This window comes from Trichosurus vulpecula, chromosome 3 (genome assembly GCF_011100635.1).
Source record: "Trichosurus vulpecula isolate mTriVul1 chromosome 3, mTriVul1.pri, whole genome shotgun sequence".
In the NCBI taxonomy this organism is placed as follows: Eukaryota; Metazoa; Chordata; class Mammalia; order Diprotodontia; family Phalangeridae; genus Trichosurus; species Trichosurus vulpecula.
This window is the reverse complement of record NC_050575.1, coordinates 97,965,729-98,078,462: the sequence shown is the minus strand read 5'-3', so window position 1 is coordinate 98,078,462 and position 112,734 is coordinate 97,965,729. Positions and strand designations below refer to the sequence as shown.

Sequence of the window (112,734 nt, the reverse complement as noted above, 5' to 3'; positions counted from 1 at the left end):
ATGGATAAGATACCGTTCTGCTCTCTGCTTTTATATCCCCACACGTTTCTTGGTAAACTCATCGGCGCCCATAGGTTCAACAGTCATCTCTGTACAGAGATGATATGCAATTGGTAGCTGGTGGTGCCAGACTGATGGAGTTCGGGAAAGACTCGAACTGAATACACATGTATTATATACAATATATGTATACATAATATATACAATACACATATACACATGTGTATTCAGCCCGAGTCTTTCCTGTACTGTATCAGTCTGGCACCACCAGCTGCCCATCGGATATAAATTATATGTCCTTTAAGCACCTCAAAGTCAGCATGTCTAAAATAGAAGCCATTATCTTCCCTCCTCCACCCATCCCACCTGTGTCTCCCTATGTTCCCTGTTTCTGTTGATGGTCTCTCTATTCTCCCAGGCACCCAAGTCTTCCATCTTTAAACCATCCTCTAGTCTTCTTTTAAAAAAATCTAATTAAATTTTATTTTATTTTCAGATCCTCATTCTCTCCTTCCCATCTCCCTCCCCCAATTGAAAAAGCAAGAAAAACAAAACTCTTATTACAAACATGTACAATCAAGCAAAATAAATTCCCCACATTGGCCATGTTAAAAACAAATCTCAATCTGTACTCTGAATACATTACTTCTCTATCAGGAGGTTGGTATCATGTTTCATCTTGAATTCTTTGGAATTGTGGTTGGCCATTGTGCTGGACAGAGTTACTAAGTCTTCCAAAGTTTTTGTCTATATAATATTCCTGCTGTTGGATAAATTTGTTCTGTTTCACTTTACTTCTTCTGCTCACTTCACTCTGTATCAGTTCATACAGTTTTTCCATCTTCTACTCTTTTGATTTCACCCTCACCCCCTATATCCAATAAGTTGCCAAATCTTGTTGAATATATCTCCAAAATCTCTCAAATCTATTCCCTTCTGTCTACTCACACAGCCATCACCCTGGTTCAAGTCTTCATCACCTCTTGCCTCTATTACTGCAATAACCTTTTAATTAGACTCATGCCTCTAGTCTCTCCTCTCTCTAATACATCCTCCACATAGCTGCCAAGCTAATATTACTAAAGCTATAATAATAGCTGGTATTTATATAGGACCTCCTATATGCCAGGCACTCCTATGTGCTAAGCGCTTTACAAATATTATCTCATTTGATCCTCAAAACAACAGGGGGAGGTATATGCTATTATCAACCTCTATTTTACAGATGAAGGAACTGAGGAAAGCAGAGGTGGAGTGATTTGCCCGAGGCTCCGAGGCTGGATTCAAACTCAGGCTTTTCTGACTGCAGAGAACACTCTATCCACTGAGCCACCTAGCTGCCTCTAGTAAAGGTCTGACCATCGTACTACTGTGCTCAAAGAGGTCTAGTGGCTCCCTGTTGCTTCTAGGATAAAATACAGACTCCTCTGTTTGGCTTTTTAAAGTCCTTTGCAATCTGGCTTCAGCTAACTCTCCAGGCTTACAGCACATTAATTCCTTATGCACACTCTTTGTTTTGGCCAGACTGGCTTACTTCTTGTTCCCCACACATGGCATTTCATCTCCCTCAGACATAACCTTGCTTAGGCTGTCCTTCATGCCTGGAAGACATCCAACTCACCTCTACCCCAAAGACTCTGTGGCATCCTTCAAAACCCAGCTCAAGTGCCACCTTCCAGTTACTAGAGCCCATGAGCCCCCATGAATATTTTGTAAATATGTTGTATTTGCCTTTTTATTCTTCATTAGCCAATAGAATATAAGCTCTTTGAAGGCCAAGACTGCTTCCTTTCTGTTGTGAATCCCCAGCCCTGGTATGATGCTTGACACAAAGTAGGTGCTTAATAAATACTTGCTGAATGAATGAATGAATGAACAAATAAAAGGGAGAGCATTTTAGACGTGGTAACAGGCCTGAGATACATAATAATAATAGCTGACACTTTAAGGCTTATTAGGTGATTTACATGTGTTATCTTTTTTGATCCTCACAACTACCCTGTGAGATTTGTATGACCTCCTCCATTTGGCATGTGAGGAAACTGAGGTTTAGAGAGGTTAAGTGCTTTGCCTATGATTGTATGGTTATATAGTTAGTAAGTGACTGTCTTGGGATTTAATCATAAGTCTTTCTGGCTCCAAGGTCAGAGCTCTATCCATTGCCCTGACACTGCCCCACTGATTAAATCAGGACCGTCAGTAAGCAGTCTATTTGGACAAGAGGCAGAAGTTGTGGAGGAGAAGGATGTGATATAAGACTGGAAAGGAATGTAGAGGGGTTAGCCTTTCAAAGAGAAGGCCAATTGACCTTTGAAAAATAGTCATGGAAGTTGAGGTTGGTAATGAGTCATCAACGTGAACACTGCTCACCAACTATGAAGGCCAATGTTGAATTAGAGAGGAAGCCTAAGTCATTAGGGAAGATGGGAGAGTGCCTTAGAGGATGGACAACTCAGCAATAATTTTTAAGCACTTACTATGTGCCAGGTATTATGTTAAGTGAAAGGGATACAAAGATATAATAAAGCAATCCTTGCCCTCAAGAAACTTATATTTTATTGGCAGAGAAGGGACAACATGTACATGCTTAAATAAAAATAAAATATATACAAAGTTGCTTCCCCCCCACCGGGGGACAGAGGTTTAATGTGAAGGGAAGTTTATTAAAAATAGAAAAAAAAACCATTCTATCTAGCCAAACGTGGTAGAAGCAGTATTTACAAGAGTCTTTGTCCTGTGGACTAGGCTAAAAAGCAAGAAAGCTGACTCTGAGACTTGATCAATCAGTTGAATCCTTTCTATAAGCAATGGTGGTATTGAGTTGATCACAGCTCCCAGAGCAAGAGGTGGAAAGTGGGAGAAGGACTGGCACAGCAGTACAGCAGATAGATATCATAATGGGGTAGTTGGGCAGAAGCTGCCAAGCCAGGTTAGGAAGGTGCATGGGAGCAGTCAGGAATAGCATGCCAAGAAGATGGTATAGTGAGGTGCCTGGGGCTGGTGTTAAAAGCCAGGAAAAATTATATTCTAGTAGTTCAGATTCAAGATGGAAATGAAATGAGACATCTGTAGACCACCTAACTGTTAGAAAAAGGAACTTTGCTTTGCGATATAATAGAAAGAGAGCCGCTAGGTGGCACCATAGTGTACAGAGCGCTGGGCCTGGAGTCAGGAAGACTCCACTTCCTGAGTTCAAATCTGATGTCAGACACTTACTAGCTGTGTGATCCTGGGCAAGTCACTTAACTCTGGTTATCTCAGTTTCCTCAACTGTAAAATGGGGATAATAATGACCCTTACCTGTCAGGGTTGTTGTGAGGATTAAATAAGTCCTTGGCCTGATGCCACTGACAAACACAATTGACTGAGAATTGACAGATCCTGACCTGATTTAGGTTCCCAAGCCAATGAATTGCCAGACATTGTCACTCTGGCCTCTAGTTATTTTATAAGTCTCTCAAACTCTCCCCCCCACCAGGTTCCCAAGCTTTCTTTAAGGACTTTTACATGGTATAGAAAACAAATTATCTGGTGATAAGTTACCTAACCCCTTCCACCAGCAACCTAGTTATTCTCTCTGCTTTGGTACTCTATATAAACACTGTTCTCTGCCCCCCTCCTTGGGTACCTCAGCATTTGCTGTGCTAGCCCTTGAGCTGCAACTCCTTGGTCCCAATTAAAGACCTCCATTTTGTTGTATTGACTGTTTTCTTTACAATTTCAGATTGACACCATACACTTAATAAATGTTTGTTTCCCCCACTGCCAGCTCCCCCCAAAGGAAGTCAGGGCCTTTGAAAGGTGAGAGCCAAGGGCACAAAGAAAGGGAACATTGGAACTTTTCAAAAGTTTTACATTTAGGGTGCCACAGGGATTCAAACAAAGACATCTTTCTGTGCATATATTGGACTATAATAAAGAAAGATGCTGAGACAGCAAAGAGATTGGAAGGAAGTGTAAGGTGTTTGAAGTCTAAATCACTTGGGCAAAGAGAAAAGGAAGGAGTGGCAGGAAGCTGGATTTATACTTAAGACCTTCTTAGAGACAACAGCTGTGCTTAGTTTCTGTTTGCACTTCAGCTTCGGCAGAAACCTGCTAATTATGGATCAAAGCAGCAAGTAGTCTCCTGGAGTAAAAGAAAAGCCCAGTAAAGATAAAAGTATCTCCTAGGAACTACTGACAGTTAAACCCCTCGAAAAGCAAATAGGCCCCCAAAACTAGCACCAAAAGCAAGAGAAAACTTTGGCTCATAAGAAGCCCTTGAAACTTTAAGGGGTTTGATGCATATTATCTTAGTTGAGCCTCCCAACAATTCTGTAAAGTAGATACTAGGGTTATGATTATCCCCATTTTACAGATGAGGACACTGAGACTCAGGTTGCAACTTGTCCATCATCCAGAGTCAAGATTCAAACCAAGGTGACAAAGAATGGGAAATCGAGGGGTTGCCCGTAAACAGGGGAGTGGCTGAACAAGTTGTGGTATATGAATGTAATGGAATACGATTGTGCTAAGAAATGGGGAAGATATGGACTTCATAATAACCTGGAGAGACCTACGTGATCTGATGCTGAGTGAGAGGAGCAGAACCAGGAGAACATTATACACGACCACAGATATATTGATTCTGTGATGACTAACTTTGATAGACTTGGCTCTCCTCAGCAATACAAGGCTCAAAGACGGCTCCAAAGGACTCGTGATGGAAAAATCTAGCTACATCCAGAGAAAGAACTGTGGAGTCTGAATGCAGATTGAGGTGAACTATTTGCTTTCTCTTTTTTTTCCTCTTTTTCCTCTGGTTTTGTTTCTTCTCTCTCCCGATTCATTCCATTGGTCATAATTCTTTGCAACTTGACTATCATGTAAATAAGTTTAATGCAAAGGTTTATGTAGAATCTATATCGGACTGCATGCTGTCTTGGGGAGGAGGGGCAAGGGGAGGGAAGGGAAGAAAATTTGAAACTCAAGAACATGTAAAACTAAGTGTTGCAAAGTAAAAATAAAAAATCTAATAAAAAAAAAGATTCAAACCAAGAACTACCTTGAATCTAAGTCTTGACTCTCAAAGACTAAGTTATGGCAAGTATGGAGAGCATGGATACTTTTATAGTAAGCTACAGAGAGACTTGTACAAAATATATAGTGGTCTCCCAACTGAAGAAGAGCAATTGCTTTCTAGATTATTAGGAAGAAATAAAGTGTTCATTGAAAGAACAGAAACCAAAAGAAGAGATGGTATCAAGAGGATGTTGATGAAACCAAACAATGTCAAAAGGTGAAGAGATGTCAAGGGAGATGAGGAATAGGAAAGGGCCCTCGTGTTTGGCAGTGGATACTGTTGTTCAATAATTCATGGATAATCTTGGTGAGAGCAGTTTCAAAAGTCTAGTGGGGCTGGAACACAAATTGCAAAGAGCTGAGGAGTGAATCGGAGATGAGGAAGTAGAGGTAACTGTGAAAGGGAAGACAATAGTTTAAGTAAAGGTTATGAAATTGTGAGTAAAAAACCATAGAAGCTTCAGAAAAGGAATATAGATTTGATAACTGAACAATTTCTTAAGAAATTATGTCTGAGAATGAGCTTTGGTTAAGATATAGGAATGATTCGGTGATGTTGTATATCTAATTAGGGCTGGGAAAAATAAATATATTTAACTGGCCACATATGAATCTAATTATGCAGACTTAAAACTGAAAATGAAAGAGGAAGGTGATAACTGCTACAGATCTGCCAAGCCAGATAGCACAGAGGTGAGCATAAGGAAAGAAAAGTATCGGTGGAGAGAATAAATAATCCACAGACAATACACAAGAAGAGAGACATCAATAAAACCCATAACTTCAGATGTCTATTTACAAATACCAAAGTTCTAAAAACCTGCACTAGATATTGTATTGGGAATCAGGATGGGCTCTTAGCACTTATTCAACCAAGTGCCCTTGAAGAGTTTGGCCTTTCTTTCCTTGATTAAATTAGGAGTCCTCAATGACCTTCTTGCCTCAAGGGAAAGCCTAGTTTACATAGGTTTGAGTAACATGTTTGTGACATCAGAGGCTTTTAGACCACATGGGTTTAAGTTGCATTTTTGTGATGATTTTAGGTCACGTGGGTGAGTCGCATGTGTGACTTACCTTTGACCCTGAACAAGATATGTAAACACAGAGGTTGGATTTCTCTTTTGGAACTCTGAGCCACAGCAGGAGTGGTGCATGACTCTAGGCAAGCCGTTGCTATGAGCTCCCCGGCTTTGAAGAAAATCCAGATGTTGATGCTTCTCTGGTAACTGTATATTGTGATTTTATCAGACAGAAATCTATCTGTTGATTTGTGTTTATTTGCTCTGTTTGTATTTGCTCTGTAGCTCAGGGTGCTGGCTTTTTCCCTTGAGCTGAGTGAATGATATTTTTATGTTGGATTAAAGTAAGATTGTTAATCCCTTAACGTTGCTTTCCTTAGTAAAGCAGATCAAACGAACCTGCGTTTGCAGCATTCTTGTTGCTGGGCTCGTGTTGGTTTTTCACCCCCACAGCAGCTGCTAGCCAAATTGTTGAAACATATATCTTAGTGTAAGGAGGTAGATTCAGCCTCTTGGGTATCATTGAGATTTGGTAGGATATGACTCATGATTGGAACATGGCCATGGAAGAGCATAATCTATATAAAATGAACAGATTAGGTAAAACAGGCAATGAAATAATAATGTATACTAAGAACACACTTGTGGGAAAATCAACAACTCATTTCTATATTGCTTTTAAGGTTTGCAAAGAACTTTCCTTGCAACAGAAGTCATACCACAAAAAAATGCAAGTGAAATGGGGAAATGACGAGCCTAGGCTCATAAACCCAATAGATTAGAACTCGAACTTGGGAGTCTGCCAAAAGCAGAGCAGCTAATGTTATTTTTTTTCTTAATGCTGATTTCATTCTTCAAAAAGAGAAAAGAAGTGGCAAGGGAATCTGCTATTGTGGACTAGATTCAGACCACATGAAAACCTTAGAAGGAAGTAACCACTCTGCCTTAGAGTTTATGACAGATAATGAGGAATAAGTTGGGTCAACATGTATCCTAGGTTTTGGGAGAACAGATTTTGAAGAATTTACAGTACTAAAGTTCTGCAGAGAAAGATGTCCCTAAAAGGGTACAGTGTTCCCAAGAGGAAAATTCTGATGAAACAAACCTAACTCATTCTGATGAGGAAGAAAAGGCAAAGGTGTCTAAAGAGAGCAATGTGGATACATGTGAAACTTATTGAACAAAGTAAATTTAAAAAATTGCCGTAGAGCAAATGTAAAAGGATTTTGTTCCTCCTGCTGTTCCTTGTACAAGACACTCCATCTTCTATCTCTGGCCATTTTTACTGATTGTCTCCCATGCTCGAAATTCTCTCTGTCCTTATCTTGGTTTCCTGGTTTCCCTGGCTTCCTCCAAGTCCAGTTAAAATCCCACTTTCTGCAGGAAGTATTTCCTAATCCTCCTTAGTGTTAGTGCCTTCTGTCTATTGATTATCTACATTTTATCCTGTATATTTTTACATAGTTATTTGCAATGTTGTCTCTCCCATTAGAATATGAGTTCCTTGAGAGTAGGGGTTGTCTTTTGTCTATTTTTAAATCTCTAGCCCTTAGTACAATGCCTGGCACATAGTAGAAACTTAATAAATGCTTGCTGAAGATTTGACCTATGCAAAAAGGTATTCTTCTAAAATTAAAAGAAAAAAAGATTGGGAGAACATTTGCAATAAACGCATGAGATAAAAGTCTGATATCTGGAGTCTCTAATGGTCTGGAGTATTACAATAGCCTAATTGGTCTCCAAGGGCAGCTAGTCAGGAAGACTCATCTTCCTAAGTTCAAATCTGGTCTCAAGCACGTAATATCTGTGTGACCCTGGACAAGTCTCTTAGCTTTATTTACCTCAATTTTCCCCATCAGTAAAATGAGCTAGGAAAGGAAATAGTAAACCACTCCAGTATTTTTGCCAAGAAAACCCCAAATGGGGTCATCGAGAAAACAACTGAACAAATTGGGCTCCATGACTCAAGTTTCTCCCCTCTCCAATACATTTCCCTTTCACAGATATCAAAGTGATATTACTAAAGCATAGTTCTATCTTACCTACTCAGTAAACTCCAGTGGATCCCTATTGTCATCTATAATCATTTATTAGTTCCTGTATTCTGCTTTTAAAGACCTTCACAACCTGGCCCCAGCTGATCTTTGAAGGTGCCTTCATGTACTCTTTAATTTAGCCAAGCTGGCTTTCTTGCTGTTCCCCCATGTGATGTTCCTTCTCCACCTCAGTGCCCTTGCACAGGCTGTTCTCATCTATGCCTCGAAGGCACTTCCTCCTTGCCTCTGCCACTTAGAATCCTGAGTTTCCTTCAAAGTTCAACTCAAATGGATCCCACCTCCTACATGATGTCTTTCCAGATCCCACTATGCCTCCCCCTAAAATAATCTTATATGTGTTTTGCTTATACTTTTGTGTGTATGTGTTGTTTCCCCAATAGAAGGTAATCTCTTTGAGGGCAGGCACTGTATCTTTTTTTTTTCCTCTATCTCTGGGATTCAGCATACTGTCTGACATCTAGAAAGTGTTTAATAAATACTTGGATATATCTACATATCTATACACACATATGTGTGTATATATGTATGTGCATGTATGTGCAATATGTATACATGCAATATGTATATATATATATGCATATATATATTTCCTTTAGTGCAATGGTGAAATGGAAGCAAATTCATTAATAATCAGGGAAATATAACTCAAGATGACCTTCAGATAAAATGATAATAATAGATAGCATTTATATAGTGCTTTAAAGTTTACAAAGTACTTTGCCAATATTTTCGTTTTATACATTCATTTTATGTTCACTTTGGGAGGTACAGTGCTATTATTATTCCTAATTATTCACATGAGGAAATTGAAACAGACCTCAAATAACTTACCCAGGGTCATATGGTTAGTAAGTAGAAGATAGATCTGAACTAAAGTCTTCCTGAATCCAGGCCCAGTACTCTATCCACTGAACCACCTAGTTGTGTCAGATTTCTATACAACCTTATATTTAGTAGAATGACAAAAATAGCAAAAAAAAAAATGGACAGAATTCAACATTGGTGGGACTGTGGGGAAATGTATTCTATTATATTTCTGAAAGTATTGCAGAATGGTACCAACTTCTGGGAGAGAATAATCAGATATAGTGACATATGTGGTTAGGGAGTTGCCCTCAGTTTTGGGAAGATCTGGTTATAAATCCTACTTCAGAAATATATTGGCTGTGTAAATCTGAAAAAAAAATCCAACCTCTCAGTGGTCTAGGAAACACTCTAAGATTAAAAATTGCCGAGATAGTGCTGAACTGCATTGGTAGGAGGAGTTGTCGTATCTGAGAGTTCTCTGTACCAATGAAATTAAAGGTACAAATCGTATCTTTAATACGATAATATACAATCAGTCACAAGACTGATCATACCCTTTGACCCAGCAATTCAATTGCTAGGATTTTATTCCAAAAAAAAATCACAAAAAGAAAAGATATATTTAACCCCAAAATAATCATAGCTGCTTTATTTGTAATGGCAAAACCCTGGAAACTACCTACACATCCAGTCATTTGAAGGATGCCTGAGCATATTGTGGTATCCTAATACAATGAAATATTATGGCACCATAAAACAACAAACATAAGGAATATGAGAAAACATGGAAAATTCCATTTAGAAGGATGCAAAATGAGATTATCAGAGCCAGAAGAGCATGTACACTAATGACAACTATAATTTAAAGAAGGAAAATAAAACCAAAGTTAGCAAAGTTTCAAGAGGACATCATAAAGGAATATAGAACAAATATATTTTTGTTTGTTGCTATTAATTTGGTATACACTTTATTAAACTTGAAGGATTTATGTAAGCTTTTGTGTCTCCTTTTGCATGTTTATTTAATTACTTTTTTATTAGTAGTTAATACTTTTAAAATAAACTATTTTTGAGATGAAGGAAGATGAAAACAAGTGCAGGTAACTCCTGATGAATACAAAAGAATGATGCAATCTTGTAATGTCAGGATATCAGGACTGCCCATAGCTAAAAGCTGGTGATCATTGCCACAGACTGCGAAACATTTTTTAAGGGTTGTTTTGAGACCAAAAAGAAGATAAAGGAAGGGCTAGGATGGGGGGCCCCTAATGATGATGGTAGTGGATAATGGGCCAATGGAGAGAAAGCAGAACTAGTTAAGTATCTTTTAAAGAAAGTTTTGTAATGTCTTTTGTTCTTCATATCAAAGCCAGTTGTGATGGTTACATAGCCCTCTCTTATCTTAAACAGTTAAGCAAAACCCATTGATGCAGTGTATCTGACAGCATATGCAATATTCAGAAGCCATATTCCCAAAAGGAAAGAAGTTATTTAACTCTTTCTTTGGACTGGGAAGCCATGCCTCTTTTTTAAAGCAACCTAAGATTAAATAAATTTTTTTGGTTGCCACATCACACTGCTGATTCATATTGAGTTTATCATCCCACATCCCATGCATGCCTGTATTTGTAAAGTTGATTTTTTGTACCCAAGTGCAAGACTTTACATTTACCTGCATTAAACTTCCTCTTATTAGGTTCAGTTCAATGCTCTAAACTTTCAGGTTTCTTTTAATCCCAACTCTGTCATCCGCTGTGTTACTGTCCCTACCAGCTTGTGTTATTAAAAAATTTTATGTGTCTGCCATCTATGCCTTTATCCAGGTCATTGATAGAAATGTTTAACAGCCAAGTACAGGTCCCTAGGGCATTCCACTGGAGATATCCTTCCATAGTGCCACTAAACCATTAACATTCTTCTAGTCCAGCCCTCCAATTAGTTCTGAATCTATTTGGTTGCATTATCATCTGCTCCATAAGTTTCCACCATCTCCACAAGAATAGTATGAGATAATTTATAAAACTTCACTGAAGTCTAGATAAATAATTTCCACAGCATCCCCCATAATCTAACAGGTCAGTCAATTAACTAGCATTTACTAAGCTCCTACTATGTGCCAGGCACTTTGCTAAGGCCTGGGAATACAGAGAAAGGACAAAAAACCAAACCCAAACAAACAAACAAACAGAAACCCAGCCCTGGCTTTCAAGGAACTCAATCTAATGAGGGAGACAATATGGAAAGAACTAAGCACAAATAAGATATATACAGGATAAATTGGGCATAGTCTCAGAGGGGAGGCACTAAGATTAAAGAGAACTGGGAAAGGCTTCTTGCAGAAGGTAGAACTTTAGCTGAAACATGAAATAAGCCAAGGAAACAAGGTGGAGATATGAAGGAGGAATATCCCAGGCATGGGAGACAGCCAATGAAAATATTTAAGAGTTGGAAAATAGAGTATTGTATACTAGAAAGAACATGAAGGCTCTTTTACAGAGTATGTTGAGAGGAGCGAGATGTAAGAAGATTGTAAAGGTAGGAAGGGGCCAGGTTATATAGGCCTTTGAGAGCCAAACAGAGAATTTTATATTTGATCCTGGAGGTAATAGGGAACCACTGGAGTTTAATGAATGGGGGTGTGTGTGGATAAGGTCAGACTTGTGTTTTTAGGAAGATCATTTCAATAGCTGAGTGGATAATGGTTTGGAGGATGGATGGAGATGGAGAGACTTGAGACAAGGAAACCAACCAACCAGTAGGCCACTGCAATGGTCCAGGTATGAGATGATGAAGGTCTGCACTAAGGTGGATTGCCATGCGTGAGAGGAATAAAGGGGGCATGACAAGAGATGTCACAAGGCTAGAAATGACAGAACAATTGATTAGATATGGAGAGATATGGGAGTATGTGTGAGAGTTCATTTTCTGTTACTTAGTTTTGCTTCAATCTTTTGTACATTTCTTTTAAAAATGTAAGTTGGTGATTTAGATGTCCTCTGAGTTTCTTTCCAGTTCTTGGTCTGTGACCAATAATTCTAGGATCCAGTGGTACCCAAAACAAGGAAATCAAGAATGGTGATATAATCTGATCAAATCAAGACAAAAGAAGTCCAAGATAAAGACAATAAAGTTTTAAGGGAAAAAAAATTAAGTTGGTTAGTGAGTTCACTGTGCATCCACATCAATTTCTTCAGATAAATACCATTTTTCCTTGTTATTGGAATTGTGCCCCTTTGTTTCTTCACAATTTTATTTCTGAGCATCTACCATCTCTCCTAGGCTGACTTCCCCTGAAGTATTTTCCTCCATATAAGAGGCTACCTACTTTCCCCTGAACTCTTTGAAATCTGTTTTCCTAAAATCTATGGTGCATGTCAGACTGACTAAATTTCCTTTCTCTATCAGAAGCTCTAGGATAGAATGGTTACTTCCCTTCGAGCCAATGCCTCCCTATTATTAAGAATCAGTTCCAAAACAGAATGCCCTCTTGTTGGTGTCTTCACCTTTTGAAAAAGTTATAACTTAGTGAAATTATCACATAGGCAAATCTAGAAGTTCCAACAGCAATGCTACCCCCTCCCCATTTTAGCAATTCTGTTTCTTTAGAATAAGGTATATTACTCTATAGCCATTTTCCTGAATGGGTTTTATCCAGTCGTGTGCTGATGAATATTTAACAATTGGGTATCTGAAAGAAAGGTATACACAATACATTTTAAAGTTCAATCTGCATTATTAACCTTTCCATATGATTTTCTTAAGTCTGGACAATCAATAAAACAACAAATAAAGCCCTGATCTGTAAGGTTTACTAATTCCAAGGTATAAATGTTCACATTGAAAATTTAACAATCGGCAAGTTGGTTTGAGCTGGCATATTCCTGGTTTCATCCCACCAAGTCTCACAAATTGTTGTTTGTCCCTTGTTCTGGAAGAGGACCAATGACATCAGGAAGGCAATGTCTTTACTTGCAAGTGAATTGGATTTAAATGAGGCAGAGCTCTTCAAAGTCATCAGCCTCACTCTGTCCTCCAGAGTCATTGGAGTGGAGTGGCAAAACATAGGTCAAGATGACTGGTGATGGCCTACCAAGTCTCAGTGATACCTATAAGGACAAATATGTTTCCATACTTTATGACTTCTAGTTCCTATTATTGCTTCTAAACTTTGGATATTTGTGTATAGACATTTGAGGCCATAGGTTTTTACTACTGGTGTTTTTCTTGGATCTTGGCTCTGTAAACTTCTAGGTATCTCAACTACTATTTTTTTCTGTCATTGTAACCATTCTCTTTAGTATCTATCTTTAAGATCATACAAAAGAAATCTCCTCCCTTATTCTTTTTAGTTTAAAGTTCTTTTGATTTTATTCATAAGATACCTGGCAAATACATTCTCACTAGTCTTTGTTAAGTGTGCTATATCTGTGACCAGCTATCTGTCAATCTTTTATTGTAAGCTGTGATTCAGAAATCTAAACTCCATTTTCAGACATCACCCTCTTAGCCAGACATTGGTGGAGAAAGAGATTGAAGATGCACTAGAGAGAAGGGATAACTATCTGGACAAGTTCCTGGGGGAAAGGAAGAGAATGGGATCAAAGGCACAGGTAGGATTAGCCTTAGTGGGTTGTGTAGGCTACCTAGGAATATGGATTTGAAGTTGGAGAATGGTGGAGGATCTTGGGGGCAAGGGATTCTAGGTTAGATAGAAGGTAGTAAAACATGCGAGTGGTAGACCATGTGATTAACACTGGTTTATGGAAGCAAGGAAAGCCAGAGTGAGGTAGATAGACTAGGAGAATAAGATCTGCTCAATTGACTATGCTTGTTCTCCTTTACAATGAGTGTTAAATGCAAGTGAAATGTAAGAGGTGAGAGTAGTGAAAGGTTAGGTAGCTGTGATCAGAAAGTGAAATTTCAAGTTCTGGCTCAATCGACAAACATTGATTAAGCCCCTACCACTTGTGGGCACTCTGCATGTTTGTACTGAGGATAAAAATACAGAAAGTTTATGGTCAGTACTCAGGAGTTTTGCTGCTCCTTCCTGACTATTGTAAGCTTCACACCTCTGCTTCAAGAATATCATTTTGGCAGATGTGTGGAGAGTAAGTTGTGGAGGGGAGAGATTGGATGTAAGGAGGCCAATTAGGAGTCCGTTGTACTAGTCCAGGTGAGAAATGATAAGGGCCTGATCTCAGGTGGTGGTAGTGTAAGTAGAGAGAAGGAGAGAGATAACCAGAGATCTGAGGCAGTAGAAGTAGTAATATTTGGCAACTGATGTGGTGTGTGTGTGTGTGTGTGTGTGTGTGTGTGTGTGTGTGTGTGAATGTGAATGAAGCACTGAAGGTGACTCTGAGGTTGGATCTAAAGACATGCAATTTGTGATAAGGTGAAGTCCAAAAGGTCACCAGGTAGGTGTATAGTTGAAATAGAATGGAGGACGTCACTGGAGATGAGGAGATAAAGAAGGTACTCGCTATGCATTTCTTCATTGCCTTTTGGGTCACCTGCAACTTTGATTTTTCTGGGATTGAAATGTTCAATGATTCACAAACATGCAGCATTGTCAGATGAACATATATTTGTTAAAAATAGATATTTTTTTCGAGCTAGGGAACAGCTTGGGAGCATTCAAGGCATTGTACCATTTTCTAAATTACATCAGCTTCCTCCCTTCCTCTTATTCCACTTTTCTGCTTGGTTTCAATTCCAGGGAACAAGATGTTCCTCTCAGGATAAGCTGATCCACTCCAAAACTCACCATGCTACTAACTCAGCTCCTTCCCACCTCCCTTAGCCTCCTTTGTCCTCTGATTAGAGGGCTGTAGGGGAGGAGCACTTAACTCCTCCCAAAGCTTTCCTTTACAGAGGGCTGCGTTTGGGCTTTCCAGCTCACTCTACTTTGTATCCACAGCTTTGTTTGGTTCCAGCTTCACAGAATAAGATGCCCCCAAGCAGAGAATTCTCTGGTGTCTCCCCGCTTTTCCTAACTTCCTCTTGTGTGTTGTCTTCCTCTGTTGCATTGTTAGATCCTCAGGGCAGGTATGATCTTTTTTTTTCTTATTTGTGTCCCCATTTGTGCCTCGCACAGTGTCTGGCACATAGTAGGTGCTTAATGTTTGTTGAACGGGATTATTCACTTGATAGCTCAATTTGCTGTCCATCTTCAGTGTGCTCTCCAAATATGTGTACTACTGATATGCTGATTCAATGAATTGGCCATCCAACTGCATATCATGATTTGGATAGCAAGTATTTTTTATACCTTTGGTTTTTCCCATATGTTAGTATGAACTCCTTTGAGTAATCATGGATCTCACCTAGGAAGCCCTATAATCTTCTGGAGCTTAATGCAATCAGCATAACATCCACAAACAGGGACATTTGGAGGAACTATAGCAAACATCTCTCTCCATTGTATATACTTATTCTTTATATGACTTTTTTAGAGCAAAAATTATTTCTAGAATTCCATTTAGCACAGTTGTTGCTCATTTTTGATAGTCATGTTTGATAACAATTACACTGTCTTGCCCATTAATTGGACCTGTGCTACATGACTGGAATAAGGGAAAGAAATGGATCTTATAAGATGAAACTTCTGGTCTCCTCTGCTCTGCCGGCAACTCTTCAGCTTTGCCCCTCACCTTCTGAGAATGTACGCCTGCGCCAAGTTCATCTCTACCCCTGCTCTTGTGAGGAGCAGCTCTCAGATGCTGAGTAGACCATTAACTGCAGTGGTACTGAAATGGCCAGAGGTTCAGACAGATGAGAACCTCAGCATTCTGGCAGCATCAGGTCCCTTGACCTCACTTGTCCCCAGATGTGGATTCCAAACTAGCGCCATCTCAAGGGACATTGACACAGCAGCGAAGTTCATTGGGGCTGGGGCTGCCACTGTGGGGGTGGCTGGCTCTGGAGCTGGGATTGGGACTGTGTTTGGAAGTCTTATCATCGGTTATGCCAGGAATCCTTCCCTGAAGCAACAGCTCTTTTCCTATGCCATCCTGGGCTTTGCCCTATCTGAGGCCATGGGGCTCTTTTGCCTGATGGTGGCCTTCCTCATCCTCTTCGCCATGTGATGGAGCCATTTCTGTCCCCCAACGTTTCTGAATGTTCCTCCTCGTCCTGGTCCTTCCATGTCTCTTTTCAGCCTGTATATACCTCCCCCTCCATCTTACCAGGCAGCCCTGGGGAAAGCCATGGGCTCAGGGTTTGACAGGGGGAAGACAAATAAATACTGTATTAATAAAAAAAAAGATGAAACCTCTATCAAAATGACTGTAGTACTACAGGAAGTAATAAATGCCACAAAATGGACACTAATCAGTTTGGAGAAGGGAAAGATACTTTCTGGCTGGAGAAATCAGAAGTGTCTTCATGGAGGAATTTTTGGATCTGGGCCTTGAAGGCTACAGATGAACCACATTACCTCAGTTCTTTTCAGCCTTCATTGAATGCTGTGGCTATTTAGTAAACATTGGTAGATAATAATGTCTCTCATCCAACCATCACCCAGTGGCACAGTTATGAAGCAAAGTGACTGGTAGGACTCGGGGTAAGTAATAGCGATGTTTTCAATATAGATAACATTTTGTAGTTTACAAAATGCTTTCATATGCATTGTCTCATTTCAGCCTCTTAACCTGGACCTAGGTAGGGTGAGAATTCTCCATCTGTTCAGAGGATCAGACATTAGATAGCTTTTGCTAACACTGCTGCAGCACTCCTGTGTTCCTGTTTACCTGGTGTAATTACCAGTGTAACAGATTGGAGATAACCTCAATTGTCATTCTCACTAGCAAAATAATTTGATTTAAAGTATTTGAAAAATCATGCAGACATGGTAATAATCCAGAGGTTTGAAGAGCTAATGTATAGAGATGTAGATAAATGGTTGGATTTGTTTTCCCCTGGTGACAAGACAGCTGGCCAATAGCTTTTGTATGATCTGAGTGTGATCTCCCAGACTGCTCTATCATGCTGTAATGCCCATACTCAGGTGAGGCCTTACATCTGTGGAGTCAGTTTAGTGTAAATTATAAAACTGAAGGAATTTCTCATTTTCATATTAGGAGTATCCACAATCCAAAAGTAACACTTTATTAAAGAAGTCACTGGGGAAAGGGGCCTGTCCAGCTCCCAGAGGTGCTAGATGCACTCATTATTTTAAGGGCATGAAAGGAACCAAGTAAAAGATCACACAAGAAAAAATTGCAATATCTTTATTTTGATTGCATAGTAATTTAATTGTACACTCATAAATAGAGATCAAGGTAGCCCACTTGAAATTATCCTCCTGAAGGAGTCAATTTCAAGCAGCGTTAATGAACCAAAACATGGCTTTGGCTTTAGGAGAGCTATTGTTAGATAAGACTGAAGTTTGAGAGCTTGAGGAAATTCAGCCATAGGTGAGAGGGAAATTGCCAAAGAATTACCAAAGATATGGGGACTTTGCAATGGTGTGAGAAGTGTTAGAGATCTAAGTCAAGAAAGTAAGAAGGGAAGCAAAGTGACACTTTTTCATTCAAAGCTATATTGTGAATTACACCTGTAGTAGATTGGGGTCCCAAACAGACAAAGCCCTGGCGCAATTCGGGATTTACAGGTTGGGCATTACCACTGCTATAGACAAGCAACATACTAAAAAAATAACTTAGAAGCTATACAATTGTAGTTATAAATATTTTGTCTTTTAAAACTAAAGTGTTGGCTAAAAAAAAGTTCACAGTTACTCTGAAGAGAGCTGTATACACACATATATATATATTGCACAGTAGTAGAAAAGTTCATCCTGTATACCATATGTAAACAATGATTTTCCTTCTCCTTTGGCAATTCCAGGACATCTAGAAACAGTATTTGCTATAAGCAAAAGCACTTGGGTACAAGGCACATTGAGAGCTTTTAAAGCTGCAATTAAACATTGTACTCTAGAACACATTCTCTTTCCAGTTTGTCTTCTCATTCTATTGACAGGCGTATAACCTACAACTCTTTTGAGTTTGTAGAGCTTTGCAATACTTCGGTGGCAAACATATATTCCCCAAAATCTCATGTGCTTATTCCACAGTTACAGATTTGGCCAGATTTCTAGGAAAGTCCACCTAGAATGAGAAATCACAGGATCTCAGTATACAATAGATTACAGCAATCTATTCTACATATTAGCATGGTAGAATATGATGGAAAGTATCTTAATAATCTTCTCTTATAACTTGTAATTCAAAAGCAAATGAAATTCTGGCTAATACCACTAATATTGCTTAGGCAAAAGACTGTCAACTTTCTATTTGTAGAACGTGGCTCATATCCTAAAGTATAGGTACTCAAAATCCATTACTACATAGATTTCTACGCCAAAAGTGTCTTTGAAAAACCAGAGAAGAGCTTTTTCATTCAAGTCGAATACAGTAACTTTAATAGAGCCACTGCATCACTCTTATAAAGTAGCTCATTTCCTCTCCATCTGAAGAGAAAGGCATTAACAAGTGCCCTCATCCTTACTGCCCTAATTGGGAAATCTAAGAATAGATTAGACTTACATCATATCCTCTGAGAACAGCCAGGTGGAATGAAAGGAGCTGTAAAGGAATAACACTCAAGACTCCTTGGAGACAATCGACTGTGTGTGGCAGTTCAATAGTTTTGTATGCATACTTTGAGCTCTCAGTATCGTCCTTTGAACATAATATGATCGGTCGACCCTAAAACAAATAGAAATGTTACCATGAAAACCTTTTTCTATTAGCAGCAGATACCCTAAACATAAAATGTAGTTTCCTTTTGTGTGTTGCTTATCCCATTAGAATGTAAGCTTCTTGAGGACAAGGACTGCTTTCATATTTGTATTCCCAGAGATTAACGTAGTAGTTGGCACATGGTAAGCACTTAACAAATATTCTTCTTTTTATCCTCCTTCCCTCCTTTCTTTCTCCCTCTCTTTATTCTTTCCATTCAATTCCTTTTAAGTTAAGTTTGACATGGCTGTCAGTAAGGGGATACTTGGGTTTCAATTTCCTATTTTTCCTGACAAGTTCTCAAAATGTCCTTCACTAACACATTTAGCTCCTTATTGGATTTCCCACCTTCTCTTATGCCCCCTCTTCTTTCCCCTCGTCCAACCCCTTCATTTTACAAAAAAGGATTCTGTGGTTCAGAGAAAGGACTTGTTCAGAGTCACACAGGTAGCAAGCAGGAGAGCTGGGATTTGAACCAGATGCTGACACCAATTCCAGTCGTCTCACTCAAAATCCATGCCTTTCTATTGCTTTTTTATGCCTATGGAAATTTTGCGGTTTGGCCTCTTTGTTCAATCTAATCTCTTTTCTGGCTTCACCCAAATTTCCAAAACCAAGACATACATAGGGGAAATTCCCTTACCCAATCATATTTTGTCCTGTGTGTCCTAAACTAGTGAAATCTGAAGTCAGTTACTTTGTTCATGAGTTATCAGGAGACTGTATAATTATTAATTTACAAAACCACATCACAGTGCCACATTTCAGCAGACAAATTCTATTCTATGACCCTGACAGATTGCATCCTCACCCCTAGCCAGTTATTCCCCAAATGCATGCTGTTATTCCAATATAGAGGACTGGGAGAGTGTGTAGCCCATTTCAAAGCAAATGACCAAAGAAAGCATTAGCAAGGCCCATGTTCCCACATGAAGAAAAACACAAATATAAACCTGGTTTTTAGTAGAATCTACAGTTACCTGGCGAGCAGTGACCTGTTGCAGGGCATTCTGACATTTAGTGAAGCAAGGATCTTTCATGATGACCATGATAACTGGCATGTGCTTATCTATTAGGGCCAATGGTCCATGTTTTAGCTCTCCTGCTAAGATGCCTTCTGAGTGCATATAAGTGATCTCTTTGATTTTCTAGTAAGTGAATATAAAAGGAAAATGAATACATTTCAATTAGCCATTTGTCAAATACCTCCTTTGTTCAAAACACCAATAATTTAAAACCATTTGTTACTGTTTCAGAGTAGTCTAATACATTGTTACTTTAGACACCCCCACCTCATTTCCATAAAGCAAATTTCCCTTTGTAGGATGTAACTGATTTCATTCTGCTTCTAACCTCCTGTTATTGTTTTTTTTTTAAATCATTTTAAAGGATATACAATCTTATTAAAGTTGGGTCATTTGATTAGAGTATAACAGAAAACATTCCTCAAATTCTCCATTTAGAAATATTTAATAAATGTTTATAGATTATTAGTTAGGTAAAATGTATTAAATCATTAAATAGGACCCTCACGTAATTAATATAGTCACTTCCTTGAACATGCAGACAATTGAAGCACTGGTACATAAGAAGCACTTCAGAAACTCCATTAATAGTATACAAGGTCTTCTCTCTCTTTCAAAAATGTAAATGTGACAAACTAGAGAAGCAAGAAGAAACTCCTTTTCAGACCTATGGCTAGAGTTGAAGAGTTCATAACCAAACGAGGGAAAGAGAGAGTAAAAGAAGATCAAGTGGATAATTTTGATTATATGGCATTTAAAAGTTTTTGCAGAAACAAAACCAATTGGGCAAAAATTTAAAGGGAAACAGATCAATGGGAAAAATATTTGCAGCACACTCCTCAGATAAGGGTCACATTTCCAAGATATAAATAACTGATTTAAATTTGTAAGCATAAGATATGTTTCTTAATTGATAAATGATCAAAGGATATCAAAAGGCAGTTTTCTAAGGAAGAAATCCAAACTATCAAGAGCCATATGAAGGAATGCTCCAAATCACTAACAATCAGTGAAATGCAAATTAAAGCTAGTCTGTGGTCCCACCTCGTACTTATCCAGATTGGCAAAGTTGACAAAAAAATGGAAACTTGCAAATGTCAGGGGAATGGCCAAAAAATGGGCACATTGATGCACTGTCATGGGACGGTGAATTGGCACAACCATTATGGAAAGCAATTTGAACTATGCCTCCAGAGTTGCTAAACTGTGCAAACCCTTTGACTTAGGAATACTACTACTAGTGGTCTATAATCCAAAGACAACAAAAGAGGAAGAATATCCACTTACACACAAAAATTTGTAATGTATTTTATAGCTTTTTTGATGGCAAAGAACTGGAAATGAAGGGGGAGTGCTTATCAATTAGGGAATGGCTGAACAAATTATGGTATAGGAATGTTAATAGAATAGTATTATGCTGTAAAAAATGATACATGGGATTTTTTTAGAAAAACCTGGGAAGACTTGAATGGACTGATGCAGGGAAAAATGAGCAGAACCAGGTATACAATTTATACAATAACAACACTAAAGACAAACAGCTTCAAAAGACTAAAGAACTCTGCTTGACACAGTGACCAACCATAGACAAAGGAGGTGATTTTATTAAATATCTAAAGACAACAATAAACATCTTTTCAAGCTTACATAATATTGCAGTGATTATGATGAGTATTTGCAAAAAGACCACCATGAAAATAATGGTAGCTTCTGTTGGAGAAGGTGAAAAGATAGGGAAATTCTATTAAGAACTTAAGACCCTCCGAAATAAAATCAACACATATTATGATGCTAAGTGACTTCAATGCAAGGATGAACATAGTTGAGGACAATTAAATATATGTTGGAAAATATGGTTTAGGAACAAAAAATGAAAGAGGCAAGACTTGAAGACTCCATTGAAGCCTCGCTCCTACATACAGTTTCCCGATTGGTCAATCTACTCAATTCTCATAACCTATTTCTCCATTGTATCTTAGCTACACACAGAGATGGTCATACTTTTGATTTTGCCATCAGACATAAATATCCTGCTTCCAGGGGGAAAGAAAGGAGGAACCAAATAAGTATTTACATAATACCAATGTGTCAGGCACTACGGTAAGTGCTTTTTTATGAATATTATCTCATTTGAGCCTCACAACAACCCTATGAGGTACTCTCCATTTTACAATTGAAGAAACTGAGGCAAACAGAGCTTAAATGACTTGTGTAGAGTATACAACTAGTAAATGTCTGAGGTTGGATTTGAGGTCTTCCAACTCCAGACCCAGCACTTTATTCATGTTCATTAACTCCATAATCCCTTTATCTGATCACAATCTTTTGTCGTTTCATCTGTCTCTATGTCCTATGACTATTAATCTTTATCCTCACTATGACCTCCAATTCTTGCACCCCTTAGTACTTTCCTAAGCTATCAACCCTACACTACCTATACTATCATCACTTCCTAATCTTGATTCATTGATGAACCATTTTGACTCTACACTATCTACTTCTCTCACATTCCTTGCCCTCTTGTTTTATTGCTGATTATGCCTTCTTGTTGTTCAATTGTATCCAACTCTTTGTGACCCCATTGCAGTTTTTTTTAAATTTAATTTATTTATTTAACATATTTAGTTTTCAGCATTGGTTTTCACAAGAGTTTGAATTACAAATTTTCTCCCCATTTCTACCCTCCCCCCACCCACTCCAAGATGGCGTGTATTCTGGTTGCCCTGTTCCCCAGTCAGCCCTCCCTTCTGTCACCCCACTCCCCTCCCATCCCCTTTTCCCTTCCTTTTTTGTAGGGCAAGCTAAATTTCTACTCCCCATTGCCTGTGTATCTTATTTTCTAGTTGCATGCAAAAAACTTTTTTTTTTGTTTTTGAACGTCTGTTTTTAAAAACTTTGAGTTCTAAATTCTCCCCCCTCCTCCCTTCCCAGCCACCCTCCCCAACCCCATTGCAGTTTTATTGGCAAATAGAAGTAGTTTGCCATCTCCTCCTCCAGGTCATTTTGCAGATGAGGAAACTGAGGCAAATAGGGTGAAGTGACTTGCCCAGGGTCACACAGCTAGTAAGCTTCTGAGGCCAGATTTGAAATCAGGAAGCTGAGTCTTCCCAACTCCAGGCCTGGGCCTGTATCCACTGTACCACCTAGCTGCCCAAACAGGCCTTACTAAATCCCAATACTGGCATTACATCTAGTATTGGCCTCCTTTGTTCTTATTTACATGCTGCTAACTGAGCTGGAAGAAGTCACAAAACTGGGTTCACTGGAAATTTATGTCCTCTAATCTCAACTGGACCCTCACTGCAGCAAAACAATCCTTCTATTCCTCCTAATAGAGAGCTGATTCTCTATCCCATTGATCATAGTGGCTGTTCCAAACTTTTTCTCCTCTCTGTTAGCCTCCCATGGCACCCCAGTTCAGATGAACACTTCATTTCATATTGTGCCCCCCAAAGTAAAGCCATTCACCCAGAGCTCCCTCTCCTCTTCTCCTTATTATATGGCCCTTTCACATCATTCTCTACTATTTCCTCCTTCACTCCAATCTCTGATGATGAGGTGATCTCATGTTTTGAGATCTCTACCTGTGCCTTTGCATCTTCAACAAACTGCTGTCACTCTCACCATCTCTCTATGATTTAATCTCTCCCTAATGAATGGCTTCTTCCCTGCTGCCTACAAAGGTTCCTATTCGACCCCATTCTTTCAAAACCCTGATTTGATCCTCTGTTCCCCACTATTGTCATAATATCTCTCCACCCCTTTTCATCTAAACTTAAAAAGGCCATCTCTGTACTTGGTGCCTGCCTTCCTCCCTCCCTCCCTCCCTCCCTTCCTTCTTTCCTTCCTTCCTTCCTCCTTTCCTTCCTTCCTTCCTTCCTCCCTCCCTCCCTTCCTTTCTTCCTTCCTTCCTTCCTTTCTTCTTTCTAGACAAAAAGACACTTCCCATTAAATATTCAAATAAGCTACCTTACAAAGTCCATTTCCTGAAAAAAGTTAGTTTATTGATTGCTAACAGAATAGAGGTATGTGACCTTTAATTTTGACTTTGGCATTGACACTTCACAGGAATCCTATTATTTCTCTGAAGTCTCCATGTCTGTCTAACTGGAATTTCTATTGTTACTTTTGATAGAGATCATGAGGAGCCTGGGTCCCTGGTAACCTCTCACTCTGACAATTTCCCAGAAGTCTTTTCATGTAATATTTCTATGGAAACATGCTTCTTGTGAATGTATAGGATGTTATCAATGATTAGTCTTTATTAAAGAGCCACAACAAGACCCAATTTAATAAATTTACTAAAGTTATTATTTATGTTTCTCAAGCAAAGTTAACTACATTGAATAAAAAAGTGAAAATTCTTTTCAAATTTTTTTTCAATGTAATCAATAAACATTTATTAACTTCCAACTATAAGAAGGCATGGTGCTATCTGGGGGAAAATTTTAAAAATGAACACAATCCATGCCCTTGTGGAGGTTACATTCCACTGGATGAGATATGACACATAAGTATAGCACAAGATAGGGAGTGATGAAAACAAAAGAGAAATGTAAATAGATTGCTTTAGAAAATCTAAAGAAGATATTTTCGATTAGGGTGACTAGGGACAGCATCTGAGTTGTATTTTGAAGGAGAATAAGGATTCTGAAAGACAGATAGGGAGGAAGGACACTCTAGGCATGGGGAAGTGTTCCATATTGGATTCTATGACTTTAAGGTATGTAGAGAAGGGTTTTAAAGGTAGTCCTAGGGAAATCTGAGCAATAAATCAGGAAACTTAGCCATACAAAATGAGTCAAAGAACTGGGTATGGGGGAGGGGAGAAAACTCCAAATGACTCTTTAGAGAGAAAAGGGAAATTTTTACAAACCTCAAGGGATTGGAGGAAGTTTATTACTAGAAGCAAAGGGAGAGTTAGTCTTCTTGGTTTCAGAATATATTCAGAAAGATAGGTGGGCAAGTCTAAGAGAGATGTCTTAGCTGGAAAAGACAGAGCAGCAGGCTAATGATTTGCTTTAGGGAAAAGCAGAAATGCGTGTGACCTAAAGAATATGATCTGAGGCCAAGTTCATCTTAGGTGAACTTGAAGAGGCATCGAGTTGATTTCATAATGTACCCAGAGGTAATAAGAAAATACAATTTACGGAACACTCGATAGTATGCACAGATAGTATTGTATTAACTGCACTGAACTCTGGAACTCTCCTCTAAGTGAAATTCAGAGTAATGTACAAGAAATTAGTTGAACCATTCACACTGAAAAAACTAAGTATAAGAATAATGCATATTGTACAAACAATGAAATGCAGGTGGATAGACAGTCTGTCACTAGTGATTTAGGACAGGTATTTGTAGACAGACAAGCTGTTCTCAGAACTGAGCAGGAGGTGAAAATCAGGCTGCATCATTTGAATTAGGGCATTTGAGAAACTGTGTCATGCTTTCAATGATTCCAAACTGCTCAATGATGCAAAAACCAATCTCCTTAACACTAATATTTTCCCACTGATGCTATTGTGGCAAAACATCATGTAATAAACAATCTCAGATGGATTAAAGTTACAAGTAACTTAAGGGATGATGGAAAAACACATAGTAGGTATGCCTACACTTCGGCATTTTACCTAGAGATCTTGAGTACCTCATAAGTGGCATAAAATTGAGAACACGTCCAATAGGAAAAGGAAGTGGGTCAGCCATGTAGTAGGAATGAGGAATGACAATCTGATCTCCCAAGTGCTGCACCAATACCCTTGAGATGATAAAGAACCCAAGGAAGGCTGCTTTCAGGTTGGACAAATCCCTTATGGAGGGCTTTTGGAAGCACAAGATTAACAATCATGCTACTTATTGCCTCTGTGACCTTGAATAATTCATTTAATCTTTTTGCCTCAGTTTCCTTATCTATCAAATGAAGGGGTTGTTGGACTAGAGGGCCTTTGGGGTCTCTTCCAGTTCCAAATCAATGATCCTAGGGTAAGAAGGCATGGAAGAGTTTGAATTTGGCTTTAGAGTATTATCATTAGGAATACCATCAAACTATTAATCTAGATATGTAATTTATATGTGATCTATATAGCACAGTGCCTGATATATAGTAGGTACATAATAAATACTTATCGACTGATATGTCTAATTTCAGTGTTCTTCGACTGTATGTATATATATTTATATATATATTATATTATATTATATATATTGTATTATTATATATATGTATATATCACACTTGCCTGTATGAGGGCAGTATTACAATCTAAGATATTATAGCCCTGTAACTATGTCTCTACAGCTATCTTTATTCATCATTTAATGCTATGACATATACACTTAGTAGTTGTGTAATCTAAAGTTATCCTTTGTCTTTCAGCCAGGGCTGAACACAGGAGTCTTGATACCCTGGCTTATGACTCCTAGTTTTGGTTATTTCCTACAGAATGGAGACTTTGGGTTAACAGCACCAGAATGATCCACTGCCTCATTTCACTCAGTTTCCCCACACTCTGTGGATGAGAAATTCCCAGAGTTTTGCTATATAGTCCTACAGCATAATAGTCCTACAGCATATACTGGGAAGTATAGAACACAATAGTCCCAAGCACTCATTGAACTTGCATTTATCATTTACTAACCCAGTTAAGTATTTGGAGAATTTTTAACAAATGATATCAAATGAGGGAGTTGGCCTAGAAGACCTCTGGGATTCTTCCAGTTCCAAAACAATGATCTTAGGGTAAGAAGGCATGGAGGGATTTGCATTTTTAACAACAGCAGCTGCCTCAACATTTTGGATACCAGAAAACCCCAAAGGAGTCATTAGGAAAGCCACTCAATAAATATAAAATGGCACAATGCATCATGCTGAAAGCTCTATGTGCATAGAGGAAGAAAAAGACCCAGAAACAAAAAGACCTACCAAAGCTCCTTCCAGGCAAGTAGCATAGTTATACCCACGGCCCATCACCAAAAGGGATCTTTGCTTATAAAGTTCAAGGGCCAAGTCGTGGATTTTCTCATCCAAAGACAAAACTTCTTTAATCATCTCTAGAGTATGCAGAGAAGAGGAAACACTATTATTCATATTTCTCTAAATATTGCTAATGAAAAATCGTGATACATTAGAAATCATAAAGAAATCAATGATGACCTCAGTCTTTTTTTTTAAAATTTCAAACATGGTCTAGGTTCACATTAGAAAATTTTTGCCTGTTAAACTAAAATTTGTCATGACAAACCTGGGGTTTATTTATTTGGAGCGAGGAAGGCAGGGCAATTGGGGTTAAGTGACTTGCCCAAAGTCTCACAGCTAGTAAGTGTGTCAAGTGTCTGAGGCCAGATTTGAACTCAGGTCCTATACATGGCCAGAGATGGGGCTAGAAGGAAAATCAGAGAGCATGCTCATTTGTTATCTGATGGGTGCATACCAGCAAACCTTTCCACATTCCCACTAGCTGCCTACTTTTAAAACTCTGATTTTCAAAGTTCTTCCCCAAATATGACTGGAAATGTTTTCATGTTTTAAATATAACCAACATACCAGGTAAACATCTCAGTCCATTGATGATTTCTTGTCTCCTGCTTTGTAATGAAATTCGATCTTCAGACATCATCAGGCCAAACATTACTAAGGAGATGAACTGACTGGTGTACGCCTGTAGATAATAGTAATACCACCTCACATTTGTACAGTGATTTATAATTAAGTGCTTTCACACATATTATCCTAATTTTGTCTTCAAAACTACCCTATGGGGTAAACAGATCACATATCATATCCCCTTCACAGATGAGGAAAAATTTTCCTAGACAAGAGAATTGACTTGCCTGAAGTCACATGACAGAGTAAGAATGAGAATCTAGATTTCGCATTCTCCTAGTTCAGTTCTTTTTACTACTCCAAAAAAGGGGTATTCAAGTAATATCTAGTTCTCAAGGTATAAAACTTAAGTGTGGTTAATGATGGCAATTGTTAATACAAATCAGTCATCAATCAAACATTTAGGATGCTTTGTCTTGTCCCAGTCTTTGATTTGTCAGAAAATGATATCAAAGAAAGCTACACAAGTTGGAATGTACAGAAATTACCTTTGTGCTTGCCACACCAATTTCAGGCCCTGCATTGATATGTACACCACAGTCAGTCTCCCTGGATATGGAACTTCCCACTGTGTTTGTAATACCAACTGTTAGAGCTCGGCGATCCTTACAATAACGCAGGGCCATAATTGTATCAGCGGTTTCACCTACAAAGTAAGCACACTTTACATGCATTAAACTTAAAAATGTTTATTCTATGTGTCTCACACATGCAATGTTCATGTATATATAGAAAGGAAAATATTCTTTTTTCCCACATTATTTCCAAGTTAAATCCAAAGCGTAAGAAGCAAGAATTCCTTAGAATAAAGTTTGAGGAGAAACTACAGTCAATCTCACATATTAAAAGAGTACCTTTCTGTGGATTTCTTGATATAAAAACTGAAATGGACCTTAGCAATGTACAGTCTCAATTTCAAAGACAGGGGAAATTAGGCATACACTACTAGAAAAGGATGTATGTACAAGGTGATATAGTGGCAGATCCTGGATTGTAAACCAGAGCTGACTCCCAGTCCATTGCTTTTTCCACAACACCACACTGTCTCCCATTTCTCAGGAGAGGTGACTTTTACATTCTGCAAGAATGTCTAATGTCCACTTAGCTGATCCCTAAACTGTGGAGATGCTGCAGTATCTGGGCTAACCATGAATTACTGGGTATTTGCTTGGTCATAAAGTGGTGATCCCATGGTGCTGATGCTTTACTAAGCTATGCATACCCATTTGAAACAGATGTTCTGTATTGAATATAGACTCAGCCAGGCAGAGGTTGAAAGAGGAAATGAAAGGAAAATTCTCCATTCTAAAGTTCTTCATGTGTTATGTATGTGTGCATACATGTAGACATGTATTGCTTTCATGTGATTCAGAGCCCAAAATGAAAAACTAAAGTGGCTGAAGCCAGTATTTGGGAGCTGTTTGCCTATTAAATTTTCTGTTTAAATAGGAAAACCCAATATGAACAAATGAAGACTCTGAACTCACCTGACTGGCTTATAAAAAAGCAAACATCATCCCTGAATACAGGTGTATTTCTGTCCAGAAAGTCACTAGCAAGTTCAACCATCACAGGTAACTCTGTCAGTTCTTCCAGCACCTGTCGCGTCTAAAAGTAGGAATAAAGTGTTAACCCCAAGAATTGAAACCAAGTGATAGAAAAATAGTTCTACTTTTAATGAAAAATCTGAAAAAAAACCCTAATTTCATCACTATGGCTGTGCTTCTCTGATTTCATTCAAGTGTAGTTAATATGGCACCCAAGAAAGGGACTGATTTAATTTTGCAATGATGAGTCAAGGGAATGTATGGTAGGAAATGGACTTTGCATTGGGTAATGAGGCTCCCATGTCAAATCTTAAAGGAAACTTGGTGAATTATTATTCAAGAATAATTTCTTATTCTACTTCGTCATGATTACTTACAGCAACTGCGGCATGATAACTAGTTCCACAGCCAATGATGATCAGTCGTCTGCATCTTCTTATTTCTTTTAAGTGATCTTTCAAACCACCTAATAAAACTATAGAAATCATGAAAATCAGTGCCAATTCTCTTATTTAAATGCATATATCTAGTATTGAAGGTTGAGGTTATGACTTTCATTATGAATTATCTGGATCACCTGTGTTTGTCTCAAAGTTCACTCGGCCCCTCATGGTATTGAAAACAGATTCTGGCTGCTCAAAGATTTCCTTCTGCATAAAGGCACTGAAGTTACCTATGTAAACAAACAGGGTTAATGTTAAATGAGTTAATTTTTCCCAATTTTAATTCTATCAAAAGACTAAATTTTTACTCTGGTATAGATGACAAAGGTGACTGATAATTTAGTACCCTACTTGGGACAAGAAGAACCAAGAAAAAAATTCTAAGAAATCCACATATTTAAGTACAAAGTAAGCATGCCCAAGAAAATGAAACAATTTCCATATTAATAAGTGCTGAAATTAGATCAGTTCTCCTGATTTATAATCCCAAGGAGGCCCAGGCCTTTGCTTCTCCATTTTTTGGGACGTGGAAACCTTTAGGAGCTCAGAGATCCATTGTTCTGTTCATTGAAATAACACCTGAAGAAGAAAGCTCTAACTGGTAAAAACAAAAACACCAGCATGCTAGATTCTGCCTTGGACTCCACAGTGTATCAACTAGAGTTTAATCACATGCCATGTCAATCTAACTCCTATTGCTGGGTCTTCATCTGGTCATCTAATTTCACCACCTTAGCTAGTCTGCTAGGTAGTGCAGTAGATAGAGGACTGGGCCTAGAGGCAAGAAGACATGAATTCAAGTCTGGTCTCAGACACTAGGTGTGTGTCCTTGAGCAAGTCACAACTTCTGTTGGCCTCAATTTCCTAAACTATAAAATGGGGATGGTAATAGTACCTACCACCCATAATCGTTGTGAAGATCAACTGAAAGAGTATTTGTAAAGTCTTTAGGTAGCACATAGTAGGTGCTTTATAAATGCTAACTATTATGTTGATACTACTATTTCCTTCTCTAATCCAACCCTTTCTTCTCCTTCCTAGTCTCATTCTAGACTGTACCACCAGGCCCTTTGGAACCCTCCCTCTATTCACAAAATTCCCCTATATCCCAAAATTCCTCTACCAAAATTCCTTTGACTCCTTGTTTTAACAGAAACCTGGTTCTCCTTTGAGGATATAGCATCCCTTAAATTCCTCTCTACTGGTTAGTTATCCCACTAAGGTTCCCAAACTTATTTGTCCTACTGAAACAGTAAGGCAATAAACACAACATCAATGATAATCGTGAATATGCCTATGTAGTTCTGTATCGCAAAGTATGACAAACTCTCCATAACGAAGGTAAAAGAAGTATAACATTTATTTGGACACCAGAAAACATATCCCATGATAAAATGTTCAGCTTCCACGGTCAGTCTGCCCACTTTATCATAACAGCAAGGAGCTTAAAACACCATATAACAGCCTGGAGACTCGCCATCCGAAACCTCTCCGACCCCCCTGCTGGGGTCTTCCCAAAACAAACTCACAGAACAGCCAAGTCAGCCTGTTCAGTTCTAACAATCACAAGGGCAGCCATTAGCAGCCACCAGCAGACATAACATTTTTCTCTCTCTCCCTCTCAGCATTTTCTGTGGCATCACTTCCTTTTCCTGTCAGGAAGCTACTCCTACCACATGTGTCTTAGCTTCCTGTGACATAAGCAGGTCACATGGCCTATTAATGGGTCTTCAAATCAAAATTGCTACTACACCTACCACCTCCTTTTAAAAAAAATTTACTTGGTCACCCCCTGGAAATCTACTTTCTTTAACCCTTTAATGGGTATTCGAGATTTGCACCATTTCAAAAAATATATAAAATATTTTTTCAAAAAATGAGGCATCTTAAATTTAATAATTTATTGTAAATTTGTGGTTTTTTCCTGCATTAAAATTTTGATGATGCAATATTGCATCATGCAACTGTATAGTATCTTATTGTAAACAAGTCATTACACACATATATTCCTGTTGATGCATGCTGGACTTCCCAACAGTGAGCCACATGCTTGCCTGCCAACACTTGCTTGTTAAGACCTGTCAGTAGACTTGACCATTGATCAGTTATAACTTGCATTTTTTGTGTTTATGTGGAAAATAATGTAATCATTATGACTTTAACTCTGTTATGCAACAGATGAAACATGTACAAATGGTTTTTCAAAATATTCTTCTCTTCTTATGTTTCCATTGCCCTCTTATTTTTATTTGATACCCCCCCCCAAATATACCCCAGGCTACTACGACTCCACCTGGATCTTTCTAGCACCCCCCAGGGTAGTATCACCCACTTTGGGAATCTATGCATGAGCACCTCAACTTCATGAAGATATCACATGATTAAGATGATAAAATATGCATCCAGAAGTCTTGAGGCAGAGAAAGTAGATTATAATTAATATTTCAAAGAGGGATGGAGATCTCAACCACACTTAGACTCGTAAAGACAATATAAGAGAAAGGCTGGAATTTAGAGCTAGAAAGTACCTTAGAGATGGAATAGTCCATTTTAGAAGAGGAAACTAAGGCCCACAAAGAGGTTTAGTGACTTTCCCAAGGCCTTTTATGTAGTAAGTAGCTGCACTGGAATTTAAGCCTTGGTCTTCGACTTCAGATTCAGTGATTTTTTTTCCCACTGTACCTTGCTGCTTACATGGAGGGAGTTTGCCTGAGAAACTCATGCTAAGACCAAGTTCCATTTCTAACACTTTAAAACAGGAATCCAAAAGCAATCAAATTATCTATCTATATCCTTTGACAATTTATCAATTGGTGGTAGTGGTGGGGAAAGCCATGAATTTGTTCAGACATTTTGGAAAGCAATGTTATGACCTAGCAATACCACTATTAGGCCTAAAGAGAGCAGAGAAAGGAAAAGGACCCCTATATATAATAATAGTTATTGCATCTCTTTTTGTGATGGCAAGAAGTAGATTACCATAAATTGGGGAATGGGTGAACAAAGCACGGTACATGAATGTAACTGAATACTATTATCCTGTGAGAGATGATGTTCTGGAGCTTATTTTTGACTTGAGCACTTGGAGTCATCTGGAGGGAAAAAAGACCTAATATCATTACTTCTGACCCCTTTTCTCTACAAATCCTAATATAGCCCTTATTTAGGAAGGGCTAAGCTAAAAATACATTAAATCATGAATCTGGCTATGTGTAAGACCTCAGATAATATACATGCCTTTCATAATTTGCTGTAATTCCATCTGTAAAGTCTGGATGGCTCGAGATGGATCATCACTAGCTGAACGTTTCACTCGATGAATAGAGAGCTTCCCATCAGCAACGGCTGCAATGTCATCATCTTCAAGGAAAATTACTCTGTTGGTATGTTCAATTATAGCACTAAAGGAAGAAAAATAGACTTTAGAATTCGGAACTATCTCTAATATTTCAGAACAAGTGCTGTTTAATTCAATAACTCACTGGAAAAAAGTGTTCCATTGGCACTGTTTTTTGAGGAAGTTATAGAAATCAGACTAAAATCTGGGAGAGAAATCTTTTTCTAATACAGGGAGTAGAAGATTGGCTATAACATAAACCATAGACGTTCATATATAGTGTTCTGGGTACATCCAGGCACAGCTTACTGTGCCAGAAACCCTTTTATTCAGTGGGGCTGCTTGGGATCTGGAGTTTGTCAGAGACTGGGGTTGTTTTTCCAGTCTCTGGGGTTCCCTGGTTGTTATAGCCATGATTTCTCTTGCTTTCTGGTTGTTTCCTACTTGCTTCCCCTCTGCCACCTCTGTGAGGTTCTGAAGTAGGAGAAAGGAGGTGAGTCTAGTGACTTGGTCACCCTACAGTCTAGGGCCGCTCTATGACCTTCTCCTCTTGCTATGCTGCCGCCTAACCTGCTCTGATAGTACTTCTGCATGGCAGAGCCCATTTTTTATTAGGATCAAGGGAGCTATTGTTTTCCTTCTTCCCACACCTGGAAATCTCTCTCTTGCTCTTGCACTCTGTAAGGCTGAAGCAGAGATGGGGGAAAATCAATTAAAATTTAAGATTTCTCTGGCCACTTTATTTTCTATGGCTCAGCCTGTACATGTAGTATGTGGCCCTGGAACTTTGTATGGTACTGGTAAGGAAGGCAAAAAGTTAAAGATTTAAATTTTGAGAGGATGCACTGGTTCTTCATGGCAAATTGCAAGGACAAGGGAGCAAGTCCAGATAGAAAAGTGATTTATTTTTATTTTTTGTTAAAAAAAGATTATTCTTTATTTTGGGGGTAAGAGGAAGGTTTATTCAAAGGACCCCTCACCCCATCACCAATCTGATGAGTGTAAGACAAAATGTCAGAGTTGCTTTAATTTACATTTTTCTAATGATTAGTGACTTGGAGCATTTTTCTATGTGGTTACTATTAATAGCTTACATTTTTTTCCGTTGAGAATTGTCTGTTCATATCCTTTGATGATTTATCAATTGGTGGTAGTGGTAAGGGAAAGCTGTCAATTTGTTCAACCATTTTAGAAAGGAATTTGCTTTCCAAAGTGTGCCCAAGAAGTTATACCTACTTGTTGACCTAGCAATACCACTATTATGTCTAAAGAGAGCAAAGAAAGGAAAAGGATCCAAATATTTATAGTAGTTTTTTGTGATGGCTAAGAAATAGATTACCACAAATTGGGGAGTAGGTGAGCAAAATATGGTTCATGAATATAATTGAATACTATTATCTTGCAAGAGATGATGAAATAGGTTCTGAGAAAATTTAGAAGACTTGTATGAATTGATGCAGAGTGGAGCGAGCAGGACCAGAAGAACAATTTATATCATGACAATAACAATATGAAAATAGACAACCTTGAAAGACTTAAAAACTCTGATCAATGTAATGACCAACTACGGTTCCATTAAGACTTGTGATGAAGAATTCTATCCATCCTGTGGCAGAGAAATGATGGGCTGAATATGAAGACCAGGACACAAATTTTTGAAAGTGGCCAATGTGGGAATTTGTTTTGCCTGACTATGCATATTTGTTTCAGAAATTTTTTTCCAGTGGGGGTGGGGGAAAGGAATGTGGGAAATAGAGGAAATAAATATTTAATTGAAAAAAATTTAATGAATAAAATGAATTATATTAAAAGCTCTTTGCAAAATTTATATTCTTAAAATAAGTTTTTAATTTTAAAAAAATTAAATTTTGTTAAGTTTTAGTTTCTTTAGTTTGACCAATAAAAAGAATGTCCTTTATGATTGAGTATTCATTAAATAATCACCTTTTAAAAAATAATAAAAATTTCCTGGGTGCATACCCTACCGATATGTAGTACATATGCCTATGCAGGCAAGAGAGATCCTATCCCATACCTGACCTCTCTGTCATTCAACACAGAAGGAAATTAATTTCATTAGACAATGAAGACTTTTCGACTAAGCTCCATCTTCCTATCTCTCCCAATTTTTCAATGAGCCTCCATTGAAGATAGTCACTCTTTATGACCTTCTCCAGTTCACTTTACCAATGAGGAAACTGAGGCAAACAGGGTTAAATGACTTGCCCAGGGTCACACAGCTAGCAAGTGTGTGAAGCCAGATTTGAACTCAGGAAGATGAGTCTTCTGAGACTCTGTCCACTCCATTTAAGATAAAGAGAACAAGGTCAACAGAAGGTTAGTATGGTAGAATCTGATACCACAAACTTCTTCTTATACTAGTAGTGGGGATCCATAATGAAGTAGGAAGGAAAGAAGAGAGAGGCAAAGGAGATAACAGACACGTGGAGAGAAGAAATGAAAAAGAGCTGACTTTTCTATAATGGAGTTGCCTTTTTTTTTGGCTGGGGGTGGGGGAAGGGTGTTTCTACAATAACTTCCGTTTTGGGTCTTTTTTTCTTAAAATGGAAGGGAAATGGGATTTATTTAACTTCCAAATTAAGTATTATAATCTTTAAAGTAGATAATAGCTATACGCTAGCTATTGTACAAATGTTATGATGGCTACTCAGTTATATCTGTAAAATTTCTGCTAAACGTACTATACATTCATCACAAAGAAAACAACTCTTCATGCACAGATCATCAGAGAAATGGTGATAAGCCCAGAAGTCAACATTTAAGATTTATAATACAGTTCTGAAGAAAGGATCATATTAATACAAACAAAGCTATCACTGAGCCATATAATAAAATGGTGAGATCTTTATTTAGTAGGTGTTTGAGAGTACTGCTAGAATTACAAGATATACAACAATGAACATTTATTAGGCATTGTGGGAGATATAACATTTAGACACGACATGATCCTTGATCTCATAGAACTTATTGTAGGGGGTTAAGACACAAAACACAAAACATGGCAGGTTTTAGTTCTTCACGAAATAACTACAATGTTACACCTGTCAGGAAAACTTGAAAACGTTTGTTAGTCCTAAGAAGTAAGGAAATAAAGTTTCCTACTACCTTGCATCAGAAGCAAAGAAAAACTCCACTGCTTTGTCTCCAACAGCATGAAGACAAGTTGAGCTATCAAGTCTCTTCATCCTTGTTTTACAGATATTCTTCACATTCTCAATATTGCCTGTAAATAAAATAATTTCATTGATTTCATAGCTCTGTTCAGTGTATTAAAATATAAAATTTAAACAATATGTACTAGGAATGGGGTCAATTTAATCTTTTGAATTCAGTTATTTTATGGGGTTGACACAGGAATATGAATTTCTTAGGTTATTAGCTGCAGCAGTGTATTGTTAATGTATTTTTGCTTAATGGGAACATCTTTCCCACCCATTAAGAGGCCCATGTGACCTGCTTAATTCACATGAGTTTGAGTCACATTGACCTGGGTCATGAGGGTAGTGATGCCCTCTGACCCGGAAGAAGTATTTTTTTGTATGTATGTATACACACACACACACACACACACACACACACACACACACATGCACACACACACACACTCTCTCTGAGGTTAGCATTTTGCTTTGGGGCTTACTCATGGGAAGAGTGTCCCTGTGACGTACCCAGATGAGACACTGGGTAGCCGTCTGAGGTTAGCATTTTGCTTTGGGGCTTACTCATGGGAAGAGTGTCCCTGTGATGTACCCAGATGAGACACTGGGTAGCCGTTAAGAAGCACCTCCCTGCCCTCCCCCCCCCTGCCCCGGGCTTTGAAAACCCAGATGGCTGCTCTTCTCTGGTAACTATGTATGTTTTGGTCAGACAGTCTTTGCTGTTTGTATTTGCTCTGTTTATATAATTTCTGCTTGTAATTTCTGTTTGTATTTTCTATGATATTCAGAGTGCTGACTTTTCCCCTGAACTAAGTGAGTGATATGTGTGTGTATATTATATATATACATATATGTACATATAAAATACACACACACACACATATGTATTTGATTAAAGTAAGATCGTTGACCCCTTTAAAGTTGCTTTCCTTCAGAAAAGCAGATCAAAGAACTTGTGCTGGCAGCCCTCCTGTGTGCTGGTGTTACTGGTCTTACACCCCCACCGCAGCTGCAAGTAGCATTGTTGTTACAAGCAGTCAAATTCTGAATCTAATCACAAATCTCAAAATTTACTAACAGAACTATTTAATCTACCACAGAACAAGCTTCAGAAAAACTGGATCATGTCTGCCAAGTCACCTAACAATAGTAGGAAGTTTTAGACACACACACACACACACACACACACACACACACACACATTCCATTTCTCTCTCCCTCCCTCTCCCTTTACACATGCATTAAATATATCTGCCGAGTCTTGAGGAACTGACCAACAGTTGTATCTTTTACATGCTTTATAAATAACTTACATGTCCTATATAATATGGGGATCTGTTCAGTAGAAAGTTTGTATTTACTACGAACTCCAATGAGCAGTGGGCTCCCTCTCCTGTTAAGGTAACAATGAATAACATTACACATAAAATATTTTGCACATAGGCATATAGATAACTACCTTTCATTAAAAACAAGTCTTGAATTTTGCAAGAAAATAATAAGAGTTTTAAGAGCTGGATACAGTGCTTGGAACAACATCAGCCTCTATTCATTACCCAATTCAGATTCTATGAAAATGCCAAGTTTCATATGTGGGGCATGCAGTACAATGTACTAAAGCCAATGGGATTTTTCACTTGACCTTATGTAGATATTTTTAGGCCCAATGAGATAACTCAAAGAGCTTTACAAATCTACGATTTCAGTAATGATACATAACTTTTCTGAAGCAGACAGATGGCAATTGTTACTATTTCATTTCATAAGGAAAGTAGTCAGATTCACTTTTGGATTTATCTACAAGTTCAAGAAATGCTAGTAGTTTTCCTTAACAAGCTTATCCACCTCTCCCCAACCTGGGCCATGATTACTCCCCACTTATGCTGATTTACAAGAAGTATTCCCCCACTTCTTTCAGAACTTGTAGAGAAGGGATTCTTCAACTCAATGTGTTTATTGTTGGCAATGTAATTTTTCTGGTTTAGAGGCAACATTCAACTAAAGAAGTATTTGTTCCAACCCAATACCTTTTTAATTTTTGGTGTCCTTCTACAAAAATCTATTTATTAGTTTTGGCTTTTAAACCAATTTTATATTTCAGAATAACATCAGCAAAGAACATTTCATTTTGCAACTCATAGTGAATTCAGGATTCAAAACAGCCACATAATGCTTAGCCAGACTCTATCAGAGTAAAATCTCAGTCATCCCTAACAAATATATGAGTTTTTTTAAATTGCCTTTATAGAAGAGAGGAAGAATTTTTAAAAGTCTATTAAGAATTCTGTCTCTAGTAGTATGAACTCCAAGACAACATTTGTGTAAGATATTTGTTTAGAAGGCAACTTGGATGAATAAACTATTCACTGCTTTGATGCCACATGAATCTAGCCCACATACATTCCTTTTGATCTGTTAAAATGAACCAACAAAGCTCTAATAAGACTTTGGCAATACTAAATCCAACTGCCTTTCAGATATCTCAAGCTGGATATCTAGTAGACATGTTAGCCTCTCAGTATCGCTAGTGGGATTTTTCTCACTGGGAGTTCTTTAGACCAATGAAATCACAGATCCAGAGCAAAAAAAATGCTATGAGTGAGATATGAAGTAACATTGTCCCTGGACCAAGAAGGCTGCAGTACAACTTGAACAATACCTACTTTCCTGTATCTGGGTAATTGGCACACAGACACATAAGTACCTTTCTTCCTTCATTAACATAAGTTTAACCCTCAAAAGTTACAGAGTTAAAGAGAAAGGATTCTCACACCAAATTTCCCTAACCACAGGGTTCTAGCCACAATAAAGGTAAGGATAGGAGTGATTCTCTCTCTTCATCTATTCTGCCTGAAGACAAAGAAATGTGTAAGATGCAGAGGAGCTAAGTACTTTTTAAACATTAAAACAATGAAACCCAAACAAATCAAGCAGTACATCAGCCCTGTTATTATCATTTGGTTTCCCCTTATCAATGCCCTCTTTCTGGAGAGAGAAAGAAGAAAGTCAAAGCTCTAATTTCATTTTCAAGTTTAAACATACATTTTCAAGTAAATAATAAAAGCACTTTTACTCAAGCTTGTTTACGGTTTTGTTGTTGTTGTTGTTCAGTCATTCTGGTAGTATCTAACTCTTTGTGATCCCATTTGGGGTTTTCTTGGTAAAGATACTGGAATGGTTTGCCATTTCCTTCTGTAACTCATTTTACAGATAAGGAAACTGGGGTAAACAGGGCTAAGCGATTTGCCCAGGATCACACAGTTAGTAAGTATCTGAGATTGTTTATGTGTTAGTTCTTAAACACTTTTCCTCACAAAGAATGATATGGTCATACTGGATCTCCTATTTAAAACTTAATGTACAGTTTTAAAATGGCCCAATCAAGTTTTCAAATTTTTATTGCTGTTTTTTACAATGTAAAATACAAATGCATTTGAAAAACTAACCCGAGGGCAGCTAGATGGCGTGGTGGAGTCAGGAGGACCTGAGTTCAAATATGACCTCAGATGTGTGACCCTGGGTAAGTCACTTAAACCCAATTGCCTCCAAAAAAAAAAAAACCCGAAACATGCACACACACATACACACACAAAACTAACCTGGTAGTGACAGCTTCTCCCGGGTAATGGATGCTCTTGAAAACCAATGCAAATGCTCCTTCCTGGAATTATACATAACAGAACTGGAGGAGAATGCACATATGGCTAAAAAGAATCACATGGCATCATTGACATTTGCCTGAAACAGAGCTTGCAACTGGACCCTTTGTTTGCTTATGTGCATACGTTGATACTCCCTAGAAATCACTCAAGCAATCTTTATTGGTAGAGATGGAAAAAGAGCTGAAAAAATACGCCAATAAAGAATACCATGATAATCAATGTGTATTTCTGAACCATTTAATAAAAGACATAACAGTGTCCACACAGTGTCTTATTGAATGTAGGTATTTAATACATATTTGCTGATAACAATTATCTTGAGTGTATCAAAGAAAAGGAAAACACTTTGATTCTAAACTCTAGGTAATTTGTGTGTGTATACATACATATTTATCAGAGATTTTTATATATAATGACTTAAAAGTTGACTACTTAGGTTTCCAAACCTTTACAAATTTATCCTATACCTGTTTACCATGACCATACAGCAAGATTTGACTAGGAATTGAAGTCCTCAAGTCACCAAGTCTAAACTAACCTTTTCAGAAACATAAGAAAAGGAGAGTTCTGGGACAGTCAGTTTCTAATTAAAGCTTTCCTTACTGTGTTGGCTTTATCAAACAACTAGAAATTGTCAAAAGGCTAAGATTAAAAAGTATTCCCACTATGGATGTGACAATTTGGGAAAAAACAAAATAAGACCAAAAACCTTCTTGGAAACAGTAGATGACATTGCTGGTATAGAAATTACTTTACTTCATAGATAATGAAAATAGTTAAGCCCTCTTTGTTTAGAGATCCTTACAAAAGGAACTAGGCCAGATGATCTGGAAGATACCAAGGGCAGTCTTATCTTTGACTGCAAGTGAACTGTATTTATTGGGATTCATATGCCTTCTCCAATGGCCATGTGCTGGCACCTGCCTTTGATGAATCATAAGCTGTCTAGGGTGTTCAAAAAATTTCCTTTCCCTCTCAGCTTTACCATTGTATTACTTTAGATGAGGATTTTCTCATTGGGCTTCAGTTTGCTTATCTATAAAATAAGGGGGTTCCTCTTGTCATTTTGGTTTGCATATGTAGAAAGGGAAGACAAGAGAAAGACCACATCTCTGCTTTCTAGGTACCTTGCCCTTGATTACAAGTCATAAAAAGGTGTACGTAAAAGGTGCCCAAAATAGAATAAATGCTTAATCATGATTGGCGATTATGCTGGCATTCTTATTCTCTTTCTCACTCCTTATCTTCTTTTTAAGGGATTACTTTTTTTGGTTGTTCACTAAAAAAAGCTTCATGTATCTTATTTTTTAAAATTTTAACTGAAAATTTAAATTTATAAGACACAAATGACATAACATCACTGCATTATTTCAGTACTCCAGAAGGTAGATATGCTTCTTCCTCTTCTGAAAGAAGAGAGAAGGAAATATTTAAGCAACATCAGTTGTTAGCAGAGATGTGGATTTCAATTGAACAAACAGTCATTAAGATCTTACTGTGTGGTCTTTATATTCTTGGCTTTTTATTTGTATTTCTAAGAAGGAAGATTTCTTCCAATCTCAAGATTCAATGACTATGTAAACGAAGAAGCAGTATCAAATTGAAGGAGAATTTCTTTCCAGATAGCAGTGTTCCAAAGAAATTAACTACTGCATTGGGTAAAAGATTGAACACAAAGTTTGACATCATGATTAATGTAGGATTTTCCAGAATCGTTATTTCTAATAGAACAAACGAAGTTAAGACTGACCAATATTTGATGCATTATCATTTCTATCAATAACATTTTAATTGATATTGGGTTAAACCATTTTACCAGTGAAGAGCTAGCTCTTACAAATCATATAACCCATGATGTATTTAGCAAAAGAGTAAAGTCTCTAAAGTTCCCTTTTTTCCAAAGTAATTTCTTTTTGTCCAAATATTAATGTGAAAGTATCGAAATGCTAAAACTTCACATTGGAGAAGCAATGTTATCAATCCCAGTGGATGTCCAGTTTATGTATCTTCTCTGTACCTTCTCACCTTGTTCTCCCAGGACTTCCCTTGACATTCACTCACACAAGCAATCTATAACATAGGAGCTATTTTGAGGCAATTTCTGTGTATAGATGAACCCATATCTGCATGACTGAGTTAGAGAGCAAAAGTGCATTTTGACTTACCAACTGTTGGATGACTCTTTCTACCAAGGTTGAGAATCTGATGTCTTCAGTTTCTCTGTTATCATATACATATTTAATCAGTTTTGCAATGGTTTCGGTATCAGTTTCAGACTCAAACTCATAGCCTTTGGTTTCCTGAAATATTTAATTGTATATGCAATATCAGCTAACCATTGTGATACACTCTATGACCCAATTATTCTAATAGATTTGCTAAGACTTCTTCTACCCCACCTCCCTTTGCATTAGTTTAGGATGACTTTAGGTAAAAATAAACATTCTCTAAGGCTGGATAGGATAGAAGTAACTTTAAACCTACACCAGAGAAATTCAAGGTTCTAGAGCTCCTACCAAACTGTAAAAGCTTTGAGTTCAGGACCAGTCGGAGACTTGTGGTCTGTTGTACACTGGCCTAAGTTTATAGCATCAAGCAGAAAGGGAGTTGGGTTGATCTCATCCAACCTCCTCACTTTATAAATGAGATAACAGACTCAGAGAAGTTAAGTGGATTGCCCAAGGTCACTTATGTAGTAAGTTGAAGAGCTGAGATTTGAAATCAGATCCTCCAATTGCAAATGCAGTTTTTTTTCCTACTTCATGCTGCTTTTCAGAGATCACTACCAGATCTTTACCTTCAAATTTGTGTCCTATAGTTCTCCTCCTTTTCACGGTCATTACCCCTACTCCTTCTCCTCTCGCTTTTCAACACTTTATAATCTGGCTCCTGACTTCACCACCCAACTCAAATGGTTTTTTCTATAATTATCAATGATTTTTAATGGCCTTTTCTGGGCCTTTTCTCTATCTTCATCTTTCTAGAGCTCTCTGCAGCATTTGACGCTGTTGACCATCTTCTCCTCCTAGATGCTGTCTCCTTTTGGGTTTTTTTTTTGATTCTGCTTTCTCTTTGATCTCATCCTACCTATCTGACCACTCAAATCAATCTTTGCTAGATTATCAACCATATCTGACCTCAGTTGTAATTACCCCCAAGACCCTCTTCTGTCCTGGGCCACCTTCTCTTCTCTTTTGGTGACTTCAACAACTCCTGTGGGTTTAATTACCATCTCTATGTACATAACTTCCTGATCTACATATTTAGCCCTACCTTGTCTTTCTCCTGAGCTCCTGTACCACATCATCAGCTGCCTAATAGACATTTTGAATTGGATGCCCTGGAAGCATCTCAAGCTCAACATGTCCTAAACAGAAATCATTAACTTTCCCCACAAACCTACCTCTCTTCTGAACTTCTCTATTTCTGCCAAGGGCATGATTATACTTTTGATCACCCAGACTCAAAACCTTGGAGTCAGTCATATCCCTTGGGTTTGTAAGATGAAGCATCCCTTGCCCCACATACCCAATCAATCGCCATCTCTTGACTGAAATATTGCAATAGCCTCCTAATCAGTCTTCCTGGGCTATTAAGATGAAAGCATCTGTCTCCACCCAAGCTTGAGTAGAACACCCCACGTTAGGTTAAATTTCTTGTAAGGCTGGGTGGGGTCTGATCAAGATGGAGGAGAAATGCAATTTCATTTTCAGTAATGTTCTTTAAGAGATATTAAAATCAGGACCTAAATGAGGTATGAGGGGAGAAAAGTCAATACATATTGGAGGTTGGTGTCAAAGGGGGCTTCCAGCCACTAGTGACATTTGAATTGGACAATTGGATTGGGGAGAAATTCAACTGAGGGATGTGGAAGTGGGAGAAAGAAGGCTTTACTAAGAGAGTGTAATCAAATGCAAAGAAATCAGAAGGGACAGGATAAGAAAGAGACAATAAATCCACTTTGACTTGGATGTAGATTGTGTGAAGGGGAAAGTAAGATAGAGATGGAAAAGTAGGTTGGAATCAGATTAAAAATTACAATTTGAGGCAGCTAGATGGTGCAGTGAATAGAGCACTGGCCCTGGAGTCAGGAGGACCTGAGTTCAAATCTGGCCTCAGTCACTTGAGACACTTACTAGCTGTGTAATCTTGGGCAAGTCATTAAACCTCAATTGCCTTGCTTTCCCCCCTCCAAAAATAGAAAAAAACAGAAACAAAGATTATAATTTACTCAGCAGACAATGGGAAGTCACTGATGGTGAGGGAAAGGGAAAAATCAAAAGTGGTACTCAGATCCCAGGCCTAGATAACTAGGACAGTTATTGCACCATCAAAGGAAATAGAGAAATCAAGTGAAAAGTCAGATTTCTGGGGGAAAATAATGGAGTACAGTTTAGGAAATGTGACATTCAGGTAGAATCAAGGATATAAGGTTGGGATAATGGAGAGGTTGGGAATGGAGATAAAAATATGGGTCATTTGTTGAGGGATGATTCTTATAAACAATTCCTATTTGGCTTTATTTGTGGTTCAACTGCACATTTTTGCTTATCTGAATTTGTTGAGAATGTACATCATTTACAATGGAATAAACAAACAAAAAGAGACCCTCCAGATTTAGAAAGCATCAGTGACTGATATGGAGTGTAAGATAATAGGGTAACTGCTTCATTTTGTTAAATGGTCCTTTGCTTACTGATCCTTCATCTTCCCAAAGTTCCTAGCTTTTGTCAAAAAAATCTTGCTTATTAAATCCCATCCATCTCTAAACCTGTGATGACAAAGAATGTTAAGGACGTTAAGGTTTAACTTCCAAGTTAATGATTAGCCATGACATACCAGAAATTTCCTTAGATCCTTGTAATTTGTGATGATTCCATTATGTATAACAACAAATTCTGAAAAAAAACCCATAAGAATGCAATTATGAATATATCACAATAAATAACAGAATAATTTGAAGAATTCTCAGAACATTTCCCCCAAGAAAATAGAAATTGTCAATCATCTCATTTAAAATAAATGATTAGCAGGAACCCTAAATTTGTATGTGTTTTCATATCGAGAGATACAGTGAATCAGTTGGTTTACGTGGATGCTGCAAATTCTAAACTGTTGTGACATTATAGGTTCATAGATGTAGGGTAGGAAGGGACTTTAAAGGCTCAACCCTCATTCTACAACTGAGGAAACTGAGGCCCAGGGAATGTAAGTGACTTTCCTAAGCTCAGAAAGATAGTACTCGTTAGAGGAAAACTTTGAACACAGATCTTCTCCAGAGTCAGTACTCTTTCTCTGTTCCATTATAAATGAACAGCCACTATCTGGGCAACATCTGTGATGAAATATATGGTATTGGCCAATTGTTACCTCCCCGTTTACTTTAATGAAAAGGCCAAGCTCTATAGTCGTATTCTGAGAGATATCACCAGGTTCTAAATCTTCCAGAAAATGGGCTCCTGACCAAATTTTCTGATGCTTCACTGCCCCCTGGTGTTCCATCTTTCTCTGGTAAGATGCATTATCTTGGACAGAAGGTAATGACCCTTTTCTAAAGTTTGGGAAATTCAGTAACATGTTGTTTGAATTATATTGTGATACTCTCTGCTAAAGAGAAGCCCCGGACAGTTTTGTAAACCTATACGCCCATCAAATGATGTAAAGTGGCCACATGCCCTGGGTGGGGGTATATTTCTTTGCTGTAGGTCATTCTCTCCAGCAGCAAATGATGTAAAACAGTTCTGTGGATCCATGCAAGCCTGTATAAACTTAATTGGGTTCTTTGTTGTGTAGAAATGCATCTTTTGTGATATACCTATATATATGCCTTTATATGTAGAGGTGTGTGCGTGTGTGCGTGCGTGCGTGTGTGTGTGTGTGTGTGTGTGTGTGTGTGTGAGAGAGAGAGAGAGACGGGGGGGGGGGAGGGAGAGAGGGAGAGAGAGAGAAAGAGAGAGAGAGAGAGAGAGAGAGAGAGAGAGAGAGAGAGAGAGATGTAGAGTAGTGTTCATGGCTCAGCACCAACTTTTGACATGAGGAAAAACATCCTAAAAACCAGAGCTAACCAAAAGCAGAATGAGTTGCCTTGTCAAGTAATTGGTTTTTCCTTACTGCAAAGCTTCAGGCAAAGGCTAGATGGTTGGATATATTGTGCAGGCAATCCTTGTCTGCCCATGGGTTTGTCTAGATGGACTGTGAGGTCTCTTCCAACTCAGAGAATCTGTGAACTGACTCTAAGTACGGACTAATGGATTTTGTCTAGTAGTTCAGGGGTACACTGACCTCTAACAAGTACCTCCTTATATTAATACCAAAAAGTGGTAAGGTCCTTCAGTGCTTCTCTATCTGTTTACAATAAGCTATTCAGATTTGTTGACATCTCTAATTTCCAACCTACTACCTCACTGTGCTAAGCCTTTAAGACTGAAAACACAGAAAAAGTTTTCTTTTTGGTTTCAAAGTTTTCAGTTTAACCAGGGAAATGAAAAAAATTTTGGTTTTTTTTCATATAGTGCTTCCCAATACCCTCATGCATAAAATTTTACCATATGCTTATTCACTAGGTCTTGACACAGTTAAGTATCTTCATGACATACTTTTTTCCAGTTGGAATTTTTATAACTACTCATCAAAAATCAATCAGAATAAGCAAAAAGTATACAGAATAATATAAAGAATAAGAAAGTTTATCAACATAATTTTCTAATTCTATCAACAGTTCCAGATCATAAAACAATACATACCATTAGTTTTGTCTGATCTCTGAGGATGACTGTTCACAGCATTGGGGACTCCATGGGTTGCCCAGCGAGTGTGAGCAATGCCAAAGTGGGTTTCAAACTCTACTTTCAAGTCCATTCCATCTTGTTCTATATTAAATAATAATAGTAATAATAATAATAATAATAATCTCTTATATTTGCATTTCATTGTACTGCGTACAAAATATGGTCACATACACAATCTTATTTGTTGCTCTAACAATTCTGTCATATAGGCAGGTCAAGTAATATCCCTATTTTATATATGGGGAAATAAAACCTCAGAAAGGTTATATGACTTGCCTAGTTTATAGGGTCACAGAGCTACAGCTAGAAGGCACCCCAGAGGTCAGCTAGCCTGGCCATTTAATTTTACAGATGAGGAAACTGAGTTCCAAAGAGGATAAATACTTTGCTCAAGGTTACATAGGTGGTAAGGACACATGGCTAATAAATATTACAACTAAGACTAAAACTGTGATCTTTTGGCTTTCAGTCCAGTATTTTTTCCATTTATAATTTTTTTAAAGGGACATTTTACACTTAAATGGACAAATTACAATAAGGTTAGAAGACACCATTTAATTTCATTTAGTCCCAGAAACATAGTGCCTTTCAGAGATTTTTTTTTCAAACATCTATTTTTGCAGATAATAGAACTATTCTTTATTTCTTCAAGCTATGCCATTTTCAGATAGGAGTAAGTATCTCTTATGCTAAGCAGAAATTGAACAAAATATTTCAAATATCACTTACTATAAAGTTCCTCATCCAGGGCCTTGACTTTTCCTCTTTTCTTAACTAGCTTGATATGCCTTTCTTTGTCTTCATTATTATTTCCATCAATCGCTACACCTGTAATTTAAAATAGGTTATTTTTATATTAATTGAATTTTTGTTTAGATTTTATTGTCACAAAGTTTTGTAGAATACACACACATGTATGCACACACACACACACACATATCCTTTTGGTGCTTATGCTCTATATAGACAGCCAGACATTTTATGGAAAGAACTTATATTAAAAAGGCTCTTTACCTGCAACAATAAACATCAGAATAAGTGAAAAGCATCCAGACATATATAGAAACAAAACAATTAACTCACAAAATAATGTAAAATGAAGAGTGTACAATAGCTCAATAATAAATTTTCTGGCACTAGATCTAAATTTATCATATTCCAGTAGCAGTACCTAGTAAAGGCACAAAAAATTCTTTACCAGTAATATCAATATTTGGTTTTTCATTGTAAAACATTGCTTTTAATCATATATGCTATGTGCTTATCTCCCACATTTTAGCTTAATAAAGGGACCTTGATTTTTAGTTCAATTCTTTCTGTTTATCAACTTTGGATAAAAAAATACATATAAACACATATACATATGTGTGTGCGCGCATGCGCATATTGCACAGAGCATACTCTTCCTTCTTCCTTTCTCACCATCTCAGGGTTTGACACCTTCCTTTGCCCCAGGCCTCTCAGAATTACACTTTTTGCCTCAACTCTTCCCCTTGCCCAGGCTTCCCAGAACCCAATCCTATTTGATTTCTCACAAAGCTTAGATGAAACTGGAGTTACCAACTCTTCCTTCTGGTGGGATATGAGAATTGTGGACCATTGGGTCTTACCATCTGCCCTTTCACTATACTCTACAGATTTCTAACACTGTCATCAGGTCAATAATATAGACCAAGGCCCTCTGGGCTTCCGCATCTACCACATTGTATCCTTAGGACTTCTGGGTTTTGTTTTTACAAGCTGAACTTGTAGCTGAATTTTCTTCTATGTGTTGCCTCAGTGTGAATTCTTTGAGAGCAATGATGATCTTGCTTTGCCTGTTTTTTATCCTTAGGCCTTAGCACAGTACTTGGCACATAGTGCTCATTCACACACATACACACACACTTATTCATAGATTTATATATTACACTTTATTTAACAAACATTTTATGAAACGTACTGCCTAGAGATACAAATGTTATAGGAGACCATTTGGTACCTATTATTCTTGCTGTGCCATCTGAGAAAATGCCCTCTTTGCTAAGAGCAAAGTAAGTCTACTGGCTGATTATTAATAGGAAGCACTCCAATGGGGACACATGAGCTATAGTAACTATAGGTAACCCTAGAGCTGGGAAAAATAGCCACCCACTAGAGAGCTAGTCTTTGAGTCAGACTGCAAGCTAGGGGAGTAGCCCAGCAGGAGTGCTATACTGTAGGGCTTTATCCAAATATTTGGGTCTCCTATGCATTTTTTGAGATCAGCTGGAGGGATTCTCCATCTGGGATGCTCCTTCATAGATGACCTAGTTTTAAAGAGATCCCGTGGATAAAATTATCCTATTTATTTTTCTTCTTTTGTTTTAGACTAGATAGTCTGTTTTCTGGTATGTTTCCTTTACAAATCAGAACATTTTCTTTGAGATAATTTCTACATAGTTGGATATATATATATATATATATACACACACTAAAATCCGTTATATTACTGTGCCCATTGTGAGAATGGAAACCAATATTAAAGAGTATGGATTTTTGCATCCCCAGAATATTGGTGTCCAATAACTTGCCCAGAGCACAATATGAGGGTTCATATGTTTGTTTTCCTTTTTGTCTTTTTGTGACATAAGTCCAGAGAGTTTGTTTGAGATCCTTATGGACTATAGAGCCACAGAACAAGGTTTGCCTGATGGCCCAGTAAACTCAAGAATCTGTGGGGTTCTCCAAAAGGGATTAATCTCAAGTACTTAATCCCTTTTGAGGAGCCCCAAATCTCTGGGGCTTTTCTAAATGATCTTCCTTTTTAATTTATCATTTATATCCTAGAGAAGGCTGAATTTGGGCCTCTAGTTAGATCCTTGGAGAAATTTCAGGTGCTCTGTGTGTACGAGACCAAGAATCCTCATACCCCCTGGAATTAAGCCCAGTTTGCACATATGTATCCAGAGCAGAGGAGTCCTTTAGTGGGAATAGAGAGAAGGCAAGTACTCCTAAGTCCAGTGCCAGTTTGTGGTAGTACTTGATACTTGACTGAGCCCAGACCAGAGAGATTCCTCAGTTGGAAAGGGAGAGAAGGTAAGTGCCCCAGTCCCTAAAATGTGTGAAAGGTTCTATGTTGTTACAAAAGCACCATGACATTAAGGTTTTGATGACCACTGGATGAAGGCAACTGGCATCTCACAGAAAACATCTAGTGATTAACTAAGGGAATCTGTCATGCTGCCTTGGTCCTAGACATAAAAAAGTAAGCAATATAGCTGAAGGCAGCTGTGGAAGAGAACCCTTCATATGCAGCAGGAGCCATCAAGGCAGGGAGGGGCTTTTCTATTTCCCCATCCTCACCTTTATTAGTTACTACACCAATAGAAGATAAATGAGGAGGAGAAACACATATTGCAGGTAGACATGGTTAGAGAAAGACTTATCCAACAGAGGAAGCAGCTTCAAGGATTGTAACCTTGACATTAAGGTTGGACTGTGGTGAAAAGCAGACCATGGAAACCCAGAATGAGGACCCTCTATAAAGACAGAAAGAACTTCTAGGACTTGAAGCACCAGGACTTGTGAGTTGCCTTGCCACACATGTATCCTGCATGTATGATTCACTGCCTGGTACTCCAAGTTTGAGCCCATTCTTTCCATCTATGTATTTGTGAGAACGGGATTTTTTTATAACTAACATTCTTGCTATGCCAACTGACAAAATGCCTTTAATAAGAGCTAAATGAGATTAGCAACTGATTGTTAATGGGAAGCATACTGTTGGGGGCTTGTGAACTACAGTATATAGCCTCACATAATTACCATTTGACTGCAAGGTAACTGCCGTCCTCTGAGACCTTAACCCAGTGCAAGTTGGGGGAACAGCATAGAAGGGCTCCCTATATATACTCCCCAAAAATCTGGGCTGCTTCCCCTCTGAAAATTCTCCTTAAAAAACCTCATGTCTCCCAATGAAATCCTTATCTTACCTCATCCATATTTATCTGTCACTCCATTTGTTCTAGCACTTACTTAAAATTCTGTAAAGTAGTACTTGAGGATAACTCTTATGAAGATGTGTAATGCCAAGCAGGGTAGGACTTTTTGCCTTTGTTTTTTTGTTTAGGAGTGCTTCTCAGCACTAAGGCAATCAAGTACCTTTGACGAGTCTCTCCTTTGGACTAATAACTAACTACTTGAGGGAAAAGACCATTCCTCCAGTTATTCAGAGTACCAAGTAAGGGACTTGGGAGATATTCATAAATGTTTTTGGCTGACTGGATTTTCAAGTTAAAATAAAACTTATTTGATCTTTTTTTATTTTAAGAAATTGTTCTTCTGTGGAAATTATTTGGCTTGGATATAGGTCACTGACCAATTAAAGTTGAGCTACGTATCGCACAAAATGTCCTTTCCTAAGACATTTATGCTTCACTGAAAAAAGAAAATGACAACACGTTCTTAATGGCTAGACCAGGGCAGCAGCCTTTAAGGGCAGGGGTGGGGAACCTTCAACCTTGAGGCCACATGTGGCCTTCTAGGTCCTTGGGTACAGCCTTTTGACTGAATCCAAGTTTTACAGAACAAATCATTTTATTAAGGGGATTCTGTAGTCCTTAGTTTCTTTATCTATAAAATTGGGGAGTTGGACTTGATGAGGTTTAAACTCTCTTACAACTTAAGATCCTATTAAAGCAAAGGCCTGCAAGCACTGGGAAGCCTTTCTAAGCTGGAGAGGTTTCCAGTAGGAGCATGCTGTCCTACATAGACCAGACTAGCTTAGTGGGGAGATCTTTATGAACAAAGTTGGCCACTAGATGGCGAACTTTTTGGCCTCAGTAACTCATGGAAGGAAGACTGATTAGTGGATTGAGAGCTTGCCTCGGAGTCCAGAAGGCCTGTACGCAAACATGGAAAAACCATTTAAACTCTCAGTGGCCCAGGCAACTGCCTAAGACTATAAACTGCAGAGAAGCCGCTTGAAACACAGAACTGATCATATCACTTCTCTATAGAATATCTTCTTAGCTATGTCAAACCAATGAAATCACAGGTCTAATTAGTTTTTTTTTCTTGAAACAATCTTGTCTCCTTTACTTTGCATAGGCTGAACCTCTCCCTCCTCACTTCCATGTCTTGGCAGCAGGGTTTTCTTTCAAAACTTCACTTAAGCACCACCTTCTACATGAGGCTTCTCTTGATAGACCTAGCTGCTAGTGTTTTCCCCTACTCTCCAACCCCTCCCCCACCAAAAAACAAACAAACTTGTGTTTATGTATTTTGTATAAACTTACATATAGATGTATCTTCCCATTAGCATGTAAGTTACTTGAGGGCAAAAATCATTTCACTTTTGTCTCTCGACATCCATCACTTAGCACTGTCACTGGCAAGCACATAGTAGGCACTTACTAAAGGCTTATTAAGGCAGCTAGGTGGCACACAGGTTAGATAAGAGTGCTAGGCCTGGAGTCAAGAAGACCCAAGTTCAAATCTGGCCTCAGACATTTATTGGCTGTGTGACTCTTTGCAAGTTACTTAACCATGTTTGCCTCAGTTTCCTCATCTATAAAATGCTCCAGAGAAGGAAATGGCAAACCACTGTAGTATCTTTGCCAAGAAAACCCCAAATAGGGTCACAAAGAATCAGATATGGCTGAACAACAATAACAAAGGCTTATTTATTGATCTACTAAGGCATGAAGGGTTGTTTTTTTTTTTTAAATTGGTATTAGTGGAAGCAATACCTTTATCATAGCTGCTCAAAAGTATTGAAGGTGAAGGGTTTTCCAGGGAGGCAGCACAGTGTGGTAAAATATGAGAAGTGTTAGACCTCGAGTCTGAAGAGATTTGGGTTCAAATGTGACACTGTGTGACCATGGACAAGTCTCTTACCTTCCTTGAGTATCAGGTCCCTCATCTATAAACTGGGGATAATAATACTTGTAGTACTTACCTCACTGGGATGGATAATCCATGTAAAGTATTTTGCAAACCTTAAAGTCCTATATCAATGTGAGATATTATTATTCTATCTTCCAACTGTGATTAAGGACTTGATGAGATTAACTTTAGGGTTAAAATTAGTATCACAATATTCCAAGATAAGGCTTCAATGAAAAACATACCAGAAAATGCCTGGACTATGAGAAGCTACAAGAAAATGGATGTTGAGAAAAGAGAATGAACACATGTAAATATATTAATGCTAATTTTAGCAGAAAAAATCATACCTGCAGAATCATATCCTCTGTACTCTAGCCTCTGAAGACCCTTTATTAACGTTTCAAAAATCTCCTTTCTTGTTCGGGGCACTTTGTAGTTCATATAGGCAAAGATTCCTATCAAAAGGAAACAGGAAAAAGACATAAATAAATAAATATTTCTAGGCTACCTGGAATGCATTAGACAGTAATATGCGGTAAAACTGAAGTCTTCAAAGACTTCAAAATGTGTCTGAATGTTGTCATCCTAAAAAAGGTGTAGCCATGAGACTGAAAAGGATAAAAAAGAATCATTTGACTAGAAGCAACTTTTTCTCATCTGTAAAATGGGGAAGGGAGTTAGAACAACTGATCTCTAAGATCCTTCCAATGCTAAGAACCAGAATCCTATGAACTCTCAATTGTAATATATCTGACTTAATAGAGGGGAGGCAACTGGTACAATTCATTCTAAAATTATCTGAATCTGGAATGTATAATATTTTTTAAAAGCTTTTCCTTACTAATTGCATTTTGCCTCATTATCCTCAAATAAATTTTTCTTTCCTAAACACACAGAAGAGCAACTCTGTGGGCTATTGATAAAAGAGCATAGGTAAAGGGTCTGTGATTTATTCAGACCTTTTGGTATGTGAACTCCCTCCAGTAACTAAGATCAAAGCCCCTGTAGCAAGCTGTTTATGACTCAGTAGATAAATCTGAGGGAGTTGCCTGAGACAGAGAGGATAAGTGACTAGATTAAGGTCACATGCTTAGAAAGTGTTAGAGGTAGCATTTGAACCCAGATCTTTCTGACTTCAAGGCTAACACTCTCTCAACTATACTATACTGCCTCTTGGGATTAAAAATGACTGTATTTGGGGCAGCTAGGTGGCACAGTGAGTAGAGCACCAGCCCTGGAATCAGGAGGACCTGAGTTCAAATCTGGCCTCAGACACTTGACACACTTAGCAGCTGTGTGACCTTGGGCAAGTCACTTAACCCCAATTGCCCTGCCTTCCTCCCTCCAAAAAAATGGCTATATTTGGGATTAAATATGTCTTGCAGATAATCTGTACACAACACATCTTATACATAGTCCCATTCATTTAAAATGTATGTGAATTTGTGGCTTGATTACACTTGAAAGAATTAAGACTCTTATATCATCTTCAATGTGAAATAAATATATGGATTGTCAAATCTCCCAAATTCTCAATTAATTGATATAGATTCTCCTGTATGTTGAAGTAAATTCAGGAGATAACTAAATCAGGACTGGGGAACCTGCAAACCTCTAAACTTCACAGAACAAATTCCCTCACACAAGGATTTGTTTTGTGAAATTGAGATTCAGTAGAAGGGCCGCACTTGAGGACCTTCTTAGAAGGCCACATGTGGTCTCCGGGCTGCTGCAGGCTCCCTACCCCTGTTAGACTATAAGCCTCTTGAGAGTAAGGGACGTTTTATTGATCTTTATACTCCTCATAGTGCCTAACATAAAGCCTTGCACAGGATTCAATCAGTCTATTGACAACAAATGAATGAGGCTATAATCAAATTCCAGTAGATGCAGAATAATTAGCATTGGATCTTTTTATAGCCAAAGGAGATAGATGTTATGTTGTCGACAATGGAACTTAGTAATGCTTTTTATAGTATCACAAATGCCTTGTGTTCTTGTCTGGTTTCTTGGCAATAACATCTAATATTGCATGCAATTCAAATAAATAGAACCTAATTAACAACTATCCTATATGACTAGAGCCAAACGACCATAAATGATCACCAGCCATATGACCATTTAAAAATAGAAACTTTACCCTACACCCAAAGGCAGACATGCTACTTTTTTCAGTTATGTTCTTTCACTCATTTCCGTGCCAAATTTTATGAAATATTTAAAGATATGTCAGGCACATATGTTTAGTGTGGCATCTTTGTGACTACAAAGTTGTAGGAAACAGCCTTTTGGAGGCCTGCTTTGACAATGTTACCAGTGTGCTATAGTTGTTAAAGATTCCTTGTTTCTAAGGAACTCAAACTATGCTTCTGCACATAAAAAATAGAGGCTCAACTGAAGTCCATGAACAGAAGAACTTCAGGCTGGGTAGCAAAGAAGCTCACATTCCCCTCTCTCCTCCTCCCAGGAATAAATATAGCTCTTAACATTAAACATGTACAATACTTTCTTCTTTATTATTTATCCATGTAATAGTACCTTACATTGATGCTATATTATTTTATGTGATACTTCCTTCACAATAATCCTGCATAGGAAGCATAAGTGTTATTATCCTCACTGAGAAAACTGACACTCATAGAGGTTATGTGACATGTGCGAGGTCATAGGAAAAGTAAATATCAGAACCGGTAATTCACCTCTGTCCTGATTTCAAGACCTCCAATGCTCTCCTTTTTTAAGAAACATTTTATTGGTGCTTTAAGAAATCTCACTGTAATTTCTCAATGATGACCTCTTGCCTTCTGCAATAGAATCCTGCTTTGTACAAAGGGAATACAAACATGGACAGTTCAGCAAAAACAAAAACAAGAACCTCAGCCCACTGCCATGCCTGATAATATAAGCCTCATTCTGCACCTGCAATTCATGGCTCCAGAGTCACAGAAACTTGGTTTAAACAAACCTCCAGCATTTACTACTACATGTGTAATCTTGGACACATCATTTAACCCCCCAGACCTCAGTTTCCTCATTTGCAAAATGATGGGGTTGGGTCACATGACCTCTACTATCCCTTCGGCTCTGGAGCCATCTACACCACACTGCCTCGTCTGTGCTTTTCTTTCTCAATAAAACATCCTTTCTACTTGATTCTTATTACGCATTATTCCTAGTATTGTACCAACATAGCATTTATCCAATGTTCTTACTAATTAAAAAAAGACATTTCCTAATTTTGCGTCTTTCTATATATATTGAATTTCTTTAAGGAAGCATCCATGCTGGTAGCCTGTAAGGTTGCAAGCCTCTCCCAGGAGACCAATCAATAAAGAGATTGATGAAGCCCCTATGACCACGCTGTTGGACCCACTGAAATTTGGGGTACACTGAGGGACGTAGCCTAAGTCAGACCAGAAGACAATGGTCCTTCCCCTTAACATGGATACTGAAAGTTCTTGGGAAAGAGGAGTGATCACCTGGGCCCAGAGGGATTGAGCTCAGCAAAAATGAGTTGGGTTCTTTTTATCAGAACATTTTATCCATAGGCCTGAGTCAAATAAGTAGGTCTAAGGCTCCCGGAATAAAAGTCCCAGTTCTGACTGCAGAACAACTTCTCTTTAATGGGGTTATCCAGACAGATGACTTAAAGGTTCCACCAAAGACCATCTCCCCTACACCAGCTCAAAATATCCAGACTTGTGCCAAATAAATTAAAAACTACATCAGAGAAGAAAGGAAATTTTCCTAATTAAAAGATATTAAACATAGAAGCAATTCTGGGTTGGGGAACCTGTATTTGAATCCCTGGTATGCCATTTATTGGTTCTGTGACCTTTAACAAGTCACTTAACTCAGTAGTTTCAAATTCAAATAGAAATAGTAGCTGCTAGTCCGTATCCAAGGATCCCTCAGGGTGTCATATTGACTCAGTTTTAAAATGTATTATTATGTTTTATTTTATTTTTACTTATTTTGTTAAATATTTCCCAATTACATTTTAATCTGGTTCAGGTTGGCTATGGGAGTATTGTGGGACTTGTGTTTGATAACTCTGACAGCCTCTCTGGGTCAAGTTTCCTCAACTGTAAAGTGAAAGGGTTGGACAAGATGACCTCAAAGGTGCTTTCCAGTTCTAGCTTTATGACCTGATGATCCTATGAAAAAGAAGACAGAGAGAGGAAACTGTGTGTTTATACTCCAAGCTGCATACCAAAGAGTTTAGGAAGAATAGTAGTTGAGACACCCAGCAATACACAGGAGACGTAATCCAAGAAGGGAACCAGATGGATGATAAAATCCAACAGATTGTAACAACAATGTTACTTGCAGCTACTATGGCTGTGTAAGGCCAATAACACAAGCACACAGGAGGGCTGCTAGCACAGGTTCTTTGATCTGCTTTTCTAAGGAAAGCAACATTAAGGGGTTTACAATCTCACTTTAATTAAACTTACATATATCATTCACTTAGTTCAGGGGGAAAAGTCAGCGCCCTGAACTTCAGAGCAAATATAAACAGCAATTACAAATTGAGAAAATATAAACAGAGCAAATAACACAAACCAACAGAGAGGCTTCTAGCTGTCTGACCAAAGCTATATATACATAGTTACTAGAAAGAGAAGCACCAACATCTGGGTTTTCAAAGCCAGGGGGCTCCTTAAGGGCTACCCGGAGTCTCCACACCAACACCCTTCCAATGAGTGAGCCCTAAGCAAAATGCTAATCTCAGAGTATAAACTCTTCTTCAGGGTCAGAGGGTATCACAACCATGTGATTCAAACTCATGTGACCTAGACCTTCCCAGACTTAAGCAGGTCATCAAAGACTCCCCATTCAATCAAAGACTCTTGAGTGAAAAAAAGGCAAGACTGAAAGGCACTTGATTACCTTAGTGCTGAGAAGCACTCCAAAACAAAAAAAAACAGCAAAAGGTCCCACTCTGCTTGCCATTACAAGGATATGGTATGTGGTGTAGTAAGAAGAGTACTGGAAGTGGAGTCAGAAACGCCTAGGTTTGGGTCCTGCCTCAGACATAGGCTACCTCTGGAGTTTTGGGAGCAAAAGACTTAAACTTTCTGAAACTCATTTTCTTCATCTGTAAAATGAAGGACTTGAATTTGACTCTAAGGTCTCTTCTATATTCTTATGGTCCCTTCCAGTTCTAAATCTATGATCCTATGATCCATTGTCCCAAATTTCTACTTTCAATGCACATAGTATGGCCAACAAGCAAGATAACCCAGATGTTTTAATTCATGAGGAATTGACCTCATAGCTATTACTGAGATGTGATACATGACTGGAATGCAACTCTGAATTTAAAACCCCACATAATTCTGACCTAGGCATTCTCCTCTTTTCCCTCTATACTACTTTGCCTGGTGATCTCACCAGCTCCCATGGATTTAATTACCATCTCTATGCTGGCATTCTTAAATCAACCTATCCAGCCCCAACCTCTCTGCTGACTTCCAATCTTGAATCCCCAACTGACTATCAGATATCTTAAACTCAACATGTCCAAAACTGAACTCATTATTTTTCCCTCTAAACCTTCTTCCCTCTCCCTTCTTATTTCCCTATTACTGTCAAGGGTAATGCCATTGTCCCAGTCCCTTGGACTCATATAACCTAGGTATCATCCTTGACTCCTCATCAGCTCTCACTCTCATATCCAATCTGTTGCCAAGGCCTGTCAATTTTACCTTTGCACCATCTCTTGAATATACCCCTTCACTCCTCTGACACTGGCCACCACTCTGGTACAGGTCCTCATCACTTTATGCCTGGACTCTTAGAATAGCCTGCTCATGGATCTGAATGCCTTAAGTCTTCTCCCACTCCAACCCATCCTCCATTCAGCCACCAAAGTGATTTTCCTGAAGTACAGGTCCAACCACGTCACTCTTCTATTCAATAAAGACCAATGGCTTCCTATTACCTCCAGGATCAAAAACAAAATCCACTATTTGGCATTCAAAGTACTTCATAACCTATCTTCCTCCTATGCATCCAATCTTCTCACACTTTATTCCTCGTTGTGGAATCCTTGATACAGTGACACTGGTTTCCTGGATATTCCCCCAAGAGATTCCATCTCTTGGCTCTGGTTATTTTCTCTGGCTGTCTCTCATCCCTGGAATTTTCTCTCTTCCTTTTCTCAGACAATTGACATCCCTGGCTTTCTTTAAGCACAAACTAAAATCCCACCTTCTACAGGAAGCCCTCTCTAACCCCTCTTAATTGTAGCACCTTCCCTCTTTTAATTATTTCCTATTTATCCTGTATACAACTTGCTTTGTATGTTTGCATGTTGTCTTCTCCATTAAATTTGTAAGCTCCTTGAGAGTAGAGACTGTCTTTTGCCCTTATTTTTTGTATTCGAAGTACTTAGCACAGTGCCTGGCACATAGTAGATGCTTAATAAATGTTTATTGAATGACTGACAAGAAGCAGGACAGGTAAAGGGGGAATTGGGTAACATCATATACTAAGAAAATATACTCATAAAGAAATCCAGGAACAAGAAGAGGGAAGCATGATAGTGAAGATGCAAATATGAAGACTAATGGAGGCAGGATCAGGACAGATAGGCTCATCAGCATATACTACAGACCACCTAGACAGAAAGAGGAAGCAGATGAAGAGTTTGGGAAATAGATCAAACAAACCTGACACAAAAGAACGATATAATCTTGATGGAGAACTTTAATTATCCAGGTATTCACTGAAGCTTTCCCTTCTTAATGATAATTCTATCCTTCAAAAAGTGGAGGAACAAACAAGGGAAAATTCTATTCTCAATCTGATCCTCAGCAACAGGGAGGAACAGGTTGCTGAGGCAGGAAGTGACCAACTGGGGAACTAAGAGGAAAGTGACCACTCCATCTTAGCATTTGTGACAGAGAAAGGAAACTAGGGATAATTTGACAAACACCCTAGATTTTGAGGAGAGAGGATTTTAAAGGGATTTAAAGGCTAATTAAGCATAAGTCTGTCAGTCAACAAGCATTTATGAAGTGCTTGCTGTGTGCCAGGCACTGTACTAAGTGCTGCTGATGCAAAGAAAAGGCATCTTTGTCTAGAAGAAGCACAAAATACATATTCCTATTCTTGGGAGAGAGATAGAGGACTGTGGGTATAGAATGTTGCATGTGCTGTGAGGCAGACTTTGTGTGGTTGGTTGTGCTTATTTTCTTCATTAAAAATGAAAGTTTGATGACCAGAAATGACTATTGGATTTAAAAAAGGATCAAAAAAAACTTTTTAAAAACCCAGATGCTTGCTGAATTAAAAAATAGGGATCAGAAAGCATATATACATACACACATATAAAATATTGCTATATTCTACATAGCCTAAGATTATAATTCATATTCATATTAACTAAAATTTCTACAGGGGATGTCAACCCAGGAAGAATAGGAAACACTCAAGAGAGAAATTTTGAAGACATTAGGAAAAACTATTTTAATGAGAGGAAAAGGGTGGCTTTCTCAAAAGGAAATGTACAGAAGATAGCAGGAAGGTTAGGATGACTACAAAAGCATGGCATGATCCTGGTTTTTTTTTCAGAACTCAGGAATGTTAAGTATCCAAAGGAGCTAAGGTTAATTTCATAAGGAGAAAGGTAAGGATAAGAAAAAGGGTGGAGTTTGTTTTTAGCTGTGTTGGGGGATAGAAGATAATCAGAGGGATAGGACTACTGCTCAGAGAAGATGGAATGACAAACAATAACTGAAAGTGTGTAATTCTTATTTTCCTTTTGTTTTATCAGCTAAGGAGAATGATCTTTGGACCGGAAAGGCTTAGAACACTGCATATGCACCAGTCAGAACTACAGTTAGAGTTTAGATAAAAATTAACCAAAAGAAAAAAGACATTTAAAATTATGGCTAGCAGCAACTGAGGAATAGCTGAACATATTTGGGCAGGCAAATAAAATATTCCTGTCCCATAAGAAATTATGAATATTGAGAATTTGGGGAAACTTAGGAAATTAATTTGAAATGATGCAGGATGAAAAAAGCATATTCTAAACAATATATACAATAACTTCAATAATGAACAAAGCCAACTTAGAGAGGCACCAAAACTGTAGATAAATGTGATGGTCAATGTTGAACTACTTTGTCCAACTGAAAGGAGAAATCCCTTCTTTTTGTTAGCAATTGATATTTTTTTCAGAGAATGCACTTTGAAAGGGTATCCATTTTTAGGGAATTGCCTTGTGCCACAATGAAATTTGTTAATAAATTTTTTGAAAAATAAAAAAATTAAATTATGGCAAAAATAGTTCCCTGATATTTTTAAGATGTAGTTTGTAGGGTGCCTGAATTGCAGTTTTGGGACCAAGCCAAAATATCTATCTTAGAATGAGCATAGGACCTGAAACAAAGAAAGGCCTATTCACTGTGATTAATAGAAATGTTTCTGGCACCTTCTCACCTGGAAGCCTATGCTTACTCCTGATGTGGCCCCAATTTAGGATTGGGCATTTGTGGTCAACCAGACCACATGCAGGATAGACTCAAGCCCTGTAACCTTCATGGGTTATCTCATGGTGCTGTGGGCCCAAACCTCATGGGACTACTTTAATTCAGAGTGGTCTCCACAGGTCTAAGAACTGGTAGGTTACCTCTGTCCTTCATAGTGTCTACTTAATCTATTATGTTAGATTCTGGAGATACAAAGACAAAAATCATAATGTATACAACGTATACACATAAAAGCATATAGAAATGTATACAGGTGTCCCAAAAGTCTTAGTGTAGTTTTAAGCTACTAAAGCTTAAATAGCTAAAGCTTAAAACTATACTAAGACTTTTGAGATAACCTGTATATATACAAAGTGAGTAAAAGTTATTTGGGGTAGGGGGAAGGAGATCAGGAGAGGCCTCATGTAGGCAGTACTACTTGAGTTGACCCTTTAAGTAAAGTAGAGACTCTCACTAAGGAGTGAGGAGGCATGCATTCCAGACATAGGGGACAGCCCTTACAAGGGCATAGAGATGGGAGATGGAATTCTAGGTGTGAGAAACAGCAAGTTGAGTTTGACTACACAGTAGAGTGTGAGAAGAGGAATAAGCCATAAAAAGCCTGGAAAGGAAGGCTGAAGCTTAGTGGTGAAGGTTTATTTTCTTAGGCTATACATGTACAATCATATTAAAGATATTTCCACATTAGTCACATTATAAAGAAGAATTAGAACCAAAAGGAAAAAGCATGAGAAAGAAGAAATGAGAGAGAGAGAGAGAGAGAGAGAGAGAGAGAGAGAGAAGAGAATAGTATGCTTTGATCTGCATTCAGATTCCTTAGTTCTTTCTGTGGACGTGGATAGCAGTTTCCATCATGAGTTTTTTGGAAGGGGAAGGGTTTTAAAAGACAAGGTGAGGAGTTTGTGCTTGATCCTAGAGGCAGTAGCGAGTTACTGGAAATAAATGCATTGGGAAATGAAATGGTCAGACATGCTTCAGGAATATCACTTTGACAGCTGCATGGAGGATGGATTGAAGAGGGGCATAACTTGTGGCAGGGATACCAATTACGAAGCTGTTCCAATAGTCCAGGAGAGTTGATGAGAATCTGAACTATGGTATTTGTCAGATGTATAAAAAAAGAGAAGGATGTATGAGAAATCACAGAGGTAGAATGAGCAGAGCTGGCAATTGATCAGATAGGTAGAGTGAGGAAGAATAAGGAGTTAAAGGATGACTCTGAGGATGTGAACTTTAGTTATTGGAAAGCTGGTCGTGCCCTCGCCAGAAACAGGGAAATTCAGAGACAAATGCGATTGGGGAGAAAAGATAATGAGCTCTCTTTCAGATAAATTTGAGTCTGAGAGACCTACAGGATGTTCAGTGCTAAATGCCCTTTAATTAAGCAGTTGGTGATATGGACTGGAACTTAGAAAAGAAGCCAGAACTAAATATATAGATCTGAGTCACTTGTATAGAAATGATCATCAAACCCTTCGGATAAAGTCACTGAGAGAGAATAAACAGAAGGGCCCAGAACAGAACCATGAGGATACCCTCACACCTAAGGGATGGGATATAGATGATGATCCAGCAAAAGATACTGAGATGGAGTGGTTAGACAGGTTCAGGAGCCTAGAAAGGAGAGAGTGTTCTAGTGCTCTGCAGTGAATTCAAGAAGGATGAGGAATGAGAAAAGGCCATTGCATTTAGCAATTAAGATATCTTTGGTAACTTTGGAGAAAGTCACTTCAGTGAGTGATAAGGTAGGAATGTAAGGAGTGGAGTGGCAAGTGAAAGGAGAGGAAGAGGAGGCAATGAGTTTGAAAAAAAAGCCTTTTTTAAAAGGCATTTGGCTGTAAAACGGAAAAGAGATATAGGATAATAGCTTAAGGTAATGGTAAATGAGGTGAGGCATTTTTAAGAATAGGTATGTTGCATATATAACCTATACCAAATTACTACCTTCTTAGGGAAGGGGGCAGGAGAGGGGGAAAATTTGGAACTCAAAAATTTTATTTAAAAAATGAATATTAAAATGTGTCTTTACATGTGATTGGAAAAAATAAAATACTATTGAAAAGAATAAAATACTATTGAAAAGAAGTGTTGGTAGACATTTGGAAATAAACTAGCAGATAGGGACAGATTGAAGATTGGGGGGGGACGATTGCAGAGGCAATCTGCTAGCGATTGGAGGAGATGAGATCATGGGTACAAGTAGAAGGATTGATCTTGGTGAGGAGAAGAGAGTATCTCTGTATCAGAAATTGCATAAAGGACAAGAGAATGAGACTTGACATCAAGAGGTTTTAAGATTACTTCAACACCACAATATGCATTAAGAAAAAGAAGGACAAAGAGAAGGTAAAGGAAAGAAATCCATATGGGAAAATTACCTTGCAAAATAGAGAAAAGAATGACTAAAAATGTGTAACAACAACAAAATCTCCATTACATACAATAATATACATACAATAATTGTTATAGGACAAAAGAAAGCAAGGAGACCACAGAAGGAAAGAAGACCACATTAACACAAGACCTCCAAAACCAAAACTGAATGTATTACAAAAATCTCCAGCGATTAATAATTTGAATAAGAGATACAAAAGAAGATCTGGTATCTATAAAGATGGAATTAAAATCAACAAAGGAAAAAAAAACAAAAAAATACAAACATGGGACTCAAACAGTTTGGAATGTTTGGCAGAAAATCTTAATAAAATCCTCTGAGGAATAGAACGATCCAGATGGATGAAAAAATTGCCTAGGCAGTAGAAAAATTAAACAACAGCACAATTGGAAAAACATTTGAGAGCTCAACAAAGGTAATGAAACTAAAGGACACAGCTCAGAAAAACCAGAAAAATATTAAGCAACAAAGTGCATCAATATCATAGTTCAACATCATATGAGAAGTTTCCATGGAAGTATTGAAAACAGAGGGCAAAGTGCAGATTAATATAATGCATAGGCTGTCAAGAGGTAGGGAGAGCCCTAAATTTTACTCATTCAGAAATGTAGAGAGTAAACTCCAGAGTTTCAACAATAAAGAGAAGCACTTAGAAGCAGCCAGGAAGAAATTAATCTGATATAAAATGAACACACACACACACACACACACACACACACACACACTATTCATGCACTATTCTTCAACTACAATTAGAAGCAAAAGTAGTAGATACAATGAAATATACTGAAAAGCAACATTTAAGGGTGGATGGGAGAATTATGGAAGCTACAGATAGGGTAGCCAAAAAAGAGGGAAAAAAGAGGGTCATTGAAGCATTTTTTAAAATGCACAGAAGAGAAGAGAAAGGATCATAAACAAGCAAGGAAGCTTCAAAAACTACATGGAATTTGTCATACACTTATAGAGAAAAGCAAACTATATAAAATGGAGTCACAGTTTCCTATACAATACTTTTATTCCGTTCTACTAAGCATATGGAAATGTGCGTTTTATTTGATGTTTGATAAATTCAGAATTCTTAAAAAAATAAAAAAAGAAAAAACAAGGGAAATTGACCATTACTTCAATATTACCTTGTATAGCAAAACAAGATATTTTGTCAGTAGATTTATACACATACACATACACACACACACACATTTTTTAAATTACCACTAAGGAATTTTGAACTTTCCTATAAAAGAAGGCAGCACTGGGTCAAAATTTTTGCCAGGCAAACCAGCCATCAGTCTTGGTAACTCAATGTTTATATTCTCTAAGGAGTAAAAAGATTATTGTCTCTTTGATGTTCCATCATACAAAAAATGTCTAGGTATAATGTGAAAAACTTCAGAGAAGAGGAATAGTAGAAAATAGATAATGCTGATGAAAGGAAATCATTATTGTACCTTGAATGTGGTAGCCATATATAAAATTCAAACTAACGAAGAGGTTAGGGTATGAGGTATAGAGAAAGAGTAATTCCCTCTAGAAATGAGGGAAAGACAGAAAAGTTAAACATGTATACATTTTATTTGGACGCATCAGTTACTTCCAACTAAATTATACTCTCTCTTACCAGTTAACTTCCATTAAAAAGTGCACGTGTGTGTGTATACACACATACAGACACACACACATACGGACACACATATGTATATCTGTATGTATATAATTGCCTAAAATAGTGACTGAAAACATGTATGACTTTCCATTTGGGCAATTTACCACTTGTTAAAAGAAAAGATCTATGTTTTAATTTTAGCAATTTGGGACTGAAATTGTCCACTGTGTCTGACCTGCGTTTTGTTGTCTTCATTTATATATTCCAATCATGGTATGTTTGTTCTTTTGGTCCTGCTTTTTTTTTAAGAGAGGGAACATTTGAAAGTATATCAGTACAAGTACAGTTCAGGAATCTATTTTGTGTGGACGGGAGAGGGTTCAGACGTGAGTATGTGTCTACCCACGTGAATAGATAAAAAATATAATTAATATAACATAATATGGTAGGAGAAAATCAAACTTAACAATTATAACCCTCAATATAAACAAAATGAATTAATCAAAGCCTGTGGGAAAATCTTTTCACTAAACTTTATCAACTTTATCATCTCTAATAAAAGTCTGATATGTATAACTATCGAATTCATGAAAAAGGAATAAGTTGGAGAGTCACTTGTCCATGTGGTAAGGATGTTTCCTTAAAACTAGAAGATATAACACATAAATCCAGTTAACTTGATGCATATGACAACACAATGAAAGCAAGTAAGTCAGGGCACCACTGTTGTCTACCTATTCACATTATAAAACTCCTTCCCCCCCCATACTTTATTTACATGACACACAGCCACTGAAAAACAGACCAAGAGAAAGCACCAGTGGCAATCTGTGTATTAAGTATTGGTAAAGCTTGTTTTCTTTCTTTTTTTAAATTAAAAAATTTAAAGAGGGGTTCTAATACTTTCTTCCTAGATCCCAATGAAGTCTTGTGCACCCCCTAGAGTGAGTAAACCCCATATCAGAGACCAATGCTTAGGAGTTTATGAGTTATATATGTGGGGGTGGGTGGGTGTGTATGTGTATGTATATACATATTTAATACCTTATCGTGAGAAGTGAAAAAATGAATAAATAAACCTATGAACCTCTCTGAGACCCATGAGGCTCATTAACACAAGATTATCTTTGCTCAGGACACTGGGCATGTCCCCTTTTCCTGTCTAACACCCACACCCTGCATTTTATACCATGGTTGTAGAAGATAAATATCTTCCAATCAGGGCCTCTACCAACATTCATTACCCAGCATCTTCCCACCTGTAGCATTGGATTCAGGAAGTCAACCATCCTCCCCAAAGTGAGATCTTACCCCCTCCCTATAAAATCCATAACTTTCAGTTGTCTCAGCAAGCCATGCTTAAGAAAATAACTATGACCTAGGCATGATGCACCAACTAGCTGTGATAGAGAACTTGGTAAAACTAGGTATGCCAACACCAAGGGCTAACATCATTGACTTCCTTTTGTCTTCCTGTTCTGGTCTGAAGACTATAACCACACTTAATGCCTCTGTAATGAAACTGGCTGTGTCCTTTCTTTATTGCCTCTGCTTTCTCCTTGCCCTATGCAGTTTTGCTTTATTTTGTGTGAGTTTAAAAAACACACACATGATCTACAATAAAAGGCCTATTGATTTATACATTACTGGTTGGTCTCCATGGGAGACACTGTAGTGAGACATGAGAGAGACTGGAAAAGGAACAGAAATGCCTTCATCAAAGAAGGTGCTGTGCTATTTGAGCAAAGCAGAATTTCAGTAGCTCAAAAGAAACATGAACTGTGCAAATCTAGAGACATCAATCCAAATATTCATGTGGACAATTTGTGCCTGACCTGTGGCAGAGCCTTGCAAGTTCGTATTGGTCTGATTATCCACAGTCTGACACATCGTATCTTGACTCCAACATAGTGACGTCATTTTGGTCCTCTTCGAGAAGAAAGAACAACCAGAACCAGGCTGATTAGTCTGATTCTTTGGTGAAACCCCCCTGAGTCACCTAAAAGCTGATACGGATTCATAATTCAGCTTATTTTCTATACTTGGTATTGAGGAGTCAATTCTATACTATTCCTACTGCATATTTTTTCTAATGTTGCTCCAAAAAAAAAGCTTATAACGGTGTTAAGATTGGGGCAGGGAAATCATACAATCATATGAATTCCTATAAGTAATCAGTCATCCAGTTTTTTATTTTATCCTGAGTTACTTGCCTTTTCCCTGAGCTATAAGATTAGTAAGTTGATTTTAATGCAGGTCATTCTTTATCCAACACATACAAAGACACACAAAGTCACAAGGATGATTCCAGATGTTTCAAGTTTTCTTAAATAAATTCATTTTAATTATTTAGAAACTGCATGTAGTTTACATAAGACTTCCTCTTGATAGTTGTTATCCAATTTATTAAAAAAGCTGAAAAAACAAATCATAGCTAATTTGTATGAATGTGTGTATATATATGTAGATGTATATATACACATATTTGCACTGTACATATATTATTAGGACTGTATGGGAACATATATTTAGGGCTGGAAGGGGCTTTAAAAGACATCTACTACAACCCTTTTATTCTACAGATGAAGAAATCCAGAAAGGTTAAGTGACCCAATTTCATACAGGATAGATATGGTAGAACCAAGATTTGAACCCAATTCCTTTGGTGCCAAAACAAACACTCTTTATCCTGCAGAGAGTAGTTCATGTTCAGAATCTTCCAGATGGTCTCAACCTCCATGTAAAGTCCATAAAGACAGAATGTGAATTGGTAGAGAAAGCTTAACATTTCCATCAGGGAAGTATCCTTCTACTGCTTATAAGATTCACAAAAGTTCAAATGAGTATAGTCACTAACTGTAGTACCAACAAATTCTCTTTTCATTTCTGTTTTCAACACAACCACCAACAGAATTCCAAAAACTATTTGATTATAAGGTTCTGTTCTGGCTCTAAAATTCCAATGAAGTACCATGTCTAAATTATAATATCTAAGACTTCCCTATTATCAATGGAAAAGTAATGTTTTCAAGAAGAGTGTCTTAAAGACTAGGAAACCATATTATCTTTTGAACAAAAAGAGAGGAAGCTCCTAATTCCTAGGGACACAGGGAAATCTATGAGCTCAATTTTCTTAGTAGCCAAAAATGGATAAATGTTTAAGTTAAATCAAGAAGCTATATGGAAAAGAAAAAGTGTCTAATTTAAATTCTTCTTTAAGGGCAGCTGGGTGGCATAATGGATAGAGTACAGGGCCTGGAGTAAGGAAGATTCATTTTCCTGAGTACAAATCTGGCCTCAGACACTTAATAGCTGTGTGATCCTGGGCAAGTCACTTCACCCTATTTGCCTAAGTTTTTTCATCTGTAAAATGAGGCAGAGAAGGAAATGGCAAACCACTCCAGTATTTTTGACGAGAAAGTCATAAAATGGGATCACAGAGAATAGGAAATAACTAAACAACAACCCTCTTTTTTTCCTTTCTTTTTGGAGGGGGGAAGGCAGGGTAATTGGGGTTATGGCTTGCTCAAGGTCATACAGCTAGTAAGTGTGCCGAAGGCCAGATTTGAACTCAAGTCGTTCTGACTCCACAGCTGGTGCTCTACTCACTGAGCCACCTAGCTGCCCCAACAACCAACCATCTTTAAGATCCCTTTCCAGCTTTAATGTGACACTGAGAGTTTGGGGAGTTTGCTTCAAGCTAATTGTACCAAGTAGTACAAAGAACACTGGCTCTCAAAATATTAAAAAATAATATAATATCCATGCTGTTAAACTTTCTAAAACTATGGAATTTGCTGAAGATCAATTTGCCCATCTCCTTATGGAATCCTGTCTTTGACAGACTTGGAAAAGACAAGGGAAATTAAGCAAGAATCACATATATAGTTCAGAGTCATGAATAGTAATTATGACAACCCAGGCAAGCAGCACAAAATACAAGTCACCTTTTTAAGACAAATTGATTTGGCAGATAGCATGACAGAAAGCCCCCATGACTGAAGGTACTGAAATACCTTAAGTTGATGCCAGGGAGTTCCAGGGAAGGGATGTCAGGCACAAGGGCACAGGGGTGGGTTAGGAAGTGGCTCAGATGGGGTTGTGGTGTCATCAGGTAGCTTTCTATTTCAACTAGTTTTTCTTTTCTTTTTAAAATTCATTTTATATTTATTTTTACATTTTTAAACATTCATTTAAGAAAATCTTGAGTTATAAATTCTTTCCATTCCTACAGTCCCTCCCACACCCGTTGAGAAGGCAAGTAATATGATATCAATTATTCATGTGAAATCATGCAAAACATATTTCCATATTAGCTATGTTGCAAAAATTAAAAAAGCAAAAAATAAAGGGAAAAAATTATGCTTTGATCTGCACTCAGAGTTTATCCATTCTCTCTGGAGATGGATAGCATTTTTCATTGTGAGTCCTTTGGAATTGTCTTGAATCATTGTATTGATCAGAGTGGCTGTCTTTCACAACTGATTACTGTTAAATATTGCTGGTATTGTGTACAATGTTCTCCTCATGTCACTTTGGATCACTAACTAGTTATTTCTGCTAACTAGATACTAAGCTCAGTTATTTCTATCCTGCTGAAGAAAGGACCTCTAAACTTCTGGGTCCTGGAACCGAGCCCTGATTGCCACACCCTAGGGAGTACTAAATTGATAGAAAAGACCTCACATTTGCTGCTACTGACATGAACATTAGTTTGGTTTTGTGAAACAAAACTGTAGATTTGAAGGCTGTTTAGTGAATATATTTATATCAGAGCTGCTGCAGCTGCTGCTGCTCTTGTTCAGTCCTGTCCAACTCTTCCTGAAACCATTTGGTGTTTTCTTGGCAAAGATGCTAGAGTGGTTTGCCATTTCCTTCTCCAGCTCATTTGACAGATGAAGAAACTGAGACAAACAGGGTTAACTTGCCCAGAGTCACACAGCTAGTAAGTATCTGAGGCCAGATTTGAACTCAGGTCTTCCTGACCCTTGGCCTCATGCACAATCCACTGCATTAATTATATCAGAGCTAAGATGATGTCTGTCCACCCTCTTCCCTAGCTGGTGGATAAAGAAGCATAATAATATGTAAGTTTTTCTCCGAGCTCCATTTTCCCCCCAATATTTCTACCGACCCTCTCATTTCTTTAAGAGGTTTGCGGTGGCAGATCACAGGGTCATCTATCATCCTATCTATTTAACGTTATCAAAAGAATGGAGGCATACTTATCAAATCTGCAGGTGGCATAAAGCTGGGAAACCAATACGCTAAGTGATCCAAACAAGTCATAGTGCTGAGCTGAACCTAGTAAAATGAAATTTGACAGAGACAAATGTAAAATCCTTCCCTCAGGTTCAACAAACTAGCTGCATAAGTACAGAGACAGGGGAGGACCTGGCTTAGGAGATTTGGTTGACCATAAATTTGCTACTCAGTGAGTCACTCTAAAGTGACTGCCAAAAAAAAGCTAATATGATCTTAGTCTATGTTAACAGAAATATGGTATTTGGAACAAGGATATAATAGTCCTGCTGTATTCTATACTGGTCAGAGCAGACCTGGAAGATTTTGTTTAGTTCTATGTGCTGTATTTTAAAGGAAACACTGGAAAAGTCATATATCCAGAAGGGTCTCTAAATCATTTTATATAAGGAATTGTTGAAGGAACTAGGAATGCCTAACCTGGAGAAGAGAAACTTAAATAAAATAGCTTAATAACTTAAAGTAATTTAATAACTTAAATAAAGAGAAACTTAGTAATTATCTTGAAATATTGAAGGAATAGCATGTAGAAGGAATAGACATTTTATGTAGCTCTAGAGGGCAAAACTAAGACAAATGGGTGGAAGCTATAGGAAAACAGATTTAGCACAACATAAGGAAAAAAAAATGTCTTAACAACTGGAGCTGTCCAAAATTGACATGGGCTGCCTTATAAGGTAATGGGTTCTCTAACTAGAAGTTAGGGAACAGGGCTGTAATCTCTACCTATCAAGACTGAATAACCACCTTTATAAAGTCCACCATTTCAGTCAATATGGGTCTGCTGCAGAGGAAATACACTGAATGGAAAGTTATTCTGGAATATTGCGCAGATGTGGCAATACTGTTCCTTTACTGAAAAATTTCAGTGACTCCGTATTGCCTATTAGGTCAAGTTCTAAAGCCTTTGTTTAGTACTCAAGGCCCTCCATACAAACTGGGACCAACCTAGCCTTCCAATCTTAGCTCACATTACTCTCCTTCACACACTCTAACTAAATTAGATTGTTCTCTCTCCCCAATATATCCTTCACTTTTCTGCCTCCAAATCTTTGTTCATGCGATGTCCTAAGTATAACATGTCTTCCCTCCCTCTCCTTACCTTTTGAACTCTTAACAATACTTTATATGTGATTCAAGTGCTAGCTTACTACATGAAGTCTCCTTTGATCCTTCTTCGTCCCACTGTTGCTAATAGCATTCCCTTTTTGACCTCATGTAGTACTTTGCTGTATATCTCTCAAAACCATCACACAATTTTATGTTAGCAAGGTATGTGTCTTTTCTCCTTATTAGATTTCAAACTCTGTGAGGGCAGGAATCATGTCTTATTAAACTTAGTATTTCTCTAGGCACCTAGGATAGTGTTCTGCATACAATAAATGCTTAAAAGTTGTATGTTGAATTCAGAGGTGTGCTGGAGCCAGCTCTAACTGGCTTGCTGAGAGCCATTTGTTAAATTTTCAGCATGAGCAATTATACCTCAGAAGTCAGCAATCACTACAACAAATCAAATGTTTTTGTTGATTGTTTAGGATTAAAAAATTGTTAATGATATAAATGTAAAAGTTTGTATGCACTCTGCCCCCCCTACACATTTATCAGCAGACTCTTGTTAAATTGAATTATAAAAGCCATACCATGTCAGACCTGGAAGGGACCTTAGAGACAATTTAGTCAAATTCTTGTATTTTATAGATGAGGAAACGGAATCCCAGAGGGTTAAAATAACTTGCCCTAAAAAGAATAGCAAGACAGGGGCTAAGAATCTAAATTTTCTAATTCCTAGTTTTATCTTCTTTCTTCTGGATCACAATCCTCTCAATAATCTCTGACTCTAGAGCTCTGACTACATAAAAATCTAGTTTATACCAAGCAAAAGCATATGCTCTGTCTTCTTTAGATTTTTGTGACACCACATTCTCTTGGTCCTCTCCCTACTTGTCTGACCATTTTTCCTCAGACTCTTGCTGGATCTCCATCTGTGTGTAGATTGGTGTGCCCCAAGCTCTATCTTTTCTCTTTTCTCTGTATACCTTCTCCTTTGGTTACTTGATTTGCTTCCATGGAAGCAGTCATCATATATATGCAGATGTTATGTGTACATATATATGTATATATACATAGGCGTGCACACACACACATACATCCAGCCCTCTCCTGAGCTCTAATTCTAGATCACTAACTGTGTATTGGCTGTCTTTACCTGGATGTCCCACAGGCTTCTCAAAAGTTTAAAAAAACCCCACTTTTCTTTGCCTTTCTTTTTAAAAGATTGTCTTCATTCAACCTCTATTCTGGAAGAAAATATAAACTCCTTTGCTTGGCATTCTAGGACCTAATTTCCACTTCTCACCTCTTTCTTTTAAACCCAACTCAAATGCTACATCCTTCATGAAGCCTTCCCTGATCTCCCACTCAGATCTCAAAATGCTTTTAAGGCTTTGTTTCTAATATCTTAAATGCACTTATCACATAGTACTGTATAGTATAGTTCTCTATTTCTGTGTGGCCCTGGAGTCAGACAGACTTAAGCTCAAATCCTGTCCCAAATTCTTCCTATCTGGATGATCTTGGGCAAGTCACTTAATGTGTCTGCCTCAATTTTCCCATCTGTAAAGGGAGGATAATAATAGCACCTCCTTCCCAAGGTTGTTGTGAAGATGAGATAATATTTGTAAAGTGCTTTGTGAATCTTAAAGCATGATATAAATGCTCACTATGATAATCTCCCACTGCCTTTCAGGGCACTTACACACAGTGGGTATTTAATAAATGTTACATGAATGAATCAATGAATCGATACTACCATGGACAAGGTAATATGGAGGATACAAATAAGTGTTTCTGAACCAAAATGATAAGACCTTTATTTTCTCTCCTCCCACCAAAGATGATAATGTTCCTTGTATCCCTGAATCTCTTTTACCTTTATCATGTATTATAGTTATTTATATAAATGTCATATATTACCCTCTTCTCCCTCCCTAGACTATAAGTCTATAAGTGTATATTATAAGACAATGATAACAGGAATGGTATATTATCTAACCTTTGAATCTCCTTAGTCCTTAGCATAGGATAAGTCAGCCAACAAACATTTATTAAGTGTCTTCTGTGTGCAAGACACTGTAATGCACACAAAAACATTCACTGAAGTAAGACTGTTTCTGCCATCAAGAAACTTGCAATCTCCTTAAGGAGATAGGAAATATATACATTAAAAGATGTCTAGTATTGTAAAGCAATATGAGTGGCATAAACAGTAGGTGCTATATTCATTCATATAATGGACTAAGGTGAGGTAAAGTAAGTTTTCCAAAAGGTAATGGCACTTGACCCTGTCCTTAGAAATTGTGATTTAGGCATATAGAACAGAATAGGAATGGTGTTTGAGATGAAAAGGATTGCATTGGCAGAGATTTGGATAGTTGGGGTGGAAAGGACAGTGAGTAGTAGAATCATTCTATTGGTGTGAAGTGTTGTGGGAGGGCTAAGACAGTGGAAGACCTTAAATATTTGGTATGAAGTATGGATTTTAACTATCACAATAAGGAGCCATTGACGTTTCTAAGAAAGAGAGGTATGATGAAGAAAATATTTTAGGGAGCTTATTCAGGCAACGGTATGGAGTTGTGTCTTTTTAGGGGTGTGGTGGATAAACATTATGGCATAAAGGAAAAAGCAGTGGATTTGGATCTGGGTTACCTGTTTAGCCTCCAGCAAGTCTCTCCATCTCTCAGAACCTCAGTTCTTTTATTTGTAAAATGAGAAGGCCGGACTATCTAAATGCTAAAGTCTTTTCCAGCTGAATGAATGAATCAACAAGTTTTCATTAACTACAAAATCTATGAAACCTCTTAGGACTACAGTCAGAAAGGTGTACCTCTGTGTATCACAGGTCTAAGGAGACAACCCCCAAATGCTTCCTTTCTTCCTCTCAGCAAGTCTAAATACCCCACAAGTAGCCTCTTTAATCTTTTTGGGAACAAAACAAAAGGCCTTTCTCTAGGAGTTCTGTTTATTTTGTAAATGACAAATGACAGAGATACTTCCTGAAACTTTTGTTGAGAAGGCTCAGAATTTTAAAGTCCTGGCTTGGTCAGTTGAGACTTACAGCTTCTCAAAGGCCCTAAAGTAAAACATACAAAGAGCACTGGTCACAAAATCTGGATTTTAATGCCCTTAAACTAGCTGTACTGCCTTGAGCAAGTCCCCAAAACTCTCTGGGTCTCATTTTACCCCTAAGGGGAGTTGGATCAACATGATTTTTAAGGGCCCTTCTAGTCCTAACATTTTATTAGTCTAAAAGCAAATACCATTAGTATTTTTATTCATCCAAATCCATTTTTAACATGAATAGTAGGGAATGTGTAACCATTCTATATAAAGTCTCTTTTTCTCTTTCACTAGGTCCAATTCCTGTAAATACAGCAATGCCCACACAAGTTACTGTGAAAGGTCTCAGTGAGAGACCTTTCATAATTCAAAAAGTTTGACCTGGTATTCAGCCACATTTTGTTGGTTCTGAGTAACTTTATACCACTTTAGGAAAAAAAAAAGACATAGTGACCTTTTGTCCCAGCAGGAGTTATCCTGTTCCTACTCTCCAGAGGGTCTTACTGGCTGCAGATACATCAGGAGGAAGTCTAAAGGGATTACAGATGTGTGCATGTTCACAGCTCAGCCAGTAGAACTTCTTTCCCTCTGTCCTTCGTTCTCCATGATGCCACACTATTAATTCTGAGAAAAGCAAACTTCTGTGCCTTCACCTGAAGGGAACCACTGTCCTTGACTCACAAAAGATCCCTATTAAAAGGAAACACCTTCCCCCCCCCACACCCCCATCACATTTCCTGTTTAGCAATATGCTAATAATATGCTCTGTTTAGCAATATGTTAATAACATGAAAAACTACTAAACCAAAAGGTCATTTCAAGCCTAGATTATAACAAGAACTGAGCTTCTAAACATTCATCCCAACTCGGCCTCCCCCCTTAAAAGAAAAGGAATTGGGGACTCCCATTATCTGATAGAAGGGAAGGGGGAATAGACGGAGAAAGATGAGAAGAAAGAGGAGGAAAGTGACAGCACCAAGGGGGCAGCTCAGTAACACCTCTCGAGTTGGGGGTGGGGGGTAGGTGAGGCAAGAGCGAATTTAGAATCCTTGGGTTTCCCAGGCTAGGGGGATGGGCAGGTCTATTCACTGCTCCCACTATGAAGGAGAAGAGGTGAGTTTTGCCTTTACAAGCTAAGGAATATGTGTGCATGGGAGAAAGGAAAATCACTGCTACATCCCAACAGCCCTGGGTCATGGGGTGTGGAGAGTAGGGAGGGTTCTCCCTATTTATGAGAGGCTTGGTGAGAATTTGTGTTGGAAAACCTTCTCAAAGACAGACCTGGGTTGGTTGGGGGAAGAGACGATTCTAGGGTTATCTCCTCTTTATCAGTGACAGGACTCGAGGGGTAAAGGAAGTATTGTGGGGGGAGGCAGACCTCTGCTGAGCAGGATAAGACCTCCTCTATTAGGAGGGGAGGCTGTAACTAGACAGATCATCTATATGTTCGGCGGCAGTGGACATATAGGGTACCAAACCCCTTTGCAGGGATAGTTGATCATTCTCCTCTTGGGGTGGGGGTAACAACAGTCTCCTTTGTTGGCGGGTCTGACATAGTCCTTTACTGGGGGAGGCGGGGTTGCTGGGTGGGGTAGACATACTCCTCTAAAGGGAGAGCATACATTGTTGGGAGCGGTGGACTTCCTCCTCTGCTGGGGGCTCGGATCCCTGTTTGGGGGTACCTCTCTCTACTGGGGGGCGGTCTCCTCTGTTGGGTAGGGTAGACATATTCCTCTGCGGAGAACGTGGGCAGACTTCTCTGTTAGGAGGAGGACAGATCCCTCTCTCTAGGGCAAGGAAACACCTCTATTGTGGGGCTCGGGGCTCCCTTCCCTCCCAAGGCCAGGACAGGTCAGAGCTCCGCCTTCCGGCAGATCCCGATGCTCCGGGGCTAGCGGGCAGATCCCGACGCTCCGGAGCCGGCGGCGCGATCCTGCCCCGGTCTGGGGCTAGGGCGGGGGCCGGCTGGGTCGGGCCGAGCTGGGCTACTGGACAGTAGGGGCGGAGGCAGCAGCCGCGGCTCTGTCCACTTCGGCCTCACTCACCGCACATCTTGTCGGCTCCGGCTCTGCCTAGTTGTCTGGTGTCTCGTGCGGGCGGCTGTACCAGCGGTGCGTCCACTGTCAGACTGTCAACTCGGCTCGGTTAGGCTCGGTTCGGCTCGGCTTCGCTCTGCTCTGCTCACCTCAGCTCAGCCCTGCTCCGCTCTGCTCGGCGCCTCTCGCCCTCCCTCTCCCTCCTTGCGCTAGTTCGACTCGCTCACAACGTCCCGCGCCCGCCCCGAAGCACGCCTCTTATGTGCAGCGGGGCCAGCCAGTGGAGTTGGGGAGGGGGGCGGTCGGGGAGGTGGATTGGGGAGTGAAGGCTCTGAGCAGCGGCTGCACCTCCTTTTCCGGCTCCTCATTGGCTGCAGGTTGTCTTGGGAACGGTGGAAGGGTGGGAGGGAAGATCCCTAGGGGAAGAAGGGGGGGGGGGCAATGAAGGATAGAAGAATAAGAAGGGTAAGAGAGAGTCAGAAACTGAAGACGATGGTGAGAAGAGGAAAAGAGAGAGGGAATAGAGGGAGATGGACAGGAGCGGAGGGGAGAGGAGAAAAGAGGAGGAGAGAGAAATGGAAGGGAGATGGAGGAAAACGAAACAGAGGGAGAAAAGGGAAGAAAAGGAGAAGGGAGAGGGAGCGGGAACTCTGAGCCTAGTGGGTGGCGTCTGCACTGGCGGCGCTGCATAGTATAGTGGACAGCAGATGGCCTGACTGCTGTGTGGGGGCGGTGGGGGTGCGAGGCGGCGGGCGGTGTCAGGAAGTGGGACCTAGGAAGGCATTTATGAAATGTCTGGGAATTAGGCGCAAGCCATGGGGCGGGGGGAGGAGAGGGAGGCTGGGAGCAACCCCCAGGGCACCTTTGGAAAGTCAGCCCACCCAAGGGGAACGCTGAGCTGGCTTGGGGAGGCATCCCCATTTACCTGCTGGACAAGTAGGGGCGACGGGGTGGAATGGGTCGGGGGAAGGGGCACCGTGACAACCCGCAGTTACCTTCCCTCAGCTCGCACCATCGCTGTGGGGTCGAATTTCCTATCTGTCCCCGAGTCTTTTTAGGATTTTGTCATAAGTACACCTATTTAGTATATTTCTCTGGGGTTTCGAAGGTAGCAGCACTACATACATGTCCAGTCTTGGGGAAAAAAAAGCTGAATTCCCCCACCCCGGGAAAATATTCCTTGGCCTCTGGCTGCAGCAGCTCACAGGGCGTTATCTAGCGCACCCCTCGCCAGCCCCCGCACATGACTCAGTGCGAAGGCCGGCAATGAAGCAAGTAACTTCCTTCAGCCCTTCCCTCCACCGCCTCTACTCCAGACTAGGCTGGGCCAAAGAAAGGGAGATTTGTTTACTATGGCTATCTTTCTCTAACTCCCCCTCCCCCTCTCGCTCACCCTTTCTAGCTCTCCCCTTCATATAGCGAACATCAGGCCTGTAAGGGCCTTTAGAAGTCATCTGGTCAGACCTACTCACTTTACAGATGAGGAGAAGAGGTCAAAAAGGTGAAGGGACAAGGTCACAGACTGAATTAGTGAAAGAACTCCCAAATGCACAGTTTGCTATTGTATTTATACCACATTCATTCTACATTCATTCCTTGGTTCTTTCAACAGACCTGAATGTAACATTTTTGTTGAGGTTGAGTGCTTTCCAGTGCCTGGGGTTACACTCACCAGCTCCCTAGGGTGCTGTCCTGGGAGTGGTTCTGAAATTCTATGGTTATCTAACCTACGTGAGGTACTAGTGCTAAGAGAATATTTCCATACATTAGACCAACCAATGCCTTCAACCATCATCTCTACTAATTCAATTATACTCAATAAACTTTTATTAAGCACTAAGACAAGGGTAGAGTTGGGGCCTGAAAGAAATTTACATTCCACTGGTGGAGATTCAACAAAGAGTGGAGGGGAGAGCACGTTGGAGAGGAGCAGGATTAGGAAAGGCTTCTGTAGGAAGTGACACAGGCTGTTTTGAAGAAAACTAGAACGTGTAAGAGGCAGAGATAAGGAGGGAATTCATTTCAGGTCTGGGACACAGCCTGTGCAAAGATGTGAAGAAAGGAGATGATGCCATGTCATGTTTTGGGGACAGCTAGTGGTCCAATTTGGCTGGAACACAAAATTCACGAAGGACAGTGATATGAAATAAATCTGGAAAGTTAGATGGGAGCCAGATTATGGAGGGCTTTATATACCAGGGTGAGGAACTTATGGTTTTACCTAGGTAATAGGGAACCATTGAAGATACCATACCCTAAGTCCTGACCCTTCTCCTGAGCTCCAGACTTATTTTTTCAATCCTTTGCTAGAATGGGGGATGTCTAATTGTTGAGCAGATAGATCCCAACCTGAACTCTTCATTTTCCCCTCCACCTAAAACTGTCCTTCCATATGGCTTTCCTAATCTTTGTTACAAGAAGAAGCCCTCTGAGAAGAGGAGAAAGCAACATATTTAGAAATGAAGTAATGTAATCATTAAAGATTCAAGTAATTTTTTAAAAAATCTGGGGTTTTTTGAGAGAGGTTCCCAAGAATTTGGGTTGAACTTTTGGCATCTGCATAGGAGTTAGTTGGTACTGCATAAGTATGGGGCCTCCTTTCCTTGGGGCAACGAGGCTCATGTTTTCAGGGTTAAGGTTTCTTGTGACCCCCTCCCAAAAAAACCAATCCCTGAATGCTGAAGCTACAGGTTCCACCAATCTCTGCTGAACCCCAACAAACAGTGACATCCTGAGAAGCATAATTTTCTAGCTATGGTTTGTGCAGAATCAGCAGTATTGGACTTCTAAATAATCTTATTTACAGCTGTCAGAATTCCAACTCTCATCTCCATAGGCCGGCCCCTACTGTGCTATTCAAATAAACGTTGCCATGGGTCTGGCCTGAGAGAGCCACACACTCCTTTAGCCTTATCTGCTTGGGGAGGAGCACTCAAAGGAGGCTATATCTGAAGAGAGGACATAAGATGTACAGAATGGGATTTCCCAGGGCCATCCTTGTCAGCAGACAGATTGTGTGTAGCCGTGGGTATCTATGGAGATATCCACTGGAGGTCAAGTCAAATCAACAAGCATTTACTAAACATTTACTATATGCTAGGTAGGACTGAGAATATAAATACAAGCAAAAAGAAAGGTGGTCCTTGACCTCAAAGTGCTTATAGTTTAAAGGGGGAAGACGATGCATAAAAGTGGGTTGAAAAACTAGCATGGGGAAAGGTACCCATGTTGGGGCCTGGTGGCAAAGACTGAATGAGAATGAGCGATGGCTTTGCTGAGCCCTTCCTCAAAATGGAGATTCTAGGAAAAACTCACCAATAGGAGGAGGCCAAAAGGTTGGACTGAGAAGGCAGCTGAAGCATGGTGGACATAGTTTAGAGCTGGAGGGAACATTAAGAGGCTATCTAGTCCAAACCCATCTTTTTACAGATGAGGAAACCAAGGCATAGAGAAATGAAGTGATTTACCCAAAGACGCACAGGTATTAAATGACAAAAGTAAAATAAGAAATTAGATCTTCTAATTCCAAAGCCTATACTCATTCTATTGCACTTTTATTTGTCTCTTTGCTGTCTTTTCTGAGTACCTTCTCTCCAAGGGCAGAAGCCCAAGCCCCAGACAGCCTCATGGGCTATCAGTTTACCCTGGTGGTCCTCCTTTGGAAGACAGGAAAGGGTCTGAGGACCATAGAGGATGGCTGTTTCAGGAGAGAGTAGGAGGCATGACAATTCAATGTTTGGAGGGCTCAGTTTTTAGGTAATATTCTTCTAATTCTTAATTCTAGCAACTGGGACTCAAATACAAAGCAAATCCAATTCCCACAGATGCAAGAATGCCAGCCGCCGCCTCCTCTTACCCCACTGGTAGAAGAGTCACAAAGAAAGAAAGGGGAAATCCTGTTTCAATTATAAGATCATTCAGTGCCAGAAAATTGTTATTAAGAATAATTTCCCTCAGGACCTAATGTAGGCCAGATACTTTTCAATGGGAGATCCAGAACCTTTTCCAGAAATGGAACTGAAGTAGTTTTCCCAGCCACCTGGGGGTTTTCATGAACATAAGCTCAATATGAGCCAGCAGCAAGATACAGCTGCTAAAAAGGTTCATGGACTATTTGGTGCTCACACTAATTGTATACAGAAGAGGGAGGTGAATCTTGCTGGGCCTCTGCATCCATCAGACCAAACTTGGGAGTATTGTGTCCACTTTCAGATGCTGTATTTTAAGGACACTTAAAACTAGAAAACCAGGGAATGTTTATCCTAGAGAAGAGAAGACTAAGGGGGCTATGAACCCTGTCTTCTAATGATTGAAGGGCTCTCAAGTGGAAGAGGGATCAGATTTAGTCTGCTCCATCCTAGAGGATAGAGCTAGAGCTAGGAGCAATGTGGGGGAGGGGGAAGGAATAAGGGAGGTACATTTTTAGCTCAACATAAGGAAGAGCTTTCAAACAATTAGAAAAGCCCCAAAATGGAATGGACTGTCTGGGGAGATTAGAAACTCCTCTCCCCTCCCCACTGGAAGTGTTCAAGCAGCTGCTAGATGACTACCTGTCAAGGTTGCAGTGGAGGGAATTACAATACTGGGAGGGAATTTGGACCAGATGATCTCTAATGTTGCTCCTCAATCTGAGATTTTGTGATTCTGAAAACAAAATAGGTAGCAGGGTTCAGAAACTGCAGAGATGGGGGTTAAAGGAGGTGGGGAATAGGGGAACAGAGAGAGAAGAGGGGCATAGGCAGTTTTCCCCCTCCTCAACCTTTTTGGCTCCTTCTTATGTGGCGTCTCCCCCCAGTAGGTCGAAAATTCCTTGATTGTATTTGTATACCCAGGGCTTAGTACAATGCCTGGAACATAGTAAGTGCTTCTTGACATGTTAGCTAGACCCCTAAGGTATACTAATAATCCAGTCCAATCTCTGATACTTGCTTCCTCTGTGACCTCAGGAAAGTCACTTAACCTCCCTGCAACTCAGTTTCCTCTTATTTAAAATGAGTGTTGGACTTGATGGCCTTTGAGGTCCCCTCCAGCTTCTAGAGCTGTAATCCTTTGATAGAGTATTTATCACCACGTGATTCTATCACCCAATGATCCAACAAGCATTTTTAAGCTCTATTCCGTACAAGACACTAAGCTCTAAGGATACAAAAACAAAACTAAAGAGTTCTTTTCCTCAAGGATTTTATCGTCTATCGATCTCATGTCTTTTTTAGTTACTAATTTAGGCATTTATTTCCTTATCTGTTAGTTCTCTGACCTGGGCTTTGCTTCCCAAGGTACTGTATAGAGAACTTGATCATGGAGCATATAATAAAACTGGAAAGGGTTAAGTAGAGAGGAGCCAAGAAAGAAAAAAACCCAGGAGGCATATAAAGGACTCCAGAGGAAGATCAGGTCATGACAAATTAAAACCAGAGGTCAGTGACCCACATCTACCATGCCTCTAGGTATTTCAAGAGCTGTTGCAAATTTTTCAAAACAAAATCCGTTTTAATTCTCTTAAATTGTGAGCGATTGATTTAAATACAGAATGCAAGTTGATGTCTACAAACAGGAAGCACCTATTATAAAGTTCATGTTCGTTTTTTCTTTTTACAACTGTGACCTTGTTTTTTAAGCCATGTTTCTTGGTGCCTGCCAGTGAGAAACAATGTGCTTGAACTTCCAGAGGCCCTGCATGGATCATTATATTACAAGGCGAAGTATGGTAAAGTACAGAAAAGTCAATTTAAAATTATGAAGAGATTCAGGGGAACAAAGGTTCCTATCTTGTGAGGGTAGTTTCAGGGAAGACTAAGGACATTTTCTGTATCTTCAGAGATGGGTGGGATTTCAACAGGCTGACATGAGAGGGGGTGGAAAGAAGCAGAATGGCATTCCAGAGGTAAGGAGCAACAGGAGCCTTTCCAGATCCTGAAGTCAGATGTGATCTTTCCCACTCTGAGAACCTCCCTAGCCCAAACCTATGGCCCTTTTCACACTCTGCCCTGCCCTATAATTATTCATATGTATGTCTTTTCCCCCCTGGGAGCCCTTTGAAAGCAAGGGACTGTGCCTTACTCCCTCATCAATGTCTTTTCCACAAGTGTCACGTGGTATCACTTCAATGAATGAATAAGCCAAACAGTAGCTTCTAAGCTGCTTGGCAAATAGGCTGTAAGTAGGTACACTTGGCTCATGTCTATGTATCTCTAATTGAAATCTCATTTCTGTCACAGTCTCTGATCATACCCAGGGCACACCAAGGTGATTCACAGAAAGCATTAGAGTAAAAGCTAAGATGTATGCATCTCCTCTTCAGAGTTAATGCTCTTTATTTTACCTATTTCAAATGCAAAATCATGCCAACTAATTCCACTGCCCAACCCCCAACCATATGGAATCAAAAGAAGAAAAACTTGTCTGGTTCTTCTGGTATATTCTTGATGGTATATTCAGCTAGGTAGATTCTTTCTGTCCTCTGAAGTCCAATGGCCTTTGGTTTATTGTGTTGATCTTAAAGAATTAATCACATTCTTGTCTAGATAGTTACTTGTATGTATGTGCACTGGAATGATCTTCCTTTTCCTTTCCTCTGTTATATGAACTTTACTCATTCTTCAGGGGGAGCTAGGTGGCACAGTGGATAAAGTGCTGGGCCAGAAGTCACAAAAACTCATCTTTCTGAGTTCAAATCTGGCCTCAGACACTTATTAGCTGTGTGACCCTGGGCAAATCACTTAACTCTGTTTGCCTCAGTTCCTCATCTGTCAATTGAGCTGGAGAAGGAAATGGCAAACCACTCCATTATCTTTGCCAAGAAAACCCCAAATGGGGTCATGAAAAGTTGGACATGACTATAATGACTAAACAACAACAAAGATTCATTCTTCAAGGCCAATCTGTGCATGTGTGTGCATGTGCCTTCACTGAAGTCCTATGTAGGTGGGGGTGGTGTCTGGGAAGGGAGCCAGTTGGTTTAACCTAGTTAACATAATCATAGAAAGTAAGAGGCAGATAACAGAGAGATGATGTGCTAAAGTGTTACATGAACTGCAAAAATGTATACTTCCCCTGTTATCCCTTTATGAAGAATGAATATTTCCTTAATGGAAATAAAGCAGCTGACTGCTGTAGGTTGGCCAAAGATTGGGTACGCCTCTCGTGGCCCTTAAAAGAAAGATTGCTATCCTGAGAGCATTGAATCAGCCTAGGTAGGCAGCAGAATTGCAGAATGTGACCCATGAGCCTCTACCAGAGGGCAGCAAGGGTATAGGGTGGTATTTCTGTCTCCTCCACCCACATCAGCCATGGTGTGTTTTGGTGGAATTCCCTCACCACTCCAGCCCACAAAACTTGCCCCAATGCCTCACTGGAGCACAGAGGCTACCCTGACTTTCCTGAGATTCTACCAGTAGATCACAAGTTCTAGGAGGTCCTCCCAAGTTGCAAAGGCTTCAGACTTGGGCCTGATTATGAACTGAGTGCATGAATGTTGTCCAAGGATCAGCCTAAGGTTGGAGAGGTTTGTTGCTATGTTGGTTGCAGAGTCCTTACATTTTCATCCATAGCAACTCTAGAAGAAAATATCTACTAGAGTCTTAGAGTCCATGAAATTTGCATCAGTGGAGAGAGGTTATGCCCACCAACAGCTTAGCACAGATCCCTGAAGCATTGGCATGTCCATACCTTTTCACCTGTACCTGAGTATGAGCTCCTATAGGGCTGGATTGATATCTTATTTGTCTCTGTCCCTCTCACACTGTCTAGATGGTGTGAGAATGGCAAGCATTATGAAATGCAAATAGCAATTTCAACTGATGATCTCCATCTCAAGCTTTGTCTTGTTCATGTCATGTAGCCACAAATCTTGAAAGCTTACCATCTCTTTTTTCTTGAAACTCTTTCCCTTGGCTTTTGTGACACTTCACTCTCTTGGTCCTCCTCCTATCTCTCCAACCATTTCTTTCTTTTTCTATCCGGTGCTCAACTCTCCCTGTACCCCTATCCTCACAAAGCCTGTTCCTTTCCAACTCAGAGACTCCATGATTCCACTGAGTACTTCTTATGTGTAAGAACTCTTGTCTAATACTAGCTTAAGGAGACAAATAAGATACAGAACCTATCTCCAAAGATTCTATGGTCTCCCTGCTGTCTCTTCATCTTGCCAGCAGGAATTTGTTCATCATCTTTCATGTGTTAGAATGTGCTTCCCCCCTTCTCTCACAAGATAATCTTACATATAAAAGTCCAACTAAGATTCCTCTAATTCCAACAATCTTCTCTCATAAGAGAACACTTAGATGGGCCTTCTTCTAGTTCTTTTAATATCTTGAGGAGAGCAATGTACTACTGAGGTTTCCTATCATTTCTTACTCTCAATATATGACCAAGCCACCCCCCTTTCTAGTCGTATATATCCCTGATGTCTTCAACATGCATGAGTTATTATTAGTAATAATGATTTAGCATATTTACACTACCACATAGTTTTCCATTGCCGTTGTAATTTTGATCCTTCTGAGATTATGATATTTTATGATTTGTAACCATAGAGCATTACTAGAAAAACATTGGTGTTCAAGAAATAGGCTTTTGCAGTAGCAAACAATTTGGGATTAGTGAAAACAATGCATAATTTCTTAAATGTGATCTACCCTGATCTCCTATTTAATTCTGGTCCTGGCTCATTGGCTAGTTACATTGCTTTGTTGTTGCCTGTGTGGATCATTTACATCTACATGGGTCTGACTAGAAGTAGCTTGAAGAGAGGCAAGAACAGACTCTAGCGTTTCTTTCCATCGCACCTCACCCTTCACCAAAGGGGACTTTAATTCCTTCCAGAAAGGAAGCCAGAGACTGGCCACTCTCCTTTCCTCAGAGAAAGGGGGTACCAGCCTAGAATTATATCTATCTGTTCCCTTAAATATTGTTAGTCTGGGAGTAATTTTAGGTTCAATTAATCTTCTGATCACTACTCATTAATGGGAAAGGAAGGGCCCAAGCTTTATATTCAAGACTTGATCCTTTTCCCACTAGAAGTTAGTTCCACAGTAAAGATTACATAGCAAACAGAAAGCAAACCCATTTATTCGAGTAGATAGCAAACAGAAATCAGAGAAAGTATACATAAGAGAATATGTACCAAACAATACAAAGTGAAGGAATTCTCCCATTGAGAGTGAGATAGTTTGGCTCAGATATGGGGAACCTGCAGCCTGGAGGCCATATGTGGCCTTCTAGGTCCTTGGGTACAGCCTTTTGACTGAGTCCAAGTTTTACAAAAAAAATCCTTTTATTAAGGGAATTTGTTCTGTGAAGTTTGGATTCAGCCAAAGGGCCGTACTTGAAGACTGGAGGGCCACGTGTGGCCTTGAGGTCACAGGTTCCCCACCCCTCATTTGCCTCAATCCAAAAGGACAGCACTGTATCTCACCCAAGAGGAAATTCTCTGAAGTTTAACAAGCTGAGGATAGGGACATGATGGAGACTGTCAGCTTGTCTCAGGTCAACAGCTTTCCAGAGTTTTTTCTCTCTCTTCAGTAATCTGAAGAAAGGTTTGAATTTTGCACCTTTCCTTTTAAAGCTGAAAGTCGGAGGAGTCCAGAAAAAAGAAGCTCTCTTCCCTTCTCTTTAGCTCTCACCACCAGCCCCTCATATAGGTATGGGGTATTGAGGAAACAGTCTCCACTAATAAAAAAAGAGTCTCATAAAATTGTCCCTTTCAGTCAAGAATTACACATACATGTATATATTTATTTCTATATGCATACACACATATATTACATATATAGATTCTGAGCTCATACTCCCAATCCCCCCCCCCGGGTCTCTAGCTATTGGCTTATTTTTGCCCAAGAATTCCAAGGATAGCTCCGAAGAGCTGTTTGTCTAGCACCATTGCTCACAAGCTCCTGTCTAGCGCATTCCTTCCAATATCTTTGCCAATTAATATTTTCCCAATATCATGTAATGCATGACTACTGCTCCAATATAATTTTGACCAGGTGATTTGTCCTCATCATCAATCAACTATTAACGTCAATTAGCTTTCACAAAGGTCTATTTATTAAGAAGATAAAGCAATATCTGTATACTATGAAACTGGGAGCCCATTCTCCCCTACTATCTTGAACCCTGGGGAGGATGGAATCGGACAAGGTGGTACCTATTAACACACCCTCCCCCCCCCCCCCCCAGCAAGTTCACTTATGGCTGAATCATAGCCAACGGACCAGTTCCTCCCCTTCTTTCAGGGCACAGTGTCTCTGCTACTGATTTGGATCAAGCAGGTCAATCCTCAGGCCTGGCTCCTCACCAGGCCCAGCCGCTTTGAGTACTAGTAGACTTTGCTATTGACTCCAACTGCTGGCCCTCTGGTGGCTCTTTCACCCTTTTGAAGCTCACAAGGTCATAGTTTTCATAGTACATGTTAGCTTGAGTAGGGAGTTAAGGCAGCCAGTGGCAGTGCCTGCTATCTCTCTCTCCACTGGAGGCTTGCAGTTTTGAAGCTTCCCACGGGGGTGAGGGGAGGAGAGGAGAAGGAGGGGAAGAAGGGGAGGGAGGACAGAGGGAGGAAGAGATGGAGAGAGAGACATTGAGAGGGGGAAGAGAGGCACATAGAGAGACAGAGAGAGAGAGGGGGAAACAGAGAGAAAGAGAGAGAGAGACAGAGAGACAGAGAGAGACAGAGAGAGAGAGAGAGAGAGAGAGAGATTTTGTCCTTTTATATAAAAGTTCAAGTTCATATTCAGTTCAAGCTCAGCTACCAATTAAAATGTTTTCCAGCCCCATGCAGTAAACTAACAGGAAATAGTCAAACATTACCTGTGAATGATCTAAATCAATGAGGGTCCCTCTATCACATCATGCATTTCGTGAAGCAGGCTCACCAGGGCTCCACATGGTCTGATACCGAGCAGAACATATTTGTGTAGGGGAGAAGGGGGAGGGGGAGAGGGGGAATAAAAGGTCAGGGGTGAAAGATAAAGAGAGGGAATGAGGTTGAGGGAGGAGAACCAGAAGGAGATTGAAAGAGGGAAAGGAAGAGGAAAAGAGGAGATACAGATTAATCCAATGGACTGTCCTTTAGTCACTTGTCATAGCGTGCGAAAAATGCATTTTGAATCCGTTTTACTTTTCCACTGTGAATGGTTATCCTCGTTCTCACTACTGTGACTTTACTAAGGAGACTTTGTAGTATTCTAGAACTCAAAGCAGTTAGTAAAACATAATTTGTGATTATGTTTTACTAGATGGTGTGAGAATGGCAAGCATTATGAAATGCAAATAGCAATTTCAACTGATGATCTCCATCTCAAGCTTTGTCTTGTTCATGTCATGTAGCCACAAATCTTGAAAGCTTACCATCTCTTTTTTCTTGAAACTCTAGACATTAAAAGGGAATCCTGTCTGAATTTTTCATAGGGTATCTGCCATGACACTGAAAAATACTTTAGGTGAGCATATGTCTCCCTGTTTTATAATTTGGCTTGATGCCAAAATCTTATGCTCTCTGAACCAAATTATTCTGTAGTTTGAATCCCTCTTGCCTTACTTGAGGCAGCTAAGTGCCACAGTGGATAGAACATTGGGCTTTACTAGTTGTGTGACCCTGGGCAAGTCACTTAACCTCTGTCTGCCTCAGTTTCCTTAACCATAAAATGGGGATAATAATAGCACCTTCCTCACAGGGTTGTTGTGAAGATCAAATGAGATAATATTGGTAAAGTAAGCACTTAAAATGCTTATTCCATCCATCCACATAGAAACTGGCATAATTTTAACAAATGTGGTAGAGTTACCTTATTCGAGGAGAGTGCATGGGGCTTCATTTTATTCTATCCAGTCAAATGTTTTTTTTGTTTGTTTTTGTAGGGGGGAAAGCAGGGCAATTGGAGTTAAGTGACTTGCCCAAGGTCACACAGCTAGTAAGCATGTCTAGTGTCTGAGGCTGGATTTGAACTCAGGTCTACTCATTGTGCCACCTAGCTGCCCCCAATCAAATGTTTTTTGAAAACCAGTGAGCAATGGATGTCACAGTCTGTGTGACTATAATTTTGTAGAAAATGATCTCCAAAAGGCTGCCTGTTCCCTCTTTGTGTTTTCATTCAGGATACCCTCCATATGATCTCCTCAGCAATCTGATGCCTTACACATTTAGTGGAGGTTTTTTGAACTTAATTGTTGCACGTGATTTGGGTTTGCATCCTCTCTCCACCCTGGATATTCCCTAGCTGGTCAGTGTCCTTCCAGACAGGGTCTGCCTAGGGTAAAGGATGGCAGAACTATCACTTCCCTCAACCCTAACTCCGTTAATGGAGCCTGAGATAGCACCAGGTTTTTGGCTGCTGTCACCCTCCACCCCCACCCCCTTAACTTAAAATATCAGAAAAATGTTCATTTTCAGGAAATGTATTCTCTTTGAGGGGGAAATTACACTCCCTGAAGTCTTGGCTGAATGGTATTGAATATCCAAACCAAATGAATATTAAAATTCCCAGCTCTCAGCCAACAGCTCCATGCTCACAATGTGTGTCTGTGTGTCTCTATCCACTTGTATAGGCTTCTCCCGTGGAATCAAGCCGGCCAATTATAAGCCAAGAGTATCCTCTAGTCCCAACTGTCATTACTTATTTATAATCATGAGGCGCCTAAATAGAGGCCCTGGATCTTCATGAAGGAAAGGTTGGCCTCATTCTTCCTGGAGGAGAAAAGCTGGATAATTGCATATAAAGTCATCCTCTGCTTTTGAAAAATATTGCTCTCACATTCTCCTCACACAGAAGCTCTTTGTAATCCTACAGGGTTTGAGCAAATTCAGAGAAACGTTCAATTTCGTTTTGCAAATGGAAACCATGACAACAATTTAGAGCTCACTTTCCTGGACTGTCTTATCCTGGGCGAACCTCGCTAAGGTGTCTGAGCAGATGTTCTTACAAACAGGACAACTTCTCATTTACAGTTCAGACCCATGTACCTCACTGTCTTGCTGGCTTAGGAAAAGACTATCTTCCTCTGTCCCCGCAGACCTTTCCTTCTTCATTCATTCGGCATATATTTAGTGGCATCTACTTTATGTCCAACCCCGAGCTGGGTGCTCAGAGAGAGACAAAAACCGCAGCTTTGACATGAGAGGTGACCCTATCTAACCCCTGGATTTGGGGGTGGGGAAGAAACCAGAGGATGAAAGAGATAGAATAATGACTGGTCCAAGGTCACACAATAAATTAGTGGTGAAGCTGGGAATAGAACCCTTGTCTCTGACCTCTCAGTATTGATTGTCTGCTACTTTATTCTGAGATAAATGTAGATTCGGTTCCTGATCTCATGTAATTCACAGACTAGTTTAAAGGCAAGGACAAGCATATAGATAACTCCTACACAAAAGAAGGTACTCAGTGCCGTAAGAAATATAGCAAAAAGCTTCTGTGAGGTTTCTGAGAAAGGAGAGGGCCCTTCTACTTGGGGGGGGGGCAGGAATGATGGAAGTCATCCTAGAGGAGGTGGCATTTGAACAGTCTTAAAAGATAATAGGCACAGATGAGGAAGAAGGCATTCTGGACCATAGAGGAGGGGGTGAGCAAAGACACTGAGTCAGGAAAATAGAGATTATATTTGGGGGACAGAGTGGAGTCCGGGTAGGCAAGAGCCTGAGGTCCGTGAGGAGGAATTACTGTGGGATAGGGCACGATGAAGAGGGAGCACTGTGCATTTGGAATCAGCAGGCCTGCCTTGGAGTCCTGACTCTGCCACTCAGTATGGGATCTTTGGCAGGCCCCTTTATTTCTGCTAAGCCTCACCTTTCTTGCTGATAAACTGAGCATAACACTTGTACTGATCACCTCCCTGGACTGCTATAATAACGATGCCTCGTAGTGTGCTACAAAAATATGAGCTCTTATTACTGAGAGGTAAGGCAAGGCAGCAGGAAGGAGAGGAGCTACCCTCAGAAATCAAGAAAGCCTGGGTTCCATCTCTCAGACTTGCTGTGTGACTCTGGGCAAGTCATTTATCCTCTCAGTAGCCCAAGTAAACTAAGCTGATGAGGCACAGAGATGGTGTTGATATGGTTCTCTATTGATGTAAGAAGCTTCTCCCCAGCTACTCCCAATATTAATGGAGTTACAGATCCAGTGTATGGGGGTGGAGTGGGGGTGGAGTCTGAAATGGTAGGTTGACTTCAGACTGAGTAAGGGTTTTGAACGTCTGCTTAAGGGGTTTGTACCTTAGTATATCATGAAGAGCCATCAAGTTTTTTTAGTTGTTATATTGTTTTTCCCAGCAGAGGGATGATGTGTCAGAGTAATACATGAATTGTAGTTTGGCAGTAAGATGAAGGATGGATTGGAGGGGGAGAGAGTTAGGAGTAGTCCAGCTGAAAGGTGATGAGGACCTGGACTTGGGTCATAGCTGTGGGTATGGAAAAGAGGGGGCAGGTGGGTGACATATTTTGGAGGTAAAAATTGCCAGGACTTAGTGACTAAACAGATACTTCTCAGTGCCTAGTATAACAGTTGCACATTTCCCCAGCCTAACCCATCTGGCTGGATCTGGACAGTTTTCAGGGAAATGAGTCCAGTGTTTAAACAGTCACTTGGAAGTGCCTCCAATTCTTTGAACTGATCTCATGTAGAATAGAATATTGGGGCTGGAAGGGATTTCGGGAATTGTCTAGTCCAACCTTCTACCCCTTTTACAGATGAGAAAGCTAAAGTCGTGCCTTGTCCAAGGTCACTTAAGGAGCTGATGGCAGAGCTCTTGAGCTGATGTTCAGAGCTCTTGAGCATGACCTAGGGATTTAAGCATTTCTTTCTCACTTGCTAATGAGAAAAACTTTCACTCTTGTGTTTCTTCAGCCAAGCAAGTGATTTCAGCAACCTAGAAGCGACTTACTCAGTTTCCTACACTAATTCCAATGTTCTGCCCGTCTCTTGGATTCCAGACTTTTTATTTCACCCCTGCCTTCTCTTGCCCTTGTGATTCAGAACCATAGAATTTTGAAGTTGGAAGAGAGCTCAGCAGCCACCTGGTCCAATTCAAACCGCAAAAAATCCCTACCCTAACATACTGAGCAATGGGGTATTGAACCTTGATCATAAAACCTCCAGTGAGGAGAAATGCAGCTAGATTGTGATTGGCATGAATAACAAGTCCCATGAAGTAGCTGGATTATTCAAATTCTCACAGCATATTTCCCCTGGGCTGGAACCAATTATTGTATTTTGCATAGCTCTAACTTCTAATAGTGCTAATGCAAATACATCTGTCCAGTCAAAGGATTTATTACTGGCACTAATAGCAACCTAGCTATATAAATGCAGGAAGAGAATCTTAACCATATTGAAGTTCAAAGGGAGATAGATTTTAGCAGTTTTGGAACCCAGAAAATAGTCTTGATGAAGTGAAGAGATTGGGTTGTTTGGGAAGTGGAGGGGGTAGTAGGAAGGAGAGGAAACAAAGCTCTTTGTCCCCCTGGAAAGGAAGGACCCAGATTTACCATTTTACCCTGCTCAGAGAGCTCACAACAAAAACCTACCAGTTTCTCTGATTTATTTCAACCCCTGGGGGGGAAGAGTGCCCCTACCATGATTGCGCCTGATTATGGTCCATAAGTTGCTTTTGATTAATGTTAATAATACAGGGTCCCAGAGAATAACCTTCCTAAAGAAAAAGGACATGTCTAAGATGTGATCAAATAATTAATTAATCAACAAGCATTTATTAAATGCCTACTGTATGTCAGGTGTTATGAATACCCTGCTAATTTATCAAATTCAATGAGCATTTAAAAATTTTAATTTTCAATTTCAAATTCTCTCCTTCCCTTCATCCCTTCCCCCACCTATTGAAAAGACAAACAAATACACATATGAAGTCATGCAAAATACATTTCCATATTAGCCATAAACAAGAATTTATTAAGCACTTACTTTGTGCCAGTCAAAAAGCAATGTGGTATAATAGGTTAAAGGGTTGGCCTTCAAGTCAGGAATACCTGGGCTCAGATACTTCCCCTGAATCATTGGAGCTGTGTGAATAGGGGTCAGTCACTTAACCTCTCAGGGTCCCAAACAACTTAGATTACAAACTACAGATGCCCTGGCAATCTGCCTCAGTGGCAGGAATTTGCACATGAGAAATTCCTTATATGGAAACAGGTAGGTGGTATAATGGATAGAACATGGGACTTGGAGTCAAGAAGATCTGAGTTCAGATCCAGCTTCAGACACTTAATAGCTGTGTAAACCTGAGGCAAGTCACTTAACCCCTATTTACCTCAGTTCTTCATCGGTAAAATGGAGATGCACTGGAGAAGGAAATGGCAAACCACTTCAGTATCTTTGCCAAGACAACCCCATAGACAAAAGTCCATGGGATCATGTAGAGTCGAATGCAACCGAACGACTAAACAACAAACCTAAAGAAATAAATGTTCCTGGCACTGTGCTAGGCACAGATACACAAATCAAAATAAAATAGCCCTCATCTTCAAGGCTCTTATATTCTAATGGAGTGGACAACAAGTGCATATGTAAGTATATTCACAATATGTACAAAATGAATACAAGTTAGTTTGGGGAAGGGAGTGAAGTAGCAGCTGGTGGTGGGGCAATGTTGAGAAAGGCTTCATTTAGAAAGAAGTTTGCTCTTGAGTTGAGTCTTGAAGGAAACCAGGCATTCCAAAGGGTGGAGGTGAGAAGGAAGGCATGGGAGACAGCCAGTGCTATCCACAAAGAAAGCATACAAGATTGTCTAATGCTTGGCTGAAACCTCAGTGTGTATATGTGTATGCACGCACACATAGATATGCATATATACATATAAACACACACCTATATCATATATACATGCATGTATGTAGACCTGTGTACATATATATAAAAATACACACATACATGGCATTCCCCTGATTTATCAGTCCAAAAACCCTTTCAAAAAAGGAAACAAGACTAATTTGGCATGACCTGTCCTTAATAAAGATGCCAGGTGATCACAGTTTCCATTTCTAAATGCTTACAAATTATTCCTATAATAATACATTCCAGAATTTTGCCCTTATTGGTCATCCTTCACACTCTTCCTTTTTTCAGGAAATCTGGATAGCGTCTGCCTTTCTATAGAGTCTGCAGCACCTCCTTCCTTTGCAGTATTACAAAGTTCAGTATAGCTGCTCAAGAAATCACATCTGCCAGTTCTTTCAGTAGCCTAGGGTGTGGTCTGTCAGGGCCTGCTGACTTTAACTCACTGAGGGCAGCTAGGTACCTTTACCACTTCCTTACTTTTCTATGTTTACCATTTCCCCATCTTTCCCAGTTCAAAGAAGGTTCTCCTTGGCCAAGAAGACAGAAGCAACAAAACCTCAGTGTGTGCATGTATGTGTGTATGTGTGTGTGTGTGTGCTGTGTGCTCATGTGCATGCATATATATATATATCTACACTGTGCATATATTATGTATATGCATGTGTGTATATAGATGTGTGTACATGTACACATATGTACACGCAGCACACATATGAACATGCATATGTGCACATATTTACACATTCCCCTGATTTATCAATCTAATAGTTCTTTCTAAAAGCTTCATAGATGCAGAAGTAAGAATTGAATAGTTTTACCTTGCAGTAGATAGGGTGCCACAGTGGATAGAGTTGCCTGGTCTGGAGTCAGGAAGACTTATCTTTCGGAGTTCAAATCAAGCCTCAGATACTTACTAGTTATGTGACCCTGGACAAGTCACTTAACCCTGTTCGCTTTGGTTTTCTCATCTGTAAAATGAGCTGGAAAAGGAAATGGCAAATCATTCCATTATCTTTGCAAGAAAAACCCAAAGGGGGTCACAAAGAGTCAGACATGAAACAACTGAAAAAATGCACAATGGTTCTACCTTTTCGTCATATATCATTGTCATCCTCCACTCACCCCAAGCATCAGCACCAGCCTTTCCATGATTTTTCTTTTGCCCCAAACATACCTTTAAAAGTCTTTTGTATTGTTCTTATCATTCATCACTTGTCTCAGTTGGTGCTAGTGCATCTGATTTACAAGACCATTTCATTTTCTTATATTCACCTTCACTGAATGATTCTTGCTTCCATCCTTAATGCACATCTCTGAAAAATTTGAGTTAACCATTGAACCCTTGGAGCCATGTGAGTCTCTTTAGATAGCTCTTCCTTTTCCCCTCAAGGGAATCATTTCCATTTGTGTTTTCAGAATTTCTAGAGAGTATCCCATCACTCTTGGTTTGACTTACCTGTAAGGTCTTTAGATCCTGAACTCTTGGAAATCTGCTTGACCTAAAATTATGGTACACATCAATTTAGCTTTTTTTTTTTCCTTCTTTATCATGGATTGCAAGACTGAGTGTTCACTGGTCCCAAGGTTGCTGTCATTCTTACTTCCATGATCATTCCCTCTTTGGTTGGTCAGAATCAGGCCTAGAATACTAAATCCCCTGATCATTGCCTCCATCTGTTAAAGAATGAAATTATCATTACGATAGGAATTTATCAGCCACCTTGTTTGTTTTTTTTCACAGAAGAGATCTAGCAGCTGTCCAAATAGTTGCTATCCCCTATTACCATGATGTTAGCTCTGTGCCAGATTCATGATCTGTTTCCTAAACTCCTAAATCTAGTTCCTTCTTCTGTCCAGGGGGTTTGTAGTATACTTGCATAAGAACATTGCTTCTGTTGATGCTTACCCAAATCCTTTCCACAATGATTTCCTCACTGAGAATATTTTCTTACTATATAGTATTACTTCTATGAGCCGGGGAATACCTAAACAAATTAAGGTAAATAAATGTAGTAGACTACTACTATGCCATAAAATTAATGAATACGAAGATATAGGAAGGCACAGGATGACTTATATGAACTGATGCAAAGTAAGGTCAGCAGAACCGGGAAAACAATCAATACAGTTACTACAACAATAACATCTAACATGCATGTGCTGGCCTTTTCTCCCAGAGGCCAAGCTTGAAACATCTTTTGGGTTTGTGCCATGTCTCTTCTCTATTGCCATTGAGCCCACACAAATTGTGTTCTCTTTGATGATTAGAGATTTGTGACTAGCACCCCAGTTCCATTTAACCACTTAACACCAGGTAGCTTTCACAAAGAGTTATTTACTTCAAAGATATACGAAGATCAAACATACAAACATTTCCCCAATATATTTGGGACCCACTTTCCCCTGCACCACTTTGGTCTTTGGGGGAAGTGGACTCAAAACTTAGCTCAGTTCCTACATAGCATTGGTCCCACCAAGTTCATGTCCAGATGTGTCAAGACTGCCTGTGAGTGAGTCTGAGTGAGGTGAGTCCTTCCACTAGATTAGAGCCCAGAAGGTATTTTCCAAAGCTCCTTGCTACTTGGGTCATCAATGCTGGATTGCCTGCAACACAAGGCCTAGATTCTAACTCCTAGGTTCCTTTGACTTGTATATTGTTAAATATATTTTTTGCTTGATGGGAAGGTCTTTCTCATCCATTAATAGGTCCATGTGACCTGTTTAAGTCACAAGGAGCCTAATTCACATGAGCCTGGGTCACAAGCATTGTGATGCCCTCTGACCCTGAAGAAGGGCATATATACTTGGAGGTTGGCATTTTGCTTTGGGGTTCACTCATGGGAAGAGTGTTCATGTGATGTAACCAGATGAGACTCTGGGCAGCCATTAAGGAGCCCCCTGGCTTTGAAAACCTAGATGTTGGTGCTTCTCTCTCTCGTAACTATGTATGTATTACTATGGTCAGATAGTTAGAAGTCTTGTCTGTTGATTTGTGTTATTTTCTCTGTTCATAATTTCTACCTGTAATTTCTGTTTGTATTTGCTCTGAAGTTCAGGGTGCTGACTTTTCCCCTGAACTAAGTGAATGGTATATATGTTTGATTAAAGTAAGATTGTTGACCCCTTTAAAGTTGCTTTCCTTTAGAAAAGCAGATCAAAGAACCTGTGTTAGCAGTCCTCCTGTGTGCTGGTGTTATTAGTCTTACACCCCCACAGCAGCTGCAAGCAACATTGTTGTTACAGCTTGCTCTGTCATCCATGATCAGAGAGGCTCCTCTCCCTGCATGCATCTGCAACAGAAGTTAGTGAAATGACCATGGACTGGGAGTGGTAGTGATAATGGTTGTTGTTGGTGGTGGTGGTGATGGTGGTGATGGTGGTGATGGTGGTGGTGGTGGAGGAGAGAGCCCTGAGACTGTTCCCATCTACCTATGATTTCTCACTAGATGCTATGAGAGAAAGAGTTACTGAGCACCCTCAGCTGCAAATAGGACAGAGGCAGTAACTGAAACTGACAGGGCTTTTTGAAGACCCTCGCAGTTCTGGCTCCACGGCCAATCAAAAAAGACCCTTCCCAACCACACGCTTATCCAGAAAAAATCAGTTCTAGAATGCCTATTCCAAAGTCTCTCCAAGGCATTTCCTTTACAAACCATCCCGGTTCTCCCAGAAGCAGCTCCCTAGCATCCTTTACATGAGCAATTACATCAGCTGAGCAAGCTGATGGACTCTGTACATGTGCCAGACCCCCATTATAAATGTAAATGGAAAAAATGTCAAAAATCAAAATGGAAAACTATGGAATTATAATAACCAATCCAGACCTAGGAGAAGCAATAAGAGAATACATCTCCCTGCCTTCTTTGCGGAGGCGGGGAAATATGCTGACAGACTTGATTGATGTGTGGGTTAGTTTTGCTGAACTGTTTTTTTCCTCTTTATTTTTGATTTTTTTTGGTTGTTGTGAGTTATGGCTCTGGGACTGTGGGAGAGGGAGGGATATATTGAGAATGAAAGTAATATAAAAACAAAAACTTGTAATGATTTTAACAATAAATAAATATGCAGGGCTGCTCCACAGGTCCAGAGCAATAGTGCCCAAATTTAGATGTACACCACTTCCTTCTCAAATCAATAATCACAGACAATTTATCTCCTGACATCCAATTGTACAAATAGCCAGACCACAGTAGGAATTGTTCTGTTTCCCATTATGAGCACAATAAAGGTGAAGGCAGGGGAGCTCAAGAGACATGATTTGTGGGCATTTAGGCGAGTTCTTCCCTGCCTCGGTTCTGCCTTGCTCCCTTGCCACGTTGGTCTCATGGTCTTTCCCCAGATTCACAACTTTTCACCCTCCAGCCACTTGACCCAGGTCCAAGAAATCTTAGTTACAATTCTGCCTTTTGTGTGATATAGATCGGGGTTCGGGGTTTCCTCCAGATTGGCCTTAACATCTGCTCTGAATACCTTTAAGAATATCCTCCCTTCCCTTCTCCTCTGTTCTAACAATTTATTTCAGAAAACATTCCCATTTTACATATAAATCTCACAGCAAAGTTTTTTTTTGAATCAAAGCTTTAGCAAACTCAACTTGCTATAGTGATTCATATCTACTTTGTAGGAAATTCCTACAATTTTGCTCCAAGGTCTCCAGCCCATTTGATTTAAAAGCAAAGACTTCACAACTGAACTGGCCCTGGAGGGGAGCCTTCTGAAGGGAAAAACCATTATCAATTTAAAAAATTATCTTATTTTCAATTCACAGAGCAAAACAAACATTTCCATAACACAGTGCAATAAAAAAGTGATTGCACATGAAACTGTGAATCTACCATGTATAACTTGAGATTAAAAAAAAACCATTAACATCATTTAAAAATCTCTTTGTTTTTTAGCTCCTCATAAGCTCTAAGGAAGGCAAAGTTTTCTTTCCTTCTGGCCACTCAATTCCCAACATCCAAGGCCAGGAGAGGGGGAGATTATTAGCTTAGCTTCAAAAACTTTAGTATTAGTTATCTACCTGAAGCATTTACCTCTGTGAAGTGGAAGAAACCCAAGGGGGTGGGGTAGAGTTAGAAGGTGATCCAGTAAGCATGGAATACCTGGAAGGGGAGGTAAGAAGGCTAAGGATTTGGTGAACTGGTGAACCAACGTCCTTCCAGATGAGGATGGCAGTGCATCACTGGCCAGCATCCAAAGCAGCTCTCTCTTCTCCTATACCATGTCCTGGGCTCTACCACAATGGTGGCTCTCAAGGCTACTAGTATTGTGTCTGTTATGTCTGCCACATCTTTTTACCATATCCTAGGACAATGGTGCCAACCACAACGCCTCCCCTTACTACTGGGGAAGTGGAGGCAATTTGAGGAATTGAGAGTTGTCAATTCTACTATGAAGTATGGGGCTACAGGCTGATCCATGGGTCCTTTGGAATTTCCTTGGATCCTTGAATTGATCAGAGTAGCCAAGTCTTTTACAGTTGGTTGTCACTACAACACTGCTGTGCTGTGCACAAGGATCTCTTCTCACTTCACTTTGCATCTGTTCATGTGTTTTGCCACGTTTTTTCTGAAACCATTCCCCTTGTCACTTCTTATAGAACAACAGTATTTCATCAGACTCTTATGCCACAACTTGTTCAGCCATTCCCCAAATGATGAGCATCCCCTCAATTTTGAATTCTTTGCCACCACAAAAAGAGCTGCTATAAATATTTTTGTACTTATAGGTTATTTTCTTTTTTATTTGATTTCTTTGGGGTATAGACCTAGTTTTGCTCCTATTTCCTAGTATTGCTGGATCAAAGGGTATGCAAAATTTTACAGCCCTTTGGAAATTGTTCTAAATTGTTCTCCCGAGTGTTTGAACCTGTTTACAACTCTGCCAACAATTCATTAGTGTACCTATTTTCTCTCATCCCCTACAGCATTTATCATTTCTGTTAGATGTGAGATGGTACCTCAGAGTTGTTTTAATTTGTGTTTCTCTAATAAATAGTGATTTAGAACATTTTTCGTATGGCTGTAGATTCTTTTGATTTCTTTTTCTGAAAGCTGCCTGTTCATATCCTTTGACCATTTATCAGTTGGGCAATAACTTGTATTATAAATTTGTCTCATTTCCTCATATATTTGAGAGATGAGGCCTTTATTGGAGAAACTTTCTATAAAATCTTTTGATATTGCTTATTTTCTATGGTTATCTTTTAGCAAAATGTAGTTTGCCTGATCATCTCTTTTAATTAGGTCTCTTTTTGCTTTTGCTTTGTCTGAGATCATGATTGCTTACCCCTGCCTTCTTTTTTTTTTACTTCAGCTGAAGCCTAATAGATCCTGCTTCAGCCTTTTAACTCTTGTTTCTGTTTCAAGTGTGTCTCTTATAAACATATTGTTGGATTCTGATTTCTCGTCCATTCTGCTATCTGCTTTCACTTTATGGCTGAGCTCATCCTGTTCACATTCACAATCATGATTATTAACAGTGTATTTCCCTCCATCCTATTTTCTCTGTTTATCCTTCTTTTTCTTTTATCCCGTCTCTCCTTCAAAGTCTGTTTTGCTTCTGACCACTGCCTCCCTTAATCTGCCCTCCCTTTTATTATCCCTTCCCCGTATCTCTTATCCTCATCTCATCCTATTTCCCTATTTTGTGAGCTAGATTTCTATATCCAACTGAGTATGTATATGTATTCTTCCCTTTTTGAACCAATTCCAATGAGAGTGAGGTTCAAGCATTGCCTGCTTGCCCCTCCCCCCATTTTCCTCTGCACTATAAAAATTCTTCTTTGCATCCTCTTTTACATGAGGAAAATTTTCCTATTCCATTTCTCCCTTTCCCTGGGGATGGGGAGGCACTGTCCCAAACTTCAGGCTTTTTTATACTGCTGTCTTCAGAGCTAGTCTGGAGGTTTGGAAGTTTTCAATGCTTCCAAGTTGGTATGATCTATAGTCATTGTTCTCCTGGTCTGCTCTCTAGGCTTTATCCAGGAAGAGGCCCTGCTCCCCTGCAGCTGCAAGTACTAATAGCCATCTTGGCCCTAGAACTGTGACCAAGTCACCTGTTCTTCTGCAGCCACAAGTGCTGGTGTTCCTCTTGGCCTTGGAAGGCAACCAGGGCCCCTCTTTCCTTGTGACCCTACAAGAAGTGCACCTCTCCCTGGAACTGTGACCCAGAACTGCTTGTGGGCAATAGAATTGCGAATCAGTGCCAGCTGCACCCAGTGCCATCAAAAGTTTCCCGTAATCCTTTTCTGACAAGTTGTTTGACCTCCCTTACCTTCTCTGGGCTAAGAGCTATCACTGTTGCAGCTGCCTTCAAGGCCCACTACTGATACCGCTTCTGCATTCCAGTCATAAACCTCTTCTGCTGACTTCCCAAGTTGTCTTAGGCTGGAGAAATATCTCACTCCAACCTCTTGTTGGCTCTGCCACTTCAAAATTTGATTTGAAGAGTTATTTTAAAGTTGTTTGGAGGGAAATATTGAGCAAGTTTATCTGGGTTACACTCTGCCATCTTGGCTCCACCCTGCCCAGTATCCAATTCCTCTTAATGCTAGTCCTTTCCCTCTGAGATTATCTCCACTTATTTATCTATATCTTATTTGTACATAATTGTGTACATGTTTCTGTGCTATCAGACTATGAGCTCCTTGACAGCAGGGATTGTATTTTTGCCGTATTTGCCTATATATTGCCTATACCCTTGATGGTTAGCAGTGTATGGCACATAATAGTAGGTTCATAATACATGCTCGTTGACTTGAATTTACTTAACTTAGTTCAATGTCTTGCCAAAGCTTTCTTTCAATTGGTTTTGCCTTCCACTGCTTCTCTTTGATTTACGAGACAGTACTGCTCATAATCATCTTTCTTTGTAAGAGTCTATAAGTGAGTTTACTGTATATTCTGAGTTTGGCAGTTATCTTTCTCTTTTTTGGCAAGTAGTACATATTTTTGCTGACTAGAACACCTTATGGTCTCTTTGGGATTCTGTGGCAATTAATTTATATTGGGTAAATTTCTGCATAAATTTTTTATAATCCTTGTTGATGTTATTTCTGTTGCTCGTTTATGTTAACTGACTGTTCTTTCTCTGGCTCCTTCATTAGAATGCAAGTTTCTGAGGACAGATACTATTTTTTGCCTTTCTTTATGTCTCCAGAGCCTCAATAAGTGCTTGTTGACTGGCTACATCATTTGTTTAAATGGTTTAGGACTGAGTTGTTTCAATTGTTTGCCATATTTTGTCCTCATTATTTTCTTCCTGCCTAATTCTGATCTTAGTTCTAACAAGTTGATGATCTTAATGTATACAACAGCTGATTCATGGATAATTCTTACATCAATGCAAATAATTTAGAACATTCAAAATGTTATTTGGTGCTTGCCGGCTTTGCCAATTACTTTCTCAAATGAAGAGTCTATAACCTAAAAGCAGAGAAGAGAAGACAAGTCAAGACAAGGGAAGACAGGACAAGGGAAAAGCAGAGGAGGACATGGGAGGAAAGAGGAAAGGAGAAGAAAGAAGAGAAAGGGAGTGGAGAGGAGAGATAGAGAGGAAGAAGGGAACAGGACAGGGAGGGGGAGGGAGCACAAGAAAAGGAAGTGGAGAGAAAGGGAGAGGAGAGGGGAGGAGAGGGAGATAAGGTAAGATCTACAAATGTAATAAGAAATGGGATAACTCAAATTTTCTTTTCAAGGATTTCTACTTCTCGTGAAGGGCATAGATGAGTTGGAGAAGAAAAAAATAAGGGTATAGCCCATAAATGGCAGAACAGAACTCATGATAGCTTTGAATAACATAGAAATAAGGAGGACAGGATAATTTAAAACTTATTAGAAAATGGGATCACAAAAAATATTAAGATTAAAGGTTGGGGAGGGAAGGAAAGATACCATTTCGAACCACATGCTTACCAAGGCAGGAAAAGGGAAAAGGTCCAAAGGGGGTGGATAGGAAAGGATGATAGATACATAGACAGATAGATAGATAGACTGATAATTTAAGTAAATTTAAAGAATTTGGTTAAGACACATTTATAGGAGTGGCAGGAGTGGGATAGAGTAAAGACAATGACCCTGGGGGAACTGAGTGGTATCAAAGTAGTTTAAACAAAACTAATTGCAGAGACTCATAAGAAGAAGGCTATGCAAATCAGTTCAAGATAAATATTGAGGAAAAGACAAGCCTAATAATCATAACCTTGAATACAAATGGATTAAATGCCCCAATGAGTGAAAGAGAATGGTAAAATGGATAAGAAAACAAATAGGCAGCATGGCGTGATGGAGAACACATTGGACCTGGATTTAAGAAAACTTTGATTCAAATCCCACCTCACACATTTACTAGCTATATGCTCTTGGGCAAGTCACCTAACCTCTCTGTGTCTCAGTTTCCCTTTCAGTTAACTCTCATACAAACTGATAAGAGCAGACTATGATTGATGGGTAAAACTTACTATCCTGAGTGAAAGCAGGGGTGAAAGATACAACCCTAGAGTGGATGCAGAGGAGATGACAGAAAGGAGGCTGTGAGGCCAGTTGCCAAATGGTCTCAAGCATCAGAATCTCTCCCACAGCCTCCATGACCTAGTGGCTTTAACCATGATGTATGGGTGTAGGTGACCAGAGGTTTAATCATCACCAGCTTTTTGAGGGTGACTGAAAGAAATAAGAGAAATCTACTGGAATCACCACTGTCATTGTTCTTATTACTGCCATTCTCAACATCAAGTTCCAAACTATGTGGGACTACCTGGAGCCAGCATAGAATAAACTGTAATTGTTTCCTTTTATGGACAAGTACCAAGAGTAAAACTCCCTGCTCCTCATTTGCCCTGAAAGAGTGTGTATCTTTTCCAAACCTAACTTCGTTTCTTCAAAATTTATATTTTTTTCAGCATTGTTCACCTAATCTCTAAAAAAGCCATATTAAGATAAAACAATGGCTAGTGGGGGTGGAGCCAAGATGGCTGCTGGAAAGCAGGGACTTGCCTAAAGTTCCCTCCCAGGACCCTCCAAACACCTATAAAAACAGCTCCGAACAAATTCTAGAGCTGCAGAACCCACCAAATAGCAGAGGGAAGCAGGGTTCCGGCCCAGGACAGCCTGGATGGTCACTGGAAAGGGTCTATCCCATGGAGCTGGTAGCATAGCAGAGCAGAGCCCAGCGTGGGCTGCACCAAGACCAACCAGACCAGGAGCCGGGTGGAACAGGCCGTAGTGCCCTGAATTGGTGAGCTGTGGCAGTTACCAGACTTTTCAACCCACAAACACCAAAGATCACAGAGAATGTTAGTGGGAAAAACTTCAGGACAGAGTAAAAGGAGTTCACGGTTGGCCACCTCCCCCAGGGTGGCAGAGGTGGTGCAGCTCTGAGGCTGCTTCCAGAGCTACAGCTGCAGTTACTTCCAGCTCTAGGCCCACCTGGTAGGAGGAATTGAGTGGCAGATGAGAGCAGGAGTGCAGAGCCTGCTTAGATCTGAGTTGTGGTCTGGATTGGCAGTTCTTGGGGGAGAAGGAGGGCTGCTATGGCAGAGCTTGCTGTGTAGAAATAGTTCTGAAAACAACAGCACAGCACCTCAAGCTTGGGACAAAGTACTCTATACTCTACAAGCAGTCATTTTCTTTGCCAAGCTGTTGACTCATTTTTCCTGACTTTCTTGCATTATTCTCAATTCTCTTCCCAATTTTTCTTCTACCTCTCTTACTAGATTTTTCAAAATCCTTTTTGAGCTCTTCCATGGCCTGAGACCCATTCATATTTTTCTTGGAGGCTTTGGAAGCAGTCATACCCTGACAAAAAGCTCAAGGGTCAAGTAGTTGACTGGGAACATGAACAGGCAGTGAAAACAGAGTCATATTCAGACTCAGACTTTGGAATCTTTCTTTGGTGACAAACAAGACCAAAACATACAGCCAGAACAAGTCAACAAAATCAAAGACCCTACATCAAAAGCCTCCAAGAAAAACATGAACTGGTCTCAGGCCATGGAAGAGCTCAACAAAGATTTGGAAAAGCAAGTTACAGAAGTAGACAAAAAATTGGGAAGAGAAATGAGAGTGATGTGAGAAAACCATGAAAAACAAGTCAATGACTTGCTAAAGGAGACCCAAAATACTGAAGAAAATAACACCTTAAAAATAGACTAACCCAAATGGCAAAAGAGCTCCAAAAAGCCAATGAGGAGAAAAATGCCTTGAGAAGCAGAATTGGCCAAACGGAAAAGGAGGTCCAAAAGAGCACTGAATAAAATACTACCTTAAAAATTAGATTGGAGTAAGTGGAAGCTAGTGACTTTATGCAAAATCAAGATATTATAAAACAGAACCAAAGGAATGAAAAAATGAAAGATAATGTGAAATATCTCATTGGAAAAACCACTGACCTGGAAAATAGATCCAGGAGAGATAATTTAAAAATTATTGGACTACCTGAAAGCCATGATCAAAAAAAGAGCCTAGATACCATCTTTCAAGAAATTATCAAGGAGAACTGCCCTGATATTCTAGAACCAGAGGGTAAAATGGAAATTGAAATAATGCACCAATTGCCTCCTGAAAAAGATCCCAAAAAATATAGAGCCACAGGGTAAAATAGAAATTAAAAGAATCCACAGATCGCCTCTTCAAAAAGATCCCGAAAAGAAAACTCCTAGAAATATTGTCGCCAAATTCCAGAGCTCCCAGATCGAGAAGAAAATACTGCAAGCAGCCAGAAAGAAACAATTTGAGTATTGTGGAAACACAATCAGGATAACACAAGATCTAGCAGCTTCTACATTAAGGGATCAAAGGGCTTGGAATATGATATTCCAGAGGTCAATGGAGCTAGAATTAAAACCAAGAATCACCTACCCAGCAAAACTGAGTATCATGCTCGAAGGCAAAATATGGTTTTTCAATAAAATAGAGGACTTTCAAGCTTTCTCAGTGAAAAGACCAGAGCTGAATAGAAAATTTGACTTTCAAACACAAGAATCAAGAAAAGCATGAAAAGGTAAACAAGAAAGAGAAATCATAAGGGACTTACTAAAGTTGAACTGTTTTGTGTTTTGTTTACATTCCTACATGGAAAGATGATATGTATAATTCATGAGACCTCAGTATTAGGGTAGTCGAAGGGAATATATACATGTATATATGTATATGTACATATAAATATATATATATGTACATATATATATATGGCACAAGGTGAGTTGAATATGAAGGGATGACAGCTCAAAAAATAGAATCAAATTAAGGGATGAGAGAAGAATATATTGAAATGGGGAGAAAAGGAGAGATAGAATGGGGTAAATTATATTGCATAAAAGTGGCAAGGAAAAAACAGTTTGTTGGAAGGAAAGAGGGGGCAGGTGAGGGGGAATGAGTGAATCTTGCTCTCATCAGATTTTACCTGAGGAGGGAATAACATACACATGCAACTGGGTATCTTACCCCACAGGAAAGAAGGATAAAGGAGATAAAAAAGGGGCGATGATAGAAGGGAAGGCAGAAGGAGGAGGTAATCAAAAAACAATACTTTCAAAAAGTGACAGGGTCAAGGGAGAAAACTGAATAAATGGGGATAGGATAAGAAGGAGCAAAATGTAGTTAGTCTTTCACAACATGAGTATTGTGGAAGGGTTTTGCATAATGATACTCATGTGGCCTATGTTGAATTACTTGCCTTCTTAGGGAGGGTGGATGGGGAGGGAAGAGGGGAGAGAATTTGGAACTCAAAGTTTTAAAAGCAGATGTTCAAAAAAAAGTTTTTACATGCAACTAGGTAACAAGATATGCAGGCAATGGGGTGTAGAAATTTATCTTGCCCTACAAGAAAGTAAGGAAAAAGGGGATGGGGGGAGTGGGGTGACAGAAGGGAGGGCTGACTGGGGAATGGGGCAATCAGAATATATTCCATCTTGGAGTGGGGAGGAGGGTCAAAATGGGGGGAAATTTTGTAATTCAAACTCTTGTGGAAATCAATGCTGAAAACTAAAAATATTAAGTAAATAAATAATGATTTAAAAAGATTTAAAATACAAAAAAACTTTATTTAAAAATGTAAAAACAAAAAACAAAACCAAAAAAAACAACCCAAACAATGGCTAGCCCCAAATTGTTATTGGAGATGTGGGAGAGAGACAGAGACACTCTTTATATACCACAGGGTTAGTTGTCTGCCTGGGGGGGGGGGGATCAAATGAACACAAGAGATTTTTATTGAAAACATAGTGAACTCCTTGAAAGCAGAGATAAAAATGAATTCAGATGTTAGCCTGAGCAAAGAATGACCTAATGTTGGTGTTTGAGGGAAAGCTGCTTGTTGAATAGAACACAGGAGTTTCCTTCAGAGATAGTTGCCTTAGAGGCCTGAAGCATATCTCCTTCTTCTGGTTTCATTTCCTTAGGGGCATGCAAATAAATCTCTCCTCTCCTCTTGGGCTGGAGATGAAGGTGGCAGTTAGAGAATCATACTGAAAGGGAGGAGTTGGGAAATTATGGTACCACCCAAAAAGGGACTATCATTTTTTTTTCAGCCAAAACCTTCAAACGCTCAACCACTACTTCCAATGAAATTGAAAAGCTTTTAACACAATTAAAATAAATATAGCTAATATGGGCATAGTTCCAAATTGCTCTGTATAATGGCTGAATCAGTTCACAACTCCACCAAAAATACATTAGTGTCTCAATTTTCCCACATTCCCTCCAACATTTGTTATTTTCCTCAGAATTTTTTAAATTTCCATTTCTCCAATCAAAAATGTTTTAGAGAAGGGAAATTGTTGACTGAGGAAAAAAAAAACTTTCTATCAAAATACCCAATGCTTATCACAATTCCTGGTACATACTATATACTTAATAAATGTTAATTGACAGACAAATATCTCTAATAAGAATGATATCTTAAATACATAGGAATTCCATACAAATATATAAGATCAAAAGGCATTTCTCAATGAATAAGTGGTCAAAGGACGTGAATAAGCAAAACAAAAATTGCAAACTATTAACAACCATGGGAAAAATTGCTCTGAATCACTGAGAGGAAAAACAAATTCAAAGAACCTTGAAGTTTACTTTATACCCAGAAAATTGGCAAATATAACAAAACACAGAAATAGTCAGTGATGGAAGGGTGGTGGGAAGACATATTCACATTGTTGGTGGAAACTGACTTGGTCCTACCATTGTAGAAAACAATTTGGAAAAAATGTAGTGAAAGTAGTGAAAGCCAGAAAGGACAATCCCATATATACCAAATTATTCACAACAGTATTTTTTGTGAAAGCAAAGAAATGGAAATAACTTAGGTACCATGGATTCTGGAAGGGCTCAACAAACTCTGATATGTTAATGTGACTGAATACTATTGAGTCAAAAGAAATGATGAACAGGAAGAATTCTAAGAAACATGAGAAGACTTGTGTGGCCTGATGCAGTTAAGTAAACAGAACCAGGAAAATAATATACGGGACTTCAACAAAGAAAAAAAAAGAATAATAGTGAAACCGAACACATGTAATTAAAATGACCAGGGTTGGCTACAAGGTAAAGTTGAGAAATGTATCTCTTTCCTTTCGTTGGCAAGACAAATAACTGTGAGTGTACAACGTTGAATATACTGTCAGATGAGATCAATGTATCTGTTGGTTTTATTGGACCATTTTATTCCTTTTTCCTTTAAATTGTTATAGGAGTGGGTGGGTAGAGCCAAGATGACAAGGAAAAGGCAGGGACTCATCTGAGCTCTCCCCAAAATCCTTCTGACCAACTTTAAATAATGCTTCAAAACAAATTCTGGAGCAGCCGAACCCACAAAAAGACAGGGTTAAACAATTTTTCAGCCCAAGAAAACTTAAAAGATTATCAGAAAAGGTCTGTCACACCAGGGTGAGAGTGGAGCACAGTCCAGTGCAGGCCATGCCAGGGCAGACCGGGCCCAGGAAAACCATGAGCAGGCTTTGGGAATGACTGAATCATTGGCAGTAGCTGCTTCCAGAGCTCTCAGCCCACAGATGGTAAGGTACTCCAACAATTGGTCAGAAGGAGATTATAGGAGTCTTTTTAAAAATTGTTTTAAATTTTTATTTATAGGGGTCTTTTTGCTGGCATTGCGGGTGAGACTCTTTTGTTTTGCCTATACTTGGATCTGGGTTGCAGTCCTGGGTGGCAGTCCCAGGACAAAGATGTCCAGTAGAGTGGGGACCCTTGTCACAGTTCTAGGGCAGAAAAATGCTTTTGGCCACTCATACACCAGAGCACATGCCAGGAGAGTAGCAAACACACCTCTCCTTAGATCATACCACCTTGGAAGAACTGAAAACTTACAGGTCCCTAGAAGTATCTCTGAAAACAGTTGCACGAAATCCCTGAAGCTTGGGATAGTGCACCCTCCACCCTGGAAGCTGAGCCCCACTTTAGCAAAGAGTTAAAAGTCAAGAAATGACAGGAAAAAATGAGCAAAAACCAGAAAAAAGTTATGACAATAGAAAGTTACTATGGTGACAAGGAAGATCAAAACACACACACACAGAAGAAAACAACAAAGTTAAAGCTCCTGCTTCCAAAGCCTCCAAGAAAAATATGAATGGGTCTCAGGCCATGGAAGAGCTCAAAAAGGATTTTGAAAAATCTAGTAAGAGAGGTAGAAGAAAAATTGGGAAGAGAAATGAGAATAATGCAAGAAAGTCAGGAAAAATGAGTCAACAGCTTGGCAAAGAAAACAAAAAAAATACTGAGGAAAATAACACCTTAAAAAACAGACTAGGCCAAATGGAAAAAGGTATAAAAAAATTCACTGAGGAGAAAAACTCCTTGAAAAGCAGAATTGGCCAAATGGAAAAAGATACAAAAATTCACTGAAGAAAAGAATTCCTAAAAGCCAGAATTGGCCAGATGGAAAAAGAGATACAAAAGTTCACTGAAGAAATCCTTAAAAATTAGAATTGGACAAGTGGAAACTAATGACTCCATGAGACATCAAGAAACAAAATCAAAAAGAATAAAAAAAAATAGAACCTTATTCTCATTGGAATTGGTTCAAAAAGGGAATAATATACACACTCAGTTGGATGTAGAAATCTATCTTACCCTACAGGAAAGTAGGAAGGGAAGGAGATAAGAGAAGGGAGAGGGTGCTGATAGAAGGGAGAGAGGACTGGGGGAGGTGGTAGTCAGAAGCAAAACACTTTTGAGGAGGGACAGGGTGAAAGTAGACAGAGAATAGAATAAATGGGGGGGAGATAGGATGGAGGGAAATAAAGGTAGCAATCATAACCATGAAAAAAATTTTGAAGCAAGTTTCTCTGATAGAGGCCTCATTTCTCAAATATTTAGAGAACTGAGTCAAATTTATAGAAATAATAACCATTCCCCAATTGATAAATGATTGAAAGATATGAAGTCAGTTTTCAGATGAAGTAATTAAAGCCATTCATAGCCATGTGAAAAAAATGCTCTAAAACATTATTGATTGGAGAAATGCAAATTTAAAAAATTCTGAGGAAAATAACAAATGTTGGAGGGAATGTGGGAAAATTGAGACACTAATGTATTTTTGGTGGAGTTGTGAACTGATTCAGCCATTATACAGAGCAATTTGGAACTATGCCCAAAGGTCTATAAACCTCTACTACATCTATGTCCCAAAAGAGATAAAAAATAAAAAAGGATCTATATGCACAAAAATAAAGAAGCTCTTTTCTGGTGGCAAAGAATTGGAAATTGAGGGGTATTGGGGAATAGTTGAACAAGTTGGGGTATATTATTGTGAAAGAATACTATTGTGCTATGAGAAATGATGAGCAGGATGCTCTCAGAAAAACCTGGAAAGGAACAACTGGTGGAGCCAAGATGGTGGCTGGAAAGCAGGGACTTGCGTGAGCTCCCTACCATGTCCCTCCAAAAACCTATAAAAATGGCTCTGAACAAATTCTAGAACTGCAGAACCCACAAAATAGTAGAGGGAAGCAGGGATCCAGCCCAGGACAGCCTGGATGTTCGCTGGATGAGGTCTATGACGCATGGAGTGGAGGGGAGCGGAGCTCAGCATGGGAGGCAGCAGGACCAGCCAGACCAGGAGTCAGGCAGAACAGGCCCTAGCACCCTGAATCAGTGAGCTGTGGCAGTTACCAGACTTCTCAATCCACAAAAACCAAAGACAACAGAGAAGGTTAATGGGAAAAGCTGCGGGGACAGAGTTCATGGTTCGGCCACTGCCCCAGGGGCAGTGGGGGAGGTGCAGCTACAGAACTACAGCTACAGTTACTTCCAGCCCCAGGCCCACCTGATGGGAGGGATTAAGTGGCAGATCAAAGCAGGAGTGAAGAGCCTGCTGAAGATTTGCGTCAGGTCCGGGTTGGTGGTTCTTGAGGAAGGAGGAGTGCTGGGGTGGCAGAGCTGGCTATATAGAAATAGCTCTGAAATCAATGGTGCATCCCCTCAAGCTTGGAACAAAGTACTCTTGGCTCTACAAGCAGTCATACCCCGACAAAAAAACTCAAGGGTCAAGTAAGTTGGCTGGGAACATGGCCAGGCAGTGAAAATGCACCCAGATTCAGTCCCAGACTTTGAAATCTTTCTTTGGCGACAAAGAAGACCAAACCATATGGCTTGAAGAAGTCAACAAAGTGCAAGAGCCTACACCAAAAGCCTCCAAGAAAAACATGAACGGGTCTCAGGCCATGGAAGAGCTCAAAAAGGAGTTGGAAAAGCAAGGTAGAGAAGTAGAGGAAAAATTAGGATGAGAAATGAGAATGATGAAAGAAAACCATGAAAAACAAGTCAATGACTTGCTAAAGGAGACCCAAAAAAATACTGAAAAAATATTGAAGAAAACAACACTTTAAAAAATAGACTAACTCAAATGGCAAAAGAGCTCTAAAAAGCCAATGAGGAGAAGAATGCCTTAAAAGGCAGAATTAGCCAAATGGAAAAGGAGGTCCAAAAGACCACTGAAGAAAATACTACCTTAAAAATGAGATTGGAGCAAGTGGAAGCTAGTGACTTTATGCAAAATCAAGATATTATAAAACAGAACCAAAGGAATGAAAAAATGAAAGACAATGTCAAATATCTCATTGGAAAAAAACAGGAGAGATAATTTAAAAATTATTGGACTACCTGAAAGCCATGATCAAAAAAAGAGCCTAGATATCATCTTTCAAGAAATTATCAAGGAGAATTGCCCTGATATTCTAGAGCCAGAGGGTAAAATAGAAATTGCAAGAATCCATTGATAGCCTCTTGAAAAAGATCCCAAAAAGAAAACTCCTAGGAACATTGTTGCCAAATTCCAGAGCTCCCAGGTCAAGGAGAAAATACTGCAAGCAGCCAGAAAGAAACAATTTGAATATTGTGTAAAAACAATCAGGATAACACAGGATCTGGCAGCTTCCACATTAAGGGATCGAAGGGCTTGGAATATGATATTCCGGAGGTCAATGGAGCTAGGATTAAAACCAAGAATCACCTACCCAGCAAAACTGAGTATCATGCTCCAAGGCAAAAAATGGATTTTCAGTAAAATAGAGGACTTTCAAGCTTTTTCAGTGAAAAGACCAGAGGTGAATAGAAAATTTGACTTTCAAACACAACAATCATGAAGCATGAAAAGGTAAACAAGAAAGAGAAATCATAAGGGACTTACTAAAGTTGAACTGTTTTGTTTACATTCCTACATAGAAAGATGATGTGTATGATTCATGAGACCTCAATATCATAGTAGCTGAAAGGAATATGCATATATATATATATATGTGTGTGTGTGTATACATATATATACATATGTATGTGTCTATGTATGTATATATGTAGGTATATATATACATATATATATACATATATATACATACATATATATATATATATATATATATACACAAAGGGCACAGGGTGAGTTGAATATGAAGGGATGATATCTAAAAAAATAAAATCAATTTAAGGGATAAGAGAGGAATATATTGAGAGAGGGAGAAAGGGAGAGATAGAATGGGGTAAATTATCTCGCATAAAAGTGGCAAGAAAAAGTGGTTCTGTAGGAAGGGAAGGGGGGGGGCAGGTGAGGGGGAATGAGTAAATCTTGCTCTCATCAGATTTGACCTGAGGAGGGAATACCATACATACTCAATTGGGCATTTTACCCCACAGGAAAGAAGGAGGAAGAAGATAAAAAAGGGGGGATGATAGAAGGGAGGGCAGATGGGGGAGGAGGTAATCAAAAGCAAACACTTTCGAAAGTGTCAAGGTCAAGGGAGAAAATTCAATAAAGGGGGATAGGTTAGGAAGGAGCAAAACATAGTTAGTCTTTCACAACATGGGTATTGTGGAAGGGTTATACATAATGATACACACGTGGCCTATGTTGAATTGCTTGCCTTCTTAGGGAGGGTGGACAGGGAGGGAAGAGGGGAGAGAATTTGGAACTCAAAGTTTTAAAAACAGACGTTCAAAAACAACAACAACAAAAAAAAGTTTTTGCATGCAACTAGGAAATAAGATACACAGGCAATGGGGCATAGAAATTTGTCTTGCACTACAAGAGAAGAAGGGAAAGGGGGATGATGGGAGGGGAGTGGGGTGACAGATGGGAGGGCTGGCTGGGGAAAGGGGCAACCAGAATATACGCCATCTTGGAGTGGGGGGAGGGTAGAAATGGGGAAAAAATTTGCAATTCAAACTTTTGTGAAAATCAATGCTGAAAACTAAATATATTAAACAAATTAAAAAAATAAAAATAACAAACAGAAAAAGAAAAAAAAAAGAAAGAAAAAAAACCTGGAAAGACTTACATGAACAAAGTGAAACAAGTAGAACCAGGAGAACATTGCACATAGTAACAGCAATATTGTAAGATGATCAGCTGTGAATGACTTAACTATTCTCAGCAATATTATAATCCAAGACAACTCT

The 112,734-nt window shown here is 39.2% G+C and overlaps 2 protein-coding genes across 3 annotated transcripts; one reads left to right on the top strand and one right to left on the bottom strand.

Annotated features, from left to right (window-relative positions):
- Positions 1–15,588: 15,588 nt before the first annotated feature.
- Positions 15,589–16,182, top strand: LOC118843883 (ATP synthase F(0) complex subunit C2, mitochondrial-like). The gene has a single exon (XM_036751670.1). It carries the CDS (start codon positions 15,604–15,606, stop codon positions 16,027–16,029), a length of 426 nt encoding a protein of 141 aa, XP_036607565.1. The 5' UTR covers positions 15,589–15,603; the 3' UTR covers positions 16,030–16,182.
- A 975-nt stretch (positions 16,183–17,157) lies between these two features.
- On the bottom strand, positions 17,158–76,416 carry GFPT2 (glutamine-fructose-6-phosphate transaminase 2). 2 transcript variants are annotated; one of them, XM_036748069.1, is made up of 19 exons: positions 76,053–76,416; positions 52,469–52,576; positions 47,001–47,099; positions 46,227–46,352; positions 44,323–44,381; positions 41,649–41,783; positions 39,421–39,482; positions 37,135–37,214; positions 35,769–35,886; positions 32,543–32,706; positions 29,440–29,535; positions 29,240–29,337; positions 28,803–28,923; positions 27,804–27,961; positions 27,256–27,370; positions 26,635–26,762; positions 19,668–19,835; positions 18,493–18,654; positions 17,158–18,054 (listed from the first exon to the last, which is right to left on the bottom strand). In XM_036748069.1, the coding sequence occupies exons 1-19, from the start codon at positions 76,057–76,059 to the stop codon at positions 18,010–18,012; spliced, it is 2,049 nt and encodes a 682-aa protein (XP_036603964.1). In that variant the 5' UTR covers positions 76,060–76,416; the 3' UTR covers positions 17,158–18,009. The 2 variants fall into 2 exon arrangements, with proteins under 2 accessions (XP_036603964.1, XP_036603963.1); XM_036748068.1 differs by lacking the exon at positions 76,053–76,416 and adding an exon at positions 69,852–69,924.
- Between the last annotated feature and the right edge of the window lie 36,318 nt (positions 76,417–112,734).

Bases quoted from the DNA above. Each gene is read 5' to 3' on its own strand.
- LOC118843883 (XM_036751670.1), top strand. From the start codon at position 15,604: ATGTACGCCTGCGCCAAGTTCATCTCTACCCCTGCTCTTGTGAGGAGC.
- GFPT2 (XM_036748068.1), bottom strand. From the start codon at position 69,915: ATGACTTGTTTGGATCACTTAGCGTATTGGTTTCCCAGCTTTATGCCA. The intron at 46,353-47,000 runs GTAAGTGATATT...TATTTAATATAG, and splicing joins CCTGGATGAGGAACTTTATA to AACAAGATGGAATGGACTTG. The intron at 19,836-26,634 runs GTAGGTCTTTTT...TTCACTTACTAG, and splicing joins CTTGCCTGGAAGGAGCTTTG to AAAATCAAAGAGATCACTTA.